Below are 140,042 nucleotides of genomic sequence, written 5' to 3' on the forward strand. Positions count from 1 at the left end.
AAAACCCTAAACAGAATTCCTTTTTTACCATGTTAGAAAGGATTATAGCTGAAGAAAGCCATCATGACTCTGTGGAAACTCACACTCCATATTCACATAACCAAACAGATTTTTGGTATATTATTACCTAGCCCGGCTGCATTCTAACTAATTGCTCTTGATAGTGGACCAACGCCATGTTAGATGGCCTACTCTTCGGGCTTGGCACCCGCACCCACCTACAATTACAAGCGAATAACATAAGATAAGATAATACCACTTAGTTACTAAGAAGAGTACATTGTATAACACACTGAATATCTTGAAAATGCTTACTTAAATGCAAGTGGAGTTTTTGACCATGGGCCATAATCACATCCAGGTGGGGGCTCTATCTTCAAGCACAGGAATGGCAACCTCGCCCATGCCCAATATTGGACCAATCGCAACACCCCACCAATTTGCGAATAATCTTTATGGCTTGCCTGGCACAACTCTCTGTACAACCATGCCAGGCAACCACTACCCCAACTAAGCTGTGGCGGATCACGAAGGTTCCGTAGGAACTCTAAGAACATCAAATGCACCCTATCTCCCGACTTGTCTATGAAAATCCTATCCCCTAATAACGCTAAAATATAGCACTCGGCATACTGATATCTAAATCTCTGTTGCATCATGAGGCAGTGGCTCTGATGTATATGCAAAAACAAAACATCATGAGCAAAGTATTCATAATCACCAACTCTGATAATTTCTCAAAACATCATGACTAAAATTGTAACGCCCCAAAATCATAAGCAATAATAGTCTATTTAATCTGAATAATTCATAAAAATATTAAATAAAAGAACTAGCAACCTTGAATCTCATCACAAAAATCAGAGCTCTAATTCACCAAATACAAAACATCCTCAAAATAATTCTCCAATACAATGTTTAATGCCATAAAATAATAATAAAATCCTCAATTCTACAAAAATAGTTTCGTAACAGCTGTCTTCCAAGAATCTCTACTCCAGTAATCCCTCTAATATATCTGTAATGGGAAATAAATGGGGGTGAGATAACTCAATAAGTGGAATTCACTAACATTGGGGTGTGGGAACAAACCTTCAATGAATAATTCTTACAGCAATTTCATAACTTGTAACTCATCAATATTTATCATTAAATATTTCATGTAAAAGAAAAATATCTTTATAACGTGAGCCATCATAATAGATATATTGACACCATCACATAAACAATTTCCTAGGCTTTTCTCGTAGTCAACGTTTACGCCTCGTTGACAGGGTTGTACTGTCCCCTTTATGGGACTGGAACCTCCTTTCATCCCATTTCTTAAGGATGGCTCCTTTGGAACCTAAAGGTGCACTCCCTTGCTAAGGAGCTTCCTTTTGGATCCTCAATAGTATGCTCCCTTGCTAAGGAGCTATCAAATGTGCACTGTCCCCTTTTGGGACTGTCCCTTGCTAAGGACTAGCTGCAGTATGATTGTCCTTGCTAAGGACTAAATACCATTCTGAGCTTCTAATCACGACTTGTCATAGGTTTTCAAAACAGATACAAGATACTCACATAAATAATCCATTCAAGATGCTCACAAAAATAATCCAATCATAATTCTCAAAAATATAAGGATATATCGCACATACAAATTTAAATAAATTTAGGTTGTCTCACAAGTTTTTCATAAAACAAATAATTAATGTGCACATCAAGAAATTATGAAATATCCATTTATATGTATAGAATACCAGTATATCTCTTATATATATAATAGTTTAATAACCAACAATGTTTGGGAAAACCCCCAAAATTAGTAAACACCACTTACCTCTAAGTTGCAAAAATAAAGGAAATCAACCTCCCTTGAATCACAACAATTCATTAGAATTAGAACCTAGTAACACCAAAAATAGGTTCATCAATACACAAATTCCCACTTAAAAATCTATTTTCACACTTAAAATGGTTTTATCCTAGACAACATTGATTTATCCAAAATCCTCTATTTATTCACCTAACTATCCAATTTATTTTCAGCTTTGATCAGATTTTTGGACTTATAAATATTGCTGCCTAATCAGAATATTCATGAAACTTCAATATAGCTAGAAGATAGCTAGTTCAATAATATAGTTCTACCAAATCAATCTCAGAGCCAATAGAGGTATGACTGTACATATTATTCTTACATAACCAAATTTCAAAGCCTGGACCATACAACTATATAAACAATTCTTATTATAATAATGTAATTATCAACCTAAAGACCCAAAATCTAGTACACAGCTGAACTAGTGTGAATGCATATAAATCGGTCAACAATTGAGACTTAATGTGAATGCAAATAAACCGGTCAACAATTGAGGCTTAGTGTGAAAGCAAATAAACCACAATTGAGGCTTAGTGTGAAAGCAAATAAACCGGTCAACAATTGAGGCTTAGTGTGAAAGCAAATTAACCACAAACTCTATTGGTTCAATTCAAAGACTTCCTGACATACGACCATAATACAATTCTTAATCAAATATAATAACAATTCTAGAAGCCCTTTCTCTATTAGTATAATCATAAAAACCGTACCTATAATCTCTACTCACAGCCACAGTGAAGAGAAGCAAAGTTCAGTAGTCTGATGCGGTTGAAGCAAAAAGGAAGCCTTATGAGAATATGCACGTGTAGCTTAAGAGGTAAAAGACTAGGGTTTTCAAGGCCCATATATTTACTTATGTCACCTCACTTAGGCTTCATATTCCATAGTATTTATCTTCTTTTTAATACCTTAGGCCCAAATTAATTTAATCCATTTTAATTATAGGCCTCCTTTAAAAATTTACGTATAATAATTTAATTGGTATCAAAATTATAGGGTGTTACAAAAATGAGCAAAAATTCCTTGTAGAAAATCAAATGGAATTTGAGCAATTAGATTCTACAAACATGTACACACTTAAAATGGGGATTTTTTAGAAAATAACTACAAAACCCAAACAATATCATTAGTTAGGAAACGTTTTAAAGTAATTTGGTTTCTAACAATTCGAGTACAGAGGACTCGATTTCTGGGTTTGTTATTTATTATTTTGCCAGCAGCTGAAGTGGCCAGATCGTCCACGTAGGCGAGAAATCGAGTTCATTGGACTCGGTTTCTAAGCCTAGAAACCGAGTACATTGGACTCGGTTTCTAAGCCTAGAAACTGAGTTCATTGGACTCGATTTTTATATATATAAATCGAGTCCTCTGAACTTAGTTTCTATGTATAAAAAACGAGTCCAAGGAACTCGATTTCCTAGTCTCATCACTCCCATCCCACAGCAGCATCAGTTCCCCCACAGCAGCAACAGTCACGTGGGCGTATCAGTCCCCACAACAGCATCAGTCCCCAGCCCTCCACGTGTCCGTGGGTCCCAGCTGGACCTGTTTTCCTCCTTACCGTGGGGTCTCACAGCTTCTCTATATTCTCTTCAGAAACTCAGCTCTTCTCTTCAAAAATTCAGCTCTATGAAACAACTTTCCTAAACTCACTTGCACTCATAGAACACTCATCACACAACACTCTCAGGTAATGTTTTTACAATATTATGATTATTTGCTAGTTTTTTTTTTAAGAAAAATTTAGAACATATTAGGAAAAGTTTTGTTTTTCTTATTTGTTAGTGTAAATATTGTGATTAATTTATTTGTTAATATATTGTGATTATTTGCTAGTTTTTTTTTTTTTTAATTAATATTAGGACACATTTATATAAGATCATGAATCTACTTAAGAAAAAATATCTATAATGACTAGTAATATTATGATTAATTATTGGGAATATTTAGTAAATAATTGTGATTAAATTACAACATATTGGGAAAAAAAATTTTGTTAGTGTAAATATTGTGATTAAATTATTTGCTAAGTTTTTAAAAAAAAAATTAATATTGTGATTATTGGGAATATTTAGTACCAAATATTGTGATTATTATGTGAAAATTTGAGTACTCTAGATATGCAATTTTTTCCTTTTATTAGTTTTTTTTTTTTTTTTTTTTAATTTAAGAGAATGTATAAGCCTTTTTTGGCTAAAGGTTCCGAGCTCAAAATCTTATAAATCCTTTTTTTTTTTTTTTAAGGAAGTTGCAACAGTAAAGTTGTAACATGAATCTGTCTATGTGATAGACACATGGTCATGACCATGATCATGAATGAATGAATGTGTAAGGATGGTGCAGCACGAGCACGTATAGTTTATGAAAAAGTTACAAATATTTGGTGTTGTTACCATTTGTAACATTCCAAGTTAGGAAAAAAGGAGGAGACTATAAAAATAAAAAGAGAGCAAAAGCTATCCATTTCCATAGCCCTTTAGGCTTTTAAGGGATTAGAAGAAGGCAAAAAGAATGGAGTCATTGGGGATTTTTTAGAAAATAACTACAAATATTGTGATTATTGGGAATATTTAGTACCAAATATTGTGATTATTATGTTATTACAACATATGGGAATATTTGTTTTGTTTGTTAGTGTAAATATTGTGATAATATGCTAAGTTTTTAAAAAAATTAATATTGTGATTAATTATTGGGAATATTTAGTACTAAATATTGTGATCAATTTTTAGGAATATTTAGTACTTTTAGGTCTTTATCATGGATATGAAATGGATTATGAGTTTGATACCTAAGATAGTAGTCTTTTTACCATAAATTATTTCAAGATATATTTGTTTAAGATTTGTAACAGAGATTTCAATGGATAACTGGTTGGTATATAATATTTTTGTTCATCATAACTTATTTGAATGGGTTTTGAAAGTCATACCCCTAGAATGATTTGGAATTTTTAAAGAATATGAAATTGGTAATGACTATTTTTGTAAGATTACTAAAGGTGAGTATATGCAAATTTGGTTGAGGTTAGTATTATTGGCATTTCATATGTAAAGTTTTGTGATTGATGTTGATTGAGCGTTATAAATTTGTCACTAACATAATTGCACTTGATGATCTATAGGTTGACAATGATCCATATAAATATATACTACGGTGGACCCCTTAGCAATGCCAACCCTTATGACGGAGTCTCATTTCAAGATTCGGGTATCCAGTGCTGCTATATGATGATACGTTGTAAGCTAAAGACCCTAAATGAGCTGAAAGTAAAAATTATGGAAGAGTTGCAAGTGAACCCTGCTTTGCATGACATACATATTACTTTCCGTTCTTCATATGAAGTCCTCAATCAATGCATTAATTACAGATATATGGCGATAACAGAGAACAAACATGTGAAATTCATGTTTAGTAAGATGGAGAAATGGGAACAAGCAGCAGATTTTGAGTTGTACGTCACTTTGGAGCCGCGTGCGGAAGTCGGCATAGAGGAAGAAATTGTACAAACAACTACATCTCTACAATTTGCAGTCCTAGATGATCGATGCACCACATTGGGAGGCTATACACCCCCTTTTCAAGAGACACCAGCAACAATTGAGAGCGAACCTAGAAATAGATATGAAGATCAATTTTGTACACATCGAGGTGAATCCTCTACAGTTCCAGTAGTTGAAGATGAAGACGAAGACTGTTTTGGGGAAGATGTTGACGATAGAGATGAGTATGAAGAGAGGATTGACAATGGTGACTTTGACAGGGGTGTTGATGACCATGAAATAACTCCCATTCCTCATGTTGATGATATGACTGAATGTGATGAAGATGATGCGGACGCTATTGTTAGAGTTTAGCATGTTACAAATACGACCCCCGTTTATGAACTTCCTGCCTCATCATTTTATGAAAATACTTGGGAAAATATGGTTGATCTTGAAGTTGTTCAGCAAGCATTTGGTTCTTCTTAGAATGCGGACATGAATTTTGCGAAAGGGTTGATTTTTGCGAATAAAGAGGCGATGAAACGTGCATTAACAATTTACGCCGCAAAGCATAACAGAAACATTATGACTAGTAGGTCGACCACAAGTAGACTGTCTGTGAAATGCAACGATGAATCATGCATGTGGTACGTTGGGACAGTCGCGAAGCCTGAACTCGGACTATGGATAGTCATAGTTGTATGCCCCTTGCCACAGCCTTTAATGGTAGAATGATGGATTGTAATTTTCTTGCAGCAGAATTTGTTCCATTGTTGCAAGAGAAACACACGGTAACAATTTATCACTTCAGACATTTCATTAAAGGGAAGTATTATAGGCATAATCTTTCTTACTATAAGATATGGGATGCGAAACAATGAGCTATTGCAAAGATATTTGGGGATTGGGAAGAGTCTTACCAAAGGTTGAGAAAGTTATTGTTGGCATACTGGGATCAAGAACCTGGCACCCGGTTCTGGTGTCACACCATACCCAGGGACGAGTTCAGTGATACAATATTGCGCTATGTATTTTGAGCTTTCGCTCCATGCATTGAAGGATTCAGACATTGTAAGCCAGTGATCAGTATTGATGGGACCCATTTGTATGGTAAATATCAAGGGATGTTGTTGATTGCAATGGCCACTGATGCCAATAACAAGGTTTTGCCTCTCGCCTTTGCCGTTGTGGACAAAGAGTTAGGGCTTAGTTAGGGGTGGTTTTTAGAACGCCTTAGGAATGCACTGGGGGATGTGATAACAAATAAGGACATCTGCATAATTTCTGACCGACATAAAGGTATTCAAAACGCAATTGCAAACTAGCCTAGAGATGATGATGGACGACTATGAGTAGTTCATAGATATTACCTTTGACATGTTGCTAGCAACTTCAACACGCATTTTCAGGACGTCACTTTATAGTCATTGGTCTTGAAAGTGGGGTATGCTACTTAGGAAGCTAAATTTGAGTTGTACATGCAACCTATCAAGGAAGCCGAGATCGAGGCCCTTAGGAAGAAACGGAGAACCGAGCGGCAACAAAATGAACCCGACTCATCCATCATGCCATACACATATCTAATGAAAGAGGATCTAGACATGTGGACCCAACTACATGATGATGGATACCGTTATAGGGCTATGACAACCAATGTCTCGGAGTGCTTCAATGGAGTACTCAAAGGTGCCCGTGGTCTACTCATTGCTGCAATGGTTGAATTCACTTGGAGCAAACTTGTTGCGTATTTCCATGATCGACACAAAGAAATTACTCATGATCTCTCAAAGGACAAGGTATGGAGTAAATATGCCTTAAAAATCTATGGACAAAACCTACAAAAATCAATTTCACATCAACTAAATCTGTTTAATAATCTGAATGGTATATATCAAGTAATTACTGCACACAACATCCATAGCTCTGGAGGGGGACACCATAGTTATGAAGTAAACATAATGGCCAGAACATGTCGTTGTGGAAAGTGGCAAATGAGAAAGATCCCTTGTTCACATGCAATTAAAGCTCTTCAGCACTTGGGGCAAGATGCGACTACATATATTGACCCATGTTATAGTTTGGTGAATGCCATTCACACCTACTCACATGCATTTGTGGTGCCAAAATTAGAGTCATTGTGGAGGGATGTGGATGGTCCAAAGTGGGTGCCTGACCCAAACCTGTTGCGAGGCAAAGGTCGACCTGTGGCATCTAGGATACGGAATGAGATGGATGGGGTCTGATGAGAACCAGGAAACCGGAGGCCAGATTCTGACTTGAGGGAGATTCAACAAAAGCAGAGTTGTGGACTGTGTCATCAACATAGGCATAACTGTAGAAGATGTCCGCTTTCCCGTGGGGCTTTGATAAGCAGTAATAATCCAAACTAGGTAAGTGATGTTTTTATATAAAATGTCATGATTGTATCAATTAGCCAAGTTGCGTAGATTAGTACGTATGTTTTGGGTTTTGGTATCTAACGACAATATTTGAATTTTGGTCAGGCATGCAAATACTCGATTTTGGAATGACATTGTAGATGTAAATTGGGGTTCTCTTTATTATGTATTTGAACTTACTACTGGGTTGTATCGGCACAATTATTATTTTGTTTATCACTGAATGAACTTGTAATCAAAGTATTCTATATCCAATGTACCTGTTTCTAGATTGTGATATGATGACTGTTTAACTTTGTCTTTCAATTTTAAATTCCCACAATTTTGTAGTTTATATTGCTTACTACTCACTAGATCACAACAATTTTAAGCAATGAAAGAAATGGCCTCTCTTGGTCTTCCAGTTATTGTAGCAAGGGCAGAATTCCTTGTTCCCATAAGTTCCTGGAGAAACACATAAGCATTTAGCACAGAACTTTTGGCAGAAGAACATGCATGGCTTTTTGAATGCTGTTTTTGAGCATTTTTGGGTGCAACATAGGCAGCCAAAGCCCATGCTCCGTGTCTATATATATATATATATATATATGTACACACATGTTCATTTTCTCTTTTTCTACAATAGTACCGCAAATGGCATAAAATTGAACTAAATTTCTTAAATTTGAATATTAATTCTTTTTTTTTTTTTAGGGGAGAATATTACTTGTAAAGGTTCTTTTACTCCCCCCCCCCAAAAAAAAAAAAGCATTTATTGAACCCAATGTTCACAATTTTTAACTATGATTTTTCCTGAATGCTATAGACACACACACACATCCGATGTTCTTTTCTAAGTGAATATTTCTTTTTGTAAATCTGAGTTAGCTCAACGGTTCTTCCCTTCCCCTTCAAGCAACAATATATATTGTCAATGAATTATCAGCCCTTTAATCATTCGTGCTTTGAGCATTGATGCTGCAACTTCCAATTGAAGCTTGGTCACTACCATCAGTGCAGCGGTGAAAGTAGCTTCTGTTAAAGAAAATGGGGACAAAATTGGGCACAAGAACCATGGCCTCCTAAGTAAAATTGCTACGGCATGGTTAATGAATTCTAATACTTCCAGGATTAAGAGCATCAACAAAAGATAAAGAAACTGAAGAAGCTTAATTGAGCCTCATTTCTGTCTAATCATGTGCACCAATAATTGAAACAGAAACATCACATTCAAAAAGAAAAAGATATGAGATGGTCATAATAAAAATACATGGGGAGTGCCAAATCTCTCCAGCATTTATTGGACACGTCCAATAATGGAGCAATTGTTTTTTTTTTTTTTTTTTTTTCCTAATACAAAATCTCGAGCTCTCACTTTGGTTGTCTCAGCCTGTCATCTGGTTCCTTCTTGAGTCTTTGCCAGTAATGCACTGTCTTCCTTAAATAATTTACAACTTAGGACGAAAACAAATAAAATATGAATTCGACTTTATATTTTTCAGGAGATCCTGACCCAGAAGCTCCTCATAAATTACAAGACAGCAATCTTTAACCAACTAATTCATAAATCAGAAATGGAAAGGTACTTCGTCCTGCGCCTCATCTTCCATATCAATAACAATGTTATGAAGCAGGCAGCAAACAAGAATAATCCTCGGCAACCTATGTTTGTCGGGCCTCCACATCACTCCTTGAATAATTCTCCACGTCTTTGAATCTTGCCAATGCCCTGTGCGCCACCATCTGAGTGGCATGATGCCGCCTATTGAATTCAGCTCTTGACTCAGGGAGTTCTTTCCCTTCATAGGGGACGATAAGATAGGGAAGTAAAGAATAGCCTAAATCCCCGATTATGTATTCCCTTCTTTCTGATCCTTCGGGGAGCTCTAAATTTTTCCCATTCAACCTCTCTCCTTTATCACATAGTTTGCAGAAGTTTGAACTCTGAAACACTAACCAGTCAATTAATGGATTAATTCAGACATGATTTGTTTTGACTTTTGAGCATGCAAAACAACAAAAGGTGCAGACAACTAAGAAAGCATTATAAAGAAGATTGACATGGTGTGATTGTTGAGGCATGTTATAACATAATTTTTTTTCCCTCATCACTCAACAACTAAGTTGACATTCATTACAAGGTAAACTTGCAGGTATAACATTTGGCTGTTACTCTGGACTAACCAAATTTCTATAGTGAATTCATTTCAACTTATGCAAACCCAGCCCAAACTTCTCCAAAAATAAAGACATAGTTAAACATACAGGTAAGTGCCAGTTCTCATGCTAGGCTGCTCTGGGGTTAAGGGATCAATAGATGAGAAACATATATCCATCTACAAAAGTATAAAACATGTGATGCAGGTTGAATGGATTTCGTTTTCTTTTTCACCAAGGTGAAATTCTCCTCCATTCTAAACATTGAAGGAGAGATTTTTAAACAGATATATATTGGTACACCTTGCGATTGATGACAATAAGAAATAAGCACAGAAGTTAAAACACATAAAGAACATGGAAGCCAATATTTCTTAGATTGAGCTATACAGTGACTACTGGCACACCAGAATCACCAAACTAGCATTTAAACATGTAAAGCATTTTAAACAATACAGTCACATATGGTAGTTGTAGAAAAAAAATATGAGTAGGGAGCAACTTCAAACTGCTACCAAGCTCAATGTCAAACAAGTATCACAAAAAGCATGCAAGCCAAGCCCAAAATTCTGGACAAACTTTTAAATTTTGAACATAGAGCGGGATGCATCCTACCTGAAGGAGCCGGTAGAGGGGCAGAAATTGACTGAGGCACATTTCTCACTGGAGTTGAATCATCCCGAGGCATAGGAGACACATTTAACTTCCCAGGAGCTTTACTTAGTTTTGCCCTTATAGCATATCGCCTATTTTGGAACCAATTCCAAACCTGAATTAAAGACTCTACATGAGAAAAAGACTCTAAATGATTCATCATTAGGAAAAAAATTAAATAAACCGTCATACTTGCTTCATTTGAACTGTAATCTTGCCTTTACGATCCGGTGACTCACTAGAACCAAAGACAAATGATCACAAGTCAATTCCAACGTTAAAAGAACAAAATAATGAAAGAGACAAGGCACACCTGAACTTATCTGCAAGTGACACAAGGACATCACGTGATGGCATCGTATTATTGTGTTGTTGCAAAATAGCTTCCATCTCTGCAACCTTGAATAAGTAGCAAGACATCATATTATTGAGGGTTTTAAATTATGGCTAGAATCTCCATAAAATACTAATTTTCAATTCAATTCCACCATTAATGAAGCCGGTTCTTGTAGGGTTTGAAACCCTGACATAGGGCACCACAGCGGGTGCCAGTGCCATTGGACTATCACTCAATCCCCAATGAAGATGGTTCTCATATGGCATCATGAAGACATAAGTCATTAATCAAAACGAATGCCTATGAAAACCTTATTGATACTTCTTAGATAATTGAGGAGTTTGGGGTTCAGAGTTCAAAGTCAAACTTACAAGTACAGGATTTATGAAGTTGAAGGTTATTTATATCATATGATAAAAAAGAAAAGGATTTCCAATCCATCTATCTGGAATGCAAAAGAAGACTTGTAGGCTCAGCAGTACAGCTGAATATAGAAGAAGGTAGTTCAATCTTGAGATAACTTTCACTTGTAATTCTTGAAGTCTCCAGAAATGACAGTGGCAATTACTGACTAATGTTAATAGTATTAATATGTAGCCTCAATCAATACCTTATGAGATTACAGCTATGGACAATTAAAATAGTTATCCCAATTTTACACAGAAAATGTAGATACCTAATAAGCTAGGCCCTTGGTAAAACTAAGCTTCTTCATACAAAAGAATCATTAGCCAAAACTATTACTGTTTCGAACAAAAAGGTGGTTGCTGCAATCAAAACCATAAAAAGGAAAAAAAAAAAAAGGTGACGGTGAGGAATTCAATTACCACGAACTTCTCATAACACAAAACAAGCTCACTTTCTTTGAGGTAGTACAACTTGTAAAAGCTCAACATTTAGTTCAAATGTAGCTCCAGGCTGCAAAAGTTCATAATAATTTTAGGGAGCATAAGTCATAATCCCAAATTTTTTCCCAGGTATAAAATGTAAAAATAAGAATGCATGTATTACACATGACTGTACTTCTTTAAGGTGGCTGGTGAGCAAGCATTAAGCTTCAAGTGTTATTACCTGCCAATGATAAAGGCAATTTGATTTTCTTTCTTTTCTCTGCAAAGGCAGATCTTTTGTTCTGTTGCTAAACCTCCTATCTCTATATACAAAATGAGGACAAATCTGTAATGATAGCTAGTTGTATGCACATGCGATGTATGGGTTAATTAAAAACCATATGTGATCCATGGTGAAAGTACGTTGTACAAAATGAAACACTTGTGCTGACCCATGTGTACAAACAGTGTGTAGGACAAAACTTTTTATATAATATATGAGGTTCAGGAACATAGTTTTTTGTGATGGTTAAAATGAGGGTCATGACATCTGCTACTTTCTTCTACTATATGATCTCCACGTTATAGAAGATAAATAAGCTATCACAACAGTACCAAAAGAAAAGAAGTAAAAGTAAACACCATTAAAAAAAAAATTGTAATATGCTAGCTAGAGTATATGTGTAACTTTGTAAGCAATAGTAAACGTACAGAAATTAAGAATAGAGGCTTACTGGGATTTCATTCATTCCCTTTTGGCCATACCCAGCCTCTGGAGGAATAATCACAGTTCGCCGCAATAAGAAATCATTTTGAAGAAGGAAAGTAAAGGGTCATAAGTTTAGAATAATAGAGAAGATGAGAAACTAAAAGAGAACTTGCTGCCTTCAAAAAGCATATATTGACCAAAAAGGGAGGATGCTATCACCTTTCCCCCTAATTTCATCCCTTCAGTTATTGAGTACATAGCTGCTGGGGGTTTAGGTGCAGCCTGTGCAGAAAACAGACCATTTGGGTTGTCTGCAAGGTCACGTTTCCTTTCTTTGCCTGGAGGAGCTGCAACTTTAAATTCATATGGCTAATTAAAGCACAAGGAACTGTGAATTAGCACTTCTAGCTATTGGTTTTGATTAAAAGAAGCTGTGCCCTCTCTCTCACTGACCACACACACACAAAGTCAAAGGTGAGAACCTGGGCAATACTACGATTTCCAGCCAAGAGTTTAGATTCTCGACTTGACACAGCTGTAATCCCACGGTACATGCAGTCAAAGTGCACCTGTGAAGTATAAGCCAATGAAAAGGTTATTATATATCACATATATGAAAACAGAATTTCTTCAACTTACAGCACAATCAAACCTGAACTGTTGATCCTTTTTCAGCTATAGGACCCTTTCCCTCAACAACATCATCGTATTTTAATCCCTCAGCTGCTTTCAAAGGTAACAGAAAAGCAAAATAAGTTTAAATAATAACTAAGAATGCTCATAACTGCTCTTTCCCATAGTTTTTGCAGCTCTGGTACTTGTTTCATTAAAATTAATGTGTTCCAATCAGTGTCTGCTGGGAGCAGATAGCCTACAATATATACAACCTCTCCACATTGAAGCATATTCATAGCAACACTTGAGTCACCGAATTAATATCTCAGGCATGAGAGGAAAAAAATCGTTTGCTTTATTTATATTTAAAAAGAAAAAACCACAAACATAAAGAGATAGGTCTCACGACACAAGCTGTCAAACAATCTTAGTTGTCATCAAGGATATTCTCACTCTAATATAAGCTTTTCGTGAGTTTCACATTCACCTAAGCACTTCTGCTTTCTTCTTCAAATACTCCCAGCTTAACAACTTGTACTAAATTCAAAATTGTTGCAAAGATATTAACGGTCCATTTGTTTAAGCACCTAACGGTCCATTTGATTAACGTGTATATTCTATAAAACACATGCACAATAAGTGAGCCAATAAGAGTAAGCCACATGAGGTCAACTCCAAAAGGGCTTGAGATGTATAAATAGGTTTAACCCTCACCAGCCATATGAATGAAGAATAATCCTTTTGTTGCTAAAGACGAAAGAAATCTAGCTAACACCAAATTTCGGAGATAACAATATATTACATTTAGGCTAAAATAAACAAATTGAAAACAAATGATAACAAAATTCACATACACATTCAGATGGGGTGCTGATCCTAATGCATTTTACGCTTATGCTGTCTCGTATAGTGTTTGGTATGTGGGGGAGGGGGTACTGCATCTCCTTGGTGAGACTCCTCACGTTGCTGCAAAGATGGAGTTACAACCAAACAATGGATTACATGAATTCTAATACCAACCATAACAACAATTACTCTATATGCTCCATACATTAAATGACTTGTCATACCGTGGGGCCAGCCTTGTGTCCTACTTTGTGACCACCTGTCCCACAAGGAGGTGCTTTTGTTGTGCGTTTAGGTCGACCTTGTGGAGGTGACTGTAACCCAACTACCTGCTCATTCTCAACATGCACATCTCGCTGTTTTGCTTAACTCCCAAAAACTGAAGATCCTACAACTGCGAGGGAGGATGGTGTAGCAGATGAAATGTGAGTGCGGCCCGTAGTCATGGGATCTGTATGTAGTTCAGGAGTGGGCATGAATGACATGGACTGACTATGGGGTGATATATGGTCTATATGACCAATGCTGTACGAGGGGGATTGAGTGCATGACAGGAGGGGTCTGACTGAAATCATAGCCGATATCAAAGGATGGCAGGGCAAATGAAAGATGAGCGGAGTCAAAAAATATATGTGGGGTGTGTGAAGGGATCTCGGGGTGAAAAGATGCATGAGCAGTGGGTAGAAGGATCTCTAAGTCAGGAACTGCATGAGCAGTACGTGGAGGAATCTCTGGGTCAGGAAATGCATGTGGGGTGGAGGGAACTTTGGTGCATGTGGAGGTGGAGGGGGACCCGGCCTACTGACAACCTGATGGGGTGCAGCACGCTGACCATGGCTAGGCTGGCACGAGTTGAGCTCGTGCTTGGTCGTCCAGTATCTTCTGGCGCTTCTTGATTTGCCCCATCGGTCTCTTCCAAGGGAAGTTGGGCAGTTATACGGCAAAGGTATTCTACTGCCTTAAATACAGCTGTAATCTGCTTGTACTCAGGACTACCTATTGCATGATGCATCAACAACTGCTTGTGACTGGCAACCTGCAAGTAAATAAATACAATTAGTACATCTAACACAAAAATGGTGATACGCAACAAAATTTGAAAAGAAAGGTCGAAGCAATTACCATAATAAGAAGTGACGCGGTAGTGTGGTCGACAAACCTCCAAGTCACCCTATCGTACCAATTGAAGTATGGATAAGCAGGCGACATAGCACCCTCTAGTCGTACTCCATGACATAGAGATCGTACTCGACTATTCCACACTTGGATATGGCCATAATGTTTGTCCCTCCAGTTCACCGCAATCTTCTCCCTCAGGTCTATGTCATGAAGGGCGTCTTCAGTATCAACATATGGGGGGATTTCTTGTACCATCCCAAACTAATGAAGAACACGATCCGGTGTATGTTTCTCTACTAGCCAGAAACATACAAGCGGCACCCTCGCCGTCCATATGTCCCTTCCTGCGATATAGAACGCAGGCAAATGGGCTAATTTAGCTTCATATGGTTGCCACACCACCTGAAATAGCCAAATAAAAGGGCAGCACATTAAGCAATGTTCCATTATTTTCGACTATGAGCTATTTTACAATTATAAATACAATAGTCATAAACAATAGAAGAAACACAATTTGGGTACCTACTTGGGATGCATAGAATCTAAAAGCTGACGGTACTAGACCAGGCAGATTTCTTGGGGCTATTTTTCGTGCTCACGACCCACACAGTCCTACAATTAAGAAAGAGGGAGTCAATACTTGGAATTGAAAATTTGAAATAATCAACAACAATAAATGATGGGCAATCGTAAATTTAACATTATATACGACTAAGTTTATGCCAATAAATGATTATCTAAACATATGATTAGTGGTGGAGCTAGAAATTAATAACACTTATATTATACATCAATCATAACATATGACCTCAGTGGTTGTAAAACGATATATAAAAATAAATAAAAAATCTATTAATTTTCAAAATTTGAGGAATATCAAAGTTAAAATTTTATTCTCTATGTCTAACAATGTATCATGTCATTTAAAATTATGGATCTATTTCCAATAGAGACAATCGATCAAGGAAGAGACTTACTTAATGGACAATGGAGAAGGTACAAATGGTAGGCCATATGCATCATCTGGTGGGAGGTCCTTCCTTGGACACAAAAAAAGGAATTTGAACCATACCCAATACTGAACCAGTAGCAAAACCCCACCAATCTGACTGGCACCTCTGTCGGTTGTCCTGCATAACTCTCTGTACAACCATGCAAGGCAAGCGCTCCCCAACTGTACTGAGCTAAATTACGAACATCCCTCAACATCTACAACCACATCATATGCACCCTATCGCCCCCACAAGCATTCTTAGTAAAATGTCAATTAAAATCTTCCACAACGTCATAACAAGAAAATTAACAAATTTTTATAATACAAGTAGCTCTCTTATTTCCTTAGAAAATCATAAGTTTGAAAAACAGAAACTACTGCGTCTTTAGGAAAATCCCAATTTAGCAAATTCTACTTACCCTGGCAAGGCCAACCAAGTTCTAAGCAATTTCTATTCTAAAAAAAAAAAGTTCGAAGCGATGTCAACTTGAACCTCATGAAGAATAGCGCAACGCTATCAAATAGACTAGCTCTACTGATAGGACATTAGATCAATTAGAAATAGAAAGATTGTTTACTATATTAATACTCTAGCAAATCTGTGTCCCAAAGTAAGTCAGAAATTTGTATGATCGTATCAATTTTCTTACCAGAAATTGTAGTCTTTCCAAATCCTTCCATTCCAAGAGAAGTAAACTCTGTACAGTGCGACCGGCTGGTGACCCGCGCACTACACATCATACCGAGATTGATGGTATCGGGTGGGTCCCAGACCTCCATGACATGGTCGAAGACAAGCCCTCCAGGGATTAGACCGTCACTGCAAAGCGTGCAGCCATGGTTGGGGTGTGTAGAAGTAGAAGCGAAGGGAAATGGGATGCCATAGAGAAAGTGAGAGGCCATGGTCACAGAATCACCTATGGGGTACCTAGTGGCTAGTGGTTCCATGGTTTAAAAACCGGGAATCGGATCTCAATCTTGCCCGGTTCTTTTCGAAAATCAGAAATTTAAAAAATATGCATCAAAAACCGGAAATCGGTGGCTCAACCATCAAAACCACTCTCAACACAGCGTGTAAAAAAAATGACAGTGGTATCACTGATACAGTGACAAGTGTGTTCGCAGAGAGAGAGAGGGAGAGGGGTAAAGAATTCGGCAGTGCGAGGTTTCAACAAAAATGAGAAGAAGCGGTTGCAGATCCAAAAGTTTTGAGAGAGAAGCTGAAGGAGAGAGGAAACTATAAGTTAACAGAGTTATTAGTAGAGAGACAGTGGAGGAGAGAAGAAACAACCCAGAACACATCCGGCAAAATTAACAAGAAGTAAAAGAAGTGGCCAAAGTGGAAGTACGTGGGAAGTGGGCATTTAATGGATTTTTTCTGCCATTTATTAATGGAGTTGCAGTGTCATGAGCCAAGGAGCTAGTCAGGCCCTTAGCTTGCACGTGTCCCTTCTAACTTTGTTTTCCCTCCTCGGGAAGCGGTAAAGAAAATGGGAAAACAAACAGCTCAGTTCAGTGTTGAGCAAAAGAAGACAACACGTGAACAAACTTTTATTTCAAAATATTGAGTTTGCAGTACACTTCACAAGTCACACTAATTTAGATACACATGGCAACCACTTATCTTTTATAAGATAGACTCAGTCACCAAAATACACTCCTTCACCCTACATACCTCACACTTGAAACCAAAAAAGACCTTGCAAAGAACAAACAAAAAAAGAGAGTCCGTGTCATGTGAGAGGTCTGGTGAGGATCAAAAGAAGAGCACTTGCAACAAAAGAAGAGTCATTGCCGTGTCCCACGTCCCAAACCATTAGATCGTTCAAAGCAGATGTGTCAAATGTGTCAAATGTCAAATATTTAGCACATTTAGTACATCAAATGTCAAAAAATTCTCTTTATGAGATGTTTCAAATCTTACAATTTTTGCCACATGTGAATAATACCGTTCCATTTTGGAACGGTACAGATAAGAATGCTAAAAAAAAAATAGTTTTTTATTCATTTCTCTCTCATCGTTTTTGACTCTCTCTTCTTTCTCTTTGTAGTGTTTGGTGGGAGGAGTTAATATATTATTTTAATATGTAGTAAATATTATTTTAATGTATAGAATTGAATGATAAAACATCTGATAAATGGGATGTTGTAAAATGATGTGATAAAATAATAAAATAGACTTTTGGTGTGTCAAAATGACATTTTTTATAGAACATCTGCTGTGGATGCTCTTAGATATGACTAATATCAGTTTTTTTTATTGCTTCTTTTGGTTTTCTTTGGAGGAATTCGAATTTTGGTGGATTTTTTCCCGCGTTAGCTTTGCCCGCTAAAAACTCGAGTTTTTTCATTGAATTTAAGTCTTAAAGACACAAAACGTTAGTTTTTTTAAATAGTTTCAAAAATCATGCTAATTAACAAAATTTTTAGTAAAATTGTGTAAATATGCCCCCAAAAAAATCTGATTTATCCTTTGTCTAATTAATTGAGGGAATAATTGTAGTTAACCCACCTGTGGTTTGATCAGTTTTAACTAAGCCTACCTGTAATTTAAAAAGTGTCACTTAATCCACCTGAAGTATCCTCTATTAGATATCTGTAACTCACCTCACCATTTTCACAGTTATAAACAAAACAAAAAAACCAAAAAACAAAACAAAACAAAACAAAAAAAAAAAAAAAAAAAAACATTTGTGCACTAAGGTTTTAATAATCTTCCTAATTAATATTTTTTATCAATTTCTGAAAATTTCAAAAACATTCCACAATATTAGCATTATAAAAACTACTTTAAGTAAAATAAATCTACTTAAGAAGTTAAAATGGGCTAAAGTTAACTTAATTGGAATATATCAATAATTATTGACAGCATGCATAAGTTACAGCCCTGAATCTTATAGTCACGAACCATGACTTGACTTGGCCTAGATATAAATGCAATAATATGCTTATGTTGGTGCTAGCTTAGTGCACAAATACCATGATTTGTTCCCTTCAATGCTGGATCAATCAACTCTGCCTGCAACATGGGAAAAAGTGGAAAATTAAGCAATCAAAATATTAAGGGCTCATTTGGTACATGTGTTTAAACACATGTTTTCAGTTTTTAAACAATATTACACATATTTCCACACACTTTTTCACCCACATGTATTTCTAAAAAATACAAACAACATTACTAAAATAACACTACCAAACAGCCCTCAAAGTGTTCCCTTCACTAATACCATGATTTACAAATTCAAATGGGGTGTTGACCCTAATACATTTTACGCTTATACTGTCTCGTATAGTATCTGGTATGTAGGGGAGGGGGTATTGCATCTCCTTGGTCAGGCTCCTCGCGTTGATGCAAAGATGAAGTCACAACCGAACAATGGATTAAATGAATTTTAATACCAACCATGACAGCAATCGTGAAATTATTCATTACATTAAATTACTTATCATACCATGGGGCTGGCCTTGTGTCCTGCTTTATAACCACCTGTCCCACAAGGAGGTGGTTTTGTTGTGCGTTTAGGTCGACCTTGTGGGAGTGAGTATAACCCAACTACTTGCTCATTCTCGACATGCACATCTGGCTGTTTTGCTTCACTTCCAACAACTAAAGATCCTACAACTGTGGGGGAGGATGGTGTAGCATATGATATGAGTAAGACCTGTACTCATGAGATCTGTATGCAATCCAAGAGTGGGCATGAATGACATGGAGTCAGTATGGGGTGGGTTCATGGCTGAAGTAAGGCCTATACAGTTGCTGGGTGGTACATAGTCTATATGACCAATGTTGTACAAAGGGGACTGGATGTGCATGACAGGAAGGGTCTCATTGAAATCAATGTCGAGATCAAAGGATGGTAGAGTAATTGAAAGATGAGCAAGGTCAGAAAATGTACGTGGGGTGGGTGGAGGGATCTTGGGGTGAGAAGATACATTAGCAATAGGTGAAGGGATCTCTGGGGAAAGAGATGCATGTGGGGATGGAGGGATCTCTAGGGTAGGAGATGCATGTGGGGATGGAGGGAGATCCGGCCTAGTGACAACCTAATGGGGTGCAGCACGCCGACCATGGCTATGGTTGGCAGGAGTTAAGCTCGTGCTAGGTCGTCCAGTATCTTCTGGCGCTTCTAGATTTGCCTCATTGGTATTTTGCATAGGAAGATGGGCAGTTAAACGATGAAGGCAATCCACTGCCTTAAGCACATCTGTAATCTGCTTATAATCAAGATTGCCTCCTACGCAACGCATCAACAATTGCTTGTGACTTGCAATCTGCAAGTAAATAAATACAATTACTACATCCAACACAAAAATGGTAATATGCAACTAAATTTGAAAAGAAAGGTCGAAGCAATTACCATAATACGAAGTGCAATGCTAGTGTGGTCGAAGAACCTCCAAGTGACCCTATCATACCACTGGAAGTATGGATGATCAGGCGGCATATCACCCTCTAGTCATGCTCCATGACATAGTAATTATGCTCGACTATTCCATAGTTGGATATGGTCAACATGCTTCTCCCTCCAATTCATTTTGGTCTTCCCCCTTAGGTCTATAGCATGAAAGGTGTCGTCAGTATCAACATCGAAGGGAATTTCTTATATCATCCCAAACTGACGAATTACACGATTTGGTGAATATTTCTCTACTAGCCACAGACATACAAGCGACACCCTCACAGTCCACATTTCCCTTCCTACGAAACAAAACGTAGGTAGGTGGCCTAATTCGGCTTCATATGGTTGCCACACCACCTGCAGTAGCAAAAAAAAAAAGGGCAGCACATTATGCAATGTTCCATTATTTTCGACTATGAGATATTTTACAATTATAACAACATACACTATTCATAAACATTACAAGAAACACAATTTAGGTACCTAGTTAGGATGCATAGAATCTAGAAACTGATGGTACCAGACCAAACAGATTTCGGCGGGGCAATTCTTCGTGCTCACGACCCATAGCCACCTACAATTAAGAAAGAGAGAGTCATGAATATCTACCAATTATGTAATGATAACGCAATATAATTGAGTTACTTAATGGACAATGGAGAAGGTGCTAATGGTGGGCCATAACATTGACCACTACCCATCACAAACAAACTCTATTTTTATCAATATTTAGCCAAAATAATCCAAGTCTATAAGTATTTTGTAACATGAGTTTATGCAATGGATTCAAGTCCGTCTTACATCAAACACATAATGACCACGAAGCAAGGACACACTGTAATTTAGGCAAAATTACAATTTAACTTATGACTTGGTCCATCACAATTTAGCCTGCAAACTATTAATTGATAACTCCAATGATTTTATTTTAGTCTCAACCTCATGCAACAAAGCATTAAAATTGAATAAATCACTCCTTAACTTATTAAGTATAATAAAACCGAGTGTACAACTTTGAAGTTCATATCTTAAACACATTGCAGGAAACTAAGATGCATGTGGGTTGAGAAAGTGCTAGAACAATTTGAGAAATAGAAGAGAGAAAGAACAATGGCTGCACAATGTTGTAAGAAAGTGCACCGTATATTTAGGAGAACATTCAACTTCATAATATAGCACCAAACATTGCTGACAAAATCTGAAACCAACACATCTTTGCTTGAAATGCAAAGAAATTGCAACACAAAATCCACTCCAATCTTTGCTTTAAATACATAAAAACAAAAGTCAAACTCTACTCCAAACCAATGTCGTTTGGTAGACAATTCTTGCCTATCACTATATATATATAAAAGCACCTTTTTTTTTTTTTTTTAATGATTCAATAATTAAAACTTACTATCCCTAGGGAGAATGAGAAGAATTACTTAGGAAAATTATTTTATATGTGTGATATGAACCCTAATGAACCTTCAAAGTTCTAATAGAGAACGATCAACAAAATTCGATGTAGAGGGTCATGTTAAGATATTGACATCTGAATATAATGAGCACTTTTTATGAAAAGAAGTTGCTGGTCATTTCTACAATTCTCTTTGACAGAGCGAGTGCTTATTTTTGAACTCAATATATGCCCCTTCATCCCTTGCCCACCAAAAGAAAAGATAACGCCGAATTTATTTTAGGTGGCAACAAACTTTAGTTTAAGTTTTGAGGGGGCAGGCTAAAGTTTTATTGTTTCTAGTGTGGGTATGAGTGGGCATATGTGTATTATATAGTGGAAGTTGAAAGGAAGTTTCAAAGTAATTCAACCATGTCTGTGTTTGATCATCTGTCTAAGTATTATATAACCATTTGTGGGAAGCAAAGTGCTCCACAGTTTACAATAACTGTGTGTTTCTATGATTTATCACAAATAAATACAAAAATGTTTTAGAAATATATCGTTGGGACAGAGCTTTTTATCCATAAACTTCTAATGGATTCAAGAAGTCCTATTTCTTTCGAATGACTTTTTTGGTTAGGATGGCTGGCAAGCCTAAGATTCTAAGGGGCTGTTTGATTTTAAAAAAGTCCTCAGTCATCACTCATCACTTAAAATACCCCAACTCCCTAAAGGTGGCACGTTTGGCACACTGTTTCCAACTTCTCATAACTCAATTTTTTGTACTTTCTGTGAGAGCCATACCTAAGCACCATGTCAGTAAGTTCTGTTTGCCTACCCGCCTCACCCTCATTTCATTTCACTTTCTTCACTGCTTATTTCCCCTTCAATTCTTCAACCCTATTACTCTCCCAAAACCAAAGACGAACCCAGCTAAAATTCCAAGCAAGCTCGGACCTATGGCGCCGATCTCCACCGTCACCAGGGCCACTTGATCTCCTCCGACGTGCAACGGCGGCGAGATATCCTCCATTGTGACCCAGCGGCACCGATGAAGTGTGAAGAAACGTGACCCATTTCCTTGATTTGTCACGGACGATCTCCTCCGATGTATAACAGTGCTACTTCATCCCTTTTTGTACTCTCTCAGCTTGTGAATGGATCTAATTTATGTTTTTGGCACTTGGGTTTTGAGAAAACTATTAGCTTTTAGCTTGAAATTGTGTTGGCCTTCATTTTTCCTTGTAGTTTGGTTTCTAAGAAAATAATAAAGGAGACTTTTTTTGGTTTGTTTTTTGTTTATATGATATTATTATGCTTGCCCATATGCTGGTTTAGCTTCAATCTGATTATTTTTTCTTGTTTGGCTAATATTATATCGTTTTTTGAAAATATTTGACTTCTCATCAGCTTAAGTAAACCAATTCAAATAGATGGTTTAAGTAGCTTAGAGGCTTTGAATTTTTAATTGCTAAAGTAATATTAAAAGAAAATAGCTCAATCCTGTTTGAACAATAGTATTATAGATGATTGTCTTCTTTTTACCAAGAAGACAATGGTTTAAGGTTTATATGTTTCGATGTGCTGTGATAGTGTGTATTGGAGTATAGGGTGGTTCTGTTTGTAATGGTATGGAGATCCTATAATTTTGGACATGCTATGTTGGGTGGTAACTAAAGTTGTGTTCTTATCACAAAAAAAAAAAAAAAAAAAGTTACATACAGAGCAAAAAAAAAAAAAAAAAAAAAAAAGAGGGAAGAAACTAAAAGCAACATGGAAGACTAAGGTATTTCATAATTGTAAAAGTGTTTTGAAAACCAATTTTGCTTTCTTTCTTTTTTCTTTGCTTCTCTATATGATTTGATTGTGGAATCTTCCATCTGCTATTTAAACTTTAAAGATGAAAATGCTTTGGTAAGCTAAGCTGCACTAAATGTCGTGCTCTATTTAGCTCATCTTACTAAGTGTGAGAGTATATCACTAGGAATTGAATATGTCGATCCTATGATTTACATAGAGAAAGGATTAATAAAAGGCAAGGCTTTAGGAAGCCAATAAAGATAATTAAACCAATTGTTGTAATGGGATGTGAGTTTTCCTCTTTGATATGGTTTGTTGCTATTCATAGGCTTGTGAGAAAGAATGATTCAGCACAGATTAAGTTTTGAATTGGGATATGGAAATGCTTTTTTCTAAGTCTTTCTTACAGTATCTTAAAGACTATCCATCCAACACATCCTTATGACAGACATAATATAAGTAAAAAGTGGTTGAGGTGTGTGTTGTACATCAAAAAAATTGAATAACTTCAAATATTCCTCACTTTGTGCGCTCATCCTATCTACAACATGTTTTATGTTTTAAATTTAAATTTCATTTTTATTGTTAATTAATTTTATTGATGTTTTGCCACATGTGAAACATTTAGCTGCTGCAGCTATTGCACTAAAGGGCATTGGAGGAATCTTCTTCATATTTGGAAGCAATTTGGGAGCCTTTCTTCTAGTTAGAATTTGAACCATACTATATGGTTTACTTTTGATCTTTTATAAGTAAAATATTTATATGAATTTCGTCACAGCCACTGGGCACTTGACTTTAGTCAGCTACGAGTGCCCAGGCTACTTCTTGACCCTATCTTGTTATTCACTAGTTTCCTTTTCTTTGTTGTTTTCAAATTTTCTGATTAGAATAAATTGAAATGAATGTGTCATCCTGAAGGTACCATGGTTGTGAATATATTGTTTGTAGTTTTTTAACCATGAAAAGGTTGGTTGTTTTCTTGGCTTAAATAAGCGTAATTGGTTTCTACAACAATAAAGATTAGTGATATAGCTTACCCTGTTTTACTTCTAGTACGAAACATAAATGGACATTGGCCTTGAAGTTTGTATTGATAGTATCTTGTCATTTGCCATTATTCAGTCTCTATGGAAAGGGATCTATGTTTTATTTTTTGTTGGGCCAAGTAGTAATGGGGAGGCTGATTTCCTTCTATTGATGGTTTACTTCATGGTGCTGGAAGCAAAAGGTGAAAGTCTCTTGTACAGCTTTACAGGGTTTCTCTTTTGCACTTGTTAAATGATGGTCTAAAATACTTCTTTTTTTTTCCTTTTTTTTTTTTGTGCTTTGGGGTTTCTAGCTAGCAGTGCAATGTCTTCTACCATCAGTTATGAGTCCACTACTAGTGGGCATATGTGCGATATGGATCGATGTGTACTAAGAACCTCCTTATCGATCTGTAATTTTGGTAGGAGGTTTTATGGATGTCAGCATTAGTCGCCAGTTAGTATTAAATCAATTTAGTGTTGTTACATATTTGCCTTGTCATCTTCTTACTATCTTTGTTGACCATCATATATATATATGCCTTGAATTTTGTATGCAGAACTCCGATCAGGCATGTCCGTTCTTCAGATGTTTAGACAATAACACATGCCCATGTGGCCGTGCAACAGCACCAATTGTGTGGGAAAGGTTTACAAGGCCATCAGACAAGGCAATGGCTGCAAGAAATGAAAGGGATGTGGCTCATGCAATGGAAGCAAAAGCATGGGAGCGAGAAAGGATAGCAAAGCGCAAGGTTGAAAAAACTGAGCTCGCCCTCCGGATTGCTGAAGACAACATCTACAAGTATAGGCTGGCTTTAATTCTGTCTTGGATTGTAGTTGGGGTTTATTTTGTATTCTTTGCTGTTTTTAGGAGCCACAGTTGTACACAACTGTGTCTGCCATGATTTTATTTACGGTCACGTATGTTATGTTTTATACTGATTACATGCCCTTTTTGTGTTGCTATATGTTTTATTGGGTGTTGAACAGTGTACTACTTTATGCATTTCATAGCATGCAGTTAAGTAATGTGAAATTTCCTCAAAATAGTGGCAATATTTTTTGATTTCTGATGGTCCAAAAATATTTCTTATAGTAATGAAATGCAATTACGTGAACCTACTCCAAAATATGCTAATAATTACAACAACTGATGTATTCGAATTACATAATTATGACGAGAACATATTGCAACCCGTGTATTTGTACGTTACCATGTCATTCCAAAATAGTGCAGTAACGTTACAAGTTTAACTAAGTTCTACATCCGCTTACATAAATAATATTTCCTTGACATAAAGTAGTACCAAAACAATTACGTTGCAAAATGATAGCATCTAAATTGCAGCAAAGTAAATGGTCAATTGCCACGAGCAACATAATCATCTCACATTGCGTCAGTGATATTGTCCCTAAATTGGGCCATCAGTCTCTTCGATGCATCTGACATTTTCATTACATGCCTTTGGGTTGCTGAGCTTATTGATGCTCTAGCATTGCCACTTCCTTCGTTATTGGTCTCACCGCCTTTGACAACACTTTCCCCTATTGTGCTGAACAATTCATCACTCCAATTGTTAATGCGTATGTAATTGTGTAGAGCACAACACATAATAATGACGTAACGCTACCTACTTTGCTTGAAGTTTGGCATTAAATTCAAAATGGGGAAACAAGCCTTCAGTACTCCAAAAGATCACTCAATAACTATCCGCAAGGACGAGTGTCTATAGTTATACAACTCTTTTTTCTATGTTGGCCGTCTATTGCTTGAGCGGAACTCCTGAGCATGGTACCTAGTTGACTTGTGAGGGAAGAGAAAATTAGTGCCAATTGGTAGGCCCGAATCCACCAAGTAATATGACCCTACACACACACACAAAACTAGCTAGTACACACTTAAGTTGTTCACAAACATACTACTTACAATGGAGAATAACATTCTTAAAGTCACAGTAGTGGATATTACCTCTTGGTGGCCTTGGGAATCCATGCTTTCAGTCAAAGATCGCTTCTTCGAGCACCCTTGAGTCATTGGCACTGCCTTCCCACCCATCATGGACATAAACGAACTACATGTCCATGTCACACACACACAACACATTAGTTGTTATAGCACTCCTATGTGCCTAAGTCGCATTTGCAGGAGGTCAGACACTCACGTGTGTACCATCAATTGCTCCTACACATTTATTCACAAGGAAGTTTTCATTAATCTTAGCAACCACATATCAAATAGCATGGTATATTACCGTGTACCATCAATTGCTCCTACACATTTTTACACAAGAAAGTTTTTATTAATCTTAGCAACCACATATCAAATAGCATGGTATATTACTGTTATGTGAAGTTAGTTAAGGAAAAGAATTTTTTGTACCTCAAACCATGGCCAGTACTTTTTCACTTGAAGATGTTTGGAGAGGCCCACAACATTCGAATCAGGTTTAATTAAATGCCTCGCGTATGAGTGGACAACTCGCAACGCCTGACGAAAATGCCAAGACACGATTTCCGTTGAGTGCTGAAACCTGTCTGCAACACATCTATAGCAGGTGTTATGTCCAAGTATGTACAATAACATGACGGGTGTGATAATTCTCAAGACTTCTCAAAATTAAATGTAATCGTGCTTATAGATGTATCTTCATTACTGTTAATAAAATTACTTTTTTCATATACCAGGAAAACAAACATGACTTGAAGTGTCATGTAGAACATATGTATGTTTAAATTAAGTAATCTGAATGTTGATTAATCATAATTTTATGTAGTCAACGACAATTGTCTCAAATACAACTACATTAAGAAATTTTGACACCCTAAATCAAATCACAAATGAAAGCCTATCCCACAGACACAAGAAATAGACATATACAAATCAAATCCAACATGAAACCTTATCCCACAGATACAAACCAAATCACAATCAAAACCCTAAATCAGTCAAATACTATAGAGAGAGAGTCGTTACTTGTGATAGACATGGAGCCACTAAGAACTAGGACCCAAATACCCACCAGCGAAGCCACCCAAAATACAAAGATGGCAGTGTAGAGTGAGAGTATTGTATGAGAATGTCTAAGAGGGTCTGAGAGTGTTTGCAAAGTGTTTGAAGAGGGAGAAAGCGACAAAGAGAGACAAGGTGGGAAAGAAGAGTCTTTAAAGTTTGAAGAGTGAGAGAAAAGTTTGAAGTGTGAGTGAGTGAGTGAGACTGTGAGAAAGACGGTGAAATTTGAAGTGTGAGGGAGTGAGTGAGACTAAAAGAGAGACGGAGAACTAAGGGAAATGGACCCACATTACATGTGGAGGGCTATCCACAAGGAACTGAAATCAAGTTCATAAGGCTTCTTTTCCATTTAAATTAAATCAAGTCTAGAGAACTCAAGTTCATCTCAACCAAATCAAGTCCAGAGAACTCGAGTTTTGTGCCTACGTGGACAAAATGTCAACCTCAGCTATTGTTGCAATGAGAAAATCGAGTTAATTATACTCAATTTATAGCTCCAAAATCGAGTTTCTTACTCTCGAGTTGTTAAATTGCTAAATAGTTTTGAAAACGTGCTAACTAACAAAATTGTTTGAGTTTTAGTGTTATTTTGAAAAAAAAAAAATCCATGTATGAAGTCCAGGAGTGGGCATGAATGGCATGGATTCAATATCGGGTGAGTCTATGGCCGAAGTAGGGCCAATAGAGCTGGTGGGTGGGAGGGACCCATGGTCTATATGGCCAATGGTGTACGAGGGTGACTTGGTGTGCGTGACAGAAGGGGTCTCATTGAAATCAATAACAAGGTCAAAGAATAGAATAGGTGAAAGTAGTACTTGTCTATAAAATCAATGCTTAGTTTCCAACTCCATTATCATCAAGCCCATGCAAGGCACTCTTACTTGAAAAACATTGTATTGTTTAAGGTCCTCTTCTAGACAACCTCTCATTGGATCATAGCTGGAATTTTTCATTACACCAACAAAATCATTTCTTTTCACCACATTTTTTTCTTTTCTGGTAAGTTCACACATGCACTAATGGGGGTTATACTCCACCCTTTCTTATGTATCATTTGAGCTAGAGCTCATTGACTTTCTATATTTTATTTTCTCAATTAGTTAGAACCAAAATATATATATATATATATATATATATATGTATATATGCAAAAACAAAACATCATGAGCAAAGTATTCATAATCACCAACTCTGATAAAACATCATAACTGAAATGAGCAAAAATTCCTTGTAGAAAATCAAATGGAATTTGAACAATTAGGCTGCGTTTGGTTCAACGAAAATGCTTTTCTGAGCGTAAAATCATTTCAAGGGAAATTGTTTTCCCGTAAAGGAAAATGTATTCAGGCTGTTTGGCTGCCTCAGAATTCGTTTTATGGAAAAAACTATCCATCCACAGCTTTCTCAGCTTAGCATTCTTGGCTAGAAATCCTCGTGTTGCCTTCTTATTTTCACAGAGATGGTCAAAGGCAGTTGCGAGCATGTCTTCACTATACCCATCCGCCACCATAGTCATGACCTCAGAGTAAAGAGCTGTGTAATCAACAGGCCCCCGGTTGATTTCTTTTAAAGCCACAGCAATTTCCTTCAGCTGATCAGACAAATCAGTCAGCACACTATCATTAGAGGGAGGTGCACGCCCTCTTTTGCAGGACTTGGAAATTCCTGACTCAGTGGTGGATGACTCTACCGCATTCTTCCCTTTGTCCACCACACCTTCCTCCCCATTGTCCGCCACAAACTCAGTACTGTCCTCATTGTCTGGCTCATTCTCAATATCCACATACGACTTAGAAAAGCTACCTGTGGCTATATCCTTCTCCACTACAATAGCCAATTCATCGTACATCTCAATCTTTTTGTTCAAATACTTCGCATGCTTACGATGTGCCTGTAAGGGAGAATGGAACGTATAATAACAATGCAATAATCACTTCACTCATAAATTCAATATTCAATTCAATATAGATGCTATTAGATGATTTAGGTCAATGATAAACAAAAAAATCTGTTAGGGAACAGGAGACATAACCCATGATTTTGAAGATAAGTACAACAGAAAATACAATGTACAAATGCTAATACCAGATTTTACAATAGATCCGCACATGAAAGTTATATTTGAAAATTTTCAAAAGCAATGGAATCCTAAAAAGAATGACACTATAAATTTCATATAAAGAGGGTACTTAAGCAGTCTTGTCTTGTTCTCAATTCATAGATTATAAAAGCCAAAAAGATATATTATCATTTATATTAAGAAAATATAGTTAGAAACCATACCATGACTTCTTCTTGATATGTCTTCGCATCGCATGTTATCATTTTTAAGTTATCATCCCAGCCGAAACCACTCTTCTTCCTAATAGTTTGAATAGTGGTTCACATGGTCCTCAGAGTCCGCAGTCGATTCTCTACATAAGAGGGGTGGCACTTGACCCCAAATTGAGCAGATATCTCCTTCACTACAAAAGCAAAGGAGCCGGCCTTGAAAGTGTTAGAAGGCTTGTTGCCCTTCGCAGCCTCCTCGGCAAGTAGCCTAAGCATAGTCATGTGCATGGGGGGTAGCCACCTAAACTGCTTAGTGCAGCCCACCTTCTCTTTTCCCTTTGACATTACTACATATGAAAATTGTATAGTGAGAGTAGCATTTAGTAATTACGCTCGGAATATGAACAACACATCAAACACACATACAACCACGCTTATAGATGTGCACAACAGAACGAAACATGCTAACACTGGAAATAATAATGTAATGTTGAAAATACTTTTTCCTTACACCACCAGAAGTCTATAGTAAATACATTGTCCTTACAGGAAAAAAAAATACAGCACATATTACAATCATAGAAATCTAAATAAAGTACTACTCTCCACTCCTAGTATAATCAGACCACATAGCTTGGCATATCTGATCTCTCTTAGCATTCCACACTCTACTGTCTTCAATGGAGTCCCGACGTGAATTTGTTTCTTGTTGGAGGCCACTAGACTCTACTTGGTTCATTGCAGCTTCCATAATATGGTCATTTGGTTCAACCCCCATAATGTGATTATGAATTACGCAACATGCTAAGGCTCCGTTTGGGAGGAGGGAATGGAATGGAATAAAAGGAATATTTTTAGAATATTCTTCCCTCCTCTTGTTTGGGAGTTTTAACGGAGGGAATGGAATGTTCATTCCCTCGTTTGGGAGTTTAAGTGAGAGGGAATGGAATGGTTAGGAGGGAATGCTCATTCCTCCCTTTTCCCTCAAAATCTCAAATTTTTGTTCCCCTCAAAATTGGGAGGAGTGGGAGGGAATGAATTTAGGTTTAATGAAATTTTTGTTAAAATCCCTAAAATACCCCTTTAATATCAACATTTTTTTTCTCATTCAGCCGTAAAAAAAATAAAGCTATAATTCTTGCACAATATTGTCCGTCCTCTACAAAGTGAAGCTGCTGCCGCTAGTCTTTTTTTTTTTTTTTTTTTTTTTTTTTTGTCTGCTGCAATTTTCAGATATTGCTCAAACCAAGTATGTCTATCTTTTTCTTTTTCTTTTCGGTTGTTTGCTAGTCTTTTTTTCTTTTCTTTTTTATGAACTATTTGCTAGTGATTCGTGAGAGTGATATATAGTGTTTTTGTACACCTAAAAACCAAAACAAACTACATTCTGTACAACTAAAAACCTTGAAAGTGAAAAGAAACGAAAAAACCTTGAAAGTGAAAAGAAACGAAAACTGTTGTTACCTGTACAGCTAAAAAAAAATTGTATTCAGAAATTTGAAAGTGAGAATTGCTGGAAAACTGCTGTAGAACTGCTGTGAATTTGAAACTGAGAACTGCTAGAGAACTCAAATTTGCTTTTTACTCTGTTTCCTCTTTGATTCTTCTGTCATTTATGAAGCAAGTGGTGTGTTACGTACACTTGCAGTTTTAAGTCAACCATCCAATTAGTTAATAGCTCCAAGGCTTCACCACATGTAGGGTTAAGAGGAAATGTCTACAAAAGCTAGTGTACAAGTTTAGACAAAAGACAAGTGTGTGGTTAAGAAAAAAGCAAGAGTAAAAAAAAATTTAAATGAGAAGAAACTAGAAAGTAATGCACTGTTGCAGAAAATCATACACTGAGTTAGCATAGAAATTTATTTTTTTACTATTAATGCTGAACATGAAAATGATTCAGCCTAGGACCGAATAACATGACTCTGCCCAAATTCAAATCAAGGCATTTCATTGAATATATTCTTAGCCAAAAATAATTCAAACAAATTTATTGCCTACTACTTATTCATGAAATCACAACAGAATTCTTGCAATGCAAATAACAAAACCAATATCAGACCAAACGGTGTTACTTACTTTCCATTCCATTCCATTCCATTCCTTTATTTTATAACATCCAAACAAGATTTTTAAATCACATTCCATTCCATTCCTTTCCCTACTAAATTCATTCCATTCTATTCCATTCCATTCCATTCCATTCCTTTAATGATCATTCCATTCCATTCCGTTTCATTCCATTCCTTTATAAACTCCCAAACGGACCCTAACACTACTTTTACTTGGGTTTCAAAAGACCAAAATGGTTCTGTATCCAACAATCGAAAATGTTTCTTCAACACTCGAAACCCTCGCTCAATGGTAATTCCCAATGAAGAGTGTCGGAGGTTGAACAATTCTTGCTCATTCTCAGGAGGACGATCACTAAACTCTTTCAAGTGATATCGTATACTCCGATAAGGTGACAAAATTCCATTTTTATTACTATACCCAGCATCACTAAGATAATATTTATCTACATATATTCAAAAATAAAACCAAATCACTACTATGCTTAGGAAAATGCACAATATTTATTAAACTAATAAACCAAAAATGTGAAGTAATCCTATAATACCTTCGGGAATTGAAAATCCCCTGGCCTAGCAAATGCATTATTAAACACACGTGAATCATGTACATTGTCTTCTTATCCAGCCAATACATAAGTGAACTTTAAGTCAAAACTAATGGCAGTTAACACATTTTGCGTGATTCCATCTTTACGACCACAAAACCTTCCTTGTATTTCAAGTGGCACAGATGCACGAACATGTGTACTATCGATTGCTCCAACACAATCCTAATTTTCGACAAATATAATGGTATAAAATTACACAAATCTTCACAATTTACAAAAATACACAAGTCGCAATATTTACCTTAAAATATGGGTAGAACCTTCTGCTATTCCTTATCTCTGAGGATGTATCTTCGCTAGGTAGTTTTATTAGAGCTCTATATAATTTTAGCACCCCCTTAAGGACGACCTTGAAGTATTGATGAACAGTCTCAGTTGATCTATGGAACCGACTACCAATTACACGGAACCTCACATTATGACCAATAATGTGATAGAAAATTAGCACTTGCTCCGTAACAGACATGTGAATAATCGGGCGTACGTGCTCCCCCTCAGTGAGGATGTGACACAAGTGGTGAAAAGCTATTGGCTTCATCCTAATTTGACTCACACAATGTCTCTCACTTCCATGCAGAATACTATTTATGTAATGCTCTCTCTTGGCTGCATGATTAACATAAGGCACCCTAGGCAGTCGTCTACACCACAATTTACTTAGCAATGCAACCCCCACAAGGAGGACAGATGCAATTGAGGCAAGAATTGTGGCTTTAGTTTTTTTCTTCATCTAAAAAATCACAAACACTATGGTCTAAGAGGTATGTAAACAAGCATGTTATTGATTACACAGTATATAAAAACAGTCACAAATAGAAAACATCCAAACCACATTGATAACAAGTACCAAAATATTTATGCACATATATTTCTGTATAATTGTAACATCAACAATGTATACAACATAATACCATCACAATCAATATTTACACCAACAAATCACATTGCATTTTATTTATGTATAACTGTAACATCAACAACGTACACAACATAATATCATCACATTCAATATTTACACCAACAAATCACATTGCATTTTATTTCTGTATAATTGTAACACCAACAAAAGTTAAATTCTTAAATCAATAATTAAATAAAAAATGGATAATTAAAAAAAGTAAATAAATAAATAAATAAAGAATTAAATAAATAAATAAACAAATAAATAAATATATATTTATATATAGATCGGATCCGAAAGGGTGGGTCGGAGGATGGGTTGTTTATGGGTTTGAGGGTGGATTTTGGCTAGATGGGTTTGAGGGGATGTGGATCGGCTTTTGTAGATGGTGGGTTGGAGGTGTGTGAATCGGAGGTGAGGTGAGGTGAGGTCGTCGGACTCAAATAGAGGGTGGATCAAAGGTGAGGTGAGGTTGTCGGACTGAGAAATTAACTTAACTGGAAAAGGAAACTCATCGTGGGTGGATCTTTGGCGCTCGTCGGACTGTGGATGGAGCTCAGACTAGTGTGAGGGAGAGGATCGGCTGTGTTTGGCGTGAGGGAGACGATGGAGCTCAGTGTGAGTGAGCTTGGAAAGATCTGTGAGGAGTGCGTGTGAGAGAAGCTCGGAAAGAGTGTTGTGTGAGGAGTGTAATTCGTTTGAAGTGAAAATAAAACCTAAAAACTTTTGAGCCCTTATTTTACAGTCAACACAGAAAACATTTTCAGTTTGACCCAATTTTTGGAAATTACCAAACACACACGTTTACGGAAAAGCATTTCCAAAAGTGGTTTGAAGCCAAAACAAACGCACCCTTAAGCTGTGTCTGGTTTATGTAAAATATTTTCTAGAAATGTTATTTTCGGGAAAAGAAAATGTATTCAGGCTGTTTGGCTGCCTCAGAATTCATTTTACGGAAAATCAATTCCGATGTTTGGTTCGTTCAAACATTTTACGGAAAATCAATTCTCATGTTTGGTTCGGTTAAACATTTTTCGAAAAATGGAATTCGTTTTTTACGAAAAATCAATTCCTATGTTTGGTTTGTGGATTATTTTACAGAAAATATGAAATGCCTTACAAATTCAAGCACCTGCATTACCTAGACAAACCTGTAACAGTACAAAACTAATCATCCACTTCAACATCAAAAATAATCATCCAAATTCAAGCACCTGCATTGCCTAGACATATCTGTAATAGTACAAAAATAATCATCCACTTCAACATCAAAAATAATAATTTGAATATACCCATAATATTTACATAAAAAGAGTCACATCAATCGTTCACCATTGGCATTACACCTTCATGGTGTACAAAAATGATACCTACTCGTGGTATCTGAACAGTACAAATACATAATTTGGATAATTGTATCGTCCCAATAATACAAAAGACTACATATATAATACAATGGTAGGTCAATACTAGTACTACAACAAAAGTTAATTCCTAAAGCTAACATCATAGTCAACATGAAACAGACAAGTCAAAGTTGTGAGAACAAAAAACCATCCAACCACAACTTTCTCAGCCTAGCATTTTTGGCTAGAAATCCTCGTGTTGCCTTCTCATTTTCACAAAGATGGTCAAATGTAGTTGCGAGCATGTTTTCGCTATACCCATCCGCCATCATAGCCATAACCTCATTGTAAAGAGCTGTGTAATCCACCGGGCCCCGGTTGATTTCTTTCAAAGCCACAGCTATTTCCTTCAGCCGATTAGACAGATCAGTCAGCACACTATCATCAACATTAGAAGGTGCACGCCCTCTTTTGCGGGACTTGGAAATTCCTGACCCAGTGGTGAATGACTCGACTGCATTCTTCCCTTTCTCGACCACACATTCCTCCACATTGTCTGTAACAAACTCAACACTGTCCCCATTGTCTGGCTCATTCTCAATATCCACATACGACTTAGAAAAGCCACTCGTGGCTGTGTCCTTCCCCACAACAATAGCTAATTCATCATACATCTCAATTTTTTTGTTTAGATACTCTGCATGCTTTCAATGCACCTGTAAGGGAGAAAGGAACGTATAATAACAATGCAATAATCACTTCACTCATAAATTCAATATTCAATTCAATATAGATGCCATTAAATGATTTAGGTCAATGATAAACAAAAAAATCTGTCAGGGAACAGGAGACATAACCCATTATTTTGAAGATAAGTACAACACCAACAACAGTTAAATTCTCAAATCAATAATTACAAAATGGATAATTAAAAAAAGTAAATAAATAAATGTATATATATATATATATATATATTTTTTTTTTTTTTTGTATTTATATTTATATATATATATATATAGATCGGATCCGAGAGGGTGGGTAGGAGGTTGGGTTGTTTATGGGTTTAAGGTAATGTGGATCGGAGGCCAGGTTTTGGTCGGAGGTGTGTGGATCAAACTGAGAAACTCACTTACCGTGGATTTTGGCTAAATGGGTTTGAGGGAATGTGGATCGGAGGTCAGGTTTTGGTCGGAGGTGTATGGATCGGAGGTGTGTGGATCGGACTGAGAAACTCAATCACCGTGAGTCAGATTGGGACTGAGAAATGGAAAGGAAACTCACCGTGGGTCGAATCGGGACTGAGAAGTGGAAAGGAAACTCACTGTGGGTCTGCGTTTTGCGCTCGTCAGACTGTGGGTGGAGCTGTGAGGAGTGCGTGTGGAGTGCGCTGTGAGGAGTGTGCTACTGTGAGAGAGCTCAGACCGTGTCGTGTGAGGAGTGGAAATGGTTTGAAGTGAAAATATGAACAAAAATTATTTTACGGGTGTTTTGGGTTATTTTACGGTCAAAGGGGAAAAACATTTCAGTTGACTGAATATACTGGTTCAACCAAACACTCAAGTTTTACGGAAAAACATTTTCGAAAGTAATTTGAAGCCAAAACAAATACAGCCTTAGATTCTACAAATATGTACACACTTGAAAAGTTAAAATGCCTCAAAGAAGACATTCACATACATGTTAAAATTTAGCTCGTCCCACAAGCATTCATGGTAAAATGTCTATTAGAATCTTCCACAACGTCATAACAAGATAATTAACAATTTTTTATAATACAAGTAGCTCTCCTATTTCGTTATAAAACCATAAGTTTGAAAAACAGAAACTATTACGTCTTTAGGAAAATCCTAATTTAGCAAATTCTACTTAACCTCGCAAGGCCAACCAAGTTCAAAGCGATGTCTATTCTAATTATGCGTTTGCCTCCAAAATAAAAACTAACTTATTTTACTATTTAACTTATTTTTACTACTATTCATATGTCTCATTACACTTTTTGATACTATTCATAGATCTCACTCACCTAATCCATCATAATTCGTCCCAACGTCCTGCTGATCTACTTCATAAACGTTGTCCTTCTCTCCCAAAATCAAAATCCTAATTCAGACTGAAAAATCACCCCAAATTATACGGCCTGATCACCTCTCCAACCATCATACTTACTCGTAGAGCCCAGCTACGCCCCTGATCACAACTGAGATTTGTTGAATTTTGTCAAACTCACAAACTTTATCTCAAATCAACTTTAATTGCCATCTAGCATTACTTACGGAGCTCACAGACACTGTTTCATCCGCGCTATTTCAACTCACTTTTGAGGGTTATCTACAATATTTTGAGGAAAAAAAAAAAATCAGTTACAACAAAACAAACCCTAAAAAAAAATAAAAAGGTTGGAAGCGATGTCAACTTGAACACCTTGAAGAATAGCACAACCCTATCAAATAGAACCAAGACTAAAAATAGCTCTACTGATAGGACATTAAATCAATTAGAAATAGGAAGATTGTTTACCATACTAATCTGTGTCTCAAAGTAAATTAGAAATTTGTATGATATTATAAATTTCTTACCTCTTTCCAAATCCTTCCATTCCAAGAGAAGTAAACTCTGTAAGGTGCGACCGGCTGGTGACCCGCGCACTACACATCATTCCGAGATTGATGTTATCGGGTGGGTCCCAGACCTCCATGACATAGTCGAAGACAAGCCCTCCAGGGATTAGACAGTCACTGCAAAGCGTGCAGCCATGGTTAGGGTGTGTAGAAGTAGAAGCTAAGGGAAATGGGATGCCATAGAGACAGTGAGAGGCCATGGTTACAGAATCACATATGGGGTACATAGCGGCTAGTGGTTCCATGGTTTTAAAACCGGGAACCGGATCTCAATCTTGCCCGGTTCTCTTCGAAAATCGGAAATTTAAAAAATATGCATCAAAAACCGGAAATCGGTGGCTCAACCATCAAAAAATGACAGTGGTATCACTGATACAGTGACAAGTGTGTTTGCAGAGAGAGAGAGAGAGAGAGGTAAAGAATTCGGCAGTGCGAGGTTTCAACAAAAATGAGAAGAAGCAGTTGCAGATCCAAAAGTTTTGAGAGAGAAGCTTAAGGAGAGAGGAAACTAAAAGTTAACAGAGTTATTAGTAGAGAGACAGTGGAGGAGAGAAGAACCAACCCAGAACATATCCGGCAAAATAATTAACAAGAAGATAAAGAAGTGGTTTTTGTGGGAGAATGAGGGAAGTAGATATTTAATGGAGTTTTTTAGCCATTTAATGGAGTTGCAGTGTCATGCGCCAGGAGTTAGTCAGGCCCTTTGCTTGCACGTCTCCCCTCTAAACTTTGTTTTCCCTCCCCGAGAAGTGGTAAAGAAGATGGAAAACAATCATCTCAGTGTTGAGCTAAAGAAGACAACACGTAAACAAACTTTTATTTCAAAACATTGAGTTGACAGTACACTTCACAGGTCATAAGTACATTTCAAAAGTAGATACCCCTTATCTTTTACAAGAGACACTGGCCAAAATACACTTGCACACACTTCTCAAGACACTGAGGGCTTGCATTCAAAAAATAAAAAAAAATAAAAAAAAAAAAAAAAAAGACACCGGGGGTTTTGTGTGTTAGTTTGATTAATATTGTTTGAATATTTTTTATATGTATAGTGAAAAAATACGTAAAAATATATGTGTAGGGACACGATTTATTTTACGGCTCATGAATGACGTTGGGCTCGTATGTGCAGGGTCCCAACAATATGATTTGTAGAGAGTGGACTTGAAAGGCATGACCTTGGGCACAGGTGGAAGGTTTCATCGTGGCGTCTATGGAAATTCTTATATGGGCGGGCCTGGCTTGACTAGCTAAGCCCTCCATTGGTACGGGTTGTAGGACTTAAGTCCTCGGACGTCGTTCAAGGAGCCTTATATCCTTCCCTTTCTCCATTTTTCCGGGGGAGAGAGTCCCCCTTTTCTTCTGGGGTTTTTTTTTCCTTTTATACTAGTATTTGTTTCCCCTTTTAGAGTCCACGTGTAAATTTCACTTTTCTGGGGTGTAGACCTGTCCTGTCAACCCATGTCTAGAGTGGTTTGGGGTCGTTGGGAAAGTTAAGGGGTATGATTTAGAGTATGGACTTGTCAGATACAGGGTTTTATATTATGATGTTGGCAACTTTTTCCCTTACCCTGCCCCTACACTCAGTTTGCCCCTTTCTTCAAGCATTTCGTGAGGTGCCGAGCAAGAGGTCGTCCTCGGCAATGGCTCTCCTCGGCTTCGGCCCTGGGCCCTAATGTAGAGTGGGCCTGGGCCACGAGTTCTCTGGCCCCACAATATGTTATGTTATTTAAAATAGATAGTTTTGTGTTTGAGTAGGACTGCAAAATAGACCCTGACACTTTTAAGGCCTATTTGTTAAAGAGTTTTAAATAATATTTTTTAAATTTTGTAAAAATATGTATAAATAAAAAAATGTATAAAAATTATATATGGTATGATCTTAAGTATGTAAAAATACATTTAATAATTTCCGTTATTTAAATACTGTTATTTTCTTAACTTTGCTTTACTCTACATACTTCACACCTCATAAATGGGAACCAAAAAAGACTTTGCAGAGAACAAACAAAAGAAAAGAGTCCATGCCATGTGAGAGGTCGGGTGAGGAGCAAAAGAAGAGCACCAGCAACAAAAGAAGAGTAGGGATGGCAATTTAGATCCGACCCGCGGATACCCGACCCGATCCAACCCTAATGGGCCGGATTTTACCTGGCCCGATAAATAATAAGGTCGGGTATGAGTTTTAAAAAAAAAAAACCCGAAGCGGGTTTAGGTCAGATTCGGGTTTTATCAAAAAACCCGAAACCCGACCCGGTTAAGACCTGGTTATATTATACATAAAATTACTAAATTACCCATATATATATATAGTTAAAACCCTAAACTCTCAATTTCGCTCCTCATTTCAGCCTCTCACGCCTCTTATCTCTTCAGCTCTCTCAGTCATTGCCTCTCATCTCTCAGCGATCTCACACGCACGGCCACAAGCCGTATGTATAGCGTGATGAACATCATGAAATCATCAGACAAGAGCTAGTGGGACTCCCGTTTCCGACAGATGGAAGTACCGATACTAGAAGAGCTAACCATCCTCGCCGTTCCGACAGATTTAAGAAGGGAAGGAGGCAGTTTCGTCCTCGCCGTTCCCGTTTCTCTCAAGTCTCAACTCCATTTCGTCCTTGCCGTCGCCGATCTCGCACTGTCTCCATTTTTTTTTCTTTTTTCTATTTTTTTTTCTGGGTTCAATTGGCCTCAATCATGTGAATTTGTGTTTGTGTTTGTGTTTATGATTTCTGAAAGGGAAAAATGAAAATCATAGATCTGAAATTTATGTTTGGATTGTGATTTTGAAAGGGAAAATGTAGATATGAAATTTGTGTTTGTGATTTCTTTGTTTGTGTTTGTGTTTGTGATTGTGATTGTGTTTGTGTTTGTGTTTGGATCTGAAAATTTTTTTTTTTTTGGTTGGGCCACAAATTGAGCCCAATCCTTTAACGGGGCCCGGGAAAAAAACCCGCTTAGTTAACGGGCTGGGTCCGGGCCATGGGTCTTGGCCCGCAGGTTGGGTCCAGGTATAGAAAAACCCGGCCCGAACCCGACCCGTTGCCATTCCTAAAGAAGAGTCCATGCCGTGTCCCACATCCCAACTATCAAATCTGACTAATATTAGTTTTTTTTATTGCTTCTTTTGGTTTTCTTCGGAGGAATTCTGATGGATTTTTTTCCCACATTACCTTTGCCGCCTAAACACTCGAGTTTTTGCACAAAATTTGACACAAAATATTAGGACATGTTTGATTGTGTTGTTTAAATAACACAATACAACACATATTTTCATAACACTTTTTCACAATACTTATACAACGTTACTAGAACAACATTATTAAACCGGCTTAGTTTCTTAAATAATTTTAAAAAACATGATACCTAATAAAATTGTTAGTAAAATGGTGTTAATTTGCCAAAAAAAAAAATATGATTTATCCTTTGCTTAATTAATTGAGATTTTTATTTTATTATTATCTTTAGTCTAGATTCTGTTTGTTTTAAAGTAAAATATTTTTAACTTTATAAAAAAAGATTTAGGTGTTTGATATAATATGTAATTTTTTTAATCAAATCACCAAAATTGATAGCTTAGTACCAAAGTCACTAGTGCTAGAGGCCTAGTGACCAGACCGTTGGAATCGATAGTCGAAACAGTGGCTCCTATGACCAGACAGCTAGAACCGACAGTCAGAGTGATGGTTTCATTAACCAAATTGCTGAAGATTACTGTCAAAACGGTATCTCCAATGACCAAACTGCCAACACCAACTGACAATACAATATCTTCAATTATTGAACCCTCCAACACCAATTGCGGTGCAAATCTCCGGCCATCGAACCACTAGAACCAATCACCTGTGAGGCGTATCCTACCGCAAAACCGCCAACACCGATCATTAAAGTGGAGTCTCTAGACACTGGACTGCCAGCACTAATCGCCGGAGCGATGTCTCCAGCCACCAAATCGATGACCTAGCAACTAGATGGAGGAGGGGAAGCTACTATGTGTGACACTTGGTAATGCATATGGCAAATTATTTGGTGTGAAATGCATTGCTTTGAATTCACCACCCATATCAAGAAAGTGTTCAGCTAAATATATTGATACTTGTTCAATACTTATAAAATTATACAAATCACAATATTATTAATCAAAAAAACGAAGACTGGTCTACCCTTTGAAAATTTTAATTAAAACATACACACAATATTAACTTCCCAAAATATAAAACAAAAGTACAAATACCCAATTAGATAGCATATTTGATAAAGAATAAAAACATATAAACAATTTAAAATCTTAAAAACTAGTTTCAAAATATAATATCTTGAAAAATAATCTAAATAGTTGTTTTAATTTTACTATTTTAGATGTGCTATGATTGGTTCTCTATTTCAATTTGGGATATAAATCAAAGTTTGATTGTTTATTTATGCGTGGAGCAAAAAACAACCACAAGAGCCCAAGAAGGATTAACGGGCTTTGGGGAGTGAGCACACTACAATTAATTTGTAGAGATAGGAATAGCGAACCAACACTTGGGCTTCTTATCTAATGGGTTAAAGTTTAAGAAAGGGTCTAGATGGGAAGAAGTAAAAAGTAGACAGACAAAAATGTACAAAGTAATATATTGATTCTTTCCTCGGTCAGCCGAGGAAGCTTGTTACACTTAGAAGCTTACAAGTTTGGGCGTCTTCTCTCTTTCTCCAAGTTCTGGTCCCTGTTCAATGGGATCCCCTCTCCTTTTATAATGGTTTCCTTTTCACCCTAGCCCTCCACATGGATGGTGGTTGATCTCCCATAAATACTTGTCTCGTATCACCTTTGGAGGAAGTGCTGAGTGAACTACAGGTTGTCTTGACATTGTTTAGGTATCCTTCAGCCATTACTATGGCTGACATAGTGGGTGATGGGCATTCAATGCAAAGTGATGGGTGCTTCCTTGGGAAGTTTCCCATTCTCTTCTCCTATACTAGCCACTATTACCTCTCTCGATTCATACTTCCCAGCTAGGGGCGAGGTTCCTCTCGTTCACCTTGGGAGGTCCACACCCAAGACACCTTATTGGGTTGTTAAAGGCCCTTGTCCAAGCCCCTCTTTCAAGCTATACTAGGTCTCCCAGCCTAGTGCTTGCCTGTTGGGATCGCACGCCTCTCAGGTGTGGTCCATCAAAGGTGCTATCCTCGAATCCCCCCCCCCCCCCCACAATTTATTTATACATGATTTCTTTTATAAATATAATGTTATTGATAAGCAATATACACTCCATAAAATATCATCTTTTGACTATGGATTGTTTAAAAAATAGGCCTAAGCATCCATAATTTATGCAAATTTCATTGATATACTTTGGGTTTACTCATTTCACACTTATAAATACTTTTCATACATGTCTATAATTTCAAATATATGCTTTTAAGTCTACTACAATCATATTATCTTGATATGTATTTGATCATTTGATATCTAAAAATCTTTACTTATTGTGTTATTCAAGCAAGAAGAATCCCTTAATCATCATCTTTCAATTTGTTTGCATGCAACTAGATAAAAGTCTCAATTGCTTTCTTGAGACCATTGTATTTGGACAACATTAAATATAAATAAATGTATTTTTTTTTTAATGGCTTCATCCAAAAAATGTTTTTTAAATTTGATGTTTACTAGAAGAAGAAAAACCACATAATCTTTACTTATTGTGTTATTCAAGCAAGAAGAACCCCTTAATCATCATCTTTCAATTTGTTTGCATGCAACTAGATAAAAGTCTCAATTGCTTTCTTGAGACCATTGTATTTGGACAACATTAAATATAAATAAATGTATTTTTTTTTAATGGCTTCATCCAAAAAATGTTTTTTAAATTTGATGTTTACTAGAAGAAGAAAAACCACATGCATTATATTTGTCAATTGAGTTTGGCTTGTGCAATGTAAAACCCATAACAAACAAGAAAACCAACTATGTCGTAATTTTATTTTACGTTTTTTACCCAAAAACAAAAATAAAAAAGTTTTAAATAATAGGTCAGGTCACATGTTAGCCAGGTCAAGTTCACCCACAAAAAACGAATCGAGTCACAGGTCAACCCATTTTTTTATTCAGGTAAACAAAATCGGGTTCAGGTCAGGTCAACGAACTCTAACCTATTTTTTCACGTTTATTTTAGATAGTTAATACCTAATAACACTAGAGAGCCATGTTTTATCTTACATGGCATGATGATCTTAAAAAAAGCTATAAGAAATTTATAATAATATTTAATATATAATTAAAAAATATTTAATAATAATTCATATTACCTTCATTATCAATCTTATTAGTTACATCTCTTTCAAATTTGTTAAGATCTAAATGAGTTTTTCAAGATGTTTAAGAGATTTCTAGCAACTTTTCCAAAATTTTGTACTAGTTGAAGAGTGAACAATTACATTTACCTTTTACTTATTACTTTTTCAAATACATTTTCCAATAGATTTTCTATCATTTATCTATCTCATTTAAATAATAATAATAATAATAATATTATTATTATTATTATTATTATTTATTCTTCCTCTATTCATTCACAATAGCTATATTTTTCAAATTTATAATGGCTATTGTGAGGCCCAATAATTTTATGGGCCAGGCCCACTTACTCATGGGGAGTCCAAAGGCCCAAGCCAAAGAAGGTTATGGCCCAAGCTCAATAATATAAAGCACAAAATGGCCCGGAGATGCAGCTGAGGACAGTTCAGTCCTCGGCAGACCCAAAGTTTCACCGAGAAGAGGGGCAAAAACGGTATAGGAACAAACTTGAAGGAAAATCTAAAATATCTAGGGAAAGATGCCCTTACTACCCTTCCCATACAAGACTCTGCACCTAACAGAGCCGGATTCTTTGGCTTTTTCAACCACCCCCAATGACTTTGGGTTTGGATTGACGGGACAAGTATCAGTCTTGGAAAGGTCGACACTACACGTGGACGAAGGAAAGTGAACGCAGGCTAGTATAAAAGAAAAAGTAAGTAATCTAGAGAGGGGGGCTGGGAAAAATGGCCAAAAATCAGGGCCTCCCATCCCACCTCCAGGAGAAAGACTCCAGGGGTGAAAACACCTTAACGATGTATGCACACCACAAAAAAACCCACCGTCGGGTAACCAAGGCTTAGCCTTTCAAACCCACGCTCTACAAATGATATTGTCTCGGCCTTTTCACGTGCGAACCCAACACTGTTGTGGTTCGTTGTGAATCGTGTCCTTACAATTGGCGCCGTCTGTGGGAAAGGCTTGCGCGTTGGCGCAGGTGGCGTTTGAGTCAACTCTCTAGCAAGCAGAGATTCGCGGGTTTTCCCCCATCTCTGGTGACATGCAGTTGTTGTTCCGACATAAACTTCTGCCAGGGGCTACGTCCTGCAGTGCCAACGACACGGGCAACTCTAGGGGCTTCCGGCCTCAAGCCAACTCTCCCCGCCATGGTCAAGGGGCTGGCCTTCGAAAAAGCAAATAAGTACAAAAAAGTACTCAAAAGAAAAAGCACAAGTTTTGGACAGAACCAAGGCCTTGTATGGTCCTCGGACTCAAGCCTATGGGGAAACCAAGTACTCAAAAGAAAAAACACAAGTTTTGGACAGAACCAAGGCCTTGCATGGTCCTCGAACTCAAGTCTATGGGGAAACCAAGTACTCAAAAGAAAAAACACAAGTTTTAGACAGAACCAAGGCCTTGCATGGTCCTCGGACTCAAGCCTATGGGGAAACCAAGTACTCAAAAGAAAAAGCACAAGTTTTGGACAGAACCAAGGCCTTGCATGGTCCTCGGACTCAAGCCTATGGGGAAACCAAGTACTCAAAAGAAAAAGCACAAGTTTTGGACAGAACCAAGGCCTTGCATGGTCCTCGGACTCAAGCCTATGGGGAAACCAAGTACTCAAAAGAAAAAGCACAAGTTTTGGACAGAACCAAGGCCTTGCATGGTCCTCGTACTCAAGCCTATGAGGAAACCAAGTACTCAAAAGAAAAAGCACAAGTTTTGGACAGAACCAAGGCCTTGCATGGTCCTCGGACTCAAGCCTATGGGGAAACCAAGTACTCAAAAGAAAAAACACAAGTTTTGGACAGAACTAAGGCCTTGCATGGTCCTCGGACTCAAGCCTATGGGGAAACCAAGTACTCAAAAGAAAAAGCACAAGTTTTGGACAGAACCAAGGCCTTGCATGGTCCTCGGACTCAAGCCTATGGGGAAACCAAGTACTCAAAAGAAAAAGCACAAGTTTTGGACAGAACCAAGGCCTTGCATGGTCCTCGGACTCAAGCCTATGGGGAAACCAAGTACTCAAAAGAAAAAGCATAAGTTTTGGACAGAACCAAGGCCTTGCATGGTCCTCGGACTCAAGCCTATGGGGAAACCAAGTACTCAAAAGAAAAAGCACAAGTTTTGGACAGAACCAAGGCCTTGCATGGTCCTCGAATTCAAGCCTATGGGGAAACCAAGTACTCAAAAGAAAAAGCACAAGTTTTGGACAGAACCAAGGCCTTGCATGGTCCTCGGACTCAAGCCTATGGGGAAACCAAGTACTCAAAAGAAAAGGCACAAGTTTTGGATAGAACCAAGGCCTTGCATGGTCCTCGGACTCAAGCCTGTGGGGAAACCAAGTACTCAAAAGAAAAAACACAAGTTTTGGACAGAACCAAGGCCTTGCATGGTCCTCGGACTCAAGCCTATGGGGAAACCAACAACTTGGATGGGGAAAGTCCTCGGCTCAAATACTGTAAAAGGTTAAGACCAGTAAGAGTGTTAAGAAGATGGCGAAACGCCCCACTATTCAGTAGCCTAAGGGGGCTGTTCATTTTGCGGGTGATATGTCTTCGGATGGTTACTTCCTACACCGCATCGAGCATTCAGTTCTCATCTCGGCTAGTTTCGGGGTAAGTATCATTCTTCACAGGTCGGCATTGTTGTGCCAAACAACTCTATTAAAGTTATGGTGACACCTTTTTCTTAGCAAGTATTTTGGCCCTAGTTGTCATTGATTCAAATGCTATATTATTGTGCCGAACAACACTTGCAAATTCGTAAAAACGCCCTTCTCTTTGATAAGAGGTTAAGGCCCCAAGTATTGTACTCTAAGGTCGGCAGTATTGTGCCCGGCCGATTCAATAAGCTCATCATAATGTCCTTTCTTTTCCTGCCTAATGGGAGTTTCAGCCCTAAGTATCATTTATTCGATTCAGTATTATTGAGCAGGATTATTTTTATAAACACAGAGCAAGATCTTTTTATTAACTGGAACTTCGGTCCTAGACGTCGGTCACAGTTTAAAAATAAAAAGAATTTACAAGATTGTATGTCTATGCATTACGTTATCATTTCGGAAACATAGAGATAGAACATGCGAAGTAAAATGATAACAATTTTTATTAATATAAAGATGTATTACAACGTACAAAGAGGGGCTTAAACAAGCCTATACAAAAAGTGAACTGCCGAAACAATAAAAAAAAAAAAAAAACATCAGCAATACAGATAAGTAAACAGTCAGGTGTCTTTTAAACTCGTCTCCAAAGTCTCTCCAATCTCTGCCTCAGTATCGCCCATATTGAGAGAAGGACCTTCTTTAGAAAAAAGATGGAGGAGATGGAAGAAGAAGATGGAGGAGATGAATGAGGAAGATGGAGGAGATGAATGAAAGGAAGGAGGAGAAGAAGAGGGAAGAGATGAAAAGAAAGAAAAAGGAGCAAAAGAGGGAGAAGGAAAAGCACCAGGATGGATCTGGTGGTGGAAAAAAGAAGAAAGAGAGGCAAAAGGAGGCACCAGTGAACGAAGAAAGGAAGAAGCAGGGGCACTTAGTCCTTGCCCCAGTCCTGACTCCTAACACACTGGTGCCATGTTAGATATGCTTATAAGAGAGCGGGTGGTACTGATAATGGGTGTCCTCGGCTCAGTCACGCCAAAAGTGTGACGTGACGAGCCCCTGCTTCGGATTTTGGCTGAAAGGAAGGTGAGACAAATCTTGAGTCTCCGCCATCCTTGCCCTGACCGAGCCATTTCGAGCTTTATTAGAACATGGTGTTTTTGGGAGGGGAATGGCTCTTTCATTGCTTATTACTATGGTGAACGTATTACAGGTTAAGGTATAACCAGAGGGTAAAAGTAAACTCTGGGAGGAATCTAAGGGTTTCAGATTTCGGGGGGATTAAAGGGATTCATGTATGGGAGAAACAACTCTTGTTTTTTCTTTTTATATGAGGGGCGAAGAGGAGGGTACTTAATATGTTCAGATCTCCAAGGAAATCTGCAAACAAGAATATGCCCGTTCCGCTCCCCCACACCATCAGTAACCATTAAATCTGAGAGGTCTCGTAAAGGGAAACTATTAAAGACACGCTTCGGATAACCAAACGGCATGAGCATATCGTGAATAAATTAAGAGGAACATCTCGTAGACCGGTACATTTCCTAGGCAGGTGGAGAATCGCCAACATCAGTGAAAGGCTAAATTAAATGAGCCATAATAAAGGCTCGGTATTACCAAAACCCCCCTCTCTAACCAGGAGGTCGGACAGCAGGGTTTTGAGGGGCTATTGTGAGGCCCAATAATTTTATGGGCCAGGCCCACTTACTCATGGGGAGTCCAAAGGCCCAAGCCAAAGAAGGCTATGGCCCAAGCTCAATAATATAAAGCACAAAATGGCCCGGAGATGCAGCCGAGGACAGTTCAGTCCTCGGCAGACCCAAAGTTTCACCGAGAAGAGGGGCAAAAACGGTATAGGAACAAACTTGAAGAAAAATCTAAAATATCTAGGGAAAGATGCCCTTACTACCTTTCCCATACAAGACTCTGCACCTAACAGAGCCGGATTCTTCGGCTTTTTCAACCACCCCCAATGACTTTGGGTTTGGATTGACGGGACAAGTATCAGTCTTGGAAAGGTCGACCCTACACGTGGACGAAGGAAAGCGAACGCAGGCTAGTATAAAAGAAAAAGTAAGTAATCTGGAGAGGGGGGCTGGGAAAAATGGCCAAAAATCAGGGCCTCCCATCCCACCTCCAGGAGAAAGACTCCAGGGGTGAAAACACCTTAACGATGTATGCACACCACAAAAAAACCCACTGCCGGGTAACCAAGGCTTAGCCTTTCAAACCCACGCTCTACAAATGATATTGTCTGGGCCTTTTCACGTGCGAACCCAACACTATTGTGGTTCGTTGCGAATCGTGTCCTTACAGCTATATTTTAAATCTTCCAACGAAAACATTTTCAAATGGTAATATTTCTCAATAGCCACATATTTCAAATGGAATTGATAAATTTTAAGATTAACATAGAGTTGATAAATTTCAAATTACATAGAATTCATCAAATCTATGTAACTTTCTTGGAATTAATTAATTTATTAATTTTGTCCTAGTTTTTATCTTTTAATTATTAATATTCATTAACTTATCAATTAACATTTCTATTTTATTTGAAGAAAAACCCATATAATGTTAATTTAATGGATTTTTTATTCTTATTATTCGTTAACTTATATTTAATTTTCTTTAAAAAAAATTACTATACTTATCATTAAAAAAAATCCACCACACATTTTAATTAGAGAATGAAGAATATCCTTTTCCAGTTTCCTTTTGGTTTCATTATCGTCACATGTGCGTGCGCACACACACACACACGCAAGCACACACTCACACAGAGTGCAAAGAGAAGAGAAGAGAAATCGTTGGCCTGCTCCACCATACTGCCACCACACCCTCAAGGAAGGCCTGCCTCACTCAAGCTAATGACCTTTGTGAAGGTCAGTAGAGATCGACCAAATGCCAATAGAGATAAGAGTCACTCAATTAGCAAAGATTAGCCAAGTTAGATTGGCTTTCACTAACCATCACCACCAATTCACTCACGCTTGTCCTCCTCCCACTGCTAAGTGCATGCAATCAAGATTGGATCAAATCGGCTTCCATTTTATTTTTTTTTCATGTTCTTGATTTTTTGTTGTTCTGATTTTAGTTTTGTAGTTCTAATTAAATTGGTTTTATGAGATGATAGAATAATTATTTTTTTTGTTCAGTTGTTTGATTTTGTTGGTTGAGCCTATGTTCTCACATGTGCTGGAATTTGAGAAGAAATCAAGAAGAAACCAAGAGGCAAAATTCCTCATTTCCTTTGTTTTTTTAGAAGAAGTGGAGAGTGTGTGAGACCAAAAGGAAAACAAAGAAGAAAGAGAAAGAACTATTATAATATTCAAATGCTGGAATTTTTTAATAAAAGAAATTCAATTGTTAATCTTCAGTAACCCTTAGGGCCTGCTTGGAGAGGTACTGTCCATGAGCAAAAAAACTTTTTGAGGTTTAGAGAAACTATTGGATCAGTGTTTTATGGTTTCACTCTCTACAGTAGAGAGTATTTTGTATTTAGCTAGACTGTTGGAGATGCTCAACACATTTCTATCTTTATTGTTGGGCTTTTTTTTTTTTTTTCCCTCCAGATATTAGATCAAATTGGTTTGTATTGGACATATTTCTTGTGTGTTTAAAAAGGCCTAAATATTATTAAGATGATCAAATTTAAGCTTATTTTAGTTGGGTTTTAAAAAATTAGGATTCAGGTGGTCAAATTTTTATTTTTAGGCGAGTCAAAACAAGAGCAGAAAATTATATATAAAGTTTTTTGTTTTTTTGGCAGCTCCGAGGGTTCACTGTAATGATTAATGAACGTGGTGCTGGCCCTACACAAATAATCAAAATCTATAATAAAAAATAATAAAATAAAATAAAAACAAACAAACAAACAAATAAGAAGTGAGTGCTAGTTAGTTTGGCTAACTTAATTAAAGTAATTCTATTGTTGTTATCAAATACTTTGTTTGCTTTTTGATTGCAAAGTGATCCACCAAACTTCTCACATGTTTATCTCATCCTTACATATGATTGATAAGGGTAAGATATTTTTCGTCATCAATTATAGGCAAAGACATAATAGGACTCTAATTATCATCGATATGACAATATTCTCTCTGCTAGTAAATTTCCAACTTATATTAAATCTCATGCATAGTACTGTACCACTTAAATGGGTTAAGAATTATTTTCTATTTAAAAAAAAAATTCAAGATTTAATTTATTTCTTTTAAAACGGGAAGATTTAATTTAGGACAAAGTTTGACTACAAATTTTGTTGTAGCCTAATATCTTTTTATTGAATATGAATTTTGACAAATTCACTATTGTATTGCATTTTCTTATTATATTATTCATGTTTACAAAATTTTCAGAAAATCAAGGCTCAATAGCTATGTAATTAATCAAATGTTTAAATTTTAATTTTTTGTAGTTTAAAATAATGCATAAAAAATAAATATATGGATAAGATAGTAAATAACATCCAATAAAGAATATGCAATTTAACAATTAAATTTTCAAAATATGTAACTATATTATTATTTTTAGTCAGAGTTTTAACCTTAGGTTACATCCAAATTTGTAACCAAAAATTATCCTTTAATTTATTACTTTTTAAAATATCAAGATTTAATTTATTATTTTTAATATTATAAGGTTAATTTATTACGAAACAATAGGTAAACGGTAAGTTTACCAAATAAATATTAGAGCCCAAGGAAGACTTATACTTGTCAGACAATATTTTTTGCTTAGATCATCTTAATAATATTTAAACGACACCATTCAAACACGGAAGGATAAAAGATATCTGGTAGGTAATGCTAGTGTCACACTTGGTTCAGTAAAAGTGTACAACAGGGGTGCAGAGCTAAAGGTGGTGATCTGAGTGGCATAAGATAACATAGCATAAAGCACATTTATAAAGAAAATGAAATCTGGTGGGAGCTACAGTCTTCCCAAGCCAATTCCAAGAAGAATGGCTGAAAGCCTGAAACGATGGCAAGTGGATGTGTAAATAAAATTGTGAGAGAGGGAAGCCAAACGAATTCCAAAGAGAATGGATAAAGTTTTCCTCTAAACTAGATTATAAAGAGTTTATTAATCCATGTAGTAATTTATAAGACCATCTACTTGTCATGCAATGCTTAGGTACTTTCCTCCAAATTGATTTGGAGGAAAATTCTGGCCTGGTAAAAATAAGGAAGCAGAGTTGGCTGCAAGTGCCAACCTAAGCGTACAAACGATCTTGCTGCCTCAGTTGCTAGTCTCAGCTGCTCACCAAGGAGTTTGCTGGACACAATTCTAAAACAAAAAAGGCATGTATAACTTGAGCCTTAAATTTTTGAATAATTGCATCCACTTCCTAGCTGCACTACCTGAAGCCATATCCACTGAAGTATGGGGCATACTCACATTTCAAACAATGTGAAACAGATAAGTACAATTTAAATGTCTAATAGCGGTACGCCGTACAACAGCAACAACAAATACATTTGCAGAAAAAGTAAGCAATTAATGGTAAAAATCACTTCAAAAACTTCCGTTCTTGAATTTTAGGCCATTCCATCAATTTAAAGTTTGCCATGATTGCAGAAATGCCAAAAGACATACATTTTATTCATGGGGAAAAAATATATACATGTGAAACAGGATCCAAAAGGAAGAGACTACATAGTTACGTTTAATCTACATCACTTGTGTTGTATAACCTAGCTAAGGTATGAACATATGAAGCAATCAGATGAACAGGAGAATATAACTCAGTCATGAAAACTACAAGGTATCACTGTTGAGACTCAAGAAAGACTGTTTTGTGGGATCAATACCGTGTCATATTTCTCCACTTATCCTTCAGATCAACCTGAAAAAATGACCTCTAACTTATATACAGAGTATAAATACTTGGAAAGCAAAGTAAGACATTGCAAATGTGTACAACAACAAATTACCTCTGTTCTTTCATCAAAAATATCGCGATAGGAATTCAAGATGAGCTTCCAATTTCCTTTACCATACCTTCAACAGGAAACATGACAAAAAGAAATGTGAAGATCCACATTTTTTTTAAGGGATATAGAGTTTATTTATAACTGAAACTTGAGTCTATAAAAAATCCTGTTTTCAAAAATATACTCTACTGATGTTTTTTAATAATCAGAAAAAGCACATACTTCTGCACGCCAGTCCTTAAAGTATCTTCCTCCAATAAACTCCATCTCTTCAATTTTCTCCTCCTAACAAACTTTGTAACCTCGTACTTCTTCAAAGGAGAAACAATCTTTCTCTTTGGGCTAGGTAGGTGAAGCCTACCTGCACGATTGGTCATTCCTCCTGGTGACTCATCTATTGAATCATCCCACTGCAAAGACATAAGACAACTTTCAAAAATGACACACTATAACAATGTACATAAATGAACAGGAGAAAAATTGCTTCTTAAACATAACAAAGGCTATATGAGAATGGAAAGGGGCAACCAGGATTCAAGTAGTTCAATAATCATTTATCATCACATTTTTTGTTTGGACCGCAGCTTTGGGAACTATTTTGACTATTGATAATTTACATAAGAAGAAGGTGTTGATTCTAGATTGGTGTTATACGTGCAAAAGTAATGGAGGATCGGTAGATCATCTTTTACTACATTGTCCTATTGTTTTTGAGTTGTGGTCTATGGTGTTCACCTTGTTTGGTATCTACTAGGCAATGCCAAAGATTGTAGTTGACCTCGTATGTTGGTAAGGAAACTTTGGTCATCATCGCAATGGTGTTATCTGGATGGCTGTTTTGATGCGGTGCATTTGGCAAGAGAGAAACAACTGGTGTTTTGAAGATTTTGAAAAGGAAGTATAGCCAATTTAAAATTGTTGTTTTTTAAAACTCTATTGGATTAGGTGTCTACCATAGAAAGTCATTCTATTTTTTCGGTCTATGATTTGATGGATGCTAGTAATTTATGTATTTGATTGTTTTGGTCCCCTGCTGTATACTTCCTCTATACTTGGGTGACTCCTTAAGATTATGAATAAAATTTGGTTAAAGTTTAGCTACAAAATTGGTTGTAGCCTAAAACTACATCCTTACTTAATAAAACAAACATTACTACATATTTTGAAAATCTAATCGTTGAATTGCATGTTCTTTATGCTCTTATTACACATGTCAAATTTTGTGTCAATCGGATATTATTTACTATATGATCTATAAGCTTATATTTTGTGCATAATTTTAAACTACAAAAATTTGCAATAAAAACAATTTATTGATAACATAACTATTGATACATGCAAAAAAAAAAAAAAAAAAAAAAAAAAAAAAAAAAAAAAAACATAACTATTGATATTTAATTTTCTAGAAATTTTGCAAGCATGGAGAATATAAGAAGAAAATGTAATCCAATGGTGGATTTATCAAAATTCACCTTCAATAAAAAGATATTGCGCAAAGTTGTAACCTTAAACTACAATCAATTTTGTAGCTAAACTTTATCCATAAAATTTACTTTACTTATCAAAAAAAAAAAAAAAAGAAGATGATCTCATGCTGATTGTGCTGTTTTAATAAGTTCATACCAAATGCACAAATCTCACACTTTTGCAAGGTTTGGGGGAGATCATGGTAGACAGCCTTACACCCAATTTTTTTGTGGAGGCTGATTCTCAAGTTTGAATCCATGACTTGTCACTTTTGATGTTGTTTTAATAAATTCATACCAAATGCACAAATCTCACACTTTTGCAAGGTCTGGAAGAGATCATGGTAGACAGTCTTACACCCAATTTTTGTGGAGGCTAATTCCCAAGTTTGAATCCATGACTTGGCACTTTTTTTGGTGGGAGACACTTGCCATCGCACCAAGGCCTGACCTCTAATTATGTTGTTTTATCAAAAAAGAAAAGAAAAAATAGCTGATTATGCTGTAAAATATAATTAAGATGAGTTCAAGAAAATGCAAGTCAATGCAAGACATAAGACAACTCTCAAAAATAACACAATCTGCATTATGTTCGTATATGAATTAGATAATACACATGATGTATCGACTATTTGCATGTAACATGATATATTAACCCCAGTTACCACACTATTTAAAAACAAACCAAGAATTGAAATAACAAAAATAGACCACATACCTCATAAGTATGGGCAGTGCCATTCCGCTCCATTAAGCTTGGTCGCGTAGCATTGCTCTGAGGAATGCAGGACTGATTTCCACAACCAGAGTCAGTAGTTTGTGCAGCTATGCTTTTGTCAACAGATGGATTGAGTGCATCTGTGTCTTTTTCACTTTGATTTTCTACAGAAGGTTCATGTCTCTTATCTTTTTTCACCATGTCAGCTATTATGGTTTCAGACAAATGTAATGCATCAGGAAGTGGGTCCTTCACCACTGCTTTTAACTCCAAAGAGCTGGATTTAAGTGCTTCTTTTATCATATTAACTTCAGGGGTAGGCAAGGAATCATATTTGCTAGGTGATGCATCTGTGTCCACTTCTTCAGTAATCCTAACTCCTCCTTTAGAGCGTTTATGCCAAGTAACGTGCTTGCATCTAGGAAGCACATTCCCCTTATGTATTTCTGAGTAATATGGAACGACAAACCCAAAAATCAAAAGGGAAAAAGGAATCCTTAGCTATATAAATGTAAAGCTCAAGAATGTCATTAACAAGCTTAAGATGTGACTAGTCTGATCATGAAACATGCAAGTAGAAGGATGACCTTAATTACGTATATGTTTAACCAAACCTCAACTAGGAAAAGTTGATAGCTTTGACAAGAGCAGCAGAAAGGAATCGACATAAAAGAGAAATTTGAGAAATCAATTTGAAATTGAACCATTAAAAAAATGAACAGCACAAAATTCTCATTTAGCCCCGCTGAACTGCCAATAGAGATGGCAATTTTTTTACTCCAACCTGACAAAAGTCCAATCATGGGTGCACAAGAGTTGACTTCCTGTGTTTTACCTGTTATTTCATGGTTTTGACCCTGTTTCAACTAGTTAAATTGGATATTGCATGCTCTTAAACTTATATGAGATCTGAAAAGTTTTGGTTTCTTTGTCATCGCATGGCTAGTGTTCGTGTAGCATTAGGTTATTTTTGCATTTCTTATCTCCAATCACTTGAGATACTTTATACAACCTAAGGTTTTTATCTTAATCCTCCATATTTTATCAATTTTGCACGCTAGCTAAGTTGTTGTTAATAGATAGAGCTGAGTGCATTCATTCAGCAGTGTTGTGAAGTAGTATAGTGCTTCTTGGAATCTAAAGATAATCAGAAAATTTATCATAAACATGATATTTAGACAGTCATCTTCTCCCTCCTTTCCCTATTTTGCAGGTCTTGCATCCGCAGTCCATGAGACCTGCTAGAGAAGGTGATATTCCTGTTAGGGTTAAAAACTCTTACAACCCTAATGTACTCTTATTGCGATGACTACCAAACTTTCCTTGCCAACATGCTAAAAACTCCACCACAGTCTTTGGCTTTACCCAGTAAATACCAAACAAGGTGACCACCATAGACCATAGCTCAAGCGCAATGGAACAATGTAGTAAAATTGCAGGCAGTCTAGTATTGTTTTGAAACAGAATATAACTATGTTGGATATTGTTAGCACTAGAAAGCTTGGTCAACGTGGCTTCCTTGCTAAGGTGAGAAGCTAATGATTGAGTGCTCTTTAGCCTTTTGTCGACTCAAAATCTCATTTTAGCATGATTTATGTCCAAGCAAAAATATTGAGAATAGCTTCATATTCTCAATATTGGAAGATTTCGGCATATCAGTTGTTGTAGCTACTAGTGAAGTTAGTATTTCCTTGACACTGGATCCATCAAAGCTTTGGAGTAGAGAGCTGATTCAGAAGGCAAGCGTATGGTATCTTGTTTGTATTACAATTTCTTGTTTAAATTTACAATTTCAATTAGCACATACCTTAATTCCAGGCATTTTGTGGTTTTCTTGCAAATCATTGCTTGCATGCATAAAGTCAACTACAGTCTCTGCTCCATATAACATGCCTATCATACTATATGTACTATTAGTATTTTAATCTGCAGAGCAGTTGTGTATTTTTTTTTTCTTTGCAACTGCTTTTATTTTTTTCCCTCATCTCATACCATTCTTTTTTTATCAGGAACTAGAGAAAATTGCTGCCGTGAACCTTCTTCGGCACAGGGCAATTATTTCTCTCATTGGAAATGTTCAGAGGTTATCCCTGATAATAGAGAAGGTGCTGTATACATTTTGCACACATACTAAGAAAATATCTTTTGAATTGTTTTTATTTATTTTTTTTTTTTGATAAGCAACGAACTTTGAATATCTCTTGAATTGTTGTAGAAACTTCTTAAGGTGATTGCAATTGTTGACTTATTTTTCTCTAACTGTTGTAAGACATTCTCTAGATTACCTTAATGTTCTTAAATTTGTGGAATATTCATCTCTTTGAGAGTTTTTCTCATGTTCATTTTCAACTGAATTCTTACAAGAAGTGGAAACTTTAGGACATGATTGGAATAAACTTTGAGGAAAAATGGAAATTATTACAAGTTTCTATACTCATTTTTGCCAAAGTTTGTCCATTGAGTTTATGCTGGTTTTATTTATTTATTTATTTTAAATTCAGAGGAGGGAAATTGTTCGTATAAGAAGCCATTGTCTTTCCATGCCATTTGCTTACTATATTTCTGTTGATCTCATTGCTCATTCATGTAGCTTTATGCAGTAGTCAGTACACACATAATAGCAAATACCTAAACAAGAAATGGTCATTGGCCTTATCTAGCTGGCTCTTTTTTGCATTTTCTGTTCTACTTCTACACAACTGTTTCTTGATTTCTTTTTGCATATATGTTATGTTAGAGTGTGTCATATCTCAGCATCATACATAAGCCTCAATTTCTAAGCACCATGACTGTACACTAAATATCCAACCAAAACACATAGTAAAGTTAGAAGAAAAAAAAATGTACCTTTACCTCTCCCTGCAGGTTTATCATTGACACCCATTTCTCGACTTCCCTCTCCATTCACTGTCGGCTCCCGATGCGTCGCCCCTATCTCTTCTTCCACCCCCAATTCACCCACATTACCGGAATCCACCACTGCTGCCGCCGCCGCAGCCACTGCAGGCTCGGCTGCTTCAACCGTCGCAGCAGCCAATCCACCGGCATTGTTGGCAGGCATTTGATCACCACTCAAATTCTGTAAATCAGAGGGCTCTATCAACACCGCCGCGGACTCGAGAAACGAAGGCCCCATGAGCGCCCAAGCCTCTCCTAAAAAAACCCTAAGTGCACGCAGAGCCTCGGTCCTCGTATTCAACTTCATCAACCTCTTCGCCGTGTTGGCCTCCCAAAGCGCCTCCTCCAAATCCTCCCTCCACCGAGTCAACTCGTCCGAAACCAACTCGCTCTTCCCGGACTTCTCCAAATGACCAATCCTGCCCCTCCACACCCTCTTCACCGCCTCGAAATACTCCCCGTGCTTGTCGGGGCTTCCCAACAAATACTTGACCGTACACTCCACCGCCACCGCACAGTACGCCGCTTTCAACGAGTCTCTGACCTCGACCCCCTCGCTTCGATCCATTTCTTCGATCAGTTCCAATGTCTGGAGCGTCGTTTCGGAAACCGATGCGGCGGCGATTTCGGACCGGATCGTGCGGAGGAGGACGGTCTTCTTGAAGCGAGAGTCGGCGCCGGAGACCGGTAATACTTGGAGGAGCTTCTTGATGACGTGGTCTGGCGCCGTGCTTCGCATTAGGAATTCGGAAATCCATCGGCAAATGTCTGGGTCCATCGTGAACGTGATTTAAGAATTGGGAATTGGCATTAGGGTTTTGTGAGTGGTTTTTGGGAAAATTTAAGGGTTAGGAGCTTGCTATGGAAGCAACTGGTAAAGCTGTGATCTTTGAGTTTGGTTTTTACTTTTTACCGTCCTTGTGATAAGATAAGGGTCCATTATTACCGTCTGGAATCGGTTTCGAGTTCTGACAATTGGTAGGAAACGAACCCGGTTCTGTTTCGCCGCACCCGGGTGTAATGAAAGTCACGTGCTTGTCATATTCTCCCTATGGATCTTTTTTTGAGAAGGAATATTCTCCCTAAATCTTTTTGTAACTAAAAAAAAAATATTATATATATATATATATATCATTTTCTTTTAAAGAGAAGCCATAAACAAAAAAACAAATTCAAAACATTTTCAAATTAACATGCCAAGTTATTAAAAAAAGTAAAATTGAAGATTGTGGTAAACCCATGTGCGAGTTTGCATGTTAATTTATGAATGTTGTAAAGTTGTTTTAATTTTTTGTTGCCCTCTTAATATTACTTTTTTGAGTAAATTATAAGGTTGATCCTTATCATTTACACTGTATTTTAATTTGATTCTTAATCTTTTAATTGTGTAAATTTAGTCTCTAACTTTTTTAATGTTGTATCAATTTGATCTTTGTCGTTTTCCCTTAGATGGAAAAAGCTAGTGTCAAATGAAATAATAAAAATTTGATTTTTTATGTCACATCAACTGCTAACTATATTGCCACGTCATATATTTTTTTTTAAAAAAACCCCAAATTAAAATTAGTAATTCTTTTTTTTTTTTTTTGAGAAACAAACACACACACACACAAGGGAGAGTGAAAGGAATTCAAACACAAAGGCGCATCACAACACCACTCAAAAGGCACAGTAACTTTTAAGGGAAGGTAGGGCAAGTTATATTGCACACAACACTCATATTTTTTTTTTAAAAAAAAAACCCCAAATTAAAATTAGTAATTCTATTTTTTTTTTTTTTTTTTTTTGAGAAACAAACACACACACACACACAAGGGAGAGTGAAAGGAATTCAAACACAAAGGCGCATCACAACACCACTCAAAAGGCACAGTAACTTTTAAGGGAAGGTGGGGCAAGTTATATTGCACACAACACTCATATTTTTTTTTTTTTTTAAACCCCAAATTAAAATTAGTAATTCTAATTTTTTTTTTTTTTTTTTGAGAAACAAACACACACACACACACAAGGGAGAGTGAAAGGAATTCAAACACAAAGGCGCATCACAACACCACTCAAAAGGCACAGTAACTTTTAAGGGAAGGTGGGGCAAGTTATATTGCACACAACACACTCTCTTAAGCAATGTGGGACAATTACCCATTCTTTTTTTTGAGAAACAAACACACACACAAACATAAGGGAGAGGGAAAGGGGTTCTAATATAAAGGCATACCACAAGTCCACTCAAAAACCATAGTAACTTAGATTAGAAGTTTTTGTACTCCGCCGATCTGCCCCCATCGTCCACTTCACCAACCTCCGGAAATTTCAAAACACACATTGGGTTGATCACAAGAAGATGAGGAAATTATAAGATGGTGTTGATGGGTTTATGACTAGAGATAAGAGGTGCCAAAAATCCGATTAGGTAGCTGAACTTTATTACCCTTTAAGACAAGATGCAAAGTATAGCAACAAGGTTGCCAATTGGGAATGTTTGCCATTAGAGACTGGGCTTAATGCTTCTGCAATGTAGTGATATTCGATATTGTTTGTGATTTATATTTGTAAATGTCTATGATTTGAATGAATTGATATTAGTATTGTCATCGGATTTTTATATTGTTATACTTATCTATGATTAATACTAATAGATCTGGAAAGTTGGTTTTCATTTTTTATTTATTTATTCTTATCTTACTGATTAATAGGTCTAGAAAAGGGAGACGGTGTTGGATTCATTTGCTTTGGAATCTTGGGTTGAATCAAAGCTTGCATCGATGGGTCTCTCATGCTTAGGTGATGGTGGCAATGCTGTAGAGAGAAGAGGAGAGGTAAGGCAAAGAAGATGAAGAAATTCACATATTAAGTGTGTGTTTGGCAAAAATTAAAAAACCAACTTATTTTACTATTCAACTTATTTTTGCTACTATTTATGGACCCCACTGTATTTTTTTGTACTATTCATGGGTCTCATTGTACTGTTTTAGCTAACTTTTACTTTTATTTATAGTACTTTCAGCAAAAATTTTTAGTTTCAGCAAAATAAGTAGATCTCAAACAAACCCTAAGTGGGTTTTTTTTTTTTTTTAAATGACATGTCCACACAACATTTTTACAACAAATTCTAAGTAGCAGGTTATTACTAGTTGTTATTGTTGGGGTAAAAAAGTAATCTTAGTATTAGGTTCAAATTTGAACCAATAACAACTAATCACCTGTGATTTATTGTGAAAATGTTGTAGATGTAACACCTCTTTTTTTTTATTAACAAATTTGAACTTAACACTAAGATTACTTTTTTACCCCAACAATAATAACTAACCACCTATAATTTGTTGTGAAAATGTTGTAGATGTAACACTTTTTTTTTTTAACCGTAGGATTAGTAAATTGCCATGTGTTATTTTACATTTTCAATTTGAATTTTTTTTTCCTATAAAAAAAATTGAGTTTTATTTATTTATTTATTTTTAATTTGACGCAGTGGTATAGTTAGCAATTGATGTGGTATGGAAAATTATTTTTTATTGTTTTGTTTGACATATCAGTTTTTTTCATCCAAAAGATAACAACAGGGATCAAATTGATACGTTATTAAAAAATTAGGGACCAAATTGACACAGTTAAAATGTTATGGACCAAATTGAGATATGGTGTAAAGAATAGGATTAACTTTGTAATTTACCCATCTTTTTTTTTAGTTCAAGTTAGGTATTTTTGCCCAAACAAACAAAAAAAAAAAAAAAAAAGCATTTTAGTGAGATTATGAGCTACAGTATTACTTTTGTCTACGAACATGTGAGAAAATAATATTCTAAAAGGAATCTGCAAGCATCTTAGTGTCATAAATCAAGAGGCCAACTTTAGCATATAGGTGAGTAAGGCATTCACCTAAGGCTTCGAATAAAAAAAATACCCCTCTTTTAATCAATATAATATAATATATTTATATTATATTTCAATTAAGACTTATTTCATTGCACAGGCCTATAAAACAGTAAAAAAGGCCCCAAAGAAAACAAACGGGCCCAAGGGAGCTTAAAGAAGGAAGTAGTAAGCCCATGGGAATTACAAGAAATAGAAAGCAAGCAAAAATGGGTTGAAGGAGCCCAAAGAAAAGGAATTAGTAAATGGGGTTGGTGCAAAGGCTAACAAACCTCAAAAGTAAATGATATGGTAATTGGGTTGAAGAAACCCGAAAGATTTAGTAAAAACCCATGGGAATGTAAGAATGGAATGGGCCAAGGATGCCCAAAAGAATGAAGCGACCCAAGGATACCCAAAGGAATAAAATGGGCCGAGGAAGCCCAAGACGGTATGAGAATTAACCCAGCAGAGGCCTAACAAGCACAAATCAAGTAATAACATGACAGAAGCAATGGAGTGGCGTGGCAGGAATACTATTCGGCCCACAAGCCAGCAATAAAAGGAAACAGGGGCCGAATTGAAGAATAAAAGGCCCGTGCCCAAGCAAGACCCAGCCCAGAGAGGAAATGAGATACAAATAATAGAGACCCAGACTCACCCACGCCACAAAGGGTTAAAAAATAAATAGCAGAAACGTGCAGTGAGACCATACAAACCCACAAGCAATGACAAACGCATGAACGACAGATAAACCATGGACTCACATGGGAGTGGAGCACGCACAAGACTTAGGCACCATCCACTTGTACCTAGCCAATACAGGCATGATAGGCCATAGGTTAGAGGTAAGATAGGATATGGTCTGGTAGTGGGGATAAGGAAAAAGTCTATTATGAGATTCCCACTTAAGTTCTTTTGAGGGAAATGTCCTGCTGGGATAACATACCACCCAAAAGAGGGAGAAATGAGCTGGAATCACTGGGTGCATGCTGTAGGAGTTAGTGAGAGAGAGCACCCAACCCTTATCCAAATAGGAATGCTACGGAAAGCAAGAAAATAAAACAAAATTCATTTTGTTTGAGAATGGAACGTGGCACAGCTAGCACAGGGGAGTGGCGGTTGCTGGGCAGCCAGCAGACCAGTGGGTAGCCAGGGAAGGACACCCACAATAGGGCAAAAGCAATTGAGGGGTAAAATGGTAAATCTTATCACGACAGGTAGTATAAAAAAGCCTTAGCTGTGCACAGTGAACAAAAAAAAAAAAGGAGGAAGAAAGGAAAAACAAGAAAGAATAGAAACATAGAAAGAAATAGAAAGCTAAAGGGAAAAACAAAGAGGATAAGCAAAAGAAATAAAGAAAATGAGAGAGTAGGAAGGAAAGTGAGAAAACGAAAGTGTGATAAGGCATGCACCAATAGGTTGCTTCCTTCTCTCCCTCTCAACAACTTATCCTTTAGTCAGCTAATAGATTTAAGAATAAGCCACTTAGGTTCGTTTTTCCAAAGTGGGCAATTTCTACGGCAGGATTACCCTGAGAGGTTGCCCACACTGGAGATTGGTTTCCTTCTTGGACTTAAATTTGCTAAGGAGCTAAGTCTAGCAGACCAATCCCCTTTCCCTCTTTTATCATGACTGTTTTAGCATAAACACTGTTCTTTTCATTGTTGCTAACTTATTTATGCCATACTCATATTATCACGTCTCTTTCATGTTGCAAAGTTGTTTAAATATTATCCTTGGTTGACAGCAAATGTTTTAGTTAGAATATCTTTTTATTATCCTGTTATATTATGTGTCTTTTGCCATAATGTTTTTGTGACAGCATCCCCTGCTGTGGGCACGTGACCAGGATTTCTGCAAAGGGGTCCTTGCTTGTATACAAGCTGGCTTGAGGTGAATTTCAATTGAGCCAGTCCCGACTCTCCTACCCCAAAACTATTGGGCCACAGTAAAGTAGAAAACAACCCAGTCCAGAATACAAAAAGGCTCACCACACACATCACGCAGATTAACGTGTCACATCAACTACACATCAACCCATTTATTATTTTGGTTCAGTTAATGTATGCCCTTAGGATATACATTAACAATCCAATTTAGGAAATTTTTTATCGAAAATTGAAAAAACTGTCAAAAATTTGATAACTTTTTCAATTTCCGATAAAAATTTTCTTAAAATGGTTTACTAACATATGCTCTAAGGGTATACGTTAGTAAAACCCTTGTTATTTTATATAAAGTTTTTTATACTTTAATTAATTTGATTTTTCCCATTTCTATTGGTATTAACTTTTTTTGAAAAATAAAAAATATTTGAAGTAATTTATTTAATTTGTATTGGATAAGTATATTTTCATTAGTTATCCTTTAAGAATAATCTACATTTTGTATTAATACTAATTTATCAAGTTATATAATAAATTTTTTTTATTTGTGCAAGTTTAGTATAATGTGATTATATCATTTAGGGTGCGTTTATATAAGTTGTTGAAAATATGTGTTTGAGTTTAAAATAAGTGTTCGTAAAAAAAGCTATAAGGAGTTATGGTTGCAAAACAGAGTTTTGAGTTTTAAAAACGCTCTTTTAATCTCTATTAACCTCTAAGCAAACAAACTCTTAGTAAAGTTGGAATCTTACTTTTGACAAATTAGGCCTATTATTCTATACTTTAAATTTTATTTTAGTTAAATTATAATTTTCTATTATAAATCGTATTTAATTTATTTATAAATATATATTTTTAATTATAAATGTCTGCCAGAAAATATTCATCTAGATATAAAAAAATAAACCTTAAAAAGAAGAAGAAGATAAAACTAGAAAAACAAATTGAATCTCAAAAGGCCTTTATAGATAAATTTGTTATTAATATTAAACAACACAACAAAAAATTTAGGTGAAAATATAATAAATGAACAAGAAATCTATTGACAATAATGCAAATAGTCTTAATTAAATAGGTATTATTTAATTAATATTTAAATATAAAAAATAAAAATAAAAAGGCCCACTTTAAATTTTCGCCTAAGGCTCCAAAATTGGTTGAGCAGACCTTGTGTAAATCAAATCAATTTGCAAGCATGTTGGTTAATGATGTGTGTTAGGGAGACTAACATCTTAGGAAGACTCTAGTTGAGATGTTGACTAATATCTCAGGAGGTTCCAAAGATATCACTAAACCTTAGCCTAAACCTATAGGTTTTAGCACAACTATGTTATATTAACCACTAACTCTTTTATTAATATTTCATATGAGATCTCACTAACATGTATATACCCAACATCGTGTCTATCCTTGTTCGGGTTATCCATTTCTTTTCCTTTTTTTGTTGGGTTAATTGTATTAATTGACCTTTTAAACTAACCAGAAATTTTATTTTGTTTTACTTGTTATTATTACCATGGTAAATGATACTAGCCTCATTGCATGCTCTCTACACGTGCATGAAGCTTTATTTTTTTGGGTTTAATGTTATAATTTTTAATTCATCACAATTTGAAGTTTAAGTGTATTTTTTTTAATCATATTACGCATTTAAAAATTACTGATACAGTCGGAATATCATTAGATTAGCCACAAAAAATGATCGAAAAAAACATTGAAATCATATGTTCGTTTTTTGGACCTAGCCTAATGACATTTCTAGTATCAGTAGTTCTCAGATGCATAGTATGGTTGAATATACACTTTAGCCTCAAATTGTGATAAATAAAAAATTATAATACTAAAAAAAGAAAAAAGAAAAAGTCTTATTACACCCGCTGCGTGCCACGAGCCTAAGTATTATTTAATGTAGAAATGTCATATGAGTAGAATAAAAGCCTTTTGTAAATTATAGCATATGATATCAGCATCAAGACCTGCGTATTTTCCCCACCAGATGCGTATCTCATAGTGGAGTGGATAACAAGCACTATAGGCTCTGTAAGCTACCTTCGACCTTTGTATATTATTACTCAAAACCCCCGCACAAGCAGCACGCTTCGCTTTTGCTATAACAAAAGTTTTCTTCGGACTCCAAATAATACGAGGGAGAGAGAATATATACTTTAGCAGACTCTCTACGTTTCAGTCTCCCCCTTTCACCAAACGAAGCAAAAAGCCATGGCTTCCAGTGCCTGCACTTTTTCCTCAGACGATATCGTGATTAAGTCTCCAAACGATAGTCGGCTGTACAGGCTCATTGAGCTCGAGAATGGGCTCCAAGCCTTGCTGGTTCACGACCCTGAGATTTACCCAGATGGGCCTCCTAAATCCCTTGAGAATGGCCATGAAGTAGATGAGGATTTGGATGAGGAAGAAGAAGAGGAGGACGAGGAGGATGAGGAAGATGATGAGGAAGACGATGAGGAAGAAGAAGATGATGATGATGATGATGAAGAGGAAGAAGAAGAAGAAGCGGAGGGCCGTGAAGTTAAAGGGAAAGGAAAGAAAGGTGCTTCTTCTCAGACTAAAAAGGTTAGTGTTTGTATTTTATAGCCGAATCTGGCAATACCCAGTTGACATTGGGACTTATTGATCAAAACCCAGTAACAGAACGCTGATAATGAATGATAGGAAAGGATAAAAGAAGAAACTTCAAGTCTGCAACACTTGCATTGTTGATCTTACTGAAAATCCAAGGAGTAGAAAATCTAATTGCCAATAATAAATTTAAGATCACTGAGCTGTTTAATTTCATTTGCATTTGTTGTAAATCAAATAGATTTTACATTTTTAGTCAAATTTGATTGTTAAGAAACAATTTCGATAAACTTGTCTGAATGTCATATTCATTGGCATCCCTGGTGTCTTTTATATGTTGTTTTAATCTGATGGGGGTTTGTGGGGTGCTTATGATATTGCTATTAAATCTTTGCATTTTCTGACCTGTTTCTTTTATTAGTCAACTCAAATTACCAGCTTTGGATTTGATTTGTTAATAGGAATTGTATGTTTTTTGTTGCAGGCAGCAGCAGCTATGTGTGTAGGAATGGGCAGCTTTTCTGATCCTTTTGAGGCACAGGGGCTTGCACATTTTCTAGGTTTGATTATATACCATTTATCTTACATGAAGACACGTGCCTTTTTCCCCCCTCCATTTTGGAACAGAAAGACAAGGATTTTCAATTAGCTTCAAGATCCCTGTGAATGATTTTGTTAGCCTGATTGCATCTTTTAATATTGAAAGCTGACATCATCAATAGGGAAATATCCTGTTTTAGATTTACCATATAGTTTTGATTTTTCCCGGATAAGAAGTTAGATTAATTTTATTTAAATGGATTGGAAGGTAAGTGGGGCTTGAATCCAATACTTACTGATTCATACTTCAGACAGTGAGTGACTAGAAGCTTATGAACATTAGATGCTTATTTAGATTTAAATTAAAACTTAACACAGTGTTTGGGGTGAAGAAATTGTTAAATATAAAGAATATTACAAATGATGAGATTTTCATCCCCATCATTTAAAATCCCGTAATTTATAGATTTCCTTGTTTGGCTGTAATCTTTGTAGAAAATTTAAAATGATGGAAATTGTAAATTTTAAAGTTTGGACATGCCAAGTGCCTTGTAGCACAATTGACACTTCCTAGTGTTTCCAACAGTGATGTCCGGGTTCACATCCCCCCCTCCTCAGCTATCTGAATTATCAAAAAAAATAAAAATTGAAGTTTGGACATAATCAAAATTTGTATACAGCTATATTACTTAGCAGTTAGCACCTTAATTGAACTCAAGTGTAAAATTATGAGACATTTTTTTTGTTTTTTGAGAAGATTATGAGACACATTATATAATGTATACTTACTATTGGACCTCATTATGATAAGTGGGGAGTTAGCGGGCTGATAGATACTATGAGTGACTGGGGGCTTGTTTGGATCACCATGATTTTGAGTGATATCACTCAGTTTTCATCACTGAGTTTCCAAAATGCGTGGGTCCCACCGAAAAAATCTTGTTTGGCTTGGTTTTTGGGCGATGTTTCCATCACTCAAAACTCAAAAATTTGAGTGATGGATGATGGAAACTGAAAACAGAATTTTGGCATTTTCAGTTTTTGAAATATGAGATATGGTGGCAAAAAGTGAGTTATGTGATTGAGTTATGTGAGTATGTGACCAAACAATAATTTTGGAGTTTTTGAGATAAAGTGAGGTTTGGGTTATGAGTTATGGGTTTTGAGTTTGAGTTATGAGTATTGAGTTATGAAAACTGAGTCATGGCCAAACCAAACGAGCCCTGAGCCACCAAAAATTTTCACAAGTCCACAACCAAGACTTACTCAATCTTTTTGTGAACACCTAGTAGACAGCCATTCAAATGACATCATCAAAGTGAAAAGATTACTAAATTTATGGCTCATGTACAAGCATCATCACAATCACATTGAATGAGCAGAAGTTTCAAGACTTACAAAGAAGGAATGTTCAAAAAACCTATTCAACCATGGCCTAAACTTATAGGAGAGAAACTCAGCAACAAAAATACGAGAAAAAGGCAAAAAGCGACTTACTTTGAGTTATGCAAAATGAGGCATATGAGCTTGATACTAGAGAGAAATTGCAGGAAAAAATAAATAATTTTGAGCACTTTGTTTGGAGGAGGAGGTGATATGAGATTGAGAGTGGAGGATGTGAGATGAAATGTAGGGAGGGAAATTTGGGGAGAATGGAAAAATTTTGGTTGGTCACACTTTTGTATATGCAATCTCAACTTGGCACGCTCAAAAGAAAATGCCTCGTTTTGCGAATTTATCAAATTACGCCTATTTTGATAGGATTTAAAGCCAGAATTTGTGACCTGCAAATCTCATTATTTACCGCTGTTAATTTGCAATTTCTTCAATCATCAAGACAAGCGAAGGAATTATTAAAATCTGTCCCCCAAGTTCCCATTCCAGTTCTCCCACAAATTCTGGTTCTAAATCCTCTTGCCAAACACACTGTTAAAGTATTTATGCAGCATTAGGTCAACTTTTTTATGATACATGTTAAAATGGAAGAATTGTGTGCTGCAAATGTTATCACAATGCCATTATGCTGTCCAGGTGGACCTGTGTGATAACTAACAAAAGAAGTCCATGTTAGTCTTTCCAGTTTCCCCCTTTCTGCTTCACTTTTCTTCATGAGAAGACATTGTCTTTTTTGTTATCATTCCTTCTTTTTTGTAACTTTCTAATTTATTATTTTTCTTGTAGTAGAGAACCTCTAAACATTTCTTCTATTTCAATTTTCTATTAGCAATTCTAAACTGGATCCTCATACATTGCTTACATATTCTCATTTTTTGCAGAACACATGCTTTTCATGGGGAGTACTGAATTTCCTGATGAAAATGAGGTCTGTTTGTCAAAATTATATTTAAAATATTTATTTTGAAAGAAAAAGGGAATCACGGGGTGACTTTCTATACTCATTTGAGAATTCTCTTTATGTATGTATGTATGTATCTATCTATCCTTTGTGCTTTTAATAGTGTGTATATGGAACAAATTTTGGGTGCCACAAGGTATGGTAACTGTAAAATGATTTGAAATTTACATTTTCTGATTTACGACCTACACATGATGGGCATGATGCCCCTGGAGGGACATAAAAACTCTATTTTAATACTTTTATTTGAGATTTTTCATGTTAATCTCACTGCATTTGTTGTTTCTAGATTATCCTCAACATTAATTACTTTTATACTTGGTCAAAAGTCTCATGTATGTTTTAGCAGTAGTGCTTATTTTCAAGTTAAAACAGAGATTGATTGTGTGTGTGTGTAATGGTATTTTGGCCAACCAGTTTGACTCTTTTTTTTGCTAGTATGATAGTTACTTGTCCAAGCATGGAGGCTCTTCTAATGCATACACAGAATCTGAGCATACCTGCTACCATTTTGAAGTGAAGCGGGAGTTTCTCAAGGGTGCCTTGAGAAGGTAGGTTCTGATTTATTTATTGATAAATGTAGTCATTTTCCTTTTTTCGTTCTTTAAGTGAGGTTGTGGTTGTGGTTTCCTGGTTGCTTTTACTTTGGCAGTAGATCTTGTTTTGTCTTGATGATTGCTACCTGTTCGCTTTATTTTTTTTGATGGAAATTTTTTGTGAAAATAGTTTTTCGCATTTTTCTATAATTTTTTAGCATCAAGAAAAATGGGTCAAAGGAAAACTGTCTTTGGTCCACAAAAAACCATATTAAAAAAATATTTTTTAGAGGTGGTTTTTTGCTAAAATTTTTCGAAAAACAACTCTGTCTTATGCTGGGCTAAACAAAAAAAGCCTAGAGAGAGAGAGAGAGAGAGAGAGAGAGAGATTTAAAAATTCTAAATGAAAAAAGAAAATAAAGTGGCTGGAGTCATAGACTTATAGCCTTCATGATACCTACAATTGATCATTAAGTAAAACCAATGATAGATTTCAATCCAAAAACAAAAAACCAAATAATTGATTACCTATAATTAACAAACTTATCTCATAGCCAAGAACTATGTGGGTGTAGGTGTAAAATACTAAAATTGTATGTCAAATACAAATTGTAAATGGATTGTTTAAAGATGAAGATCATCAATAACACCTGCGGCTGGTAAATTTGAATAACTAATAGGGAGTCTACAAAATAATATTGGACAAATAACTTTGATAGTATCTAGTTTATCAAGAACTTTAGGGCCTGTTTGGCAGAGGAGTTTGAGTAACGTTGTTTAAAATGATGTGGAAATGTGGTTTAAAAAGTGTTGTTAAAAATATGTATTTATAGTATTCATAAAGAGAAAAATGTGTTTGGTAATGTGTTTTAAATAGATATTTTGGTGTTTAGAAATATGAAGTTATGTGTTTGGTAAGTGTGTTTTTTTTTTAAAAAAAAAGCTGCCACCGGTACTGTTTCTCTTTATTTCACATCAAGACTGAACACGTGGGAGAGAAGAGATGGTATGATTGTATGTGTTGGCCCAAAGCACAGTGAAACACACACTCAAACAAGCTTGAACACAACTCATCTCATGTGAAACACTTGCTCAAACAACAATAGTTCAGACTCACGTACCAAACAAAGATTTTAGCATGGGGCCCACCTATTTGGGTGTTTAAACACAAAACAGCATTGCTCAAAATGGGCTACCAAATAGGCCCTTAATTTTACAAATTATTGCAGTGTTAGAATGACAAGCCTTTTTTTCAAAATTCTAGTTAGAAAACCAAATTCATACATTGTGTTTCAATTTTTCGTGATTACATTAGTTGGTTTACACAATATAGCGTTATACATGTTTTGATTTAAACAAGAAATATTTATAATTTTTTGTGCATACCAAACACTAGAAAACATTTTCCATCTCATTAGATCAATGAATTTATGTTTGATAATACATCACATCTTGATCATCATAATATCTCACTGATTTTTAAACTGTATAAACAGTCACTACAAAATTCTCAATAATGTGTAATATAATATATGTGATTCTGTATTTATGGCAAAAATAGTGTTGCTGTTTCAATATAATTTGACTGTAGCATGATGTATAGTCCCAAGCTGCCTGAAATTCTATTTGTATTTTCCGAGATATTTATGAAGTTGTTTGTTAATATATTTTCTAATGTACTTCATTTGCAAATGTGGTTAATAATTATGTTAGTCTCCTTATTTCATCAGATTTTCTCAGTTCTTTGTTTCACCTCTAGTGAAGAGTGAGGCCATGGAAAGAGAGGTACTTGCTGTAGATTCAGGTATGTGCCACTCTTATCTGAGTATGATGATTTTCGATTTTTCCTTTTCAAAAAGAGTTTGATTTTTGCTTGCTTACAATTATGTAGCTAAGGTATATTTATTATGGCTGATGGTGTGTACCGTAATGCTATATAAAATGAAATATAGAATTCAATCAGGTTCAACAAAATGATGCCTGCCGTCTTCAACAACTTCAATGTCATACGGCTGCACCTGGTCATCCTCTTAAAAGATTCTTTTGGGGTAAGCTTGGATCCATTGTGTTCTACCTATTTTTTTGGTTGAAATTGTGTCATTTTAATGAAATAACAATTAAAAAAAAAAAAAAAAATTCTGTGCTTTACATGCAGGCAATAAGAAGAGCTTGGTTGATGCTATGGAAAAAGGGATCAATTTACGGGAACAAATATTGAAACTGTACAGAGATTACTACCATGGTGGAATAATGAAGCTTGTTGTCATTGGTGGAGGTGAAGTTTTCTTTTCTGATTCTTGAGATATGATGTTTTATACTGAACCATTTAGGGTTTGCTTGAACTTAAATATGTATAACGAATATGAATTCAACGCAATTGTATTTCGGAAGAAGGATTTTCCTTTTTTCAAATGATTATATTGGATACCGTGGAAGTGGCAGATTTAGGTGGTCTGGTGGTGATGGTGGTGTTGAGGCAATAATGTTATGGTGGAGATGGATTACTGATGGCAGTGGTCAATGTACCTCTTGGTGGTACCAGTTATTGAGTGATTCCAATATCAGTAGTCTTTGATGTGGTATTCCTAATTTGCAACTTGTTTGTATTGGTAGGGATGGATGCATTGGTGGAGATAGTGCTGGTCATGGGGTGAACAGTTGGAGTTGTGAGGTTGGCGGTGGTGTTACTAAAACCTCCACTTATTAAAGCAAAATTTACCTACAATCAACTAGTGTAATTGTTCAGATCCACTTCCACATTTTTTTGTCAGTAATCAAAGACCTGATTTTTGTTCCTAACATCCAATGTTTATTCATTTTGAATCATGCTTTTAGGGCATAGATTGGGACTTCATCTGCAATTCTAATGTTTGAAAATCAAGGCACATCTTGGCCAATAAGCCCTGGGTCATATGATATGTCCTCATCTCACAATTTTGAGTGGAGGGCAAGGTTGGGAGTTCAAAATCCTATTGGCAATCAAAATATTTTTTTAGGCACATCTTGGCATTTTCTTAGCTGTAATGAACTTATGAATTCCTTATTTTAGTGTGTGCAGATGATAATTGTTTCATTTTGAAGAAATATTACCTAATGTTAATTTTAATGATGCATGTTGAATATACAAATGCAACACATAGTGGGAATCGATCAGAAATTTATTTAAACCGATCTCTATTTTTTGCTGATATTGGTAGTATGACATTGTTGCTGCAGAGTCTTTGGATGTACTTGAGAGTTGGGTCAAGGAATTGTTTGGTAATGTCAAAAAAGGCCCCCAAATAAAGCTGGCATTTAAGGCAGAAGGTCCTATCTGGAAATCTGGTAAACTCTATAGGTTACAGGCTGTCAAAGATGTACATATCCTTGACTTAACATGGACACTGCCATGTCTTCATCAAGACTATTTAAAAAAACCGGAAGATTATTTAGCGCATCTCCTCGGGCATGGTAAGATATAATGTGGCTTATCTTAGATTGGTTGCTGTTAAAAAAAAGAAAAAGGATACACTCTTACATGTATGAACATGCACAGACGCACACTTGTGCACACACCCACATATAAATACATACATTTAGCAATACTTGTATGTGTGTGTGTAAATATGCCTTTTCAAAAAATTTGGATAAGGCTGCATACCAATTGCATCTCTTAAACCCCGCAAAAGTGAGAGTTTTGTGCATTGAGTATGACCCTTTTTGTGTGTGTAAAAATATCAGTAAAGTGAAAGATGGGAATGCTTACTGTGCTTGATGCATAGTTTGATGATTGATGACACTCTATAGTGCTTCTCTTATAATGGCGCAATTGTTATGAAGATTATGAAGGAGCTCCTTTTTCATTCATTTGATAATATCCTTCCGTCAGTGAAAGTTGTTTGTCCTAAATGTGCTTTGATTTATACATTAAGCTTCTGGATACGTATTGTGATGTAGTATTGGTTACTACTTCCTCTGCCCCTTATTGTTGGTTCTACTTAGAACATCCAACTTTTTAAGGGAATATCATCTAATACATTGTGTTTTAAATAAAAAAAATTAAAATTTTCCATTTTTTTTTTTAATTTTTTATTTTATACATATAATTTAAACTCAAATAACTTATCAAAAAAAAAAAAACATATAATTCAAACTCAAATAAAAGAAGTATTGACTTTTGAAATAAAGTGTAAGTTGAAAATATAATTAACATTATGTCCATTGATTTTTCAAAGAGGACCATATTTTGGGACATTCCATAGTGGAATAGAGGACCAACAAGATGGTATGATTGGTTACTCTACATAAGGAAAGTTGATTTATTGATTAGAAAAGTTTTAGGGTCTTGTTAATGGGTGCCCTTATGGTATTTGTTAATAGACCATTTTAGGAAAGTTATAATACTTCACTTTCATGGGAATTATAAAAGCTATCAAAAAAGTTAGTTACTTTTTTCTTTTCCCATAAAAAGTTTCTAAAAATAGTTCCTAAATCAATTCCCTTAGGGCATCTGTTAACTTATCCCAAAGTTTTAATAGAACTTTGTTGCAGTTACCCCATCTGCATGGAACATAAGCAGAACAAAGAGGGGGGGGGGGGGGGGGGGGGGGAGTGCTGAAAAAAAGCACTAAAGTTGCTATACTCACTTGCATAGCACAATGAATTGATGAAATTATTGAAGAGAAAAATTATAGCCACATGTTTCTTGGCTTCATTTTTAATTCTGAGCATATATTGTGACCTTTTCAGAGGGCAGAGGAAGCTTGCATTCCATTCTAAAGTCCAGAGGATGGGTAACATCTCTATCTGCGGGTGTTGGGGATGAAGGAATGCACCGTTCATCTATAGCTTATATCTTTGGCATGTCCATGCACCTCACAGACTCTGGCCTGGAAAAGGTAGTGTTTTTTATCTTCATCAGATCCTTTTCAGTTTTTGAAGAAGATAACATTTATTACTCCTTATCTGAATGTTTCTTGATTGGAAATCAAATTCAGTTTTGGCTTTGCTTTCCTAGTGGCAGTTAATGAATGTGGTGAATCATAAAAACTTACTTAATTACAAGGTTATTGAAAGTATCATTTCAGTGCTAAAGATATTATGTGAACCAAATTTGCTTCAGCGTTGTTACTTTTCTTTTACTATAGGTTTGTGCTTATTTTGCAGATTTTCGATATCATTGGCTTTGTATATCAGTACCTTAAGTTGTTACGTCAAGTTGCACCACAAGAATGGATATTTAGGGAACTCCAGGATATTGGGAACATGGAATTTAGATTTGCTGAGGAGCAACCACAGGATGATTATGCTGCAGAGCTTTCAGGTTTTTCTTCTGTTATTGTTACTGGCATATGGTTCTTTATGGAGTATTGGATCTTTGAATATCTGGCTAGTTTCTTATATCATTGTCACTGCTTTTTGTTGGTGCACTTGTTCCCACTTTCTGAATTTTATTGTCCCATAAAATGCAGAGAATTTACATATATATCCAGCAGAGCATGTTATTTATGGGGACTATGTGCACAAGATATGGGATGAGGAAATGGTCAAATATCTTCTTGGTTTCTTCACACCAGAAAACATGAGGATAGATGTGATATCAAAGTCCTTTATGTCTCAAGGTACATTCTTTAGGTCTACTTCTCAATATAATTGTATCTTACCATATTTTGAACTTTGATTTTCCTTTTGTGAGATGTATAATCGTGAAAAGGGTGATAAGAGTCTCATGTAAGTGCTTTTGATGGTTCTTTCATTTTTTCTGAATGAGAATGTTTCACACTTACTCTATCTTTTCTGCCATTTATATGTTTAGTTGCATAGTTAATAGTGGACTTTGGTTAGAAGTAAATTATTCATTTGCATTCAAATAGCTGGTGCAGGAAGTTGTACTTTAATGGGAAAGATGAGCTAATAACATTCTCTCCTATTCTTTTACTGTTCCAGATTCCCAAAATGAGCCTTGGTTTGGGTCACGCTATGCTGAGGAAGATATTTCTCCATCTTTGATGGAGTTGTGGAGGGATCCTCCAGAAATTGATTTTTTACTGCATCTGCCCTCAAAGAATGAGTTCATTCCATGTGATTTTTCAGTTCGTGCTTATAGTACATGTAATGGTCCTGTAAATGAATTGACTCCAAGATGCATACTCGATGAACCACTAATGAAGTTCTGGTACAAGCTTGATAGAACTTTCAAACTTCCTCGTGCAAATACATACTTCCGCATAAATTTGAAGGGGGGATACGATAATGTGAAGAGTTGTCTCTTGACAGAATTGTTTATTCACCTTCTAAAAGATGAGATGAATGAGATTATATATCAGGTTATTCATTTATCTTTAAAAAATAATGATTCTCTTGTGCTTACCGATGACTGATTTGTCTGTGTTAGATTTGTTCCATGGAAAAACTGTACGCATTTCGTCAGGCTTTGATCTATCTGTTGTGAAACTTGTGGCTATTATAGAGCTGATTACTCTAGTGGCTCACTGCATGGACTTTGAAATGCAGTTGGGAATTATCCAAAGATATCTTTTCTTGATTGAAATATTCTAGATTTGTTTTCAAGAGTAATGTTTCTCTTTGCAGTATTTTCTGTTTTTATAGGCTCAATGATTTTTTTTTGGAAAAAAATGTTATACCACTTAATGGTCCTAGTAGCACCTGTTATTCTGTGTTTTATTTCTAATAGCTATTATATAGTACCTTTTTTTGAAAGCCTAGGTTACTTGTCATCAATAGAGGTATTTTTTTTTCTTATTCAATTAACATCTTTATTTCTCATCACGTTTGTCTTTCAAATGTATGACATTCTAGCTCTGTACATGACAAGAATCTTCATTTTCATATCTGCAGGCCAGTGTTGCCAAGTTAGAAACTTCTGTATCTCTTTTCAGTGATAAGCTGGAACTAAAGGTCTATGGATTCAATGATAAGCTTCCAGTTCTCTTATCTAAAGTTTTGGCAGTAGCCAAATCTTTTTTGCCAACTGATGATCGTTTTGAGGTAGATATAAAAGTAGCTTTGCATATTTTTTCAGCTGTAGTGTCTGGGTTTGGTGTGATTTTGCATTTAGTTGAGATTTTTTGCTGGTTTCTTGCTCGTTTGTGATCAACTGACACAGACTTTAATAGGTTATCAAAGAAGATATGAAGAGAACTTTAAGAAACACCAACATGAAGCCTCTAAGTCATTCATCATACTTGAGATTGCAAGTGCTGTGCAAGAGTTTCTATGATGTAGATGAGAAGCTATGCTTTCTAAATGACTTGCACCTTTCTGATTTGGAGGCGTTTATCCCTGAGCTTCGTTCCCAGGTCCACAAAATATATGCAATGTTAGATTTTTGTGTTGGTATAATGCTGTAGGGTTTTTTCCCCCTGAGTTCTTGATACTCAATATTGCCCTCCTGCTAGTTGAATAAGTTTTGAGTTCAATGGCAATAAGTTGACCAAGTATATTAATTATGGTTTCTCTATTACTCTAGTTTTGCTATAAGAATGACACTTATTCTGGCGTGCATGTTCTACAGCTATACATTGAGGGCCTTTGCCATGGCAATCTATTAGAAGAAGAAGCAATCAGCATATCACACATCTTTAAAACTAACTTCTCTGTGCCACCGCTCCCAATTGAAATGAGGCATCAAGAACATATAATTGATCTTCCCTCTGGTGCCAACCTTGTTAGAGATGTCAGTGTAAAGAATAAGTTGGAGAAAAACTCTGTGGTTGAGGTAACTGAAACTTGATATTTTGGTATTGCATCTATGTTTCCTTCAAGTCTTATATCTTTTATTGGTCTCCTCTGACAACTTTGTTCCTTTTTTTTTTTTTTTGGTAAGTGTGTGTTACCTCTTCTTGATTGATTTTGCATTGCAGCTTTATTTTCAAATCGAGCAGGACATTGGGATGGAATCGATCAAATTGAAGGCTTTGTTAGACCTTTTTGATGAAATTGTGGAAGAACCACTTTTCAATCAGCTGAGGTAATTGCAGGCTGAAAGTAGGAGTACATTTTTTTTTGGGGTGGGGGGAGCTTTACGTATTTTGTTATCTGCATTTTTCCATACCAAAAATTGACATGAACAGACAGTAGGAAAAATTCTGCCACATTTTATCCTTTTTTTTGGGGGGGAGGGGTTATGTGAAGTTGTTATTATTATTATTATTATTATTAATTTTATGGTTGTGCCTGTCCATTGATGTCTCTCCTCTGCTGAATAATCTCTTTGATTGGATTAAAGAAGGTTCACAACATTGCATCGAAGGCCTGCTAGTATTAGAGATTTATATTCCATGTTATGGACTTAGCATATAATTGGAAAAAACTTTGAATAAATGGAATCAAGCTTTTTCAGGGGTTTAAATTGGCTGATTTTTTTGTTGTTGTTGTTGGTGTGTGTGAATATATTCTTAAAATTCTTCAACTATACCTGACTATAGGACAAAGGAGCAGCTTGGTTATGTTGTCGAATGTAGTCCACGAGTAACATACCGTGTTTTTGGGTATTGTTTCATCGTTCAATCTTCTGAGTACAGCCCAATCTATTTGCAAGGGAGAGTTGAAAACTTCATTAATAGCCTGGAAGAATTACTGGTAAGTAGTTCAAGTTCATTCCTCTGAAGTGCTGCATAGCTTCCATCTATTGTGTGCTTAACGTATGCTTCCAAGTTCTAACATTTTCTGTTCAGAGGGAGGGGCTGTCTGCAGTAGAAATGATATCAGTGGACTCTAGTAATAGATCTTCTAGGCACAAGAATTTCTTATTCTGACAATACTATTATATTCTAAATTGTCAACATCCTTCTTTTGAATGGTTAATGTATGACAATGGCCTCAAAGAAAAATAGGAAATCTATGCTGTTGGAATGATATTCCTGGCACTCAGATTTTGACTGGAAATTTTGACATCTTCTTCAAGACTGTAGTTTATGTACTCTCAATTTTGCAGAACGCATGCAGACATGCTTCTGTAATTGACATGGTTCTTTTTAAAATTTCTCAACAGAGAGCCTTTTGATTTTCATTTTTAATCATTTTTTTTAAGGATCCCTGCTTAGTGTTAACTCTATGAAGAGTTGGATTATTGTAGTCAGTCCCTTTTCTAAATTAGTTCCTAAATGCTTAAAATTCTGTGTGTAAGATTTTATGTATTTAAAAGCGCCAATTAACTTTAGCAAGCTAAATAGACACCTCTCTTTTATAGAATGTGGAAAACGAGTGTTTTTTTTTTGTTCAGGTGGTTTTGGGGGGGGGGGGGGGGGGTTGTTGAAGTTGGGATTGCTAAGAAAGAGAAATTGTTGTCACTAAAAGCTCCCTGCCTCTCAAAATGATAACCGATGCCACATCATCAACAAATTGCATGAAGAACTTACCATAAAAGGGAAGGCAAAAAAAGTAGAATTGTATCTGAAAATATATCTGTATTGCAGGATGGTCTTGATGAAGATTCCTTTGAGAATTACAAAAGTGGCCTACTGGCAAAGCTACTGGAGAAAGATCCATCTCTCACATATGAAAGCAATCGGTTCTGGAATCAAATTGTTGATAAAAGGTACTAATATCGGTTCTGTGCTCTGTGTACGTCGTACTTAGTAATAGTTAGTTTCTGATTGTATATTTGAATGTTAATTATATGGAAATTGTCACCATGTGATGCTCCACATGAAACTTTGGAGCTTTCCTTGAAAGTTATTGGATAACCACAACCATCCAGTTTTTATAACTTTTTTCTTGAACGAATGCAATTATTTTCTGGATTGACTATTGCTTATCAGATTGTGATTCCCATATAATCTGGTATTTTCTTGCTGGACTGAACAGGTATTACTTATTTTCATGGTTGGCTAATCCAATTTTTGGTTATGATCTTATATGGCTACTCTTGAACAAACTAGAGTGCTATTACATATGAATATGTTGTGGTGCAACTCACAGCACACAAGTGTAGGAGAAACTACGCACGCCTTTCATTTACATTTGTATATATTTTTGGTTTTTTGAAGGGGGTGGGGGGAGTTTGCAATGATATACATAGCTGGCTTAGGCACATTTGTGACGCTAGTTTGATTTTAAAGTAGCTTTTAGATATGATTGATTATTATTATTATTTCTGGGTTAGGATCTAGTGTAACTCTTTTTTATTGACACGCACAACAAATTTCTTTTTAATTGGGTGTTATTTACTATTTGATCAATAAACTCATATTTTGTATATAATTTTAAAGTACAAATTGTGCCTAAAGTATCTAGTTTTACTAATATTTCATGTGTTTCTATTTATGGTTTCTATGGAGCTACATTACAAATCTTCTTTCTCGGCAGTATTGCTTTTATGATCTAAGGAACTTGAAATTTGATCATTTTATAGATAGATAGTTGTTGATCTCTAATCTTCTTGATATTTTGCAAGCATGAAGGGTATAAGGAAAGGATGCAATTTACCAGTAGATTTGTCAAATCCTTTTGAGTAGCATTGCTTCTATGATCTTAGGAACTTGAAATTTAATCATTGTATAGATGAGATAGTTGTTGATCTTTGATCATCTTGATGTTTTGCAAGTATGGAAGGTCTAAGGTGATAATGCAATTTAATAGTAGATTGTCAAAATTGTCATCCCATATAAAGTTATGAAGTTGTACAATATTGAGAAAAATGACACCAGTTGTAATTTGTCATGATAATTAGGTTTTCATTAGCTGTCAGTTGCTTTTGTTACTTGTTTCCTGTTTGTGTGTTTACCCTTTTTCTTTTCTTTCCATTTTCCTCCTTTTCTTTTCTTGTCGCTGTCTCTGGTCCCATTGTGTTTGATTCTTGAGACTTGAGGGTGTTGGGAAGCATTGTTTAAACACTGCAAACTGCAAAGTTGAAATTTTTTGGAAGATCCTTGCCCAAGATGGTTTCTGCTAATCATGATTTTTGAAATATGATAATCTTTTGCTCATTTTTCTGCACTGATACTCATTTTAACAAATAATATAATTGATATTCAGGTATATATTTGACTTGTCAAAGAAAGAAGCAGAGGAACTGAGTGGCATTCACAAGATTGACGTTATCAACTGTTACAAAATGTATTTGCAACAATCATCTCCTAAGTGTAGGAGGCTTGCGGTTCGGGTGTGGGGTTGTAACACTGATATGAAAGATGCTGAAACACAAAATAAGTCTTTGCAAATCATCAAAGACGTCACAACCTTTAAGATGTCATCTAAGTTCTATCCAAGCATTTGTTGAAATTGAACATACAATTCAAAGTAGAGCAAACTGTCAGAGCCATCCAAGGTAAATTTTGACCACAGGTTGTAGCTGGGAAGACAATACAAAATCAAATTCATTAGCCAGAAGATTGGAGTAATTGATACATTCATGTAAGATACATTTATTTTGAATTTCCATCACTCATTAATAAGATTATTGTAATTGACTAAAATATGGTAAATTATTTAATAAGTATAGTTCTTTAGATGCAATACATTAGGTTCTTCAATTACATTCAAACATATAATTTCATTGAATTTGACTGTCCTTGAAAAAGACAACACTCTTTATGCTTTATTGGTTAATGCAACAATGTCTTTGAATTTAATTAAGAAACTTAATATATTGCAATAAAGGAACCGTGTCTAAGTTTTGCCTATTCACAAATAGGTAAAACTTAAGGTATATGTGTAGTATTTAGTTTTCCCAATTAAATTCAAACATTATTAGATTGCCTATGCAAGATAATTCATTCGGGTGGTTATTAGATGGCCTATTCAATACATTAGGTATAATTGGGCCATTACATAGCAAAGCAGGCTGTTAGGAATGAGCGAAGTTTTGATATTAACGGAGTATTTAGATTAGGACGGTGTTCTGTGATGTTGAACAGACAACAATAGCTTTCCTGGAAGGTCGCAAGTGATTTTGCCGTTTTTAGTAATATTTGTTTATTTAGTAACTTTTACGTATAAGGTCTCGTTTGTTTTAAGACTACCCTAAAGATTTATAATTTATGATTTTTCATTTAATTCAATTGTCATTTTTGGTAAAATTCAGTATTTTGTCACCTAATCTCAAGATTAGAGCGAATTAGGGTTTTCTAGGGGCTTTCCTAGTAGTCCTAGGTTTTCCTAGCCGCCTTATGTTTTCTAGTCACCCTAGGTTTTTTTTTTTTTTTTTTTTTTTTTTTTTTTTTTTTTTTTTTTAATGTATTGTAGCCTCCAAAGGCAATTCAAATTATTATTAATAAAAATTCAAACTTTGTCTATTGTTTCTTTCTAGTAGATTCTAGACCTATCACCTCGTGGATTCAAGGAACTCTTCGTGGATTCGAGGTTTATTATTAGAAACTAATAGTTTAATTTTAGTTTCATCAAAGAGAGCATTGTGTGTGCTTTCTTCAGGCTTCCGCGACATCATTCCATCATCAATATAGTGGCTTTTGGAGCTAATGCATTCTATAGGACTTCAATATTAATGAAGGTTCCTAGTTTTCAAGTGATAATTCAATGGTAATGACATTCTTTGTGGTGTCCATGTCTATGGTTTAAACTCTACTTTTTCCTCCTTCATTATCTACCTATCAAAAATAATAATGATGGCTCCTCTATGGAGCATAATTTTGTGGCATCTATTTCTGACCGTGGGCCCGTGGGAGGTAGTCTAGGTTCGCAAACTCTGGCTTCTGCGCATTTGTTCCAGCTTGTGGCATGATTTCTTAAAACTACTTGTGTGCGCCTTTGAACTGAAAAGAAAAGAAAGAAAAAAAATCCGTTGTCCAGTTCTCATGTTGGCTCAAGTAGTCAAGTTGAACTTTTCTATTTTATTTCGATCTCCTTATCTCCTTAAGGTAATAGCTGAATTTTATAGACGAAAAATTTATTGTTTATGGTATTACAGTATAGGTTTGACTTATTTCCAATACTTTTTAAACTGACATGTCCTTCTGTTTTAAATATATAATGACAAGTGGTAGTGCGTTTTAATCTCCACTTTTTATTTAGTTAATAAATGATGTTGCAGTTTCTCATTAAAATAAAAAGAGATTATAGTAAAAAAATACTGGAGGTAAGCCAAACCCTTATAGTATTAGGTAATTTTTGCAGAATTTTGTTTATGAGGTTAGGAGTTCATAACTTATGGGTACAATTGGCACCCCCAAGCTTATAGATGGGTGTTTCTCATCTTGTTTGGTTAATTGTAGTGAAAATATATCCCTACTATCAAGATTTACATTGGGTTGGTAATTCTTGCACATCTCCTCGACTCAAATATAAGGTAAGTTACCCTCAACTCTGGTTCTAATAATCTGATGGAGTAATTATGAAGCAAACAACATTTAACTAAAAGCATAGAGATCTTTATGTTAGTTTTGAAAAGGTAATGCATTTGGCTTTTGCTTAAATGTTCTATTTGCTTTTTGTCTCTGGATTTTTTTTTTGGCAGATAATCAACCTTTTAATTTTTTGGAAATAAATTAGTTTTTAGTTTTTGTCACACATTTAATATAAAAATTTATGAAAAATTATATATTTTGATAAACACAATACAAATAAGCTACCAAAATAAGCAAAAAATAATTGCACTTACATGTGGTTTTTATCCTTTGAAAGCTTCCAACCATAAGAGCATTCACATCTGTAGGTATATAATAGAAAAAGATGTAAAATTTACACATTTTTTTCCCTAAAAATGAACCAAATCGGTTAATGTATAATTATGTAAATTTACAAGTTTACTTCAACAATCGTGTAACTTTACACTGATACTATTTATTTTGCATTTAATTTTTTATTCTTTCTTTAAGTATCCTGAAGATGAAGGAAGAGAGTGAATGATAGTGGTTGTATGTGAAAATAGAGAAACAATTAAAAAAATTAATTTTTTTTGATATTTTAATAATAACCTAATTAAAGTGTTTTGAAAAGTAAATACATAAAATAAAAGAGTAGTTTCTAAACTTTTTATCCAAAAATAGTCCCACAAATTTTGCAAAAACTGACGTGAACGCGCGATACTTTGAAACGGGGGGCTGCATCTATGAGTTGAGAAACACCTCTACAGGAGTTCACGTGGGTTGCTTTGCTTTGTGGCTGAAATAAGTGACCTTGTTCTCACTTGCAAACGTCAGTTTGGAAATTTTGTTGGCATGGCAGTGGGGACTAAGAAAGAGGACTATACCTTGTGGAGGGCACTTTCCTTGACCCAATCAACAGCAAACTTTGAACACAATTTTCGTCTCATTGTACATATATAATTCAACCAACAGTTCCCTAGGCGATAAATGTGTCAGGCTTTCTCGATTACAGGTCCAGTTCGTACCATACATTGTTAAAAAAATTAATCCTATTAATCAAAAAAATGAGAAGTATATGTTCTTTTATGGGTTAGGCTCAAATAATTGTTCCTAACCTCTACATTCCTTCTGTTGTGGGATATGATTAGGGGAAGGCAAAAGCAGATATTTCCTCCTTTTCTTTTTGCCCAATGGGTGGGGGTTGTTAGACCAAAGGGAGAATCACAAAATCTCATCAGCAGTTTGGGATTCCATTGATGACAAATCTACTTTTTTTGATACAGATGACAAATCTACTTAACTTATAGTATTGATGGACAAAACTAGGATTGAACTTGGGGCAAAGCATGAACCATAAAAAAAAAAAAAAAAACCCTCTAGTGACTTGGTGATTAGTATTAAAGAGAAAACATGTTAGATAAAGACAACACCTCTTTTAGGTTATAATGTGAACTCCAAAAGTAGAAAGTTGAAAATTATGATTAGTCCTATTCATGTACTTCGAAAGGATAGGTTGCTAAAGACCATTCTTAATGTGAACTCATTGAATTTTATCATATTGATTGACATGATAATCCCATTTTTTAGATGCAATCCGAGATCACACCTCAACGAACTAATTTAATCTTTATTAATTTTAGGTTTTTGAAATTTCGCTTGAGGATTTTCAAAAATTGAGATAGGGATTGTTAATGTTACATCATTAGCATTGACTTTTCAATTATTTTCATTTTTTTTTTCCTTTAGTAAAACCAAATATTGTAGTTGACTTTTGCCTAATTTACAAATCAGATAAAGATCATATTAGTTATCTCATTATATTCCCAATATTCTTCTAACTAAAAGTTAATGAGTGTAGACACCCATCGTCCAAATGAATTGTTTAGGTATAGTGAAACAAAAGCAAACAACTAAACAACATACACTAAGTTATTCGATTAGTCTTTTCCTCAATAATTAATACCTCAACAAAATAATAAAACAAACCATTATTATATATAAGTATTAAAAAAAAAATAGATATCAGCCTACACTAACATAAACAATAATAATAAAATTATTGAGAGAGAGAGAGAGATTGCATTCTAGAGGTTTGAGTAGTAGTAGTTGGTCGAGTGGAGGCTAGATCAAAGCAATGGAGCTAAGTATATAAGTGGTGGTGACATAGAGTGGAGGATCAAAATTCAAAGGCATGGCATGTCACACCATCATTATGGGTAGTGCAAGCTTCGTGACTTATTGTAGTGAGTCTTGTGACTTATTTAAGGCAATACACCATCATACTCGTGGGATGGGGGGGGGGGGGGGGATCGCGACTAGGTGGTGAGATGAAATTATAAAAGGAAGTGGAAGGCTTGGCATTTGATGCTAACACGCTAGGCATGTGTGAGGGAGGTCTCGTAAGATCGTCCAAAAGAAATTTGTCAGTAAATTACCACATAATTGTGAATCAATTATGTTGTTGTTATTGATATGTGGGTCTTACATGTTGTGAGAGGTAGGTTTTACAAGACAATCCCATAAGATTTTTTTTTCGTAAACCACAAAACTTTGTATAGGGATGGTAACAGGGAGGGATGAGATTGGATCAGGGGTGCCCTGTCCCCATCTCATCTCCTTTTTAGGATGGGAAAACTCATGTGGGGTGGAAGTGTGGCAAGTTGGGTACAAGGCGGGTTAGAGGTATTTTACCATTCTTATTGAGGCAATTTTGACATTAATAAGGTAGAGATGAAAGAGAAAGAGAAAAAGTAGTTGTGAGAGTGCTAAAAGTGAGAGAAAGCAAATGGTTTGAGGGATAGTAATAAAATACTTACAAAAATAAATAGATTATAAATAAGATATTATAAAAAGTTTAAATTATATCAAATTTAAAATTACATATAAGTAATTTAAATATATATTAAATAGAAATTTGTGGAGGTGTATGATAAGACAGGACAAGACAAGCAACATCCATCCTCAACCGTCACTTTTTTATGATTGGGAAATCTGTGCAAAATAGAGTGGGATAAGTCAGATTAATCGCGATGGGGAATTTTGCAATCCCTAATTGTGAATCAACTGTGTGGTTATTATTATAGTTTGGTTTATATATATATATATATATATATATGTATGTATGTATGTATGTATGTATGTATAAATATGTATATATATATATGTATGTATAATTTGATTCTAAGAAAAATATAGTAATATTTACCGTGCCTAAACAGTATTAAGTCCACCTGCCACATAAATAAATATTTTATTAATTCAAACTATCGAGGTTTTTTATTTTTTTTATAAATATTTAAAGAAGACTAGGTTTAGAACTTAGAGAATAGGGCATAGATCAACGGGTTTTTACCTTACTAAGGACACCTGTATGTTTGTGTGGTTGGTTTTTGCAAATTCTACAAACTACCACCTTCGCTAATTTATAATTGTAGTCCAATGGCAAAGTTTGTAAGTTCCATACGTGAATAGATGTCGTTTTACATGGGAAAATGGGTTTTTATTTATTTATTTTTAATAAAAGAAAATGATGTTGATAACCAAATAAAGACAAAACTAATGATATTGTTAATAATTTATTTTCTTTTCAAGATTATCTTATCTCGGCAATATTGTACATTTATGGACGTTTGTGATTTAAAAGAAAAAAAAAGAAGAGATGGTCACATAATATTGTGAGAATTTGAAATTAGACAACACAATGAGAAACTTGTAATGTTCAACTTTAGACAGACCATGATCCTAAGCCAATCTTGAAAATATTAAGGCAATCAATCCTGCAGATTCTTTACCCTCTAATCATCCAAGGAGGGCTACTTGGAAAGTCCCAAACCCAACCCAACTCAATCCAGTAAAATCTCTTCAGGACCAGACAAGACTCATATTATTGCATCCAAAGAGCAATAATATTCTGTAGAAGGTAGGAGTAGATGCTCTTTCAAGTTCAGAAGTTTATTTCTCTGTTAAAACAGTGGCCTTTTCTTTGTCTTCTTCTGGTCATTTTCATGTTTCATATGGTCATCTATTTCATCAAATATATTTATATACAGTTCGGTGAATGCTTCCAAATTGATTATGGTACATGAATGGACTGCAAAACTGAAACTTGCATGTGCCCTTAACATGGTAGGACCGACCTGATATCGTCAGTAAAAGACTACCTGACCAGACCAACTGAAAACTACTAACTTTAGTAGTGATTTTGGTGCTTGCACCATTTGAAAATGACAACCCTCTCTCTCTGTCTGTCTATGGGAGCTTGTAATCCGCTTGAAAAATGAAAATCCTATTGTCCCAAGTTTATGAGAACTAATTAATGTTCGAACCATAAACATTTATTAACATGCTGCATATTTTGTGCACAACAAAATCGAATTCTGGCTAGCTTCGACATCTGAAGATAGCTCTATGTTAATGTTAGTTCTGCCCATCCATCAATACATGGGCCACAAATACAAACCAGATCCACTTACTCAGCAAAGACAAAAACAAAATCATGGTCCCAGTTGTTTTTATCTGGGTAAGCATGATAAATTCATTGAATAAGATAAAAAGAATGAGTATTTTATAATTATGGCATACAAATATATCCAAAATCTGTGAAAGCTCGTGTTTCGCCTACAATTCTTCTTTGCTCTTGTCGGTTTTTAAATCAGTTTTTCTTCTTTTTGATATGTCCAATTAATCGAGTTTTGAACCATGTCTGAAAGTCTGAACGGCCATCGTATAGATTGATGAAACGTGGAATTGGTTTTTGTATTTTTGTTATTTAATATTCGATTATTTAACTAGGAATCTAAGAATCACAAGTTAATATTACTATCAACGACTTTCGGTTTTATCTGTACTTGCTCAGACTGAGAGAAGTAGAACAAATGTATTCCGCCAAAGCAGTTTACTTCACAGGCAAGACATTCATGAACTTACCAATCATATATTATATGACATGGTCATTTAACTTGTTTAACGTCCGAAGAACAGGGGTAATTAACCTCACTTTCACTGTGTCACATGCCCATTAGTAACTGCCCAAAACAATCTTAAAGAAGGGAAAGAATGCTAGGATAATGTATACGTTGAAAAATCTAAGAACCCACATTCTCTAGTCTTCAGCCAATGAAGCTTAATTATCTTAGTAGGCCATGCCTATTTCCTGCAAGTAGAAAGTTGCAAGAAACAAAATATGTTTACCCTCGAAAAATTATATAAAGCCCCACAAATTCAAATTCTATCGTATGCAAATCCGTTTTTGAAGTTCCAAGCAAGTTCAAACTGCTATTCATTAAATGAATTAATGAGTGATGTTAGAAATATTATAAATTTTATTAAATAAATCTTAAAAATAAATGTGTCTAGTGTCAACATTTAAACACAAAACATAAAAAATAATTAATTCTTTTTTATATTATGTTATCGATAATTTATTATTGTGAAGTTAATATATAAGTCTTTTGCAGTAATTGATAATAATTTTAGTATATTCTTTAATTAACTTTATAGCTTTGCTTGCCCTCTCCAGTATTACAACGTCAGCCCCCCAATATTCAATATAAGTCGGCCATCCATGTGACCCAACGTCCAACAAAAACTGGACATAATCACATTTGTATGTCTGCAACACCCACGTCAGGCTCGAAAATCTACATTTCGGTGGAAACTAATTGTAAAGTCGATCAATGTAATTGATAAAAAAAACATATCCATACACAAATATTTGCTAAAATTAGTAAGCAATATGTCATACAATTTTAGAAGGATGTCAATTTACTCATAGTATATTCTGATCTGCATCAGCAAATTCATTGTCATCTTACCCTGAAAATCTTGAATTTAACATGAACTAATTAAGCCAAAACTAGCTAGAAGCTAATACTTTGTTGCCTTAATACAACTAAGAAGATATCAAGGTCGTTGAGGTCCTGACCTTTCCTGTGACAAACACGTGCACTGATGCACTCTTCAAGTTGAAGCCCACAGATATGCCTTTGTGTGTGGGTCACCCTTTCACACTCTGCACTGTTTTATCTTTGACCCAAGTTGCACTTACATACCACGGGCTCAAAAAGCATGCAGGTCCTTAGAAAAGAAATTTGTTGCTTAAGCTAAATGCTTACCTATTTTGATGAATTGACAAAGCATATATGCCTCTCAATCTTGCTTACATCTAAATAAATTGAACAAAACCAATATTAGAGAAGAAGAGAACAGTATAAATGATTGGAACCCCTAGTTTTCTATAAGCAAAGATCTCCACCCATGTGCAAAGATTCCATATAGTCTCTTATTAAGACCCTACCCACTTTAAATGAGTGAGCAAATTCAGCTCTATTATATGGACCCAAATTAAGTGAAACAAGTTGTACTTATCCATAATGAAAATTTGGGAGATAAAAAAATGACAAGAAGTTTCCCAAACTAGTTGCAACAACGAAAATCATGCAGCAATATAATAATGCATAAGTTAAAAAGAAAGCGGTTGAGAAATGCATGTGCATAGGGTCATGATCCACGGGCTCAGCGGTTGGTAGACCCAACTAGAACCAGAGCATGTGCACTTGATTTTCTCAAATATTTTTGTATCTTTGGCCGGCTGTCAATCACAACCACTGTTATGTGACTTTAGTTCCTTATAAATAGAAACCCCCCTCGTGTATTTTTAGTATCATTCAAACACAAAAGCGAATTATTACACCTCTCCTGTCTAAGCTCCTCTGTTTCTTTCCTTATCATAGAGTCTTATAGAATGGCAGCTCAAGCATTCTTCTTTAGTCTTGTTCTTTTCATTATTCAGCTACAGTTGTTTGGAACTACAGCTGACTATGGAGGGTGGCAAAGTGCTCACGCCACTTTCTATGGTGGCGGTGATGCCTCGGGCACAATGGGTAAGTCCAAGTGCTTCTAAAATTCAGTGTTACTATGGCATTACTATATAGGAAATGGAGACTTTCAGTAGTAGAGTTTAACTGAAAAGCTGGTTAGTGTTCCGAGTGTTTGACAAATAACAGGGAGTAGTAGAGCTTTAACTAAAAAGCTCTTTACCATTTTGAGTGTTTGACAAATTTAAAGTTTACCATTTTAAGTGTTTGACAAATTCGTAGTAGTAGTTGTTGTTGTTGTTGTGTGTTTTTTTTTTTTTTTTTTTTTTTTTTTTTAAAGTTAGCTAGTATATATATGGTTTTTTTGTCACACATTTAACATAAAAATTACCAAATTTATATATTTTAATATATACATTATGCAAATAAACTATCGAAAACTATAGAGTTCTCTTCAAAAGTAAAGACAAATGGGCCCAGTCTATAGTATGAATGTATACTTTAAGAATGCCATTAAAACATAAATAATAAATTAAGGTGTATTTAATATTATATTTAATATTTTTTTAATTAAAATTTAAAAATAAAGTCAAATTATACATTAATATTAGGGAAAAGAACACACAACACCTAGAATTTCTGTGCACTTTAAAATTAAAAACAGAAATTCTAGCTTGCAATTGAACCTACATCTCTTTCTTCTTTTAGAATTGTGTTTGATAGGGTTTTTTGTTGTGATATGCAGGAGGAGCATGTGGTTATGGGAACTTGTACAGCCAGGGGTATGGAACGAACACTGCAGCTCTAAGCACAGCCTTGTTCAACAATGGCTTGACCTGTGGTGCTTGTTACGAAATGCGATGCAATGATGACCCCAGGTGGTGCCTCCCTGGCACCATCACTGTCACAGCTACAAACTTTTGCCCCCCAAATTTCGCAGAGGCTAATGACAATGGTGGATGGTGCAATCCTCCACTCCAACATTTTGATATGGCAGAACCAGCTTTCCTCAAAATTGCTCAATACCGCGCTGGAATAGTCCCCGTGTCCTTCAGAAGGTAACTGATTAAATTCATTATTTTCTAATAAATTAAACTTTTGAAACATTCGATAATTTATTAGGGTAACTTACTATATAAGTTACACTTCAATTGGTTCAACTTTAGTTGCCTCAACTAGCTCATTATGTGTTTTGGTGATGACAGAGTGCCCTGTGTGAGGAAAGGAGGAATAAGATTCACAATCAATGGCCACTCTTACTTCAACTTGGTCTTGATCACCAACGTGGGTGGTGCAGGGGATGTTCACAGTGTCTCAATCAAGGGGTCTAAAACTGGGTGGCAAGCAATGTCAAGGAACTGGGGACAAAATTGGCAGAGCAACTCATATCTTAATGGTCAAAGCTTGTCTTTTCAAGTCACCACCAGTGATGGTAAAACTGTGACAAGCTTCAACGTGGCGCCTGCCGGTTGGCAGTTTGGTCAGACCTTTGCAGGGCCTCAATTTTAATTTTTCCATTTGAAGTTTGGATTTGGAGGTAGAGATATATATAGTCAAATCAATATTTGTATATCTAGTTAAATGTGCCTTTTGCAATTGTAACTTGTAAAAGAGCCAGAGAGTGTGTACTGTGGAGTGGCTCCCTTCTGCTGTGGTGGCTAAATAGCACCCGCTGGGCCTTTCACATATTTAGTTTTGAGAATTTGATTCTCTCATTCAAGTTATATATATATATATATATATATCATATTTGATATTTCCTAATTGTAGCATTTATTATATCCAAAATTGAGTAATTAGTATAAGAATAGTACTGTGCTTAATTATCTATAAAATGTCCAATATTCTTGTTTTTTAATTTTTTTTTTTTTTTTTTTTTTTATATAATGAAATAAAATAACTACCATTACTCTTAAGAATCTCCTTTCACTGGTAACAATATTCACCATTACATATCTTCCTTATCTTCTTGAGGTGTAAAACGTCTTAAGCTTTCCCTGCCATACCACCTAATGAGATCACAGCAATTGTTCTGCGGCTGAAAAGGTGAAAAAATAAAATTTAGCTACAAAATTGGTTATAATCTTAGCTACAAAAAAAACTTTACTCAATATTTTTTTATTGGAAGTGAATTTTGATAAATCCACTATTGGATTACATTTTTTTATTATATTCTCCATACTTGCAGAATTTTTAGAAAATTTAAAATTAATAACTATGTTATCAATGAATTGTTTAAATTGCAAGTTTTTGTAATTTAAAATTATGCATAAAATATAAACTTATAAATTATATAGTAAATAATATCCGATTGACACAAAATTTGACATGTGTATTAAGAACGTAAAGAGCATGCAATTCAACTATTAAAATTTTAAAATATGTAGTAATGTTTATTTTATTGAGTAAGGTTATAAACTTAGGTTACAACTAATTTTGTAGCTAATATTTTTCTATAGTAAAATACCATCATTAATATGGATTATCTTAGATGCCCAAAAAAGAATGGCAGTATATTTTCTTCAATTTGGATTGCACCAAAACTAAACAAGCTAGGCTAGACTCAAATATGCATAATAGAATGATGAGTAACCAGTAACCACTATTTCTAAATACAGACTCCAATTCGCAGGGCCAAGTCCGGCCCAAGTAACGACACTACCGTGAGCAACTTATTTTTTGAGAAACCACCGTGAGCAGTTTGTCGTTAACAAAAAAGCCCAATTATGCTTATCAAGCGTATTTTAATGACTAAAAGTAGTTTTATTTATTTATTTTGGGTAAGCATGACTAAAAGTAAATTACAACATGAATGGGTTGGCTTAGTGATTCATAAGACTTCATGAAATTCATAAAATTTTGGGTTTGAAATCTCTTACCATTTGGGCCAACTCTACGTAATAGACAAATGAGGCGGTTGCCAAAGGCCCCCAAGTAGAAAAATACTCACAAATTTTAATCAATAGGACTGTTTCTTTCATTGCAATATTATTAATTAAACCAAAATATTAGCCAATAAATAGAATAATATTTTTTTTTATCAAATGAAAAGCAAGAAAAAAAGAGAAATAAATGCTACATCCATAACATTTTTCACAACAAATCCTACTGGTAATTTTGATTGGAGAGGTGAAAAAGTAGGAAAATAGAAAATGGTAGGAGGATGGAAAAGTGAGAGGATAGAAAATATTTGAATTTCTCACATTTTTGTTTGGTTGTGAGTAAAAAAGTGAAGGGATGGAAAAAGTGAATTTGTATAAATTTACTCATATACCCTTGTTAAAAAATGATGCCCAATTAAAACAAAAAAGTGATGAACAATAATAAAAAAAACGCAATCACCCAAATTTATTAAAATATAAAAATCATCCACAGGAAAAAAAATCACGTCTAAACAAAAAAATAAAACAAAGCATTGTCATGGCCCTAGGAAATCAAAAGAAAAAAGAAAAGAAAAGAAGAGGCAATGTCCAAGAAAGAAAAAGAAAAAAGAAAGAAAGAGCACAAAAAATATATATATATATCTTAAAACTGGAATTGGACGCACACACCAAGAAAAAAATAAAAATAAAAAAAACAAACAAACGAAACCCAAGTGCAAGTGCACATGAGTATTTTCGTCATTTATCTATCAAACTTTCCCCCACCTAGATTTCTCCCTATTTTGGAGAAAATTTTTTTTGGTAGGTTTAGGAAGAAAACACTTGGGCCCCATGACATTTTCTCTTCTCCCTCTTCCAACTAAATAAACCTCCAAAAAGTTTTTTTTTTTTTTTCATCCTCCATAAAATCTACTCTACCAAACACACCCTAAGTGTAAGGTTGTGATTGATTGGTAAGTAAAAAAGTAATTTCAAATGGTAGATTCAAATTTGAATTAGTAACAATTTAACATTTAAGATTTGTTGTGAAAATATCGTGAAAAGTAGCACTTCTATATATATATATATATATATATATATATATATATATATATATAAAGCAATACACAAAAAAAAAAAAAAAAAATTATAATATTTTTCATAATAATTGAGTTGACAAACTTTTACTAGTTCTCATTTAAGTCCATTACTAACATTACCTTTTTCTTTACTACTATCAATCTGCTACATTAACATGTTTGAAAAGTTTTGTCAAATGTTGTGTCTATAGGCTTTTTCAAAAAAAATAAAAATAAAAATAAAAAATACATGGGTAATTAGTAATTTTACATCTAAAACAAGAGAATAAAGTTTAAGTAATATTAATTTTTTTAAGTCATATTTAAAAATATAAAAGATTTCAATTTAGTTTTTACCTAAGACCCCTAAATGCATCAAGCCACCCCTACTTACCATTATCTAGGGCCACTTCCAAGGGACTCCCATGAAAGTTGCACATACTTAAGGAGATAGATATTCGAAAAGGTTTAGATACTCTCATTTTTTTTTAATAAATAAAAAGGTCTAGTACTGTTTATTCAATTTTGGTAATTTGGATTTTGGTCCTTGAAATTTAAAAGTTTTTTTTTTTAATTTTTTTGAGAGTTTCAACCTATGACAAATAAACTCAAAACAACTTATATCCTAAAATGACATCATTTTGAGCACACCACGTTAAAGAAAAAAAAATTATATAGTTTTTTTTTTTTTTTTTTTTATATCATTTTATTTTCTTTGTTTCTCCTATTGTAGTGATATACCCAAGCATCATTGCCAAGGAAAGTCCTTACACAAATTTCTTTCCATAACTTGGTTCCAATTTAGTTTCCACATTAATTGAAATCCATGTGTCTCCAACTTCCAAACTCATCATCCATGACAACTTCACATTAAGCAAAATCCATAAAACCATCTTTTCCATTGTTGCTCCGTGTATACTTCGATCTCATGTATCCTAAATACATAAAACCACGTTCATTTACCGTTTCTTTGAAGTTTCTCATGGTGCCTTTTGTCTTAATGGGCTAAAGCCTATTTTGCTATGCCCAAGCCCATTCTACTGTAGATCAAAAAGTTGGGCCTGGCCCAATATTCTAGCAGGACTGTGCTATAGGCCAGTTTGTGCACAAGCCTAGCATTCAAGAATAGAGATAACAAAGACAAACATATACATATTAAATCGCAAGCATTAGCACACGTTTTTGGACTTAAAAAAGTAAATACCTTACAGCAGAAAGTTAGCTGTAGCAAGTGGGTTAGTTACAGTAGAAAGATTCAATTAGCAAAACAACTGATACAACAAATATAATAAAGATGCTACGGTAGAACAACTGATACAACAAATATAATAAAGTTCCAGCAAGACAAAGTTATGCATGCAAGTGTTTGCAATGAAGGTGAGATGCTGAATCTTCCCATAGGAAGTGAACCAAAAAGAACCTGAACCCCAACCTAAACACCCTTGCTATTGGACTATGCTATCAAAGTTGTGCATTCTGAAGAATGGGCCTAGATGGCTATTTGTTTTTACTTCTAGGATTTCGAAGGGCGAGTTTGCTAAAGAGTTGGAAAAAAGATAGCCTATTAATGCATGCCTTTCTACCGTGTTTTCTCTCTTTTCTTATCACCGTTCCTTTTCCTTTTATCTACGACAACTGCCCCTATTTATACTTGGTTGATCTTATGGGATTTCTCCCTTTTACCCCAAGGCTTTACCAATGGTTTCTGGTCTGCCGTGGACACCCCTTCAAGGTTGCCCACCAACCTATTGGTTGCCCGTCCACTACCATTACTGGACATGCCCAGTGCATTCTCTTTCTTCCAATACCCATTCCATGACGAATTTCCCTTTCTTTGATTTTGTTATAAGCCTTTCCCTATTGTTTAAACAGATAAGGCTTTGGGGTTTCTCATTACTTACCTCTTTGGCATGCATCAAGTGGTACCAACCGTCTATTATCCTTTTTGGGCAAAATGTCATCCCAACAAAGCATTTTCCCAAAAGAGACCCTGCCTGAAAACTGAAAATAGGCTCTTTTCCCCCCTCTACCAAACCACACCCTCTGAATCCCTTAACTGTGGCCCACTTTTCTTGTATTGATTGGGTACAAGTTGGTGGTGCTTAGGCTGCTGTGTGTTTGTTCTACTATTCTCTGCTATTGTTTTCTTTCATTCCCACGCCATTTCTGCCATTGTAGGTTAGTTTTGTTTTGTCCTGTTGCATGTCCCCTTAACCCGTCCTTATACTCTATGGAGAGTGATGGGCTTTTCTCTTTGGGCTTACCTTGTTTTCTTTCATCCCTTCTTGGGCTTGTGGGTTTGCTTGGCATGATTTCCTACTAGACTGGCCCATTGGGCTTTCATTCATTTCTTTCTTTCTTCCTCGGGGTTTTATGGCCTATTTGCTTCTATCTTACTTTGCTTTTACCTCTTATTGTGCTTGTGGGCTTGCTTGCTGCCATTTCCTGCCATGCTGGCTAGGCTTTATTTATTTATTTCTTTCTTTCTTCTTCGGGCTTTTATGGAACATTTGTTTTTATTTTGCTTCGCTTTTATCTCTTATTGTGCCTGTGGGCCTGCTTGCTGCCATTTCTTGTCATGCTGGCCCACTGGGCTTTATTTATTTATTTCTTTCTTTTTTGGGCTTTTATGGCCAATTTATTTCTATTTGCCTTTCAATCCTTCTCTTCTTCATTTTTTGCTTGTTGTTAGGCCTTTCTACTGTTGGACCCTTTTTAACAAAAACGGGTATCAACACTAATTTGCCACATTTTTCTAGAGACAATTATAATTAGAAATCACATAATGTATGTAGGCTTTTCACAGTTGTCTAATCAAGTGTTCGGTAATATTATAGTGCTAATCCCTCTCAATTATCGAATTATAAAATAAAAATAAAAAAATCAAATCATAATATACTATATTATATAATAAAAGTTGACCTAGAACCATATATCTCCATTAAATTCTATGTTCATGACATTTAAAAATTTAAAAAAAAAAAAAAAAAAAAAACCTATCATATTTCCTTACAACCATCAATCATGTTTTCTTTCTTCTTCTTTTATTTTTATATGTTAACATTGATTAGAAAATATAATTTCAATAGGATTTAAACTCTATAATTATATCAAATGAGACTCTATAAATACATATCATTTTTAATTTCAATAGGATTTAAATTTTATATCAAATGGACTACCTACATATTCATCCTTTAAAAAAAATTATATCCTATATTTGCTTACTCCCTCATAGGATTTAAATTTTATATCATATGAGACTACCAATTTATACATCTTTTAAAAATAAAAAATAAAAATCTATCTTATATTTCCTTACATTCACGTTCTTTTTTTTCCCAATATTTTATGTTATGTTGATATCAACTTTTTTTTTTATTCCACTATTTATGAAATAAGAACAAATACATTGATTAGATATTATAATTTCAATAGGATTTAAATAAATTCTATATCAAATGGAACTCTACCAATATATATAACCTTATATATCCTTTTTGGAGTGAAACTTACTCCAATATGTGAATGCCTAAATTACATGACAACGCAAGTTTGCTTTCTTTCTTCTTTATTACTTTTATTTTTTTCATTTTGTTTACTTTCTTAGGTGTTACTATTGGTTCTTTTTCTTCATGTGATTTTTAATTAATAAATTCAAACTATTCGAAAACATTGTTAAGTTTTTAAAGGCTCATTCTTTGTTTTTGTATTTTGTTTTTATTAAATTGATTAGATTTTGTGTATTAGTTGCCTTTTGTTTAAACTAACTTTCTTAACTTTGATTTAATTTATATGCTTAAAGTCTTAGAATTATGATTAAATATGGTTAGAACTAAATATGGTTAGAACTAATAGATTAATTTTAACAATTTTTGTATTTGATTTTTACGTTGCATTAGATTATCAAGATGTTCTACACGTGTATTCTTGAATTATCAGTTTTAATTTTAAAATATTATCAAGATTATATTAAATTTGGACTTATCAATTGCTTAGTACGTTTTTTTAATTATCAATTTAAAATTTAATTTGGAATTATCAATTTAATTTAATTCTAGGAAGAAATCTTCCCCCTTACTTTAGTGAGATAATTATTTATACTTATCACTTTTTCTTTAATCTTTATTGAATCTTTAACTCTTTTAGAGATAGAATGTGGCTGACAATCGATACCTGCAAATATCAAAGAAGCTAGTTAGTTCAAATTTTTATCAACTATATCAGAACAAATCAGCATATAATGAACTTCTCATGGAGAGATGCACATGGAAATTAGTGATGCTGTACCGTTGGGCTGGATGGAGAAGAATTATCCATTGTGGATGCCCTAAACTAGCTCATGGACCCTACTTAGTTTAAGAAGTTCTTTTAATCCAAATAAGAGTCTGTGGAAGTCAGTTGAGACTTAGTAGATTATTGTTTTGACAATTTAAATCTTTTCAGAATTTTTAATTAAGGTTTTAATGTATGGCCAGGATTTAATCAACGGTGGGGCCAGAGTTTGTTTTCTTAGGGTTTTCTTTAGCATTACAAAAAAAATGTAGTTCTCATAAATGACCTTCAACAACAACAACAACCAAGTCTTAGTCCAAACACTTTGGGCTCAAACATGAATCCTCATCAGACTAGTATGGGCCGGCCATATGTATTTTATTCCAACATTCTATTCTTTTTTCTTTTTCTTTTTTATAAGAAATATGTATATATAAAAAGCTACCTTATGCAAATAGCACAAAGCAATCCAACAAATTACAAGGAAAAAAAAAGAGCAAATAAGAATTAAGTACAAACAGGGAGAAAACTAAGAAACAAAGGGAGGAAATCACTAGATGTGAGTCTCCAAGTTCGAGACCAGTCAAATAGAGAATCACTAAAAGAAGCAAGCAATCAATCTCCCAATCTATCCATGTTCTCAAATGTCTGTCATTTTGTTCCATCCAAAATAATACTCTTTATTACTTCCCTAATTGACACATTTTTTTCCGACTTCTATTAATGTTTTTTTTTTTTTTTGTCTTCCTTTATCTTTTTTCATTCCATTAACTTGAATCAATTCACTTTTTCTTACTAGTGCATTAATTGCTATTCTTTAAACATGATCAAATTGTTTCAAGAAATTTTTTCATCAATAGAAGTTACCTTGATTTTTAAAAGAATTTCCTCATTTCTATAGGAAATGGTAAAATTCAGCTTGTTCCAAAAGTCTAAAAACTAATAGGAAATAGTAAATTTAATCATTTAACTTTTATTCTAATACTACCCCTCACATGTGGGCTCAAACTCCCCTTCATATGCAGGGTCTAACATGTAGAATTTTTAACTTCCTAAATTGGAGGCAAAGTACAGACAATTTTTCAACTCAAGATAGCTTGCTTCAATACCATGATAAACTACCACTTGTCCCAAAAGCTTAATCTAATGGGAAGGGTGAATTTAATCATTTATCCAATCACATTTAAGAATATGGCAGATTATTGAGAAGTGACAGCTTAGAGCTACATTTGACTTCCTAGCATCTCTCTATCATTCTGTTTCTTTCTCATTCATTTTCTACTTGCTCTTTAATGTACTCTTGTTATTTCTCTACTTTAATTGATTGATCTAAAAACTAGATCAAATCAAATCTGCAAAGTGCAAACACCCCTAGAAGCCTATTAAACCCTAAATCTTAGTCCCGATAAATTTCTTTTTTTTGATAAGTAAGAAGAGAATATTATTAATAAAAGCGAAACAAGAGAAGCACAAATAGTTCACAGTAGTGAACAAAGGAAAAAAGAAATTAAAAAACAGAAAAACAGAAGCAGCCCCTAATCTATTCTAATAGATGAAAGAAAATCCAAAAGGATAGAGCAATCCGAATAACCCCAACAACGAGACCAATCAAAGAGGGTCCGCTGGCAATACTCTAATAACTGAACCACAGTTTTCCCCTCATCCTCAAACCCTCAGTCCCGATAAATTTCACAATCAAACCCTAATCCCAATTCCCCAAAATAGAGTTAGAAGGTGCAGGACTCGGCTGCTACCTTGCTTTGATTAGCATGACACTAAAATTGACAAAATACTAATGCATAGCACTCACTATACACATGATAACCAATTATTTCTTTAAAAAAGAAATTAAATAAGCATAAACCTTCCTTTCTAGGATTTAACATAATTTCTCAATCCTTCTAGCATATCAATAAATCAGATTATTGTTGATTGGAGTTGCATATGCAAGAGGAGGGGCGAGAACCCAGATCATTTCCTACTTCACTATTCTTTTGCAAGGGAGTTGTGTGAGTTCATCCTTGGGATGTTCAGAGTTTGGTGGGTGATGCCCAAGACTGTGCTTTTGTTGATTCAAGATTGGAGAAGGAAGCCAAACTCCTTCCAACACAGAGCCTGGGATTTAGTACATCCATGTTTGATGTGGACTTTGCGGAGGGAGAGTACTCAAAGGATTTTTAGGGAGCAGCAATTTTCAACTATGAGAATTAAGTTGACGTTGGTAAGCTCATTGTTTTCTTGGCTTTTACTTGATACAGGGTGACCAACTGGTTTTGTAGATTTCATATCCTCTTTACATTTTTGAGAGATCTTTGGTTTTTAGGAGGAAGAAACCCAGCATACTCATCAAACCAAAATCTGACGTATTGGTGACTTAAATTTTTAAATAAAATTTACCATTACCTATCCAAAAAAAGAAAATGATTAGACAGTTTGAAGAGCCATGAGATTATGTGATATCTTTTAAATTACACTAATATTTTTATGCTTGTCATAGATCTTAAACTTCCTGAATCATTTAGAGAGAGAGAGAGAGAGAGAGAGAGAGAGAGAGAGAGAGAAGAAAAGCAGGAGCAAACCATATGTTTCTTTATGAGTTTGTCTTGTTCACTCCTAGATATCTCAGCAAGACGCAAAATTGAACCCTGAAGAACAATTGCTGCCTTTTCCCACCCAGATTCCTTACTGCAATTCAATGCCATACAGATAGCAAAGATTGGCACAAAGTGATTTTTGACCAGAACAGCCAACAGTGACAAGCAACCTGGTATCAAACATCCATCATATTCAATTACAAATTTAAAAGGAAATATATTTTTAAGAAGACAGATAAAAGAACCAGACACCAGAACAATCAACAAGCAATATTAGTTTCATGTTCAGTGGGGAAATATACATAATACATTAGTTACAATTTATATATTTAACAATGACATTCTCGAAACTAGAGTATTCAACAAAAAAAAACTTGATATCAAGCAGAAAGTAGAGGTTCCCATCCCCTCGATATAAAAATGAGATAGATATTAGAATATGTTGATACCTAAGCAACCCAGCTTTGTTTAGAGCTATCCCCATGCAGGACCAGAGCTGGAAGAAGCCAATGGCAACAATACCATATGAAATAACAAGGTTTGGCATAAGAAACAAATAGTTGACGTATCTACATTTGAGCACGTGCAATGTGTTCAAACGGACCACTTATGGATAACATATCCCAAACCAAGAAAAAACCGTTAAAAGAATATAAACTTTGTTAGAATTATGGTTAAAGTGATTAGATTCACCATTTCCTAATAGGTTAAACTTTTGAGACAATCAATAAATTAACATGGTATTAGAGTAGGGAATCCTGAATTTAATGCCCATTTCCACCCTACCTCCCATTTAAAATGTTAAAATCCCACATGTTGGGCCTCACTTATTAAGGGAAAGTGTTAGAATTATAATTAAGTAATTAAATTCATCACTTCCTAATCGCTTAAGCTTAGAGAATCAGTAATTTAAAAAACTTTAATTAGTCAAAAATATATTAATAATGTGGAAATTTAAATATAGGATGGAGTTGAGCTACTTGTATTGCCTGCACATAAATGGCACTACACAAGCAAATAAACATCCAAAGCATCAACTTTATTTTCAACTTAATATATCAAAATAACACATTTGGTCAAATAAAATGGGACTATAGGTTAACACCATTTAGACTTATAAAGTCCTCAAATGCACTTTCTTATCAATTTCGTGAATCATTGTTAACTAAAACAGATGAAAAATATTGAATTTTGATACTTTCATAATTTTTGAAATAGTTCATATCAAAAAGCATCAACTCCAATTAAACCACCAAAATAAGTCAAACAGATTACAACACATTATATCAAAAAGTTACCAACGCATTCAAATATTGAACTCTCTGTGTGTGTTGAAATTACTGTTTTATTTATTTATTTTTGTTGCTGAGCGGTGGCAGAGTCAGAATGTGACAGGTTAATATGCAATACCACAAACACGACATGGACATGCCACATCAAAGGAAAAAGCACAAGACATAGTTGCACTAAATCAGGCATAAAAACAAATGTGGTTTAGGATAAACTCAAACCAAGAAAATAATCATTGCTTAATCTATTTCAGAAACAGAAGATCATACAAATTGGTAAGCTTAAAAATAGAAGCATCATGTACATGACTTGAAGAATTAACCTGTAAAGAATTTGTTTCCTAGAAATATAGTATAAAATGCATACAACACACTATATCAAAAAGTTACCAACGCTTTCAAATATTGAACTCTCTTAAATTCCCACAACTCCAAATATTTGCCAAGTTTTGATTTGGTGTGTGTGTGTGTTGAAATTACTGTTTTATTTATTTATTTTTATCGCTGAGTGGTGGCAGGGTCAGAATGTGACAGGTTAATATGCAATACCACAAACACGACATGGACATGCCACATCAAAGGAAAAAGCACAAGACATAGTTGCACTAAATCAGGCATAAAAAAAAAATGTGGTTTAGGATAAACTCAAACCAAGAAAATAATCATTGCTTAATCTATTTCAGAAATAGAAGATCATACAAATTGGTAAGCTTAAAAATAGAAGCATCATGTACATGACTCGAAGAATTAACCTGTAAAGAATTTGTTTCCTAGAAATATATCCATGCCTTATGGAACAGAAACAATTTTATTATGGGGTTCAATTATGCAACCCTGAATCATTTCCAGTTCAACAAAAGGAGAGCTTTTTGAAACACTTAAAACTGATGTCACATTACTTTGTAATGGAGAATGTCATGTAAAAACAATGTGAGGAATATCACAACTTTATTTACAGCATATAATGTGGGAAACAATTTAATGTTTCCTTCTAAGGAAGCAGATGCTATACTTGTTTGATTCCTCAATCGATACATTAAACCGTAGACACATATCGGCCTCTAGTAATTTTGTGAGCATTGTGTTTATGTGAGCACCTTTTCCAACATGTTAGGATGTATGTATTATGTAAGAAAGTGTCAATCCAAGATGTTCTTCCCTTTGTCTGGTTTAAAAAGATAAAGAAGGGAAAGTCCTAAAATTACATACCCCCAAAAAATAATCACAAAGCTAAGTACAAACTTATAACTGAATTTTCGCAACGTATTCCAAGACTTAAAATTCGTCTCCCTATCTCTACAAACTTTGGCCTCAAATAAACTGAGGTGCAACCTATGCCATATATGATAGCAGTTTCCCTACTATGTTGGAGAAAACTATATTAACAATGAGGGTTGTTCACACACACTAAGACAAATTAAAAGGGTTTTTTGTGGAAAAAATGAGCACATTACCCCCACAAGTGCAACTAAGCTTACACCACAAGCAACCCAGCAAAAGAGAATTGATCCCATTAGTTCCTCCAAATACTGCCAAAGAACACAGGACATTCAAGAATATCAGAGAAGTACTTCAACTTTCAGGAAATTTAAGTCCATTAAGATGAAGGTTCCCACAGATCCTTTTAAAAGTAAAGAGTTCAATCAGTTTCATGAAATTTTAGACACTACCAAGAGAAGAAAATTATATTCATCACCTTCAGCATAGATGCGTACTTAAGCTGCCTGGATAGATTATGAAGTACTGCATTGACCAATTCCCTGAAAAAGACAAAACAAACAAACAAAAAGGCTGCAGATAATAAGAAACTAACCATGATTAACTGATAATGGAAACCACAAAAACAGTATGGATTTATACCTCTGACAAGGATCAATAGCAATAACTGCACACATCATAAATACAGCCTAGATGAGCCATTGAGAATCATAAAATAAACATGATGAGTTTGAAACATATGCAGGAATTTGAAATTCCAATAACAGGATTGAATTGGGAAGTAATCTAATTTTCTACCAGTAATTTGAATACCCTTCTATAGCTGTGATAAAACTTATGATCTAATTCTTGTTCTCAGAGGGGAACAAATCAATCAACTCCCGATGTTGTCTTCTTTGCCTCAACATCAAGATGAGAGATGCCATTAAAAGAAGATTTTGTGAATAAAGGCATTGAAGATTTAGGTTGTCAGATGCTTTTTAGAGACTAACCACTTTACCAATGGTGAATTGTTTAACAGTAACGAATTGGCCTTGTCAGAATTCATGCTCATCTATCATGAGAAATTACCAGGTATCTATCCACTTTGATAGCACTGAATCTTAGGTGGAGATCTCAAAAACTTTGTTAATGACACTTTCAAGGAAGCTAGGCATTACAAAAATGGACATCTCCACCACCATTTCATATTCATTTTTTTATTGGTAAATTCAGATATATTATGAATAAATATGCATATTTATTTTTCATTTTGCATAATTGGAAGTAAAAAGGATTTTTTTTTTTTGGGGGGGGGGGGGGGGGTTGTGGGTGTGGTTCATATTCTAATTACTGTGTCTTTGATTTTTCTTTTTATTGAACTTGCTGTCCTTTGCTTCACATAAAACGATGCTCTAAATAAATGAAAAGGCACAGCATATACCTCCAACTCTACTTTCTCACTATAAATAGCAATGTGCATTAGAGTAATAATAACAGTTACAAGCGTGGGTTGAGGCTGAGGACCAGCAGCTAGGACATCCCTTGCTATAACAAGTTTTTCTTTTGAGGAAACCACCAATGTAACACCAAAGTTCAAACTAGAAGAGAATATTAACAGACGTTAATATTGAGAATCACTTTTTCAAAATCTAAATATCAATCTCTATTAACCAAAATAACATTCCTACTCATAGAAGAATCTAGTAACAGTAATATATACGGTTGCAACCACATGACAATGAAATTCTATTTGATTTTGTTACTTCTCTTATGGATAAGCACTTCGAGTCTCTAGTGATGCAGGTGGCAAAAGGTTGGTCTTGTAGTTTCAAACACACAGTTATTTTATTGGGCTTCTTTTTTTCTTTGTGGTTTTTCATAGTTTAAAAAGGATAAATTTTGCAGCTTTAATGGTGTTGAGGTTTGTTTGATGCAATTCTTCCCTAAGCAATGTCAAGGACCCTAGGTGTAACGCCTACAAAAACTAGGTGCAATGTCTAGATTTATCAAAAAAATGTGTGATGTCAAGATTTATCTTTTTTCACTTCTTTCTCTTTAATTTCCAGCAACCTGAAATCTTGCAACTACATCCTAATTCCACACCCTGAGAACCCTAAAAAGAATAGGACAAAAACCCTTGTACAATCCACAGACCAATATCTGCATTACTGAGTTATTTCTAACAGCTAACTAGATCTTCTTTTCTTCCTTTTTCTCACCTGTTTTGACCATTGAAAAGCTCAAAAGCATGCCAATTCGCCAAGCAAGGAAAAATCTAACTTGATAATCAGGATCTCATAGCAACAAAAGTAACACTTCAATCATTGCCTGTAAACAGATACACCACAACAAACATATAACAAAGAATTGAAAGAAATAACCAAAATCAATGTATGCAATTAGAGAGAGAGAGAGAGAGGGAGTCAAACTGGCCTCAGATATCCTGAACACCAAAATTACAACCTTAGGGCTAATGAAGTGAATTCCTAATCATTAAAGTCCATATGAAATCTCATATCCTAGCTCCTCTTCCCCCCGGCCCCCCCCATGTCATTGTAGCAAAATAGAATCCATTGACACTTCTCTAGCTAATGAACAGTCTAAAAACCTGTAATGCCTCCCTCAAAGGCTGATCTCATGCCGGAATAGGACCCAACTACCAATACCTACTTCAAAGTAAATGTATTGTAAGATCCTATCCCACCCCTCTCACACTTGTAAATACCTCAGGATATGTACTTGCAACTTAAGACAGATTCATAAATTCTATCCTACTCATGAAGTGAGATCACTTCACCTCCTTTGCTCTTGCCTCTTAATTGTATTGAAAAATCTAGGCATTGAGAATCAGTTGACGAATTGATGCAATGAAAATTAAGAATTTTTTGGGGAGAAGATGGAAGGTGCCAAGGAGCTGATTTGCTGAGGGCTCTAATTTAACCGGGGCAGTTAAATGAGATTATTCTGTGTGGTTTTATTTCAACAAAAAAATTTTATTGATAACCACAAAAACTAACATTAGTAGTAAAAAAGAACATGAATAATTAAAGAAATAACAGACATTATGACTTCAGATGGAGCATAATGGTGAAAAAGAATGTGACCAATCCTAACTACATTGTTTAGGATTCATAGCCTGCATTAAAAACTATGGGACTAAGTACAGACGCACCATGCAGGTTTAGATCCCACAACCTCATACTCCACCTTGCTCTTACAAGAGGAAGTGGAAAGGTTTCTAAAGAAATTAGATATTACTTTGGCTGGTAGGCAACTAGGAGTTGAAGTTCTATAAGGTTTAGTCATTTGTGTTTGCCAGTCTGCACTCATGCATGTTTGTGACAAACAAGATTGTCCAACCCACATCCAGACTTGACAAAACCGTCAAACCCGAAGTAGGCAACAACGGGCGGACACCATCAAAACATGATCATATCGGGGAAATAGGTTTCCCATCTAGAAATCCAACTCTAACCAACTTGTTTGACTCTTCGTCATCCATAGCAGTGCCACCATTCATAGCTCTCTGCCACTCTTCACAGTTTGAGATTTGCCAAATCTCATTGGATTTGGTGAGATCTCTGCCACACTCCACCATCGATGAGAGGGGCAGCTGGTTCAACTGATCTCAACCATATAAATTTTGATACCTTGCTGGTCAACAACTCAACCCCAGTCCATAACCATCAAAAGTTTGATGCCCTGCCGGTTGACAACACAACCCCCATCCACTGGTCAGAATCAATTGTGGGTTTTCGAAACCCAATCAAGCCGAGTCGAGTGGCAACTTGATGGGGAATTTGAACAAACCTAACCCACGGATACCCCTAGAGGCAAAGATATATTTTTTTTTTTTTTGGGTTGGGGTAGGGGGGCAATTTCATTTAGCATGACAAAGAGTTATAGCTCAAACAGTACATCCTCCAGCCCCCTTCCCAATAAAAAAAATAACAATAAATAATAAAATATTTTTAGCCCCATATCTTGTTATCTTAAGCCTTACTAGCTTTTTAACCAACACTATGTGCGGGAACCTTTTTATTTACATTCATTAGAAAGAATTTATTTTTAATAATATTTAAATACACCTTTACCACATCCTAAACTTCCATCTAAAATTTTAATCATAAAAAATTACTAAACACCCAAAACATAACTCCATTTACAAATCTAATTACAAACACCATAGGCAAATACCAAAAACTAATTTAACCCAGTTATCTAAAACAAAACCAAATCTAATACAAATACCCAAAACAAAATTTATTTTAAACCAAATACCACAATTAAAACCAAATCTAACTCAAATATCGAAATCTAAAACAATCCAACCAAGTGCACTTGAAGATGCTAATTCAGCATCACCTAACTCTATTTCTTCTAAATTCCAATGTGTCTCTACATAGCTTTTTGTGTGGTTATGTACTCATTTCATACCTCAGTTGTTCTATTAATGTAGATGAATAAATATCCCCTTTTGAGACAGAGAGAAATGAAGAATTTGAATGATGTGGGATTTGTTCCTGCTCCCTTCCGGTCAACCAAATTTCGTTTCCCCTTCTTATTTTTTGCCTAAGAAGACCACACTTTCAGCCAACAGGCACCAAGAAAGAAGCAAATTGCAACAAAATGCCTTCTTCAACTATCATGTCCCTTCGTGAGGAATGAATATAGAACTTTGTAGATTTCGTTCAACCCCAACATTATATACTGCACAAAGTAAATGTATCTTAGAAGCTTGATAAAAAATTATAAATAAATAAAAAATCATAAATGTATATGGACCACACAAAGTTTGAACAGAAACTATGGTTTGGTTAAGCTACTTCAGGATACAAATTTTCTCAACCTCATTAATTCAGGACACATTCTCCATACTCTATAGATGGTTAATTCAATTTCACAACTCCTACTAAACCGTACTAACTAACAAAGACAAAAAAATTCCTATTGAAGTCTAAACATATATGCATATTTTTTTAAACTCATAACATACATACAAACCAAAAACTACACAAAACATATTGTTTATAAACAAATTATTAGCTGTATGTTAATGGACAAAGAAAATGCTAATTTTGAGATTTTGCTGAGAAATTATATATGAATACTTTTAGTTTCCATTCAAATGCAAGTTTAGTTGCAAAAATGATTTCTTACTATAAGTGGCTAAAGTGAGATTCTACAAAAATTAAGCAGAGACATTGAAGAAAAAATCTTGTGCTCAATCTGCTAACATCTATCTAGTCTTTCTTTAAAACAAAAAAGAGGGTTGTGAAGGCAAAGCATGGAACTCAGCATCAGACTAAAGAGAGTGCACATCCCAACCTGCCCCTGCCCACTGTGGTTAGGTAACTATTACCATGTCCAAATTTCTAGAGTGTTAAGGCTTGTTTATATAGCATTTATATATGTATTGCCGAGGTTAAGACTATATTTCATATTTTTAATCAAATTTTAAGAGTAGATTTTCTTTTCTATAACAGATCTAATGCAATATTAGACGGCCAAAAAAAAAAATTTACAATAGAGAACATGTGTAAAGGAATTACATATAACATAAGCAAATTGAAGATGACATGGGAAATTGAACATATTTAAGATCATATGTAGCATCTGCCATAAAGCAATTAATTCATTCTATTGGCATCCTATATACCCCTTAAGAGATTAAGATGACATATGAGAGAGTTCCAGTTACCCTTAACAGAACAGACAAATCATGAGAAAGCTTTAAAACAAACAATAGGAACAATCACGTAGCCTTGAAAGGAAAACAATATTGTAGATTTTTACAGTGAGTTATCAGAATGTAAGCCTCCTTAGCAATCACCTATTCTAGATAAACGAATTGTATTGTTTATTATAACAAAATATATACACATCAATATTTATGCCAAATCAACATCTAATTTCCTGTTTATATTGAAATGAAATTGTTATTTAACTGGAAAAAAATGGGATAACTTTAAAAAATATAATCAGTTTAAATAATGCATAAAGTTAAGAAATTGCAGAGAAAACTAGTATTGCTTGTTGTATTTGCATTGTGCATCTATTTTAATTCACCTTAATACCCAATACTCAAAACAACACCAAATCTAAGTATCTAACACAAATATGCAGAACCAAACCAGTTGTAACCCAAATACCTTAATATATAAACCAAAATCTAAAATCAAACCTGAATTTAACCAATCCAGCCAAAGTACTCAAGCCTAAACCTAACAAAAAAAGAGAAAACTTTACCAATGATCTCTGTATTCGCACCTTGTGGAGTCTCTGCATAGCGGTTTTGGTCATTTGACGGGGGCATTAAGGCAGTGGTATCTCTCTTGAGTAGAATCTGTCATTATTTTTTATTTTCAGTATTTTATTATTAAAAATAACCTTACCCATAACAGTTCCAGCAGTATGAAGGTTGAGGAAAGCCAGTTTTCTGGTGGTTGGAGAAGGACATTGGCAGCGGCCACCCTGAGATGTCTCTCTTTCTCTCTCTACACCTTACAAACTCTCAATCTCTCTGTATCTCTCTCAATCCTTTTGGGTTTTTGTATTTAGTTAAACAGTTTTATTGAAGAACAAAACTTAAGTACAGTACTTTAGATGCTGTTTCTTAGGTTCTACTCTTAAGATTTACCCATGTAACTATTTAACTAAAAAATACACTTCCATCCCACGAGAAAAAATCCACATGTCAGAATCTTAAAATGGAAACCTAAGGAATAACACCTAAGTACTGTACCTAAGTCTTGCTCTTTATTGAATTGTATTAAGTTAAAAGGTGTTTCAGTATTGCTAAAATAGTATAATGTTTCGTTTTTTAATTGTAAACATGGCAGAAAGTTAGATAGGCTTATTTTCCTATGCGACAGAACAGCCTTAATTGTAGGAAAAAACTTTTGCTTTTATATATAGTACTAGTCACAGACCCGCGCGTTGCGCGTGATTATTTTTTATGGAGATCTCATTATTATTATTATTATTTTGTAATTTGAACTAATTTAATGAAAAGTAATGCATTTCATAATCATATTTCTCACAAAATAATTTTTTATTATTGTAGAATTGTTTTATTTAAAATTTGAAACCTTAATTCTACTATAGTTGGTTGACTAATTTTTACATCTCTAAGTCAATTAAACTCATTTTGCATGCTACATGTAAACCTTCTTTTCCATAAAGGTTGAAATAAAGTGCGTAATATTTTTTTTCTATGGAAGTTAAAAAGAATAAAATTCACCTTGTTTTAATGTTTTCTAAAAATTAAATTTGGAGATTCTCTTTCAATAATTGTGAAAATTCCAAGCAATAATTCAGAAGGTAATACATGTTACATGTAACATGTTCATGCTTTGATTGTGTAATTGTATGATTGATTTGGGCTGTAATTTATAAGTTGAATATGGTGGTGTATATCCAAAAAGGCCTAACTATGTTGTTTAGGATATTGAATATAGCGTTGTGTGTGATTTATAGAGTAGCGACGGTTGTAGTAATTAAAAATTGGTTTTTCATTGTCTTTTAAGTTAATAAAAACCTTACATTGACTTTTTCTTTTCAAAAAACCTTTACATATTTTTTTAACGTGAATATTTACATATACCTTAATAAGTAAACCCTATACATTTCATTTTCTTAGATGCATAAAAAAAAGACATCTATTTCATAACAATAGTGGCTAATTAGTTTTTTCATATTCTCATTTATAACGTTTCTTACTATTATCATATTTTACTGGCCGTTGATTTTCATAATAGAGGCATTAAATGAGAGTTAAATTCTTCGAACCTTTCATTAGATTTTAAAAGTCATGGTGTGTGAAGAATATAAGCATTTAAGGACTTTTTTTTATATTTTATTATTTATAAATAATGTTAAATGAAATGTCAAAAGAAAAAAAGATTTTGAAAATTTTCATCTTTATTTCTTATATATTATTATTATTATTATTATAAATTTAGTGTTTCTAAAATAGCATGTGTTTTGTATGCTCTTTTTCTATTAATGCATTGTAACGTTTTATGGGAATACTTTATAAGAAAATTGTTTATTCTTTTTTTTTTTTTTTTAATTGAGTGTTTCTAAATTGATATTTGTTTTGTATTTCATTTTTCCATTGATGCATTGTAACATTTCATGGAAATTAAAAAGAATAAAATTCACCTTGTCTTGATGTTTTCTAAAAATTAAATTTGGAGATTCTCTTTCAATAATTGTGAAAATTCCAAGCAATAATTCAAAAGGTAATACATGTTACATGTTCATGCTTTGATTGTGTAATTGTATGATTGATTTGGGTTGTAATTATAAGTTGAATATGGTGGTGTATATCCAAAAAGGGTCTAACTATGTTGTTTAGGATATTGAATATAGTGTTGTGTGTGATTTATAGAGTAGCGACGGTTGTAGTAATTAAAAATTGGTTTTTCATTGTCTTTTAAGTTAATAAAAACCTTACATCTACTTTTTTTTTTTCGAAAAACCTTTACATATTTTTTTAATGTGAATCTTTACATATACCTTAATAAGTAAACCCTATACATTTCATTTTCTTAGATGCATAAAAAAAAAAAGACATCTATTCCATAATAATAATGGCTAATTAGTTTTTTCATGTTCTCATTTATAATATTTCTTACTATTATCATATTTTACTGGCTGTTGATTTTCATAATAGAAGCATTAAATGAGAGTTAAATTCTTTGAACCTTTCATTAGATTTTAAAAGTCATGGTGTGTGAAGAATATAAGCATTTAAGGACTTTTTTTTATATTTTATTATTTATAAATAATGTTAAATGAAATGTAAAAAAAAAAAGATTTTGAAAATTTTCATCTTTATTTCTTATATATTTCTATTATTACTGAAGAACGTTTTCCTTTCAGTTTTGATAATAAATATGATTTTCTAGGTTAGAGTTTGATTAGTTTCAAGTTTAAATTTTGTATGATTTTATTTAATTGATGATCATATGATTTAATTAAGTGAATTTAACGATTTATTTATTTGCATTGTAAAGTTTATAATAACATTCGTAGGGTCATCTTTAATTAATTTTTTACTCCTTTAGCCGTCAGTCTCTTTGTTTTCCAATTAACGGTTACTAATTAATTTATTTAATTGACGTTTGATTTCTTTTACTAATCTCTTTCTCTCCCTCTTTGTTAACATCCTATTGTTTTCCCAAATTTGATGATAATTCTAATGTACTAAATATGCATATTGTAACGTTTATTTTTATTTTTATTTTACTCCTTTGCTGCCATGAAGTTAGTACATCCATAACTATTAGTTTATTATTTTATGATATGTTTGGTTTGATATTATTATTATTATTATTATAATAATAAATTTAGTGTTTCTAAAATAGCATGTGTTTTGTATTCTCTTTTTCTATTAATGCATTGTAACATTTTATGGGAATACTTTATAAGAAAATTGTTTATTCTTTTTTTTTTTTTTTTAAATTGAGCGTTTCTAAATTGGTATTTGTTTTGTATTTCATTTTTCCATTGATGCATTGTAACATTTCATGGGAAGACTTTATAAGAACAATTTTTATTTATTGAATAAAATATTATACGTTTAATTTTTAAGAAAATGAGACAAAATATAAATAATTATGATATGGAAGATGTTGCTAAATTTAAATGTTGAATAAAATAAGATGAGAATAAAATAATAAAAATGAAATGTATAGCAATAAATACCATATTATTTTAGTTATGCTATGTAATAAAATAATATTATATTTTTATAACATTTAACAACTAATGAGAATAAAAAAGATAACAACATAAAATATAAAACTAAATTGTATCAAGCTGGATTACCTGTCAATTCCAATTTTAGCAAACTAACTTACTTCTAGTAGTCTAAAACTGATTTCTACGATGCATTTGGTGGAGCTTTCAATACTACATTAGTATATTTTGATGGTCAACCTGTTACACTAAAATTAAAAAAACATATATATATACCAAAAATTGAAGGAAAAAAAAAAATATATATATATATATATATATATATAGAGAGAGAGAGAGAGGGGGGGGGGGGGGGGCTTTTGTGTGTGGAAAAATAGAAATTATGCATGGAATAAGAGGGAGAATGACAACTTTATAGCATGAGGATAAGAATAAGAAGAGTAAAAAATAAAGGAAGATAAAAAGATAGAATAATATTAATATTGAGAGTAGTGGGAATATGAAAAGTTGAAATGGAATGAGAAAGGTTGAAGAAAGTTAAGGTAGAGAGTAGTGGGGATATGAAAAGTTAAAATGGAATTGAAAATTTAATAATAAATAAGAATAATTAAAAATAAGATAAATTAAATATGATATTTTGATTGTAATATAATAGAGTTTTTAATTAACTTTAAATGTTAAAAAATTATATAAAAAAATTGGAAAAAAATTAATAATGACATGGCTGTTGACGTGGCTCAATGGGAGCGTAGCAACATTAAATGCTACGCTTCAGCTTTTAGTAATATATTGATTAGATTAGATTTACTGAAATCATAGAAAACTCTAACAGATATCAAATCTGCACATTGTTTACCATAAACCTACAATATCCTTCAGGTCCTCCAACCTAAATTTTTGGGAATCCTTCTGAGGATATCATGAGTAAATCAAAATGTCCCACTCACACTCCCCCCACCCCCCCCCCCCCCCCCCCCCCCCCTCTCAGCACTCACACCAGTAATTGTGTCAAAAGATAATCACCTGACCAATCTGCGGACAGAGTAACACAAAATCGCATGTGCAATCAATCAGCTTAACACAACCAAGATGTGTCAGCAACTTTATTCACCAGATCTCCAAGATCTGTCAGTCTGCAAAGCAAATCAAGAAGTTTCTCAATTGTAGTATAGATGAATACCATAATTACAATCACACAACAAAGGCAACCCAGCAACATTCATCATGATAAGGCAGAAATAGAACAAATTCAAATATCTCATTTAATAACATTTTCTCCTCTCCCAGCATATTTATTTAATACCTATTAATTGGTAAGTTACACACCCAGCAGGTTTTGAACCCATGAACTCACCCTCCATCCACACTCATGAGACTAGGAAGTGCATTTAAGTTAGGGCTCATTGACAACAAAAAAACTTGAAATACCAGTTTAGAATCCTGCTCCCCCAAAGATGGGCCAGCATATTTATCCTTTCAGACAGTCACCGTGGATAATAAAGAAGCAAGCAACCCATGCATGGCAGCAAAGTACATTAACACAGATGAGCTTAAGACTCACTTGCATTTCAATCATCTCATTAAATAAATTAACCTCCAAAATAAGCCAAAGGGTCATAAATAATACAGCATATTATTATATATATCTTAATTTGATTGTTAGATGAAATGTATGCAAACAGCATCAAGTTATTCTCTTACCAAAGTCTGTAATTTTTGCAGAAGAGGACCAGTAGGGATGTTGACAGAGATTGTATATGATCTTTTCACACACCTGAATTAAAACATAGAACCTTTAACACATCAATTAAGAAAAAAATTACATAAATTTATATATGCGGAATATATCTTCGGATCACATTCATTTCCCATGAGTTCAGAAAGGATATCCCATGTAACAATAGGTATAACTGAGAAAAAACTAGAAATGACTGATAAATGCTGAACTTCCACTTCTCTGAAGAAAAGAATATGCCAGTGGCAATCTTCCCACCAACAGTTAAAATATCCACATCTCTGGAATCTTCGTTCACATACAACTCCATATCCACGATCCTACTTTTATTACTGTCAGATGTGAAAGAATTTTGTACAGAGTCATCAGATACAGATAAGTCCTGCAAGATATTCTCAAAAAGGAAGTTCCTTACACATTTAGAACCGTCTTCATATAGTTTCATCAGTGCATGCAAAAGCCTTTACATGGACTGCATAACCGAACCATAAAGGAATACATCCAGATAATTTTGATCTCTCCATTTCATGAAAATCAGACAGCAAATGAAACTTCGTAAGGATGAAATTAGTTTAGTTTCCTTAAATGACACTGCAACCAAAATCTGATGACTCTAACAAGCACTTGCCCATTTTGGAGAGAAATGGTGAAACTTCTTCACTTTTCCTGAAAATTTTAAAAAAGCCTGTAAGCATACAAAACATTAAAGATATAAAAGGGGCTGACATCAGATGCCAATAAGTGCAAAATATCAAACTACAACACCAAGATGTTGACACCACTGAATGCCTTAAAGATCCTACATTAAGAATCTAATTTAGTGCAGAATGCCTAAAGATCCTATATCAGCATTGGTATCGAAGCTCATTCAAGCTTCCGTCCTGCATCAGAAGATGACACAAACCTCGTGAAACATGAGCCATATATGAAGTTTGAAAATAGTGCAAATCTAAAGAATATGTCTGAAATTGGATTCCTTTCAATTTCCTTGTCCACAAGAGATTCAAGAATACAAGTCTCCACTTCCTGCAGCAGTTGATCTCTCAATTGCCGGGGAAGGCGTACACCCTGATGGCTTTGAAGTGGGGAAACCTGAATAAAATCAAAGAGAGGGATTTATCCAAAACTTAACATATAAAATCCAAAGAGATGGAGTGATTCCCAACACAATATTTCCGCACCTCAAGAGATGGAGCACTCAAACACTTCATGAAGACTATCATGCTCAAAGTCTTCTGTCTACAAGCACAATCAAATTTTGAATTCTCAAAGAAAACCAACATGCATGTGATCCAAAGTTGGATGGTAATCAAAACATATCAACACAAACCTTAACCTGGTCCAGTGTGGCCACGGTATCATCACCTGCTCATTTAATATAGAAGGCTCCTACATAATAAAAATAAAATAAAAGTTACTAATACATGATACCACAACATTCAAAAACAAATCAAACATAAGATCCCTACCAAGTACTAACACAATTTATCAATGATTCAAGTGTGCAGGCTTCAAAAGTGAAAAATACACATCAAATAGAAGAAAGGAGATAGAAAAAATCTTATAAAACATCTTCAACTAATGGCGAAATGAAACACCAAAGGTACGGTCCATATGTGAATTAAAAATGTAATTCCATTGCAATAGTTTCAAAAGAAGATCATGTCAACCTCTGGCTCTTTGAAGTACAGATAATATTTAAGGTTTCATAAAGCTAAGGGTTCAGTTAAACTAATTTTGGCATAACCATACAATTTTCCTAGGGGTCTAACACATTTCTTACCATAGTAAAAGAAAATTCCTGCATCTTTTGTTTTCTAGGAGTTATAATGTACAAAGTACTTTTATCATGGTCACATTAAGATGGTAGCTGTGGTGGTCAAGGTGAGCACAGGCCAGCAATGCAAGTAAATTTACTAGTCAACTTCTCAAACACTACTAATACTTCATGCCCTTTTAAGTTTTAGGGATGAGAAAACACAATCAACTAAATGATGCTTTCCTTCATCACCCAAAACTAGACCAAGGAAAATTGAGCTGACTGAGATATTTTTAGTCATGGATATCCAATTCAAGGAGACTACAAAGCACAATGGATGAAAGTAATCTTACCACCTAAAAGTCAAGTCTACCAAAAATAATGCAAATTTCTTAGATGCAAGATATTTTAGACCATTGAACTATAGAATTCTAACCCATAAGGATTATTTCTGCATTGTAAACTAAAATGTTTGAAGTTCCAGTCTTTAATATCACATTCACGAGTACCACAGCAGATCTTAGCATCAACGTTGACATCTACGCTTCAATAAATTAGAAATAATGTATACCAAATGATAACAACTAGAAAACTAAAGAGTATGTCATATTCATAATACCATAAGCAAACAGACCTTCCATTTAGCATGTCACAAAACTGCTCTCAGGAGACTCTTTCCTGAGATTTAAAATGTCACGAATGTCACCTTGCCCAAAAATGAAGAAAGTGAATATGTACAAGTACACATGTTGGTACACATCCTATAACTGAAACTCATTACATAGAAAAACACCCCATGTAAGCATTAAAGTAAATTGCATTCTCGATTGCCAACCCATGAATACATCTTGACTCATACAAAAGTCAATAAAACCCAAACTCACATGAAACTTAAATGTTCTGCAACTCTACCCATGCTTCATTAAGTTGACAAGTACCTTGTGTTTTGTTATTCTCAAGAAGTGAATTGGCTAAAAAGTAAATTACCTAAAACAAGACATTTCGTTTATATGATGTTTCTAATCATTATAACTAATTTTTCCTAGCATATATACTACTCATAACACTCATAATGGTATCTTGGGAGCTGTGGCCAAAGAAGTACACCAATGCTGGTAATGGAGGCAATCAAAGAAGACACGGAGGAGAACTAACACTCATATAGGAAGGAGAGGAATAATATGATGTAGACTCAATAAAGATGGCATCAACTCTAACAAAGTGACAATGAAGTGAAGGGAAATAACAATTGTATCCCTTATGAGTACGAGAGTACTCAAGAAAAATATACTTAAGAGATCGAGAATCAAGTTAGTCACCCCCTAGACCAAAAATTGAAACATAAATGCCCAAAAATCTTTGGAGTTTGGGGGTAAATGGAACAAGGGTGTGTCAAGAGACAGCACGGTTAAAGGAATCTGACCATCAAAAACAGTGGAAAGCATACGGTTGATATGATAACAAGCTGTCAATACTACATCACTCCAATATGTTTTTGTAACATTCACATGGAATAAACCACATAGGGTAACTTCCAACAAATGTCTTAATAACGTTTTGGCATGCCATTTTGCGGTAGAGTATAAGAAGAAGACTAATGAAGTATATCATGATCATGTAGAAAGTGGGACAAAGAAGTATAAACATATTTATGAGCAAGAAAAATATACTTAAGAGATTGAGATCAAGTTAGTCACCCCCTAGACCTAAAATGCAAACATACACACCCAAAAATCTTTGGAGTTTGGGGGTAAATGGAACAAGGGGGACAGCACAGTTAAAGGAATTTGACCATCAAAAAGAGTGGAAAGCATACGGTTGATATGATAACAAGCTATCAATACTGCATCACTCCAATATGTTTTTGTAATATTCATATGGAATAAAAGCACATAGGCTAACTTCCAACAAATGTCTCAATTACGTTTTGGCACGCCATTTTGCTATAGAGTATAAGAAGAAAAAGACTAATGAAGTATATCATGATCATCTAGAAAGTGGGACAAAGAAGTATAAGCATATTTATGAGCATTATCATATTGAAAAACATGAATTGAAGCGTTAAGTCTTTATTTTCATATATACGGATATAAAAATTGAGTACAACCATGATCTACTTCATAAAATATAACTACAGAATAGCATCAGTGAAGATTACAAAATACCTAAATTCCAAATATGATGATAATTTTATTGCACTCCAAATATCTGAATGAACTAAGCAAAAAGTACTACTAACATGACTTTCACACCTAGACACAAAGGGCACTCAATGGTGCTTGCTTAACTAACATGCTTCACATTGTAAGGACTCAACAACATAAAGGAACCAACAACTTAAAATTCTGAAGAGAAGGATGTTAAAGAGGAGAAGTAGATGATTCAAGTGCTATTGATTGGGAGGAGTCACAAGGATCAAGATAGTAGAGTCCACCAAACTCATGTCCACCCCTAATCTTCCTCCCATTCAAGAGATCCAGGAAGACACAATACAAAGAATGTTGTCACTAGTGATGTGGAATGTCGGAGTTGGCAACGGTGGGTGGTGGATGGTGTGTTGTGTTTCTGATACCATGCTATTATAGGGAAGTGTGTAGGGTAAAAATTAAATTACCCAGGCACAATACATATTATTTATATGATGTTCCTAATACATTATGACTAATTTTCCCCTAGCTTATATACTCATAACATGCTTAATTCAGCTTGGGCTAGCAAAAGCTATGACTGATACTTTTGTTTGTTCATTTGTTTCCCCCATAAATTATTTGGGAGTTTTAAGAGCGATTGTAAATGCAAAGATAAGGAGTCTGTCACTTCTTTTTACATGTGTAGAAGATAAAGTAGAGGAAAGGATAAGGGCTTTCTTTGAAGCCTTTTTACACCCACCTTTCTTTCTTTTTGGTTTAGCAGTATTTTTGGATACACATAATTTCATTAAAAGACATTCCAACCTGTCCCAATTTGCTCGATTATGGGCACAAAGGATAGGAAACCAAAATGGGTGGGTTTCTCCTTCAAAATTCCTCCCTTTCCTTCCTCATAAATCAACGAGAGGCAAACACTATCCACTATATTCCACCCTGTTCCTCTTCTTTCTGTCCAAAACCCCCTCCCATAGAAAATGCTAATGATATTCATCTAATGTATAGAGACAAAATCATCTGTCTCAATAAACATAAGTCAAATATAAGCCGCACAGCAGACAAGATAAATCCAAAAGACACCAGCTTAAGCCACTTACTTGAGAACCTTTCCTAGAAAAGTAACATGAAATGAAGTAAAAAAACTGACCGGGATGAAAACCATAAGCCATATAATATGCTTCAGACCAGCAAAAGGAGTAGAGCTTATATACCTGAAAGATTGTGTGGTATGGATGGTCAATGGCCATTTTCTTCACCAGTGAAACCAAAGCAAACTGCATAATCCAACAATCCTGGTTAAAAACAAAAAAGTATAAAAATTTCACCTCAATTTAAAAGCTAAAAAATTATGTGGCCAGAAGTGTCCTTTGAGCTACGCATTCTTGATGCAATTTGGTATGCTAAAGGTATATATATAAGACATCAACCACCCAAAAGATAAATTATTATAAAAAGGGGAAAAAAACATTTTAAGAAGAAACTAACTATGGTAATTTCAATGTACCTCATTAATTGTGCTAAGCATGCTATTACAACATTTCATCAAGAAAAGAGAGTGAACCACATGGAAACTAGTAGAAACACCTGAAACCACATATGTCAGGTCCTCCAAGGAAGCTAAATTCACTTTAATTAAAATTCATGCAAAGTAATTCAGATTCAATATCATATATTCCCATGTAACATGATTCAAGCTTTTCAACATTATCCATTTCACCCAAATAGTGCATAACAAATTTCAATTTGTTGAACAGAGGACTTGGATAAATAATTGCATGCCACACTCACATCATATTTGTCACCTATAACCAAACAACGTTGATATCCCTCCAACGCTAGACAGAGAAAATTCTCTGTCATCCTCCAAGATTATATGAAACCAATCACATAATTTGAATTAGATTTAATTCAAACAAAAGTTTTATAGGCTCAAAATTCGTCTCTGTTAGGAGATGACCAAGCATTGGTGTAAAAATTAAACATAAAATCTTCCAAGTATGATTCACTGGCAACTCCATCAAGTGGGTTTAAATATAGAAACAAGTTGGTACATTTATATGCTCAACAGATTACTGACTGTTCAGTTCACCAAAGGTCTTGTGTTAGCAGAACATATGACAGACACAATCTCAATACCTGCAATTTTTCAGCTTCTTCCTCATCCATTGCAAGTTGCTTTTGTAATTTTCATGTTTTTACAGAGTAGTCAGTCTTCTTCCCCTAAAATATTGTACATGGAAATCTTATTAGAAAGGTAAAGCAACTTAGCGGGCATACCACTATGGAACCAACAGTACAGAATTCACTAGTAAAATAAGTGGATTCGGCATTGGAGTTTACCTTTGATGAACTTTTCAAACGTCTAATAAGTGCCTCCAATTTTATTTTCGGCAAAATTAACATACCCAAGAAATATTTAAAATGATTATAAAAAAAATAAAAAGAGTATAACTTAGGATTCCAAGGATCTCATAAATTAGTGGGCATCTGATACCTCATGTTTCCTTAAGCGCATTGCTGCTTGCCACTCATTAGAGGTAAGTCTATCCTCTCAACTCCTAAATAGAGCATCTGCATAATGCACAAGATGAAAATGAGTTTGGCTTCGTCTTTCAATAGACTTCTTGTTTGTCATCTTCAGATCCTCAGCAAGTGAAACTGCAGGTTTCAAATACTTCTCTAAAATAGTTCTGGAGCTGCATTTTAAACCACAAGCACAGTGTGCAAAACAATTAAAAAAATTATAGAAACTAGCACATATAAAACCCAAAGGGGCACAAAACAAATTTTTTGAACATAGAAATTTAGAGTATGACTTGCTAGCTCGAGTTTCTGCCAGACACTTCCCAACCAAGCGATATACATCTGAAGCCTCTTCATTTAACTCATAATTCTGTATGATATATTTTAAGGCAGATGACAATATCATTCTGACCTTGTACACACAAAAGCTTTGCTTCTTCAAGCTGCCATCACACAAGTACTTATAATAATGCATGTGCCAACTACGTCTGAGCAATGTCTCAGCAATATGCATGAAATAGATGTTAGCAATTGGGTAGAAATCAATGTATTTAAACGAATAAGCACAAACTTTCTGCAGAAACCAAAAATATTGATACTTGGTTTTCTCTCCATTTAAACCAAAAATAGTGATTAGAAAAATAATCATGTTCTTCAACAGGTGAAAAGGGCCTGTGCAAGATTTTCTGGACAAAGGCTAGCAAATGTTCTCTGAGGGAGCAAATTATGCAGCTCACTTGTTATATTATAGACATGACAGAAAAGCAAACTAGACATCAATTTCAATTTTATTAATATAAAGGGTATTGTATATACAGATAGGAAGATGAAACGTTAGGCGAGGCTGATTAGAGAAACTCAAAATAAGTTTAACGATGAGCAAGTGCCTAATATCTGGAGATCCAGAAGTTGATGCGTTCAGATAAAAGATGAAGAAAAATGATCCTTCTAGTAAATGAAGTCCCACTACACACGCAAGCACATGTAAACCTGGACTCACTGTGTATGTGTCTGATATCAAAAGATTTAAAAACTATTTTACTGATGTTTTAATTAAATGTAGACATTCAGTCAACTCTGCGTCGCATTGCATTGCTACTGAGATCAAATGAGTTTTAAACAATTCAAAAAAAATTCATAAACACAATAGCTTCAAACCACCAAATTGTTCAAAACAATTCAAGAAACCAGTGGTCAGATTCAATATGACAGAGAGTTGATAAAAATAAATTAATACTAGTTCTAACAGTTTACAATAAAACAAAGTTTAAAGTTCCATAAAAAAGGAAAAGATTTGGAAACTCACTAACCTTCCAAGCCTACACAAGGTTGAGTATCGCTCTGTGGCTTCACGACATAGGAACTTAAACTCATGCCAAGCTACAGTGGCTTGAGAAAATCTGGAGCCCTATAACCAAAGAAAAAAATATCAGAAACAGGATTAAGTCAAGGTTTCTGGATTAAAAAATAAATAAACAAAAATAACCATTGATCATACCTTATGAAGGTTTTTCATAAGTATCTAGGAGCACCCACTCATTGTGGATAAGCATAGAACAGCCTCAAATCTTATTCCACAAAGACCTCAGAGTCATCTGACATGTCACTATTACAATTTATGAATGGATTGAGGAACTATGCTGCCACAAAATTAAACATTAGAACATAACTGGAATTGAACCTCCAATTAAGGCAATGCAGTTTCTATAGTTTAGGAATAAAAGATCTATCAGAGGAACCAACATCATCAACAGATTAAAAAAACAACAACAACAAAACAGAAGAAAAGTGTGCTTTTATAGAATCAAAGACAGACGCTAGCATCACATTCATCACAAAAACAAGATTGATAACAAAATACCTGGTTTGTGCTTGGAATTACAGGTTCAGAAAATACTTTCTGCTTCTCTGGAAAGAATCTGGTTTGTGGTTGGAATTACAAGTTCAGAAAATACTTTCTGCTTCTCTGGAAAGAATCTTATTCTCCCACATGAAGATGCTGCCCAACGTAAATCCCAAGCCATGCCAAGATGATAAAAAATATGCACAGGGGACATTGACATAGCAGAAATTTGAAACAAACACTATATAAGGAAATATATATTTTTTATATTCATTATTAGCACCAAAAAAAAAAAAGAACCGTAGACCTGCACAGTGATTTAGGTATTAAAATTTTACAGAATTTCAAACCATTCAAATACATACTCGACTTTGCGTTGGTGACCACCAAAATCAACATTTATTGAAAAATCTGTTAAATATAACTACCTAGGTTTTCTAGAAGTTCAGCAACTACCAGGATTGACTAAAATCAATTCTAATTATCCAAAGAGAATTATACCAATGTTAGAAAGAACCACACAAGTTATAATTTGGACTTGATTTCCAAAAGGTCGCTTCTATTGGCTATTGCCCTCTACGTTAGGAGCATTGTATGACAAGTGTAACAAGTACCTGGAGTTTGATTATTGTTGAGTAGATGTATTCAGTGCTCTCTTCACTTGCACGGAAAACAGACAACACAAGCTCCTAAAACAAATGAAACATAAGTTGATTACATAAAGTCCAGTAACTGGTTTAAGAATATGAAATTTTGATGAATGTTACCTGCTTTGAATCTTTCAGTTTTCTATGAAATTCATCACAATCTCCCTCCTGCAATGCTCTCAAGCAACTAATTTGTAGAAATTGAAAATATTTCAATCGCTACAATTTGATGAAAATACATTCTTTTCTTGGTACACTTGTTAAGTGCACTAAACATACATTCAAATGTCCTACTCCTACATAATGTGAAATATATATGGATGATGAAAACTAAAAATCATACCCCTTAAGTGTGAGGTCGGCACCATGAGCTACTTATTAACCTTTTTTTATGCTTTGTAATTAGTAACTTATGGTAAAGTGTGACTTGTTGCAGCATAGTTCAAATGATTTCTCAATTTTAGCAATGTATTAAAGGGGTAAACAGTCTCTTTACTAGTATATATCAAGAGTATTCATTTCAAATCAAGAAATTTATTATTGAAATGTTTACATTACACCAATGTTATAAATACCATATTGGTGGCTCTTTCAAGTTAGCCATTAGAACAAAATATTCTGGTACTGGTGTGTGCCAGTGTATTGTCTCAAGATTATTGCTAATACGTGCGTGTATTTCTACAAATACAAAACCAAACTAAATATACCTTAATTTCCTCTCTACAAACTAAGCAACTAGCCCTTGCAATGGAAAATTTCCATTCAAAAGGCAACTCATGACCACAAAAGAAAATCTACTTTCTCTAGGTTTGGCTCCATGTAATACCCATTCTGGCAGCAATGCATAATGTCTTGTCTCCATACATGGCATCTCCAAGAAGCCAATGTCTTATACCAATGTATGGCATCATGAAGTTACACCCTTCCAAAACATTATCCAGCATTTCTCAGCCTTAATCATCATCTACATCTTCTCCAATAAGCATCACCCTGTTGGCATACACATCGAGCTCCACCAATGCCCTAGCTTTTACCATTCTAGCTGCACCCCACCACAGCTTTTTAAATATATTTATTTAGGGGAAAAAAAAAAAAAGCTTAACAGTCATTTACCCCTCCTTCAGCATCAAAATAGCCGTATGCAAGGCATCATCAAGCTCCATATCAGTGTACCTAAATGGAAAGGGGAACTTAGTCAATATGAAGAATTGGAAAAACTTAACAAAAACAAAATTGGGGAAAAAAGAGGGGGTGAGGATAGTTTTGACAGATAACTAAAGTTAAGTGAGAGATCCTACATCAGTTATTCTTAAGAAATGCATTGAATTCAATATGTAGTAAATATAGATAAAAATAAAAGAAATATCGCTACATGCAATTTAAGTTCAAATTTAATGGTGTGATCAAATGTATATAAGCTATAATATTACCTCTTGTTCTTTACAGAGTTGCACTTGATCTTTATGCTGCAAAATTAACCATAGCCATGAGACAAGCTTACCAGGACAAGTGAAAGTACAAAAGGTGCATCTCAGCAATACGATGGGTAACCTGGAGGGCTTTTACATGATTCCAAGGAGTGGCAATTCAGCGAATCATTTCTTCACAGAAATCTTAAGAAACTTTGCATGCTTGAAAAAGATGTTTAAGCCTGTGATATTACCAACTAGAACTCTGATTTGAAAAATGCTTCCAAGGAATATAAAAAATAAAAAAATTCAACTCAGAAGAATATAAGAAAGAGAACGACAAAATCAAATCAACTTTACATAAAAGAATGCAAACATAAAAGGTTGCCAACACATCACCCCTGCAATAAAATAGATTATACAAAATAAAAAAATAAAGGGCAAGGATTTGCTGCAAACTAAGCAGCAGCAACTCTTGCAAAAATGCACACGTGTCAATGCCTTAGATAAACACCTTTCTAGGCTTATATTTAAATGAAAACTTTCATGTCAAAATTGAATTTTTCACCAAATAATCACTTGACACGTGTGCATTTTGCAGGAGTTCACTTGACACGTGTGCATTTTGCAGGAGTTGCTGCAGCTTAGTTTGCAGAAAATCCTTGCCCAAAATAAGTACACAAGCATCATTTAACAAAATAGAAATTAATAAATTAAAAGAAAAAATCAAAAACCCCAACGAACAATTGTCAAAGCTAAAGTAAATCGGAAATAAGTGGTTAAGGTAGAAGCACAATCAAAACTTAGGTAATCAAAAGCAAAATTCTAACAAGATTATGATAAATAACAGTAAACAGTGACTCAAAATGAGATTTATAACATGCACTAAGAATGGCAGGAGTTGCAAAACAACAAATAGAAAAACTAGCATATTACCCAACAACTATAAAGGTAAATCCAATTAACACTAAAAGCCAAGCTCTTCTCTGCTTCCTGGTATTTGGAAACAAGGAAATTAATTAGCAAAAATCCAAGTTAACAAATTATGAAGCAAATCCAAAACATAAGTTAAATCCATATAACTCGCAAAAAGCCCAACTCATGCCGGTAGAAGAGAAAGCACAGTCTTGATTTCTTTTACAACCATATTCAAGTCACACTGTTATATTACTACCCCACACCTATAAGAGGCATTGTTGGATTAGCCTATAAGAGGCATTGTTGGATTAGCAATTGAAGTTGATATTAAGGTTGCCAACACAGAATGACCAAAGATTAAACAAGCCAAACAAAATATCATAAGAATTGCAAGAGAAATTTCAAACGCTCACTCACTGATACTAGAGTTCATAATCCGCCCAAAAAATGGAAACGAAACCTAGGAAAAGTAACGAAAGAGCCAAGTATTAGAAATAATTAAAACAGCTTTTAGGAAAGAAAAACAAACAAGGTAGGGAAAGAGGGCTCAATGCCGAATCAAGGTCCACAGCGAAGCACCACAAAAATCTTGCTTCCTATAGATAGACTTTAAGTGACAATCCAAACTGGACTTAAAAGAGGCACCGCCAACACATTATAACCAGGCTCAACTAAAACCAAGAAAACATCAACAAAAACAAACATAATATGAGATTGTTGCGAAAACTAAAGAGAATCCTGATCTCAATTCAAGGTCACTCTAACAAATTGTATTTCTAACTCATAATTATCTTAATCCAATAATTAAAACCTTTAAACTTTAGAAAAATAATATTGAAATTATGAGATACAGAGAAACTATTTCCTTAAGTCCCCCATCAAACTTTGTTTCCTAAGTAGACAAACCTATCAAAAAAGTAATTAAACATTGGGATAGCAGAGCCATAAAACCCAATGTTTAGTAACAACCTTGAAAATTTATATTTTGAACACCACATAAAGCATGCATCTATCTATCTAATACAATTAACATATAACAATGAATCATAATTTGACCAAAACTCAAAAAAAAGTAAGAAGGGTGACAAATTGATGAGCTTAAGTTTTTAACAATTGACATAAGTGCAAATCAAAGGCAAATAGACAAAGGAACAAAGACAAACAAGCAGAGCAATGCAGGAGTTTAATAAAGCATGACGAATGAAACCTGAAATACACACACCAGCCCAATGAAAGAAAAAACTAAAAGTTTAGCCTCAAATAACATTTATTACTGTAGAGACCACAAGATAAGTTTGTGGCCTTAACAATTCTTGCAAACACACAGCTTATCGGCAAAAAGTATGGCAAGGTCAAATGACATCAATTGCAACCAATGTAATAATCCAGCAAAACTTACCCTACAAATTGCAAGATGCATGTATATATTACAAAGTTTATTTATGTTCCCAAACCAATACAATCAACTTCTCTACAGCAGATACCACAAAATGAAGAAGTGTAAATCTAAAAAGTCAAAGAAGTGTTCTATGTAGCCAAAAATTCTCCACATATTTTTCCAAACATAATGTATTCAGGGTGGTCTAAATTAGAGAAGCTTTTATGACTATCAATTGTATTCAGCTTGTGCACCTTCATTCATGCTAGGTTAGATGATTTTTTTATTTATTTTTAGTTGACATCATAAAAACCTATTAGTCCACAGAAAACTGATGCCTAAGATCAAATAAAACTAAATGAAAAAGTAAATAAAAATAAATAAAATAAAATAAAGCAATGGATAAGTTTATCACAAAAATAAAATAAAATAACCAACGAATAAGACTTTCACCTTCACACCGTAATAACTTCAAATTTCAATACCTAGCAAGAATCAGTCAAACCCATTAAGCCAAGAGTTGGAACACGTGCAACATTACCTCTAAGATAACAATCTCCCTACATCCATCAAGAAGTCACAACATAGGATTGTCATCAAGGTTAAAGGACTGGATATTACTTTTAACTTTTCCAAGACACCAAGCAGTAAACTTGCAATATTTTCTCAATCTCACACCAAAAACAAAAAGGAAAAGAATTGCAATACTTGGTTGACAAAATTTTTTATAAAAACAACTTTGCAATATCAGTAGATAAGCTCACTATTATACAAAAGCGTATTAATCCTGATATACTATTGAAAGTGCTGAAGGTCTTAATGACATTTACATATTGGAGTTGCTAGAAACAAACCAAAGGAATGAAAGAATTACATTACCTTCTTTAAAGGGCATTTGAAGCACTCGGAAGATTCAGTTCAACAATAACATCAACTATATTGGAGAATTCAATATCCTCAACTACAGTGATTGTACGAAGAAATAAAATCAATATCTAACAATTTCGATAGTAAAAGAGAAGGAAGATTATGGGCAATATCTCTTACACACACCTGAAAGCCCACCTCATGATAAAGAAAAAACCCCATGTCAATAAATAAGATGTATTACCAAACTCAACAACAAGGCACAACAAAAAAAAAAATTCTTGGGATATTGGGGAACTTTTTATCACGATGACGCAGGACAAACCAAAACTTTGTAACAGGAAATTAAAGAATAGGAAAATATGAACATCAACTTGCACACAAGAAGTACACAGAGGTGGTCAAATAAAGGGAAATTACAATCATCAAGAAGCTTGAACAAATTAGAATTTGAATGGTATGATAAAGCAGTCAACCATTCACATAAGGAATACAATAAAAGCATCTTAAAACCCGTCATGGACCATTCTAACCCTTCAAATGCTCTATTGTTCCACTCTCTCCGTATGTACTGTTTCAAGTGCATGAACAAAAAACAAAATCAATATCTAACAATTACGACAGTAAAAGAGAAGGAAGATTATGGACAATATCTCTTACACAAACCTGAAAGCCCACCTCATGATAAAGGAAAAACCCCATGTCAATAAATAAGATGTATTAGCAAACTCAAATTGTATTACCAAACTCCACAACAAGGCACAAAAAGAAACTTCCAGGTATATCGGAGAACTTTTTATCACGATGACACAGGACAAACCAAAACTTTGTAACAGGAAATTAAAGAACAGGAAAATATGAACATCACCCTGCACACAAGAAGTACAGGCAGGTGGCTAAATCAAGGGAAATTACAATCATCAATGGTAAACTGATTTTTCAAACACTGGGACCTTTGGAGATCAAAGCAAAGGCCACGGAGGAAGGAGTTCTCTTTGCTTGGGAGATGTACACAAAATGTGTTTTTTGAATGTGATTCTAAGATAATTTCAGATAGTCTCATGGGGTTGTGTACCACCCCCCCCCCCCCCCCCAATTGTTGTAGCTAATATCCTAACTGGAATCGGCCAAAGGCTTAATGATTTTAGGACTGCTTAAGTCGGCCACATAAAGGAGGCAAGGCAATAAACCCCAGAACATATCCTGGCACAACATGGAAAACATTAAACATGCAAGTAAAACAATTTGTAATGTGTGTTTGAAAAGTTATGTCCGACAAGGTATACTATTTTCCAGTCTAAGGCCACCAGTGCACTAAAAAAAGGGACACCAGGTCAATTGGCTCACCAGTTTGCTGCTCCAATTCAGACAGGTTTATCAATTAATCTACATTAAATTGATCACCCCTGCTACAATGTGAAGGAATGCAACATAAATTTGATTAATAATATCTCTTCAAAAAGCAAGCAGCAAGCTACTCCACTTCAGCTAAATATATCAATTTCAGCTGGGGTTAGTTCTCTACAAAAAGCAAGTGCAACAAAACTAATATGAATTAAAAACTACAAAAGAAACTTCAAAATAAGAGAATCATAAAAGTCTAGGAATGATTAGAAAATCAGAGTTTAACGAGGACAGTATCAATAATAAGTAGAGGAAACATAAATGATAATTTTTTATGGGAAGGAGGCTAATTAAAGATGAGATCAAGGAAAGGGGGTTTTATGTTGCCATTCTGAAATTAGTAATGACAAACCAAAGAAAGGTTGTCTATCATCATAACTATAATTCATTAAGGACAGAACGTGTACTCCTCCCTAATCTTCGAAATCAAAAGCGTCCCCATTACAGACCCAGTTCCACCACCTAATGAGTGACACAACTGAAACCCTAAACACCCCCCCCCAAAAAAAAAAAAAACAAAACAAAACAAACAAGCACACATTATTACAAAAACATTTTTCATAAAACCTAAAAAATTGTTGAAAAATAATAACCCCCATTTGAAACCGACCCATTTCACATTTCAAATCAAACATTACAAACATAAAATTACATGAGAATTTTATACCTTGCAGGCAGTCACAATTTTCGAACAACGTGAATCGATCAACTCAGCACCTTCAGTGTAGTGCCCTTTAGCCCAGTTGTTTCCGAAAAACGAAGTTGTCCAGCCATGCCGTGCTCGGCGCAAACCACTTCCCAGAACTTGGCGCCGATTTGGTTCCCACATTAACCTCCTTGGATGTGAGGGATTTCTCTCATTTTTGGAATAGCATAGCAGAGAGTGATTTCGAAAATTAGGGTTTTGCCCGTATAAAAGTTAGATACATCATACATCCCCACGTATACATTGAAAAAATCAACTTGTTATACAAAAAAAAAAAAAAAAATCAAAATAACACATGAAAATAGTACAAAAGCGTTCAAATTCATCCCCGAAACAAAACCCGGATAGGAAAACCCAAATCAACTGCGAGAGAGAGAGAGAGAGAGCGAAGATCTTACCAATGAGAGAGATAGAACCTGCCGAGTAAATCGGCGGTGTGGCCGGGACAGGAGAGAAGTGAGAGCGGAGAGACTGAGGAGAGAGAGACCTCTGGGATTAACTTTGGATTGAGAGAGAGAGAGAGAGAGCCGTTGGAGTTTTTACAAAACTGATACGTGGAGAGAGGGTGAGAGAGCCGTTGGGATGTGTGCATTTAAATTCATAAATTCCGGCTTTTTTTACAAAACTGCCACTTCTTTTCTTTTCTTTTCTTTTTCTTTTTCTTTTTGTATTTCACGACTCAGTTTTTTAAAAAAATTCTCTTTTTTACTCTAAAAAGTAATAATTTATATTTATCATAATTCTAAATTACTACACTTTCATTTACAAAATCACCTAGGGGCATGATTAAATTTATATACAAAAAAAAATCGAATTATAAAGAATGTAAATTATTATCTTTTAGGGGGAAAAATGAGGGAAATTAGACTTAGTCTACTTATGGTTAGGTTGGTTTTGTCACTTAACCCACCTATGGAACCAGAGCCCTCTATCATGTAGCCTTAATCAACTTTACCTCATTTTGTTTGTAAGCCACCATTGAGAACACTTTCTTAAGACACATTTTTAGAAAAAAAATTTAGAGAAGAATCTGAGACAACAAATTTAGCCAATACGCTATTGAAATTGCATTACGTGATCAAAATAACGCAAGATCTAGTTTTTGGTACTGATTTCGAGCAAGAAGATACAAGTTTTCACCACCATTGTCCTCTCACACTGATAAGTCGATGTTCAAGGGTTTACATTTTTTGAAAAAAAAATTATACTAATCTCTAGCACATTTTGATGTTGTTGAGTAGGAATTAAAAATTCACCTTGCACCATGTCATTGTCACCTAACTTTTACTCGAGTGGTTGATATGCCCCATTTGTTTCATTTTGGACTAATTGGACATAAATTGATTCTTTTTGTAGGTTGTCTTTTCAAGTTTAGCTCAAGATTTCAACTTTTTTTTTCTTAATTTTTGGGTTGAAAAGTATGAAATTTTTTTATATTGGGACTAAGCTCTTTAGTTTTTAATTAAAAGATACAAATAACATAGATATTGTAAAGGGGAAATTGCACTTTACCCACCTATGGTTTTGTCTGTTTTAACAGTGCACACCTATGGTTTAAAAGTTATCACTTAACCCACCTGTGGTGGCCTCCGTTAGACTCCCGTTACCCACTTCTTCCCTTTCCGTTAAAAAATCCCCTTTACTATAAGCCAAAATTAAAACCCAAATAGAACCCTAAAAAGAAGAACGAGCTCTTTCCCTCTCTCTACCTTAGAATCCCTAAAATCCCCAAACCCATAATCCCTTTCTCTCTTTATTTAAATTGCCAAAGTGAAATCTGAATATTTGCAAGTAAGGAGGAGGTGTACTAAAGCTTGGGTTTTCCTCTATATCAGGATCCATAAAAATCTTCAAACTCATTTCTCTCTATACTCCGATTGCTGAAGTGAAATCTGAACATGTCTTCTTTAAGTTATTACTCGGGTTCTAGTCACCATTCATGTTCTGCTGACTGTTGTTAGCTATGGACTGCTTTGACCTTGAACAATTTTGGGAGAAGGTTTAATGGGTGCTGCTACAATGATGTGGTGAGTAACAATTGGTTTTTAGATTTTTTTTTTTTGGTTTTGTTGGCTTTATGAATAACCCTAATTTGATTTAGTTTGTAGGATGATGAATCTACTGGTAAATACTATAGGCGGTTGGATGACAAAACATGTAAGCGTGGGTCTGAAATTACACCCATTGTCCTTGCAAGATTCAGTATGTACAAGAATCAAGCAAGAGTTGCACAGGAAAATGAAAATGAGGCTAGTGATAGGGAAAAAATAGCTATTGAGAGAGAAAAAGTAGTCAAGCGAAGGGAAGAAAAAGCTAAAGTGAGAGAGAGGATAGCTAAAGAGAAGTTACAAAACTACAAATTTGCACTTATTGTGTCATTAGAGTTTTTTACTATTTTTTGTGTTTTCTGGTAGGATGGGAGAATTTAGAACAAAGCTATTGAGTCTGCTTTGAAGGTAAGTTGTTGTAGTTATTGTATAATTTTGGGTACTACCACTTTTGACAAGTGTATTTCATGTATTTTGCACTATATAATGTTGTCTAATTAGTTATTTACATACTTAACCACAAATTTTTTTATCAACAAATTACTTAAATTGAATAAATCTACGACTCAATTAAATGAGATGGGTTCAACTATTAGATTTAAGTATATCCAACAGTTAAAAAAATGCGCTCATTAATACTCATATTCTGATAAAAATCTCATTTATTATCTTTATTTATATCATTTCATACCTATTTTTAATCTCAATAATAGATATATTTTTCTCTATACTCTCCCTTTCTTATCCGTTACACGTTTCTTTCTCTTCCATTACTATTTTACTATCATTTTCATTAAATTTATAGTGGGGCTATGTCATAAATGCGTGAGGAAGGTTCTAAAATTTTCCCTGCACTAACATAAAGCATTTCTCTATTCCTCTCTCCTAGAAAGGGCTCAAGACCAAAAACTCGCCATGAACATTGCAATACCTCTTCATCGCACAGCTTTCCCAAACACTCATCTCAATAAAACAACCGAGGTTAAAAGAGTTGGTCTGCCGTCTAAGGGGACGTTCCAGGAAATTCTGTTGATACAGATAAACATTATAAAAACATAAGATAAGGGGAAGTCCTAAAATATCTAAGGAGAAAGCTGCTACCATCGCATTGAATGCTCTGTTGCTAACTCTTTGGCCGCATTAATATGGAAGTGATACTTGAATAGTGGTTTTCAGCCTTACAGCTACTACACAAAGATTTCAGGAAAGTGTTGATGGGACAAGTATCAACACCAACCATCTGGCCTACACGTGGAGGGAAAAGATGAAAGGGGAAGATAGTATAAAAGAAGAAGGAGACAATGAGAGAAGGGGATTGAGAAATCAAGAGAGAAACACTGTAGCAATCAGGAACCAAATTTGTAATCAAACTTGTGAGAAATATATAAGAATTTATCTCCTCGGACTGTGCTGAGGACGATTTTCTTTAGTTTAGATCAATCTATCTTCCTGTTCTTGTTATTAGAACCCACTTTCTTTGTTGTCCAACTTATTTTAGCCCAGTTTTCCAACCCACTCTCTACAAATTCATTGTTTTGGGTTTTTTAGGCCTGAGTCCATCCATCTTTTAGGCTAGGGACTCAAATCCGGTCCTTACAATTGACACCATCTATGGGAATTCTGGTGTTATAGTAAGTCCGATGTCCAACTATGGTAGGTTCAGGTCCACACTAGGTAGAATCTATGGGGTCCTAACGTGAAGATCATTTTGTCAACCTCGAGCAAAAAAGGGACCGAAAGGGGAGTGTGCATACTACCCGTACTAGTAAGAGCCATTCTCGAGGTGGTAGCCACATCCCTCATGAGAAAAATACCAAAGCCATGCAGCAGGAGATTGATCATTTAAAGAGGAAGTTACCCCACGAACGGAGAAGGCGAACTCCCTCCAATTCTAATTTCTCTTCTGACGATAAAAAGGATGGTAGTTATAGGCAGAGATTAAGGACTCCTCCCAATGAGTCTTTCTTGTATGATGAGAATTACCACCATGAGCACAGAAATAGAAGCTTATCTTCCAAAGGCTTGGGGAATGATGCGATGAGTAGAGTGCTCAAACAGATTTCCAGATCACCTTTCACACGTAAGATTGAGGAAGGGAGACTTCCTCAACGGTTCACTCAGCCCACGTTCACCATGTACAACGGTCATACAGACCTTGTGGAGCACATAAGTCACTTCAACTAGAGAATGGTTGTACACTCCAAGAATGAAACATTGATGTGTAAGGTATTTCCATCCAGATTGGAGCCTGTGGCGATGAGGTAGTTTGATGGTCTGGGTGCAGGTTCTATTAACTCCTTCAAGGAGCTCACCCGAGCGTTTGGGTCTCGTTTTATTACATGTAGTAGGGTTCCTTGGCCCCTAGATTCTCTATTGTTCATGTCCATGCGAGAATGTGAGACCTTGAAAACATATTCGAACAAGTACTGAGAGATGTTTAATGAGATTAATGGGGATTTTGATGACGTGGATATAAGGACCATCAAGGTCGGACTGCCCACCAAGCATGATTTGAGAAAATCCTTGACCAAGAAGTCGGTAAGGAGTGTTCGTTGGCTTATGGATAGCATTGATGAGTACAAGCAGGCCAGGGAAGACTAATAGCAAGACAAAGGAAAGGGTAAGGTTACCTCTTAGGAGAGAAGGTATTTCAGGTCGGACAGATACAATAATAACAGACCCCAAAGGGATTTTGCGGGACAATCTGGATCTACAGCTCCTCAGGTGGTTAACACTGTGTTCCAAGAACCAATTCATCAAGTATTGGAGAAGATCAAGAACGAGCCCTACTTCAAATGGCCAAACAAAATGGGAGAAGACCCCTTAAGGAGTAACTAGAGCCTCCATTACCAATACCACCAGGAGCGGGGGTATACCACCGAGGACTGTAGAACTCTATGGAACCATCTAGAGCAACTGATCAGAGAGGGAAGGTTACAACAGTTTTTGTATCGGCTTAACGAGCAAGAAGACCAATCGAGGTCAGGGGCTTAGGGGAACGTTTCTTCAAGGCCCGCATTAGGCACAATTAATGTCATCTTTGCTGCACTTGAGAGAACTGGTTCTTATCCTTCCAGGGTGATGTTTATAGCTTGACTACCAGCCGAGAACTTTAATTCTGAGCTGATGAGGGCTAGAGTGGAGATCCGACTGACATTGAGTTTTTCGGACGAAGACAAGATTGGAACCATCCAGCCACACGATGATGCTTTAGTAGTCACCCTCAGAATATGAGGGTATGATATGAAAATGGTGATGGTAGACCAGGGCAGTGATGCAGAGATTATGTACCCTGATTTGTACAGAGGTCTGAACTCAAAGCCTGAGAATCTAACAACCTATGATTCACCTTTGGCGAGTTTTGATGGGAAAGTTGTCATTCCAAGGGGTTATATTAGGTTGTCCGTGCAGGCAAGTTCAGAGGTGGTTGAAGTGGATTTTATTGTGGTGGATGCATACTTTCCCTATACGGCCATTGTGGCCAAACCCTGGCTTCATGCCCTAAGGGCCGTTTCTTCAACTCTGCATTTGAAAGTAAAGTATCCATCAGGGGACCAGATTGAGGAGCTTGTGGGGAGTCAATCCATGGCTAGGTGGTGCCTTATGGCTGCCATCATGCATCAGCCTGCGGTTGAGTTTTCGGCCTCTGTTTAGGGGGGCTCATAACAATCAAGGATTCTGATCCTACCTACATATGCGATGTCGGGAGAGGCAAAATGTGAGAGGTTGGAGGAAATTGTTATAGATGGTGATCTGGAGAATTTTTTTCATGTCGAAGCTCAGTTGCCTCCTCGGGAGAAGGAAGAGCTGTTAGCGTTTCTTTGGAGGAATATTGATGTGTTTGCCTAGAATGCCTATGAGGCTCCTGGGGTAGATCTTGACTTCATTTGCCACCATTTGAATGTTAACCCAGCTGTCCTCCCTAGAAAGCAACCACCTCGATGTTCATCCAAAGAACATTTTGATGCTATCAAAGAAGAGGTGAACAAGCTTAAGCAGGCTGGGGCTATCAAAGAGGTATTCTACCTTGAATGGTTGGCTAATACAGTGGTGGTAAAAAAGAAGAATGGGAAGTGGCGAGTGTGTATAGACTTCACAGACTTGGACAAAACTAGTCCAAAGGACCCCTTTCCCATGCATCAGATTGATCAGCTAGTGGACGCAACTGTAGGCCATCCTCGGATGAGCTTTTTGGATGCCTTTCAAAGGTACCATCAAATACCTTAGCCCTGGAGGACTAGGAAAAAACAGTTTTTGTCACTCCTACTGGGAATTACCACTACAAGGTGATGCCATTTGGTCTAAATAATGTGGGGTCTACCTATCAGAGGATGATAACCAAGATATTTGAGCCACAGCTATGGGAGAACATTGAGATTTATATAAACGACATGGTGGTCAAGAATAAGTTGGAATCTAAACACGTTAACGACCTCGGGAATATCTTTGAGATCTTGATGTGGCATAAGCTACGACTCAATGCTTCTAAGTGTTATTTTGGGGTCGAATCAAGGAAGTTCTTAGGGTACATGGTTACTCGCCATGGAATTGAAGTCAACCCTGACCAGATTAAAGCAATCAACAATTTACAACTACCTCAAAATCCCAAAGAGGTCCAGAAGCTAACAGGGATGACTACTGCTTTAAACTGATTCATTTCTCGGTCAGCAGACAGGTGTAGACCTTTCTTCCAGTTGCTGAACAAGTGAAAGAGATTTAAATGGACCGAGGAGTGTGTTTTAGCCTTCAGTTGAAGGAATATCTATCTCGTCCCCCCATTATGTCCAGGCTCGAGGTGGATGAGGTTTTATTTGTCTACATTGCAATGGCTTCCCATGCGGTAAGCTTAGTGCTGGTATGGGTTGATAGTGATATGCAAAGGCCAGTTTATTATGTGAGCAAGACACTACATGAGGCCGAGGTCCGTTACCTACTACTGGAGAAGACCGTTTTGGCAGTGGTGCATGCTACACGTAAGCTCCCCCACTATTTCCAATTGTACACAATTGTCATCCTAACCCAGCTCCCACTTAGATCTCTACTTCGGAGTGCTGATTACATAGGGAGGATTGCTAAGTAGGGTACGATTCTAGGGGCCTTTGATATCAAGTACATGCCTCGCACCTCTGTCAAGGGTCAGGTACTCGCTTATCTGGTAACTGAGTTTGCTGAAATCTCATTTGAAGAGAAAGCAGAGGAACAGAACATGGATAAAAAATTGGTTGGTGCAATCTCTTTATAGAAACCTTTGTCCTAGAATGTATATGTTGATAGTGTTGCGAATCACAGAGGATCTGGAATGAGGCTAGTTTTGATATCTTCAGAGAGGATCACAATTGAGAAATCCTTGATATTGGACTTCTTGGGCACAAACAATGAGGCTGAGTATGAAACTCTGTTGGTAGGGATGACCATGGTTCAGAAAATAGGTGGAAAAGTAGTAGAAGTCTTCTCTGATTCAAGTCTGGTTGTGGGCCAAGTTCAAGGAGATTTAGAAGCCAGAGATCTCATAATGTAGAAATATTTGAACTAGGTAAGACACTTATAGTTTGGATTTGAGTATTTTAATTTGTCACAAATCCCTAGAAGTAGAAAAACACATGCTGACTCTTTCGCCACATTGGCAACATCCTCAGTACAAAGTTTACCTCGGGTGATCTTTGTGGAAGACTTGTGTAAACCTACTAAGGAAAGGGGATATGGGGTTCATGTTCATCAAGTAAGGGTGGGGCCTAGCTGAATGGACTTTATTGTGCTATTCCTTAAGGAAGATGTCTTGCTTGAGAGTAAGTCCTATGCCGACAAGGTACGAAGGAAGGCTTCTCGGTTTTGGCTATCCGAGGACCAAAAGTTGTACAAGAGATCTTTTTCTGACCCATATCTGCTATGCATACACCTTGAAACAGTTGAGCTACTCCTAAAAGAATTACATGAAGGGATTTGTGGAAGCCACACAGTAAACAAATTTTTGTCTCACAGGGCCCTCACTCAAGGCTATTAGTGGCCAAATATGCAGAGGGAAGTACAAGAGTATGTGAAGAAGTGTGACTAATGCCAAAGATTTGTACCAAACATTTATCAACCGGGAGGAGTCCTTAATCCTCTGTCTAGCCTTTGGCCTTTTGCTCAATGGGGCTTGGATATTGTAGGTCCTTTCTCTAAGGCAGTAAGGAATAAGAGGTATTTGTTGGTCGATACCAAGTGGGTTGAAGTTGAACCATTGGCAAATATTAGGGTGTGGATGTCAAGGGATTTTTTTGGAAAAATATTGTCACTCGATTTGGAATCCCTCGTACCCTCATCTCGGACAACGGTCTTCAGTTCCATAGCAAGGCCTTTAGGAGGTATTGCTGTGACCTATGCATAATGAATAGATATTCCACCCCAGCATATCCACAGGGGAATAGATAGGCTGAAGCTGTCAATCAGGTCATAGTGAGTGGACTTAAAAAGAGGCTGGACGATGCAAAGGAAAAACAGGTAAAAAAGTTGCCACACGTCCTTTGGACATACTGGACTACACCTTGTAGGTCCACTGGGGAGACTTCATTTTCAATGACTTATGGAGCCGAGGCTGTTATTCCTCTGGAGACTGGATTCCTAACACTGAGAACGAGTTCTTTCACTCCGAGCAACAATGATGAGCTGTTAGGAAAGAGCCTAGACTTAATTGAAGAGAGAAGGAAAAAAAATGCCATGGTCCAATTAGCCCATGTCGTTGGACCTCGGTTTGCATTGGAGAACCTCGGTTTGCGTTGGATGCCCATGTCGTCTGGAGTGGAAGTAGCTCCTTAGTGTTGGCTGGGTTGGGCTGGAGAAGAATGGCCGAGGTTACCCAATGGAATCTCCGAAGATAGAGGTTGATTAAATACCTCGTAGTCGTCCTTGGAGTCAGACACTTCAACTATTTCTTTTTCTTGTTCTTGTTCTTTTTCCTTTTCCTTAATGATGGGACGGGAAGAGGAAGCCTCTACCTGGGGTATGCCTTCTGGTATAAGGTTGGTGGAGAGAATGCTTTTTGGAATTGGGCCGGTGATAAGAAAGCTTGGAGCAGTAACACTAATCAGTTGCAGCAGAGGATCCCTAACTTTAATGATGCACTTAGGCGCCTGGAAACTCTTGGATATTGGAATGTAGTCCAATATCAGGTGGGCTGCCCTAAGTTGGCCGTTTGTGTGGACAAACATCTCGGCATTCAGGATCTTATCCAAACTTGCCTGGTTCACGAGATTGAAGTTGGGAATAGTCGCGTTCCTATCTGCAAAACCATTAGGAGAAACAAAAAAAAAAAAAACAAAAAAAAACACACAAAAAAAAAAAATCATTAGCAAAACAAAATTGTGCAAATCGGAGGAAATTTCATATACAAGCACAAGCAAAAGAAAAAGAAAACAGGGGATAACTTTAAAGTAATCATTCTAGGTCTAAAATCCCACTTGGTTGCCCCTCTCTCGTCGAGCAGGGGAGGCCATCATGCCATTTCCCTGACATGATCAAGAAATCTTTTGATGTGCAACGAGAATTCACTTAGTCATCTCCCGTCCATATGCGTCGTCCAAAGGATAGGTAAGTCTTTGCTAACTCGTCCGTCTGTCCTTAAGGACAGACGAGCTCACTATCGCCCGTCTCTCCTGGAGGACGGACGAGAGTTTTAGCATTCGTCCGTCCTTTACAGACGGACGAGCTTGCCACCACCCCCTCGTTCACTAAGGACAAGGGAGGACTTCTCCGCCAAGTGGAAGAACGAACCGTCGCCAGTTAAGGCCAACCGTTGTAAAATACAAACTTCTACATCAGTTACTTCCGAGCCTGTTGGATTCCTCAACTGTAGGAGCGGTTACTAAATAAGTAACCGCTTCCCGCATACTATATAAGCATACGCCAATGAATGAGTAAGGCATTCTGTTCTTGAGAAACTAAGTTTACATTCCTTCATTTAGAGACTAACTTCACCATCGGAGGGTTCTTGGCCGGCTTCCACCGGTCTCCTCTGAGTTTTTACTTGTTTTCTCAGGATTCAGTCGCAAGTTTATCAAGGCCCGGCATTTTCAGTCCACTGATATCCCAGAGTTCATCAGTTGGTGCCGTCTGTGGGGAAGAATAACGTTTGATTTCCATTGTTGGATTCTGCGATTTCTTTCTTGGACATAAGGGCTGAAATGGTCCGGACAAGGTCAAGGGCTACCAGCCCAGGCCTTCAAGAAAGTAGAGGCGACCGTCAATCGGTGCCTACCGTACAACCGCCTTCTGTCCAACACGTGCAATCCATTGCTGCTACTATGGCAGAATTGACCCGCCAGAACCAGGAGTTGGTTAGAGAACTTAACATGAGGAGGCAGCATCGGGATGAGAAAGTTGGAAAACAGGTCCAGAGCCAAGATGAGAGGAATGCTGAGTTTGAGAGCCAGTCAAGGGGTACCCCTTCAAGAAGGGTGCCTCACTTGGAAAGGGAGATGGACCAAATGAGAAGAACTATGGATG

General features: G+C 35.3%; 5 protein-coding genes across 10 annotated transcripts; 2 read left to right on the forward strand and 3 right to left on the reverse strand.

The window, feature by feature from the left end:
* Positions 1 to 8,934: 8,934 nt before the first annotated feature.
* Positions 8,935 to 16,218, reverse strand: LOC126727113 (peptidyl-prolyl cis-trans isomerase FKBP18, chloroplastic-like). Of its 3 annotated transcripts, none has more exons than XM_050432621.1 (13): positions 15,969 to 16,218; positions 15,518 to 15,603; positions 14,995 to 15,393; positions 14,097 to 14,908; positions 13,881 to 13,992; positions 13,064 to 13,134; positions 12,894 to 12,980; positions 12,631 to 12,780; positions 12,437 to 12,496; positions 10,849 to 10,934; positions 10,728 to 10,773; positions 10,497 to 10,650; positions 8,935 to 9,676 (listed from the first exon to the last, which is right to left on the reverse strand). In XM_050432621.1, exons 5-13 carry the CDS (start codon positions 13,882 to 13,884, stop codon positions 9,387 to 9,389), a joined length of 948 nt encoding a protein of 315 aa, XP_050288578.1. In that variant the 5' UTR covers positions 13,885 to 13,992; positions 14,097 to 14,908; positions 14,995 to 15,393; positions 15,518 to 15,603; positions 15,969 to 16,218; the 3' UTR covers positions 8,935 to 9,386. The 3 variants fall into 3 exon arrangements, with proteins under 3 accessions (XP_050288578.1, XP_050288586.1, XP_050288594.1); XM_050432629.1 differs by having other exon boundaries at positions 14,078 to 14,908; XM_050432637.1 differs by having other exon boundaries at positions 9,495 to 9,668; positions 15,969 to 16,212.
* A 35,676-nt stretch (positions 16,219 to 51,894) lies between these two features.
* Positions 51,895 to 58,290, reverse strand: LOC126727132 (uncharacterized). Of its 2 annotated transcripts, none has more exons than XM_050432657.1 (5): positions 57,294 to 58,290; positions 54,441 to 54,886; positions 52,479 to 52,666; positions 52,257 to 52,323; positions 51,895 to 52,168 (listed from the first exon to the last, which is right to left on the reverse strand). In XM_050432657.1, exons 1-5 carry the CDS (start codon positions 58,114 to 58,116, stop codon positions 52,127 to 52,129), a joined length of 1,566 nt encoding a protein of 521 aa, XP_050288614.1. In that variant the 5' UTR covers positions 58,117 to 58,290; the 3' UTR covers positions 51,895 to 52,126. The 2 variants fall into 2 exon arrangements, with proteins under 2 accessions (XP_050288614.1, XP_050288607.1); XM_050432650.1 differs by having other exon boundaries at positions 57,288 to 58,286.
* A 6,767-nt stretch (positions 58,291 to 65,057) lies between these two features.
* On the forward strand, positions 65,058 to 80,548 carry LOC126727141 (nardilysin-like). Its single transcript, XM_050432672.1, has 19 exons — positions 65,058 to 65,653; positions 66,144 to 66,219; positions 68,476 to 68,522; positions 68,994 to 69,106; positions 70,822 to 70,895; positions 71,044 to 71,139; positions 71,247 to 71,366; positions 72,308 to 72,541; positions 73,820 to 73,968; positions 74,237 to 74,393; positions 74,542 to 74,691; positions 75,017 to 75,396; positions 75,929 to 76,078; positions 76,207 to 76,389; positions 76,605 to 76,808; positions 76,954 to 77,060; positions 77,518 to 77,671; positions 78,508 to 78,629; positions 80,069 to 80,548. The coding sequence occupies exons 1-19, from the start codon at positions 65,300 to 65,302 to the stop codon at positions 80,310 to 80,312; spliced, it is 3,114 nt and encodes a 1,037-aa protein (XP_050288629.1). The 5' UTR covers positions 65,058 to 65,299; the 3' UTR covers positions 80,313 to 80,548.
* An 8,456-nt stretch (positions 80,549 to 89,004) lies between these two features.
* Positions 89,005 to 90,935, forward strand: LOC126727146 (expansin-A8-like). The gene is made up of 3 exons (XM_050432680.1): positions 89,005 to 89,237; positions 89,917 to 90,229; positions 90,377 to 90,935. Exons 1-3 carry the CDS (start codon positions 89,099 to 89,101, stop codon positions 90,678 to 90,680), a joined length of 756 nt encoding a protein of 251 aa, XP_050288637.1. The 5' UTR covers positions 89,005 to 89,098; the 3' UTR covers positions 90,681 to 90,935.
* An 8,423-nt stretch (positions 90,936 to 99,358) lies between these two features.
* LOC126727154 (serine/threonine-protein kinase ATM-like) lies at positions 99,359 to 103,765 on the reverse strand. 3 transcript variants are annotated; one of them, XM_050432690.1, is made up of 4 exons: positions 103,130 to 103,765; positions 102,966 to 103,029; positions 100,430 to 100,476; positions 99,359 to 100,150 (listed from the first exon to the last, which is right to left on the reverse strand). In XM_050432690.1, the coding sequence occupies exons 1-4, from the start codon at positions 103,165 to 103,167 to the stop codon at positions 100,069 to 100,071; spliced, it is 231 nt and encodes a 76-aa protein (XP_050288647.1). In that variant the 5' UTR covers positions 103,168 to 103,765; the 3' UTR covers positions 99,359 to 100,068. The 3 variants fall into 3 exon arrangements, 1 of the variants encoding a protein (XP_050288647.1); XR_007656170.1 differs by lacking the exon at positions 100,430 to 100,476; XR_007656169.1 differs by lacking the exon at positions 100,430 to 100,476 and having other exon boundaries at positions 102,966 to 103,765.
* Between the last annotated feature and the right edge of the window lie 36,277 nt (positions 103,766 to 140,042).

The sequence above is a fragment of the Quercus robur genome, chromosome 1 (genome assembly GCF_932294415.1).
Source record: "Quercus robur chromosome 1, dhQueRobu3.1, whole genome shotgun sequence".
Taxonomy (NCBI): domain Eukaryota; kingdom Viridiplantae; phylum Streptophyta; class Magnoliopsida; order Fagales; family Fagaceae; genus Quercus; species Quercus robur.

Coding starts and splice junctions, on each gene's coding strand:
- LOC126727141 (XM_050432672.1), top strand. CDS start 65,300: ATGGCTTCCAGTGCCTGCACTTTTTCCTCAGACGATATCGTGATTAAG. Junction 69,107..70,821: donor CTCAAGGGTGCCTTGAGAAG/GTAGGTTCTGAT, acceptor TTATTTCATCAG/ATTTTCTCAGTTCTTTGTTT. Junction 76,079..76,206: donor CAACTGATGATCGTTTTGAG/GTAGATATAAAA, acceptor AGACTTTAATAG/GTTATCAAAGAAGATATGAA.
- LOC126727146 (XM_050432680.1), top strand. CDS start 89,099: ATGGCAGCTCAAGCATTCTTCTTTAGTCTTGTTCTTTTCATTATTCAG. Junction 89,238..89,916: donor TGATGCCTCGGGCACAATGG/GTAAGTCCAAGT, acceptor TGTGATATGCAG/GAGGAGCATGTGGTTATGGG. Junction 90,230..90,376: donor GTCCCCGTGTCCTTCAGAAG/GTAACTGATTAA, acceptor TGGTGATGACAG/AGTGCCCTGTGTGAGGAAAG.
- LOC126727154 (XM_050432690.1), bottom strand. CDS start 103,167: ATGATGTGTGCAGTTATTGCTATTGATCCTTGTCAGAG. Junction 103,030..103,129: donor GCTATTGATCCTTGTCAGAG/GTATAAATCCAT, acceptor TGTCTTTTTCAG/GGAATTGGTCAATGCAGTAC. Junction 100,477..102,965: donor AGTACGCATCTATGCTGAAG/GTGATGAATATA, acceptor GGCTTCTTCCAG/CTCTGGTCCTGCATGGGGAT.
- LOC126727113 (XM_050432621.1), bottom strand. Junction 12,781..12,893: donor GAAATCGTAGTATTGCCCAG/GTTCTCACCTTT, acceptor TGCTTTAATTAG/CCATATGAATTTAAAGTTGC. Junction 10,774..10,848: donor TCACTTGCAGATAAGTTCAG/GTGTGCCTTGTC, acceptor CTTTGGTTCTAG/TGAGTCACCGGATCGTAAAG.
- LOC126727132 (XM_050432650.1), bottom strand. CDS start 58,116: ATGGACCCAGACATTTGCCGATGGATTTCCGAATTCCTAATGCGAAGC. Junction 54,887..57,287: donor ACCTGCAGGGAGAGGTAAAG/GTACATTTTTTT, acceptor CATATTACTCAG/AAATACATAAGGGGAATGTG. Junction 52,169..52,256: donor TTTTTGATGAAAGAACAGAG/GTAATTTGTTGT, acceptor TCATTTTTTCAG/GTTGATCTGAAGGATAAGTG.